This window comes from Manduca sexta, chromosome 23 (assembly GCF_014839805.1).
Source record: "Manduca sexta isolate Smith_Timp_Sample1 chromosome 23, JHU_Msex_v1.0, whole genome shotgun sequence".
In the NCBI taxonomy this organism is placed as follows: Eukaryota; Metazoa; Arthropoda; class Insecta; order Lepidoptera; family Sphingidae; genus Manduca; species Manduca sexta.
In genome coordinates this window covers 5970591-6114769 of record NC_051137.1, presented here as the reverse complement: position 1 = coordinate 6114769, position 144179 = coordinate 5970591, and the positions used below count along the sequence as shown (strand labels likewise).

General features: G+C 36.0%; 2 protein-coding genes across 3 annotated transcripts; one reads left to right on the top strand and one right to left on the bottom strand.

The window, feature by feature from the left end:
• The first annotated feature begins 13175 nt into the window (after window positions 1–13175).
• On the top strand, window positions 13176–46400 carry LOC115450724 (T-box transcription factor TBX20). Of its 2 annotated transcripts, XM_030178807.2 has the most exons (7): window positions 13176–13788; window positions 16924–17209; window positions 34803–35076; window positions 35340–35504; window positions 44347–44423; window positions 44969–45043; window positions 45124–46400. In XM_030178807.2, the coding sequence occupies exons 1-7, from the start codon at window positions 13542–13544 to the stop codon at window positions 45569–45571; spliced, it is 1572 nt and encodes a 523-aa protein (XP_030034667.1). In that variant the 5' UTR covers window positions 13176–13541; the 3' UTR covers window positions 45572–46400. The 2 variants fall into 2 exon arrangements, with proteins under 2 accessions (XP_030034667.1, XP_030034668.1); XM_030178808.2 differs by lacking the exon at window positions 44969–45043.
• Window positions 46401–72960: 26560 nt separating this feature from the next.
• On the bottom strand, window positions 72961–138109 carry LOC115450723 (T-box transcription factor TBX20). Its single transcript, XM_030178806.2, has 6 exons — window positions 137632–138109; window positions 131903–132064; window positions 127777–127939; window positions 97415–97688; window positions 82553–82788; window positions 72961–75108 (listed from the first exon to the last, which is right to left on the bottom strand). The coding sequence occupies exons 1-6, from the start codon at window positions 137786–137788 to the stop codon at window positions 74784–74786; spliced, it is 1317 nt and encodes a 438-aa protein (XP_030034666.1). The 5' UTR covers window positions 137789–138109; the 3' UTR covers window positions 72961–74783.
• Window positions 138110–144179: the final 6070 nt, after the last annotated feature.

Here is a 144179-nt window from a genome sequence, read left to right as displayed (position 1 = left end):
TTTAATACCTTGAGAAGCATATTATAGGCTTTTTACTCCAGGACCTTTATCCCGGAAAAACATTTTTACCCGGGCGGAGCCGCGAACAAAAGCGAGTTGATTCATAATTAAACAGAATCGTGCTTGGAGTTTGTAAACTGCAGTAATTTTGACTTATGGATTTATTGCAATTAACCTAATATTATAAAATTCCTCAAATATCTTCTTGCGATACACATAGCTTTATTTAAAATTAAAACTACCATATTTTAATAAAAAAAATAATATCCCTATCTAAAACATATTGCACATAATTTCAATTTAATCGAAAACGGTGAAGGTAGTTCACAAAATAACTTGAATTTAACAAAAAAAGCAATTTTTCCCAAGTCATTGAACGAGCCCACACGGAAAGTGACCGCAAATATGGCGTTCATTGTGGGTAACCAACATTAGTTTATACTAGGATACGCCCACAATAACTCAGTTCAACAATAGAGCTCCAGTGAAAACGTCTTAATAGTGTCGCGAGTGAGTTGAGAGCGAGTTGTGATGAATGGCGCGCAGTGGGAGCTAACGAGCTACGTATGACGCGGCCAGATGGTGGCCACCTCGAGAATTTGTGGTCGGGGTGTATTTGGGGTCTGGTGGTTTGGATGTCATTGTTCAACATAAGTCATAAGTAAAAAGTCGTATTCATTATCGACAGAAGCGGCTGAATGTAATATCACCTATAATATTTATTTTTTAAGAAAATTTTATTAAAATTCATAATTAACTGTGTAATAAATATTGAGCCAGTATATCGGAAGAGACTAAAGCGGGTGATAGACTTTTGAGTAAGAATCGCACTTATGGCTCGATTCGTCTGCGTATCTCCTTAAGTTCACGTATTTTAGGATTGCCGGGGAATTTCGTCGGCAATTCAACCGATTTGAAATTTTGCTTATATTTCGTTTTGGTTCGTGCGTGCGGCAATACTGCGAGCCGTGAGTCGCCAAGTGTGTAAACATTTAAATCAGAAAAAATATTATAAAAAAAAAAAAAAAATAAATTTAGGTAATTTTCTGAAATAGAGTTACGAAATCATTACTTCTCATGCCAGAACTCTTTTATTAAATTCATATGTGATAAACCTTCTCTTATGGCTAGCCATTTCTTACCCAGACTATTTCAGACGTACAACAGGGTGGATACAATACGTTAAAACGTGGGTAAGATGTTAATAAATTCCTAGGGAGAAAGATCTAAAAATAGATCAAACAGATTAGCATTCATAATTTTATTATAATCTTGCCTTCTTGGCACGAATCCTTGATTTGTTTAACATAAGATAATTGTTCAAAACGAAAATACATGTTAGACTTTGAAACATAATATTAAAAACATATTTAGACGCACACACAAAGCATTTGTCAACAATAAAAGCGATGCGTTTTGTGTGGTAAATCAATCTTGTTTATGTCGTTTGGTACTTCAATAGTTGTCACAATAGAACAACAAGGGTCCGCATTGTGCGTGCAGCTATAGAACCACAAGTGGTGCATGAATGACTCTAGGATATAATCCTGTTTTGTCCCTATGTCCTTAGCTACTTTTGTAACTCATATTGCAAGTCCATACAACATTTCCGTAAATATAGGAATAATTGATGCAGAAAAATTACTCATATAAAAAGAGCGCCATTAGGAAGATGGAGGACTTGGTTATTGTAATAAATGTAGAGGCACGTAGTACTAATGAGCGGCTACAATGAAATATGATGCTATTTCAATGAAAAAACACAACTCACGAAGTAGTCCACTACATAGTAATTAGAAAATATAGTCGGTACTCCGCTATTCACCGGTATAAATATTTACCAAAATGTATAACTCATAATAATGTGAGACGGAATGTGCCATGCGCCAAGTGAAGTCCCGACCGGACGAGTTAAATATGTCTTCGTCACAATTTACATAAATGATGTATGTGATCCGCCTAATGTTGTGCGCTGCTCATTTATAACATAGCTATAGACGCGAGCTCGTCGAAGCGCACAGAGCACATCGCATAGCGCGCGTGCCGCGCCGATGCGCCGACAGCGCAGCTCGGTGCCGGGGCCGCCGCGGACCACACTCGAATCAGACTAGCAACTCAGACATACCATGGAATGTCATGCCCCGGCCTGATGTAACCTTGTTGACGTATGCTAATGGACTTACTGATTGTTATGTGATGATAACAGACTGTAGATACCGAATGAAACATTGTACGTCCAACTCGTCCAATGAGATATTTATCATATCAGTTTTTGCAAACGTGCCGCAAAAAATTCAATATGAAACCTATTTGTGTCCATGTGTGGAGCGCACACGCCCTTCGGCGGCCGGTGGTCGAGCGCGGGTGGTCTGCGCGCGCGCCGCCTGCGGGAGGCGTCAGTTTCACACATACACTCGCCGCGTTTCTAGTCCACAGTTAATGAAAATCTATATAGCTTTTATCTCTCACGCTCCAAGATACAATTTTCTTCGAGATGATACACGCAAATGTTACCTTCTCAAATTATAGCGCTCAACGCAACTCATTAAACATGATGATAGTAGATCTACTGAAAGTGAAGATTTGGACATAATAACGGATGGGTGTTAATTGCTATCATGAGGCGTCAATAATTGTTTTTTTAGCCACTAACGGCAATGGAAGTTCCGGGTTATGAAAGTTTTTGTAGGGAGTAATCAAGTCGTAATCAGAGGTTTGGCTAGAGCGTGTGAGCTACTCTCGGCTCGCTCACTTCACTGCGAGGAAATTATTACTTTGGTGATTCTATTCAGTGTTTCCGTGCTGAGTGTGTATGGCTGTGTATGAAGACATTAGAGCTGCCTTTACGTGCCGTTGCGTGTGGCTCTCTATGTAATTCATGGTGCAATCACACACTTATGTCTCCGTAATTTATGACTAAACAGCGGTTTACAGCGGCAATCGAATAATATTTTTTTGCTTTTGTAATATCAAGAGCGATCAAATTTATACCGTCGATATCACACACGTTGTGGAGCTAGAAATTAATAAGTAAAGGGCGGAAATTTTTAAATCAATTTGTAATGCCTTATTAGAGCAGGTTGTAAATCACAGCTGCGCCTCTTGTTTCACAGAAACGGCGCATTGCCGAAATATTTAGAATCCCGTCTGTCATCTCGTGGCTCGGTTTTTGTTGTGGTTTTTGTAAGAATGTCATTTCCACTGTTAATGAGATGACATAAGATAAGAAGAGCTGCATGCGTGCATATGTTATGACATTGTACTGAAATATTTTATATAATATAGGTTCAGAAGTATTTTAAAAATATCGTATATGTAAAATTGCTAATAATAGCGAATATAATTATCTAAGTAATATATTTTCTTTTGAAAGCAAAACAAAGACACGGCAAATAAGAAACCGATGTAAAATGGAATGTTGTACAAACATGGGATCCGACAGATCCTATCGCGAAAGCCACTATTTTCCGCGAGAGTCGGTCATATTTTTGTCAATTTTTCGTCTGACATATCCCATTTCCTATTCAGAAAAAACACGGAGCAGACGTGAAGTTGGAAAACAAGGGAACGGAAAAAAGAGCGTCTCGTTCGAAACGACAGATAATCGTGTTAGCCAGCCGCACCGGCGAATAACTGATGCGAGCCGCTCGGTGCACCGAACCCGATGTGATTGCGGTGTTTTTTCCGCCAAGGCTCCGCGGAGACAAACAACGGATGCAAATTCGTGTTGACACCACGATCAATCTTGTTCGCCTCTCCGGAGACCAGTTCCTGAACAAATAGAATCGTGATTGAGATGTCCCTCCGGTTTATTTGTACGTAATAGGTTTCCTTTGTTTTTCTTGTTTCCAAATTTATTTGTAACTAAAACGATGCATAGGTAAGATTCGTGGTTGATGCCAGCAGTTTGCGCAGTTTTGCTTAATCTTGGAAAAACTGGCAGAGTATTGTAAAATAAGAGCAGTACGAGGCGGCGGACACTGCAAACTGTGACCTTACACAGATGAGGGACGGCCTGCGCCTCGCCGACCGCCGCAACGCGCCACACAGCTACTCCCTGCCACCGATATGCTTCATATTTTTAACTTCTTGAATCTTGTATTTCCACTTAATTTTGATATATATTTTTTTAAATACCGTTTAATTAAAAAGCACTATCTGTCACCACTCCACTCGTTATTTTTGTCTGTATTAACACCATTAAATTCAGTAAATTTATTTAGGTACATTTACCTTGATACCATGGTACCTTGATTTTTATATTAAGTTAGGTAATTTAAAAAATGGATATCTAAATACGTTTGAGGATATGCCTTTTTTTCGAGAGTAATAAATAATCATAGTACGTTTTAAAAAATTTAAATCCAGTGTCAGCACACACAACATTTTTGTTAGCTCCAACTGTATAGCATTGTGGTGGTAGCAACATAAGTGTGTAGTGAATAGATGATCCCGTGGATCGGGCCGGTCGCGGCGTCGCGCGCTACTGTCCAATAAATATATTGTTTCGCGTAGAGCCAGCTCAGATAAAGCAAGCTCGCGCCTCGCTTTGCCTCGCTGCCTTCGGGTGTGGTGCTAATCTTAGCGGGAACGTTGGATATTATATAAAGTAAATAAAATATGAAAAAGGTGTATCGTTAGCCTGATATTCTATTATTTCAAATTTATCACTCCAATAAATAAAAAAAGATTCACACACAAAATTATGATATTACTTCTAGAAGATAGGTTGTAGTAACGTAGTGATATGTCATTGTACAATTATTATTATTAATATAATTAGGGAATAAAACTTACTGTTGTTTAAACTGTAATATTGTTTAAACACGGCAGAAAATGTTTACTATCCATCAAGTAAGTAACTCGTTCGGTTCTAGCCATCTATTATTAGAAAAGAGAGGGACTTTTTAGTATATTAAAAATATACCAATATGTATAAAGTCATAGTTCTTATGAAATTAAATATTTGTGAAGAATATGTTATGGTAATAATATTCGGATTATAAATATTGTGTACAATTAAATTATATCGCTGTCAGTAAAACCACCACGTTGCTCTGAGCTTGGAACACTGTCAGCCAAACGCGGAGAGCTTGGCGTTTGCACATTATGACTGTATGAGATTGTGTTATATTATCGTCCTTATTTTATTATCTGAATATTTCATTAGTCCGGTGGCTGATGCCGTTTTTAAATTGAGGTTTAACCTCTTCAATAAAGTATGCATATGTTTGTAATTATATTTACAATATGGTGTATTCTTTTGCTATGTTCATTGACATTTACATGAGAGTAATATATTACGTAACTGTAACAAATGTATACAATAAATAAACCCATTATCAATGAAGTCCTTAATGAAATAGAAGTATGTTTATCGCCGTTTATAAGGAATATTGCTTAATTGTATAGACTTGCTTATTATTACTGGATGTTACATTGTGAATAAACAATAAAGTCTTTATATGATCAGCAAGGTGTTTATAATGAATCGGTTAATTTGTTGCCAATTAGTAACATTGCCTTCTTAGTTCCATTCATACGTAACTTTACCCTATATTTAATCTTTTAAAATAGAAATTAGTGCCATCAGCTGCTGCGTAGACGCTGTCAACTTGTTGCAGACACATGACACAAAATGGCTGTGACAAACTTTTAGTATTTCCTTGTCACATATTTCCGTAGCAGTTGCTTTCATTAAATTGTTAACTGATAAATATTTCCATAATAATTGCTTCAACAAATTGTGAAACCGAGCAACAGTTGATAAGCTGTTACGATAATAGTTTGTAAGTGAGAGGTGGAGTACTAATAAGTTGATAATAGTGATCACAATGGTATAGCAATCTGGAAAAATGGTACCACAAGGAGCTTGAAATTAATTGTACTATTTTTAAACAAGTGTATAGGTGGTTTATTTATTTAACACATTTCTTAATGTTTGCTCAGCGATAATTCTTTACCCCATTGTTTGATTTAAATAAATTTATGTGTGGAGTTTGTGGTTTATCTGGTATTGGACCACTGATGCCCTATATATGCATTCGATTTCGTACTGCCTCGAAATTGTTTCATTTTAATTTCATTGGTGTAGGACTATGAACTTCGCAGATACAAAGGGAAACTTCCGAAAATTAAATAAAATTTTGATGATTCTTTTTGTGTTGGGCTCAGTATAGCTTCAACACACCAACACAATAAAAAAATGGCGTTGGACCTTGAACTTCAAAGATGCAGCAGGAAAATTCTCACAATAAAATAGGATGGGAATTATTCTTTTTGCATTGCATTTAATTCGAAAAGTTTAAAAACAAAAAAAAATACTCTAAAAATCTTTACAATCCTATTTTAATTGAATATTTATTCGTATATTTAATCGGATTAGTTAGTAATTGAAATAGGCAACAGACATGTGCATAAAACCATAAAAATACGAATTGGAAAGAAGATGATTTTTCTCGTGGTTTAATAATTTCGTATTAACACGTGTAAGTATTATGTTTAATTATTTTTGGATTGTAATGGTTTTAGAGTCGATTTATTTTTAAAGTTTGTTAGATGAATGCTATTCATTCAGATACCAGATTATATTTTTAACTAACAATGCGTTGAGGAGAGATGGAGCCTGGCAGCCCGCAGCTGGTATGATTCCTCCGCCCTGTGGAATGGGGGCGTTTGGAGAATTCCACCACGGTATCCCCTGCCTATCGTAAGAGGCGACTAATAGGGGCCACGAAGGGGGTCGTCGGCGGGCAGCAGGGGGCTGTCCGTCCTAGTGCATTTTTGTGCATTTTGCACATTTTTCGGTTGACCCCCGGGATGGACGGCAGTGTGTTGTTGGCCTCATACTGCCGTAGACGCTGAAGGCGTCCTTCAGTGCGCGGCGGCTTCTGAGCCCCCCCCCCCACAGGAGAGGGGCCGCAAGGCGGCACCGCGCAGGGACGGCTGCGGTCGTAGACTTAGACACTACAACGTCAGAGGAAGCCCGCAACCGTCCCAAATGCGCCGACGAGGCCACCGCGGAGTTTTAGCTGGTAGGCCGTGCGTAGGTTAAGTTGTACATATGGTTAGGGACTCGGCCCGGCGGTCGCTCGAAGGTCACCATCAAATCCGGGCGGCTCAACACCGGGCCGTAAGGCACGGTTACCCCAGCATAACCGCTCAGTCGCTCCCCGCGAAGGCTGGGCGGTAGTAATAAGGTACTTTCTCCGCGAAACCAAAAAAAAAAGCTGGTATGATTCCAAACCTTGGAATCTTACTCATTATAATTCAGAAAAGTTATCTATAGGTATATGCCGAGTAGAGATTTTTTTTGTTTCTTGCTTAAAATATCCAAATGTCACATTGTGCCGGGTTAATTTAAAACTGCGTAACTCCGTTCAATACTGCCCTACATAGCAATTACTTTTTTAATTCCCACTACTCTTGCCTACTTAAACGGCCGTGTAATTAGCTTACTTTCCACTACCATTCAGTTTAATTGTTTTGTAAGGCATATTTACCTGATGCCATAATATTAACCATGCTACTAATTGCATATTTGAGAGAGAATTTTCCCTTTAAACTGATCATTAACAAAAATATTACAAATTGAATACCTAGTAGTCTAGTGACACCTAAAGCTGTGTACACTGTGAGTTAACGGGTTGATTTTCACTTTGAAATGTCAATGAAGCAGACACCTGTCTGCTTCAGTAAAGTATTATTATTAAGTATTATTATGTATTTCATGCTATAGGAGTCAACACGCAGGTGCGTGTTGACTCCTATAATATAATATATAAAACTATCGCTATATCACAAGATAAACTGAATAAAACGGACTGATATCCCAAACAAATCAACGAACAATATATTACGATAAATTTATCGTCCAATTCAAAGACAATTGGCATTTTAAATCTGTATTTTCACAAACGGATTATACAAGTCAGCTACCGTGGAGCTTCGGTTGGATTTAAAAGAATGGGAATAAATAAACAGAGCGGTAGAGAAACCAATACGATTTAGCGCGTCCCGCGGGAGATCCTCGGACTCGTGCAAGTTGAGACTGTATTGTCACTCGATTGTATTCAGACAGGCGACAGACTGTGTCTTTCGTGTCTTGTGAATACGTTGTAGGTTGTGGATGGATGGTTTCTCATAATTTTAGTACAGATAGATAGGTTAGTTCTCATTTTAATCAAACAAGTATAATTTTGTAGTCATGTTCTGAAACATATTTAGGAAGTATCTAACACAGGATCCGGATATGTAAGAATATTGTGTATTCGTTTATATCTATATTAGTTAAATAGAGCGTAGATTACGTCTTTGAATTAAAATGTTTACCTGTTATATAAAAAATAAAAACACTTTCATCTTCCGTCTTTGTTTATAATACCTAAACATGTGTCTTTATTTTTCAGGCTCTATCCGAGGTGATAACAACTGCTGAAGCTTTTTTAACGCCAATTTGATTTTAAAGTAGAGAACTTTTCAGAACATAAAGCTGTTATAATCGTGGATAACAATATTTAACCGAGCTAAGTTGTGAGCTATTCTGATTAATTATTAGATATTGATAAAAACTAAGATTTTAAGGCGGTCTAATTGTATTAATGACATGGATTTAACATTACGGACATACGGAAAATGCATGTAGATTTGCGTCCAGGTTCACACCGTCATGTAAGCGTAGAAAAATTGTATTTTAATCTTTTTGCTAGCTCTCTCAACTAAAGGGTAGTTAGGTTTTCTATAAACTATGCCGTCCTAATGGATATTTTACATACCTTTCATTGAATACTAAAGATTTACTTATGGCGTATTCTTACACTATGTAAGCCTTACTTAAATTACTAATAAAAACACACGTGTAAATATTGTGAATGTTCCTTTTTTATGTTATGTTATTTTGCACAGGTATATCGAAATTGTTTCTATTACAAACACAAAACATTTAAAATGAGTAAAATAAATTAATTTTTTTCCTATATCTACATTCTTACAAAAGTGTTTTTTCTTCATATTTGCCTCGGCTACGGTATATATTATTTATTTCTCGCTACATTACTTTTAAGAAAAACAATCCTAAGATTGAACAATAAACAGCCCATTGTCGAGTACCATTGAGGTATTTATACGCACCCAAAACCTCTTAATCACGATAAAAGTGGTAAAGTGGTGTGTAGGACATTAATTAAGTTCGGACCTTCCTAATTTATTCATGTGACATAGAGACACTGCCGCAGCGACGTTTTGTCGCCGTCGCAACACCGGTAGCTGGTTGCCACGTCGTGTCGCGCCCGTGCTTTCTGTTCATGGAGACAACCGTGTATGTCACCTTGTTTTATGGAATTAGTTTTGTATGCGTAGTGGGAATTTTCAGGTCATTTATATACTAGTGTGTAACCAATTTCTTTTTAAATGCATGTAGTTTTAGTAGTGAAAACAAACAAAAGTGTGCTTGCGTTGCTGTGTGTCTGAAGAAATTGCATCCAGTAAAAAGGATCCCGTGCTCAGCAGTGGGCAGTGTATAAAGCTGGTATTATTTTTTCTTTATAAAACGAGGAAAACGCATAGTATTGACGCCTTTGAAATATCTACGTCCTTGACCCCGGGGCTCATAAAATATTTTAATTTCGATCAAGACACGTGATTATAAACTAAAAACTATTTAAACGGATTTTATCGCGGTTTTTTATATTATTATTTTCTCCCGACGTTTCGAAGACTTTGCAGCCTTCATGGTCACGGGGGGTCCCCCCCGCATTTCAATGTCTAACATTCGCGTAAACATAAGAAATCATTACGTGATTATAATATTTTTATTCACCTGAATTTAGATATTCTCATGTTGAAGTAACTACGTAATATTCAAACATACGCTCAGTTAAGATATCAATTTAAATAACATGAAACAATTTTTGTGCCACATCAAAAAATTACAATGTTTATATAACTTTTACTACATTTTTAACACCCATTAGTCCAAAAAAGAATATAATTCGATATTAAACTTTTGTTTGTTATAGCCAATTAATCTTATCTAAGCCGTAATATAATTAACGAGCATTGGCCAGGTTTCCGTGTGTAGCACCCGCATATCCCGGGTGCTACATCCCAAAAAGAACGTCACGAAGAAGATGGATCGGGTCTATTTCACGGCCGAGGCAGTGGTCACACGTCCCACATCGGATTTTTTTTCTTTTCCGTCACCGGCACTAACAAACATGGCGGCCAGGGCTATTTTACAGCAAATAGAAACCATGGTTTTCCACGTGTCCTATATTTCATAAGGGTTAGTGTAACTCGGTCGTATGAATTGATGGAGAAGTTCAATATGAATTTCAAACTAAGATCGTTCCTGGAGATTGTCGCTTACCTCGCTATAAGTTTATTTAAAAAAGTAACATTTTCTGGTAGTTTGACTCGAACGTCGAAACTTGGTTTCCTTTTTTAAGAAACAGCTTTCATTTTGGGTTTCCTTTTTTAAAAAAAATGTATTTAAAGAGAGGGTTTAGGTTCTTATTAAATTTTTATTGATATCTTATTAACATCAGCAATAGTTTGTTGGTATTAATTGGTAAAATTAATGCGGCAAGTACCAAAATTATACAGTACCATAAGGCTACCTGTAATACATTTTTTATAGTAAAAATTGTGTAAAGCCAAGGGTTTTTAGATTGGTAAATGGGATTGTCTTTGTTTTATTTTTTTAATACGATTTAATGACGAGACGAGCGAGTGGTCATGCAAACTGTTGATAATAAACGTCACACCCATAAACATAGCCAAAACTTAGAATTAGTTGTCCATGGTTTTGAACTGCATTCTTCGTCATCGTAAACTGATGATTTTGTATGAAAAATTACACAGTTTTATTAAATATATGATGAGTAAAAATTAGGCAAGAAGTCCCTGTATGAATTTAAAAAAAATAGAATACATTTTTTTTTTAAAGTATGTAATCTCTTTGGCACCCAAATAGCTGGAATGCACGCTATATTAAATATAAACATTGTATATATAATATAGTCGGAATCTGTAAAGTCTTCGGTCTGTTCGTACGCAGTGATTTAGTTGTTTCAATAACATACTAGTGCTAAAATTTTATTGTGCCAGTGAAAGCGGCGCACAGCTGCGGCAGCACCCACCTATCTAATGGATTAGATAACAATATTGAGATTTTGTTTATATTAGTTTCTGATTCTGAGAGCTGTATAACTTTTATTTAATTTGAAAATTGCATAAACTGAGTTATAATTTAATATATTGTTCTTTTTAAGCTACAGAATAATGATTAAAATTATTTTTATACCTGTGCTGGATTTATTTTTGTATTCTTGGTTAGATTGTTTTTCTGTCATAGAGCTTTTGAATGTTTTCATACTGTGTGTACTACTTTATTCTACCTAATCGTTAAAGATATTTTTATTATTTCTTTAAAAATACTTTTGTCTTGTAAGTCACATTAAAATTTTGAGTAAAGATTTTTCATTTGTTAAAAAATTTACCAAATAAGTTTTAATTTACAACGGACCAATAATAACGAAACCCATCGAAAAAGAATCATTGTTTGCGTACATTGATGAGGCTAAGCAAGAATTACCTCACTCCCACATGGACTTGCATTCAGTGCATCCATAAACACACAGCAAATTTAAACTGTACCACGTTACAAATAAAGTCTAAATCCGTTCGTTTCTCCGACGTCCCGCCTACAAGGGCGTTATTCCCTCCGTAGTTGGACACAGTAAGTGCGTTCACACGAGTCTCTACTTTTAAATTTTAAACACAACTCGGCCGTTGATTTGCAAAAACCAAATGGACGCGTCCCGTGACAACTTAAAAGGTTGCAATTTTAATATCGGCCCATGAAAGTGTCCATTCGCGTTGTAATAACTAAATATGACAATGATAGTACACAGAATTTATAATCGAGATATGTGTGGTGCAAGTATAAAATGTCAGAGAGTTATTTTATATTTTAAAATGTTTAAATCAGGTTTTTTGTTTAAAAAATGTATGAAAAATTACATATTTAGGTAACATTGCAGTACTTTCAGGTTTTCCAAATAGGATTCTGTAAAAAATCAAGTAATATTTGTAAAAACACAAAACAAATATTTACTCACTAAACATATTACCTATTATTTAATGATAAATCAATACTCATTTGCAACACAAATCCTCATTAAATTATATTAAGAAAAAAGTATTTTCCTTCCTAATATCCTACAATATGAAATTTTTTCTTTAGACCATTGCAAACGATGTGGACAGTAATTAACGAATCAGCATGAAATCTTAATTCAATATTGACGTAAACTCAACTTCGATAGAAATCGACGAAATAATTAATGCAATTCGTCACAATACGCATAAAACCAGCCATTTGTGCCGCCATTACCGCTTACCATCGATAAGCTTTATTGCATAACGACATGGTTAGTTTGAGCTCCTCGCACTTACTAAATTATTATAAATACAAGCTAAGCAAACTCTGGCTCTGTTTAATTTTCCGCAAATTTGATCTAACGCCATAAACGTGAGGCAATCTCACCGCGTTGATTAGCTCGCCGCTTAATTGTTCCTGTGTATTTAATTACTATGACATGACTTTAAATTTCAATTCGCTACAAATGTATTGTTAAAAATATTTATTTCGATATTGTTACACAATAAATATTACTCTGTGCAAATATAACCTATGTAAATTACCCCCTTAAGTATCAAAGTAAACTTATTTGTTTATAGTTAATAGGCTGACCACGAACCCTCCCATGCAGTAATTGGTTCGGCGGCACTCGCAGCGGCGTCGCCGGCGCCGAGCTTTCAGAGTGCATAAATAGTGTCGGCGAGCATCGGCGCAGCGAGTAATGCGAATAAATACCTCGATACGATCAGCTCACCGTTTAACGAGAGGGCCTTTTCCGCGCCGCGGTGAGCCGTTTAGCGAATTTCAATAGTTATCGCGCGGAGAAAAACTCGCTCGGCGAGAGGGACGGCCGCGAGCGGCGAGCGCGGCGCGAGCGGGATGGACTTAATAAGAAAGAAGTAATAAAAAAGCGGTCGTGTGTGCGTGGCCCGAGTGTGGTGGCGTAGGGCGGCGATGCAGGCCCTCCCCTGCGACGCGCCGCCTCGGGCCGCCTCGCGCCGCCTCGCGCGCCGCCGCCTCAGTCGAGCCGACATCGCGCGAGTCGCACCGCCGCCGCCGCACCGGTCCGCTCACCGCACTCACGGCGCGCGTAAAAAGTTTTCAGTCACACTTCGAAACTTGCGAACGGTCACCGATATACCAAACACATGCCGAATACTCTCTAATACTCGTATCGTCATGTTTGTGCTGCTGTTCCCTTAATTTGACTGTGATTTCTTTAGTTTTCCATAAATTTAAGAAAACTAAGTTGCGAATATCACTTTAACAATAAAAAGTTTATTAACACGACTCAACGAAAAGTTGAAGATCAGAGGAATCTGATAAAACAAAGTGCGAACGTCTTTGGTAAAAGGAGAATAAGTTGTTATTTAAGTTGCAAAGATTATGCCCTGGGCCGATGGGATGTTCAAGCGGTGACGGCGTGTGGACACCTGGCGCGCTGGGCTCGGAGGCGATCAACTTGATGCTGCTGCAGGGCGAGGCGCGCGAGCGGCCGCGCCAAGGGCCCGCGATGGACGAGGACTGCTCCGCGCGCCCCTGTGCCACTGACTTCTCCATAGCCGCCATCATGGCCAGAGACAGGCAGGAGAGAAGGGAACGACGAAGACACAGGGATCCTAGAGAGGATACTTTAACCCCTTTAGGTGAGTTTTTTTAGATTTTCCTAACTTTTACCAAAATAAAATGTAAAATTATTAATTAGTAGCAAGTCTACTGTAGGTAGTTATTATCATTAAAAGTAACTGTAGAGTAAAATGTAATAAGTATAATATTATCTGAATTCAAAAATAACATTTATATATGTATAAGAGCAAGTTTTGTTAAAGTTAATAAAACTTTGTTGACAAGTACTTACTCATTACAAAGATGTATCTATATATTAATACGTAAAAAAAAATAAATATTGTACCCATTTTGAAGCACATTGCGGGCACTGAGGAGTGTGAGATTTGGCATAGTTAAAGTTCATAGACACAAGGTGTGCAGAAAAATATAATTTATAAATTGCAGTCGATTTTCGACCAATAGGTAACCACTAGTTCTTATAAAAACTCGTTTTAAGGGAATGGTATGGCGGTGAAAATTGTGTAAAAATAGTAGAGTAGTAAGACGTTACCTATTAGTACATACAACTTGATTATATCACTTATTAATAATTAAACTCTTCTTCCTTCCATCATCCTAGTGGACACTCTTACAAGAGTATTACACAAATGAGTTGACCTAATTTTTACTACTACCGACCTAATGCTAAATACCTCACTGGGACCAAAACCTGAGAATATTGAGTTAGAAAACTCAATAAAATATTTTGACTAACTTAGGAATCGAACCTACCCTGTACTCAGCCTATATACGCTGCAAATAGAAAAGGGATAATTTTTATTAAAATATCTGCTTGGTACAATTATTCTACTATAGACATTTTGTTTAATGTCAATTTAAAACATTAAACATTATTCGCTATGATTCCTAGAAGACACTATATTTTTTTATAAAGCAATAAAGTTGAGAATTTTTAATCATATAAAATATGTATGTAAATGACAAGTATATTAGCTGCTCTATAATATTGTGGGCAATGCATGTACTAAAAATAATACTTACAATAATACCTACGTTCAATTATTGCCTTGTCTGAAAAAGGAAATTATCAATCGACAAAATAATATACATATTGTCTGTTCAGCAGCGATTTTTATGTCTATTTTAACATAAAATCATATAAGTAGGTAGTTAACAAGAAAAACTATGGAAAACAAAGAGTTTCTATTTCCAATTCTAAATAAAAAATATAGTAGTTTAACTTAATTTTATTATTAGCAATTTTAATCAAATATAAAGTATTATAGAATGTGACTAGTACGTACATACAATACGACGAAAAAACAATTTTACGAACTTTCGAAACAATAAAATTTTCATAATTGTTATATAATTTCATAACCAACTTCCTCATATAGAATATTGTACTTATTTAACAAACGTAAAACATTCATATAATAAAAATTAAGATTAACCAATTGACAAAATTGCTAAGGTTGAAGATAAGCTAATGAAATAAATACTTGGCCAAAACTTTTTTTCGAATAGGAATGTAACTCATTAGTAAGGTTACATTATCATATGTATTGTAAATAAAATATATAGAAAGGAGCAATTTTTGTTGGAGCAGTACTTACAGAACTAAAAGTGCTTTCACTCTTTTTGGGTTAACGTAAAAAGAGTTGTTGACATTAAAATATAATAACTGTAATTTTATTCACTTTTATTGGTAAAACTGTTGTAAATATGTCGTTATAAATGTTCAACACGACGTTCTTGATTTAAATAGGCAATTTTATTAGCTACGCATTTATTTTGAGTGTACATTAAAACTTTAACAAGAAAACTTTATTTATAGTCTACACACTATTTTACATCAAAATACACATATTACAAATTACATAAAAAAATCAAAACTATTTCGTAACGATTCTATTCGATGATTACTTTTACTAATGATGTAATTGTTACTTACTTTGATCGCTCCATTCTTTAGTTTGAAGTTTTTATACAGGATGGGAATATTATATTAGGTAGTTATTTATTTTTAAGATATAAAAAAAAATCGTTAAGTAATGTAAGATTAGTGAGGGTGACAATACCATAAACCAAAAGAAGTATGTATATAAAGATATTTTATAAAAGTAAAAAAAAATAATAAGATATTTGGCGTATGGCGTATCTACGAATGTACTATGGAATAAGGCCATGTAAATTATATTATGTATAGATTAAATAATAAACATGCCATTGGTGCATGCTTTTTCGTAGAGTGCGATGTGCTTGTCTAGTTCTTCTAGAATTTATTCCCAGGTAGACATTTTTTAAACTATTTTTCGGATCTTATTAGGCTTGTTATAAATTTAAATATAAAAACCGCAATAAAATCCGAAAAATAGTTTAATTTTAATGTCTAACATTCGCATAAACATAAGAAATCGTTAGACATTTTTTTGATTAAAATTTAAAGATACATTGTTTTTTTTATCCAATATCTTTTATTTAATGATGCGTAGGTGTAAGTAAAAAAATGTGTTATACAAATCATCTGAAAGCTTCTCTCCATAATAAATAAATATTTGATAGTAAAATACAGCATCAAAATTCAATTTGTAAGATAAAGTATTTAGTACGTTATATTAAAATTTAAATATTATAACATAAATAATATTTATATTTTATACGACAGACACTCATATTATAGAGACCGTCATATCACGCTTTTATCCAGGAAGGAGTAGATGGAGATGTAACCAAACAGCCTAGTTTTCACCAAATGTGTCCTACAACTAGAGGCGAGCATATCGCCTTCGGGCTGATACTGAAAAGAAAAATCCAATATCACTTTGCTCGACCCGGGTATACCCGGGTCGAGCAAAGTGATATTGGAATTACAGATGAATTAGAATAAAGTTACCACTAAATGCTAAAGGAATATAATGATACCAGAGGAAGAAAATTATACCTGGCCAGAAAGTAACTGAAATCTTTACAGCAAGTTATTAATACTTTTATACGAACATAAATTAAACTTTTTATTATGAAATTATTAAAACAAAAACATTTTTATAAAATTTCAGATATCTAAAAACTAACTAGTAATACCTACTGATCATTTATACTATGTTTTACGACAACATTATTATATTGAACAAATATTCTATGTGAACTTGCTGATGATGTAATTTGCTCGAGTAATAATAAAAGTTACATCAGAACATCATCTCTTACAGAGAAATTCGTGGATGCGACGGCATCAGCATCAGGATCCCCGTCACCGCCGCTCGCGGAGTTCGAGCGAGACTCCCCAGTAGACGTATCTTCCACGTCAGAGGCGGGCTCGGCGAGCGGCGCGGCGAGTGGCTCCCGGGCCCTGTCTCCCCCGCCACGGAACCCTCAGCTGGTCGAGCGGTGGTCCAGCGAGGAGATGAGGCATATACAGTGCCATCTAGAGACCAAGGAGCTCTGGGACAAGTTTAATGAGCTCGGCACTGAGATGATCATTACCAAGACTGGAAGGTGAGATTTGATTTACTTTAATTTAAAGTGAAAAATTCAATCAAAGTACTTTCTTCGGTCTCAATCTAGGATTCAACTATAGAGCTCGTTAATTGAAAGACACAAACATTAGGAGTTGATTAAATACTTACTCATTAATAAGGACATTAACCACATACAGAAACGAAAAATTCAAAACTCTCCCAAACATTATGGAAAAATTAGAAACGCCGTGGTAGGTAATGGTATCGCGTTTGTTGGTTAACGAGATCAAGGCAATATCGACGGCGCGTTTCAGAGACGATAAGGTAGGTGGCACAGTGGAGGGCAGCGGCGCGAGGCGTGTCGGTCGCGCCGCGATGTCGAACAATGGGCAATTGACCACCGCTGCTGCATGCCGCCTGCCAGCCGGACCACGGCCGGGCAACGTGCCCCCCGCGCGATTGCCGTGTTTACAATTTCGAATTTCGAATTTAAACCATTTACGAAATCGTCAATCATTTCGAGTTGAATCGGAAAGTATTTAGTAAAAAATCAAATATAAAGTCATAATAGGAGCTATGAGCTGATCCAATTCCATGTATTAGTTCGAATCTGTACGTCAGTTGATACTACAACATCGCCCTGCATATCTAGAAAATATATAATGCAGTGCTATTACTAAATTATAACTTTCAATTGACTTTCTCTTTTCCTCTTATTCTTATTAGAAGCATTATCCATTAGCTATCAATCGTATAAAATGTTATCGAAGGCTAGTCAGCTAGTTGTAAAGTGTAGCGTCACAGCGCTCGCTTATCGACGGCGACGTAAATCAAAGCGCGACACCCGACCGATCGTAACAAATTCGCAAACCTAATATTTTGATAACGTTTGCTTGCTCAGACAATGCTTCAATCGGTTTGTGCACTTGAGTTAAAATTTTATTTTAGTGCAATAAGAGTTTGCTATTTATATTTTTTCAAACGTTAGAACTTGTAACTTTGATCGTACGTAATTTCGTGAATATTTATTATTTAAAGTACATTTCAGAATGCATAATTAGTGCATTTAAACGCACGCAGGTTACAATTTAGCTGTTAAATTTATGTAATGCTAAGTACTCTGGGTCCGAATAAAGAAATGCGAACAAAGGCCGCGTATAATGTACAAAACAATGAAGCCGCTTTCACGGACTATAAAGCTGTATTAATACTTCACTTATTTATTCTTTATAATGTTCTCGAGTTAACGACGGTCGCGCCATCCAGTTTTTCAAGCTCACGTCGTAAATTATGAAAAATCGATATGGGTACGTTCCATTTCCTAATTTGGCAAGCCTTCGAAGTTAGGTACGAAAATAATGAACTCAATAATAAAGTATGTTTGTTGGAAGAATTGTTGGCAATGGCAACACTATTGAGCTTAACTAACAAGCACGAAAGGTCTACCTTGCCTAGTTATATTAATGCCCACAATTTATCAAAATTGCTTATGATTTAAATATAATATACGAACGATACTTATTTTATAAGATTTGATGCTACACACAATTGATTTACAAAATGTAACAATAATTAATTCAATATCATATCTACTCGTACAAATAGCAATTAGCTATCTGTGTCTCCCACGACATGTCATAGACGTATTCGGTACGGTCATGTCGAGGTAATAAAAGATTAAATACGATAGCGAATGTCACAAAGAGCTTTGGGAAGTCGCAATGGGAGACAATTTGCTACACACCGTCACGCGGTCTTATCCGACTCGGCCCTGTCGATTAGCATAAATCTCGCCAACTAACCGTCACAAATGTAGGCACGGGGCGCGGGGCGGCCGACGGGGGCTGATGGCTAAACAAACTGACGTGAGCGACGATGCGACCGCGCGACATTCGCGTGTCGCGGCGACGATGCGCGACGAATCGCGACCGTCGCCCGCCCGCATAAATCAGCATTATCTCGCGAGATAGCCGCGCGCCTGGACCCACCCCGCCGTATCACGCGGGGCCCGTGTCGTTCGAAAAAATTAATGACTCGGAAAAACGATTCGCTTATGAGGGATCTTTCACTGTAATTGAATTGCCCCACAGAGATTGACCGAATTGTCTGGTAATATCGTCCCGAGGATGTGAAGCGGATTAGGACGCTCAGGTGCGCCCGTATTTGCTCTCTGTGTGGACGGAGCTTCTTGAAATTGTACGTTGCCTTTAAAAGTTAATATTTTTAATACTATTACAAGTATTGCAGACAACGTAATTGCCCTGAACAATATTCTTGATACCTACCAATAAGCATTATCCCAACAACATAGATGTCTGTAAAATATAAATAAGAGACGTGAATTGAATGATTCAAAACTCCGGCACATTAGCTGCACTCACCCCCAGCAGATTATCATGACAGCCGTAATAGAATAATGTAAATATGTCTGTCTGTCCTCCGCTAGTTGCGATGCTAATCGCGCGCGAAGCTAACACGGTAAGCTCCATTTTAAAACTTGTCTCTTTGTTGTGTGCGCCTCTTTGGTTTATTCACCGGGGGCACATTTTTCATCCGGTCTGCAAATATTATGATATTTGGCGGCCATGTGACTCTATATTTACATATGGGCTTTAGAAATAATTAATTGTATAAACAATCGAATATTCTTTTATGATTTGACAATAAAAAATATGCAGATAATTCTTAATGCCAAGAAGTCATAACACGTACAAGATGTTTAGACTATAAAGTAGCTAAGCAATATATCGGTACCAAAAATGTATGACGATACTGAACATTCTACTCGAATTTATAAAAATTAAGCGTGTATTTTGCGTTAAATTGTGACAAATGCTCTGAGGATGCGACATTTATCACAGATCAAAACATTTGTGAAACATTCTTTGTAAAATCAAATATAATACAAAGGTTAATTGTCGACGGTATATCATAAAATAGCTGGAACGCTATGATCTACAAACAGGCATGTTGCAAATCGTGAACAGATTTAAATTAACATGTTTTCATAATAGAATGTATCGTCGATCGGAACGAGGCGTGGTGAAGATGTTTTCGGCGGATCTCGTTGCCAACACTTTAATCGTTGGAGCGCGGAGTTGGCACACCGCAGCCTCTTTGATTTACATCTCACCAACATCCCACCTATCGTAAATCAAGTCCACGTATACTATAGCCACTAGCGAGTATTCAGAGCCAGCTCGGAACAATAGGCAGATAAAAAATAAAGAAAATCTATGACATCGATGAAAATCAAGTTTTATTGCATTTTAGATTTTGTAATTGTTTTAACTGTTTTATATTGTGATTAAATAGGTAGTTTATTTTTCCAACGCTTTTCTTTTCCTTAATATTATATGATTTGCAAATATAACAGATATTTAATGTAAAAAAAAATCTGAGTATTTACAGATAATTGAGATTTAACTATAACTATTTATGGTTTTCCTGAAATTGTAGTAGATGTACTAAAATATTCGTCATGCTACGTTTAATTTACTACGTTTACTATAATTTATTGCGCAATATTATGATTTCTCTTGTGCGTACATATGCATTCCGTGTACGATTGATCTACGAAAAGAGAATTGTCAGAATGGATACGCTTATCCGACACGAAGAAAAAAATAAATACTACTATAACTTTTCATTGCAGCATTGGAAAACGTAGTAACTTAAAGTATGTTTTTAAGAGTTAGGGCTTAGGGGAACATAAGTTTAAGGATCATGTTGTTGTTTTATAAAATCAATACGCATTTTCACATAGCACATACGTAAATAATAAAGGGAATCGGTAATTCAATTAATCCTGGTTAGTAAGTAAGCCAAAATGATTGTCATGCGATATATGTAGGAGTAAGAAATAATACGTAATAAAGTAGTATATGCAGTGTGCACTCCGTGGTGCACGCTAGCCTGTCCAAGGGCGGAGCGTGTTCGGCGCGCGGTGCAGTGGGCGCACACCGCGCTTACACGTGCACGAGGCCAGTTCGCCATTTGTCGCACTCGCGCGATAATTGTTGATATACGATCGCGATCCGACACCGTAATTGTCAACGCTTAATCTTCTAATTGGCTCGCATTTACCAATGCCAGCGTGTCGCCTCCGCCTATTCGCTCTGATAGTTCGCTATATAAAAAAAAATGATCACAATTTTTTGGTGACACTGTCGAAGTATAGCTATAAAAGCGGGATACGAAATGAGCAAAGTCGGAAAGCAATTCGCAACGCCAATTTGAAGAACAGTAAAAAGTGCGATTCACAAGTGCAACTTGAAACGGCGTTTAAGAGCGAACCGAGGGCGGCGCCCACCGGGGGCGAGAAAACAATTTGGAATTTTATCGGCGGCTAGGTGGGTGCGAGGCGCTGGGAGCCAGTGGCGCGCAGGGACGCAGGGGCACAGGGACGTAGGGAAGGCGCGTTAGCTCTGATTTATATCGCACATTAGAATCGAGGTGGGCACAACTCGAGAAATGCACACGTGCCGCCACAACCATTGCCACTCTTTTTATTGCTGCTGGACTCTGCAACCAGACAATGATAGCTCAATTTATGCAGATTTTGTTAAAACTATAAATATAAGGGTTTGAATCTCTGGCAAAATCTTGAAGATTAACATCCGAGAGCAAAATTAATGTATGGGTAAAATGCAAATAAACGCGATTTATCGTCCACATATGAGTGCAAATATTTTTGTAAGTTCCTATACACCTTACATATTATAATATTTAGAATTAGATCCACCTCGTATAAGTGGATTTGGGGGTTGAATAGTTGCCATTGTTCATTAACAATTTGCTAAACGATTTAAAAGTAAATTATATACTTCAACAGATTAAATAAATAGGTATATACATAGATACACGTCTCAAAATGTTTTATTGAAGAAGCTGGATTAATGAAATTTTAATACAGCTTAAACTTGAAAGTAAGCGATGCCGTGGATATTTCAGTGTCATTGGAATTCAAAAGCTAATTTTACTAAAACCTTAAATGAATCGAGTTAGTCCGCTCTCGCACATTATTTAACTTGTACCAAGTTTAAATTGAAAATGCCACCGAACTCTTTGCGGAGTCGGAGTCAAATTTTGAACTTTGCCACTGAATCGGAAATTTCTTTATAAATATCTTATTAAGCTTAAATTCAGTTGGTGTCACGTTGCCGACACTAATTTTATTCGTGAAAGACGCCGTCTCTGCGCGTCGGTGTGCGGCGCGGGTCGGGGCTCACTCCAAATGTATGCAAACGGAATAAGCGATATTTGATGGAGTTGAAAACGACGAAAGAATTAAGCGATCCTGGTTCTAGCTAAAGAAGTGACTCGCTACTCACTGGGGACAATGTCGCGAGACACATGTCCTCTGTCGCGCGGTGAATCACTTCGTTAAAAAAATACCTGCATGCGTAATAACTTTCTCAACACATCATTTAATGATGAAGTGTAATTTATTAGAGAAATGAACTATTGAACACTTTATTTAATATTATATAGATAGTACATGTACAAATAACATGGTATGTAAAAATTTTGATTTTTTTTAAAAGTGTCCTGCATGATATATAAAGCAAACAAGATAGCGTTGTACTGTTAGAAGTGTATTTTAATAATTCAGGTGCTCAACCCTATCTGTTGTTATCTAGGTTATGTGAAGTGAACACATGCAGCCTATTTGAATACGCGTGTAATAGATGTATGATTCATGTAAATGTACCCTTAGCGAGTGTATCGCGGGCTAATCTCGCCCTCGCGCCTCGCGCCTCGCTGTGCCACACCGCGCCGCGCCGCCCTCTAGCGCGCCGCGCGGCGTCGGGGGCAATATGCCGCGGGCTTCGGGCCCTAGGGTGGCAGGCGCTTGAGAAAACGTGTAAACTAATTATGTACATTTTCGTAGCCACTTATTTACATAACCACGGGCTGAACCCCGCTTTCACCGTGAATATTTCATTTGTAATCTTTACTTTGACGGTTTAATATGACAGCTGTTGTTTGTTTGGTGGAAACTTTTAATTTTTGTCGTTTTCTTCCGGTGCCACCCTTAGTGTGCGCGTTAGGTCGACGCTTCCCGTAATGATAGGTGATTGTCGAACAACTTTTTTGTTCAGATAAACGGCTGGGAAACTTTGTAAGGTGTAATTTGGAATTTTCGCCGAGACGTGTTGGTTGTTGACTGAAGGTGCTTATTATCTTGATGGCTGTTTTGTGTGGCTAACAACATTGCCGCGTTATTGTCATTCGGATTGTATTGTACGAAAAGGGGTAGCCTATCAATTACAGGACGATTAAATATAATAAATAGATATTAAACACCCTGGTACGTTCCGCCTTCATTTATTTACGTACATAAATAATACTTAACCCTACATAGAAGCGCCCAAGCTTGTAGATAATTAAATCCAAATGAAATTTGTGTTTTTGAAGTTGTTTTACTTTAAGATAACTTTTAACTACATTATGGTTTATATTAAACAAATTTTAATGGTACATGTTATGAAAACTGTAATAAACAAATTTGATATGTTATGAACTGCATATTTTTGTATATAAGCCAACCAGCTAACGTGGAAGCGAAGCCGGTGGCTTGTTTCTCCAGTATTCATAAAACGTTTGCGAAAACTAATTTATGGGAGTAAGTACGCGGAAAATATTTATGTATGGCGGCCCTCCGCCCTTCTGCGTTGACATCCGGCGGCTAGGCGTACAGGCGAATGTATGTAGAATTATAATGAATGACTATTTATTACACATGCTTGAATACAGACCACCTATAGGATACAAATGAATTGCTAATGTTTTATATAATTTGCTAACGTTTTTGCAAATTATAAGATTGTACGAGAGAAGTTAATTTATGTGGCATATCACGTTTATTTATTCGATTCAAAAACTATAAAGTAGTATAACATTTGTTAAATCTACTGAACTTGTCATCTGCTTTTTACAATGTTTCAATGTGAGTTTAGTCTTATAATGTATTGCAACTAAAGGTCATTTTTAATTTATAACCTAGTAACATAGGGCATTATATAAAAATATGTAAGCTTGCTGTTAATGGGTATTTTTATTACTCGTTAGAGACTTTTTATTTATAATAAAAAGTTAAGGTATAAAGTATTAACGGGCGTCTAATATTTTTTCCATTAATTAGATACCGATTGATGTTTATTTATTTATAAGCATTGAACGGAAAAGGAGCTTAAAGTTCATAATAATAACACATTCAATACTAGAAGAACCATGAAAGTGTTACCAAAAATAGAAATAAACTGATGAATATTTCGCATAATTGTTTTCGGTTAATACAGAATTATTAATACATCAATATTATTATAGGTATAGTTGTAAGTACAGATTACATTTGTCATGTTATACAAATAACGCCTATTTGTCTGAAAATTTTGTGAGACAAAACATTAAAACATAGCGAGTCACTTTCCGTAAATAACCACGAGTCTAAGAGCATCAAATCGTAGAAATAAACGAGCAAGATACAAGAAGCACTATCTCTACAGCTTTCAGCTAACTAGTTTGACCCTAACAACCCATCATATAGGTCACGACATTATCAAAGTATCTCTGTAGCGATTACAAGAGACGAGACCTCGCCCGCGCCCCGTTGACATGTAACGTTTTAACAGTCAGTACGTGAGCCCCCCTCCCACCCTACTCGGGTCCCCCGCCCGCCCCCCAGAGCTGACGACATTAGCAGCCGCAGACATAGGGCACGTCCCGGCCAGACGTTGACATAGGTAGCTAAAGTTAAATTTGCTTCGAGAATGGCAGTGCAGCAGTTTTATTGGCGTCTGAAGAAGTATGTTAGGAATTGTATCTACTCGATCAGATTTTTGTTAAACTATTAATTAATAACAAATAGCAAGTACTAGTTTTTAGTTATATGTAATTTTACACGATTATTTTTTAAATTTGTACTGACCGTTAAAATTTATGGATTTAGAGAATATCCATTAAAATGTAATGTAGAGTAGAGAGAGGAAACCACATTCGTGTTGACTATAATAATGGTCTGCGTAGACCAGTTCACCCAAGTAGCATCCATATGATGCATGTGTGAGCTATCGTATTCTCCAACCATGTTGCCGGGAAGATAAATACAATTTTTATATTGATTTCTTACTAAAAGCGACGTTAGTGTTTTATAGGCAATTTTATAGACGCATCCACAACTAACTTACTTTATATTTATATTTTTAAAGAAAAAATATAGACATTATAACAATAATATTTTATAGTTTATATTCTATAAATACACATCTAGAATATTAAAAAGTCATAAAGCTATACAATATGTCGTTGAGCTTCAGTTAGTTGCTTTAAAATAACATGATAGATAAACTTTTAATTGCATTTTATTACAAAGTTTCTTAGGTTTTATTGTCTATTATGTTTGAGTTGTCGTGTTTAACTCATAATAACTAAAGTAGCATATTTTATAAGCCTGTATTCCATAAGTAATTATCACTGGTAAGACGGTATAAGTTTATACGAATTTTAAAAATTGAAGCTAGGTCCCAAAACAAACTATTACAATTATAATGTAATCAGTATGTAATACAATTTTAATTACTTAGAACGTATACACAATAGCATGAATATACTATACTAATAAGTAGGTAGGCACACAATCACATAGAAAGCATCGCGATAGCCGCCACTATGGAAATGCAAACCATGCCCCCACATTGCGTTCACTATGTATTGTGTCCACGGGGCAAGAATAACTCCAATCAGTTATCGTTCTGTCTCGTCTGGGATCGTAAGCGATAATACCTATAGTGATGGATATGCATTTTATTGTCTGCCTACGTATAAATGAGGGCGTATCTTTATGAAAAAGCTTGCTTTAGGATTTAAATCTCCTAAACCATAAACATATATTCGTGTCTACGCAGGACAATGAAATAATCGAAGATCAATGATTAGACAATGGAATTTGCCAGTCAGCGGGAATTAATAAGTTTATTAAACGGTTTAAACGGTCAAAAATGTAGGCTGTAATTTACGCTTAATATTTGTAAGCTAGTGAACAATTTCGCTTAATTTTTTTGGCAAAGTTAAATTAGATGTAACCACACTGACGATGTGCTAACATATAAATTAAATATCGCTGTCAGGGATTTAACATTGATAAAACAGTAATTACGGGTGTTAGCTAACATTATAATTATGATCCTTCACATTGCGTTTAAAAAATCACTAATTGTTTGATGATATATGAACTTACATGATAAAATGGATTATATATACAATTTCAGCAACAGAGGCCTAAAGTATAACTTATTAATAATGCTCACAAGCCATATATTCATAATCAAAAGTATTTATCTTAAATTAAGCAACACCAATACAAAGTTACAAGTTCACCACACGTAACAAGTACATATATACGTTAATAGTATTATGTACAATAAGTAGAATGCAGGGAGAGAGGCACAAGAGACAGTTTTCGCAATATTGTCGCGAAACTTCCCAATTTCGGTGTCGACTTGCGAAACTCTCCAAGTCTTCGGCGTATTTTGCGAAGGAAAGCACACAGGTGTGAGAGCCATATAGCTCTACCTATGTAGCTACGGTGTGCATGAACGTGATTCCAAATTGTGGGCTTTGCGGGAATTAGCGGCGGATTTGCAAGGAATAATTCCAGCCACTGCGTTCTACTCCGCGTATAGATTCATGTTTGATCTGATTTAGCATTCAGCGTTAGAGTTTTTTGAACGTGTTCGAAATTATAAATTTATTCGTTTGTATTTTTAAAGTATTCTGAAAACAATACCATTATGGTATATGTTGACCAATTACTGAATAATTTTACTTGTAAACTATTTCAGTAGTACCGTACTAGCTGCTGGGTTTATGATGACGAAATATTTTATGGCCACATCTATCACCTCCCAGTAAAACGTTTACAAAAAGTTTTACGTCTCGATCGCGAAATAAAGTAATAAGAGTTATAAACAATAAAAGTATGAGCGTGTTCTGACATCGTTTGGTTTGCAATGTGACACCATTAGCTGCGCAAACTTCGCAAACAATAGGAACAAAACGAGATGTCGGAATTTTGAGCTGGCGACCCAGCCGTGCCGCCGTGGTACTCTCAGATTGCGAACACCGCCTCCACTTTCTGGCCTTTAAACTATTGTATATATTTATAATAAACGTGACAATTGATCGGAAGAAGCTTTATGACGTAAAAAATACATGAACCGATTAACGCTTGGTGAATTACGAGCAGTTTTCAGTCTTAATAATTTAAATTTGTTATCCTCAAGAATTTATACATTTTGACGTTTAAAACTCGATAATCGTATGCAGCAACTCGTATAGGCTTCATTTTAATCGTTAATGTTATAGAAAATATGTAGCGTCATACATAACATAAATCAAAATAATAGGAGATCTTATATATAATTATTTTCGGGATAATAACCTAACACAAAAATGTACATTACCAATTTGAAGTCAAACTTTAAGATACCAGCTAGTATATAACGATCGTAGTTGTAAATAACACATCAAAAAGAATCACCAGGCTAAACATTTAAAGATGATTGTATGCATGTTTAAATAAAATATTACTTTCAAACTAATATTTTTTGTAGTGATAAGTTATTAGACACAAACGAGTTTTATATTTCATTGTAAATTTCCTGAATGTTTCAAGATTAAACTATTTTATCTTTAGCATTGTAAATAGTGTTTTTGAATTATTTCTTAGTAAATCTAGTACCGAGTCACGCCAGTATATTGAACTGAATGACAATAAACAATGTGTGAGTAAAAATGTTCGTTTGCGTTGCTTCCTTCATTACGGTGTAAGTGCGTAGGCGCACGTTGTCGCCAGCTAGTGACACATTCCACGCTGAATTCTACACACGGAGTTGCCGTACGAGCCGCCTCTGCACATCCCAAACATTTCGCCGCAGACAAACAACAGGAATGTTAATGAGTTCCTCGCTTATTTCGACAATATTGAGCGCGTTAATTGATTATATTGTCATATTTGTAAATATTTATTTATGTATGACACACAAAGTAAATGAAACCTCTGAAATTATTATTAATGTGTCTAGAATACGGTAGTATTTTCTTTCTTTAGCATTTATCACCATCCTGTGCGGAAAGGAAAATTTTCGAATAAACTCATAAATTTTGGGAGTCTATGGTGATATAACCTAAACCTTGTAACGTACTCTATATAATAATTAATTAATGAAGTACCTTGTATTTGTAAGTTTGGTTGAGGATCAGTTTTCGTCACGGTCACACCTTAAATATTGTTCGACCTAAGGCCACCTAGCCCACAAATGTTGTTTTGATTATATTATAGATGGAACCAAGCCAAATATTGTCAATCAATGATTATGTTATAATATAGTTGATTATAAAGGGCAACAAGCAAATGTTTCCGGTGAGAGCGCGCCGCGCGGCCCGCGCCATACAATAGTTGTTGGTCGCACTGTGTCATTACCTCACTACGCTGCAATTAAAATTGTACGCATAAGTAATATTTGTTTAAATTCACTAATTATGTTACCGCTAATAAATACTTACACGCAACATCTGCTGTGCACTAATGGCCACCGTACTGAATTGTAGAAATGTTTTATTACCTACGCGCGCCTTCCTCATCAAAACTTGTAATTATCTTTACGTGTGAGCATCGCTTTCACACGAGCGTACGCGGATTTTATTGTTAAACCAATCTATTAATATAAATATTATCACTCAGATATATTCTGCCTACGATTTCTATACAGATTAGAAAATAAATGTACTCATAATGTTTTTTATTGGCATTGGCGAGTGGAGCGGCAAGTGGGCCGTGACCACCGCGACACAGCTCCGCGTGTTACATAGTTATCTAAGATCTCGCCGCGGCGTCTAGTCCTGACAGAGATATTAATCAATGAGATTGACAAAATCGTGCTAGTGTCGAAAATTTGACGCGGTTTGGAACCCGGACCTCCCAGGACGAACGATATTTCACCCGCTGCGCCGTAGCCGCCCAACCACGCCCTCGAGCTCATTAAGTGCCTCTAATTCACATTAATCTTTTACACTTTCTCCCGTGTATAGACATTCCATCGGTGTTAGGGAATGACGGTTTATTTTTTTCTATAAGTGTCATTTAATTTTATTATAATATGTTTACTCTTCATTCGTTGTGTATTCGTCGATTATACAGCGTCAATATTTATAATAAACAATTTACATTGCGGATAGTCTCACGTTATGCTGTTGACGCAAGCAATCTTTTTGTTGAACAAAATGATTGATCAGTCACAAGAAAAAACTTCATCTCGCTTGATATCCATGGGCCGGCGTCCTTCAGTATTAGTCTTCAGTAATAACACGTAAATTGACATAAAGTCATTTGTCATCACGTCACTGTCGCGTCAGCGCCGTTGATACGCCCTTTTCCGTCGTAAAAGCATAAGAGAAACATGGGATATGACTTAGTACGCGTACATATTTGCATCCACACCGGTTTATATTTAATTTCTTGTTCCACATCTTTTCATTAGCGCCAACATTATCATCAGCAATTTGAAATTGCAGCTCATAAATAGCGCACGGAGCGAATTGTTTCGCCATTTTCTTACTAGATTATATATAAATAGATTCTAAATGTCACTAAAAATCCTACATTATAATAGTATGACAAACCGAAAAATCTGTGAAATTTAATTAGTACAAATGATGCATACGACATAAGAACCGTGTACGCAACAAATGACACCGTAGTCGCCAAGGTTTTTGGTTTCAAATGCAAGTCGGTAGCATGCGAGCGATGAGTCGTGACGGAGCGAAGATCGTCAAGACTGACATCTTTACATGACACCCGGTATCAGGCAATCCTTCACGAGTTGACGACCGTGACGAAACAGAAACCGGTGTATTTTCATAGCAATCTGTATGAATCAACTATACGTTATCTTGACGAATGCGTATTACTTTAATTTTTAAATTACTTATATTATTTTAATATAAAAAGTAGTGTCGTTAATTAGAAATAGTGTTACAAGTAGTTATCAGCATGATTTTAATATATTAGTTCAATCGTTTTTGTTGCAAATACGGTCTAATATGCCGAATCAAAGAAATATGAATGCGATACATATAGGTGCAAGGTTAATCTTGTTTGGGATATATTAGCTTTAATGACAAATCACAAACGTGTAAGAGCTGTTCTTTATACTTATAAGTGTATAATTATGATTTATTAATATTTCAAGGATTTTTTTAACAATTATTTTAACTATAATTATTGTAGTTACCAATATTATCACATATGTTAGATAAATATAATATTTTTGATCAATTAAGACTCCTGTTAATCATAATAAAAGTATTGTCACTAAGGTACATATACCTATTCTTTCAACATTCCGAATATGGAACACCCTGTTTCCATCCGACATGAAGTATCCGATCACAACATGGGTTGTTGTCACTAGAATTATGCAGGAATCACTTACCAGAACTGTGTTCACTATTAGCGATAATTTACGGTAATGGTTGCCGAGAGCGGGTCGTGTGAGACACGGAGCGGTGTGCGCGGTATGATCGTGATTTCAATAGATGATGCCTTTGTAACAATGAAATATAACGGCATGTGTACAAATTACGAGCTACAATGTCTTACTGTGCGTGTTTATAGACATTGCACGCATTTGGGAGTTAATATAATAAAACTTATAATACGCAGTTGTTTAATAAAACTTTACATTAATATAACTCGTTCGTAAAGTTTTCTGCGTTACGCTTAAATTAGCTTCCATAGCTAAGTTAAATCAAAATATTTATTGTACACCGAAACATAGATATCTCCACTACATTTCTTTCGAATCAAACGATAAATTATTAAAACAAACACTTAACTCACACAAGGCAAAACAATTCGAAATCAATTAATCACCAATTATATCAAGTTACACGTTGCCACTCGGATATCTAACGTCAAAACTGCGCTAATGAGCGGCCCGGCCGGCACTCGCAATCTCGCGCCATCTGTCTCTAATCAACGGAATACGGATCAAGTTAATTAAATCGCGTTGGCAATATGGCGGCGGGGTGTAATTGCTATTAATAAAGCGCTTTCCTGTATAATTAGACGACGGTGCGCGCCGATTGGCCGCGCGGAGAGTCCTAATCACGATGTGATAACACTACGCTAATGACGTGAATAGATTTCTATTGCATAATCACATACATCTGCAGTGTACTATTAATTATTGCCGGCAAAAATTTACGCCATTCATTACACTTACTGTTTTACTGCAATAATGGATATAAATTCCTATGATAAACGCAATTAGCATACGAGACTTGTATTTTCCCGGCGTCAAAAGATGGTGGAATAGTTTAGAGAAGCTTGTTTTGTAACTGGTTCATAATTTCTCCATTTCGAATTACGTGATGTCTAAATCAGTAAACTAAGTACTTAATCATAAAACAGATTTGACGCTGTCATGCAATAAATGTCCAACGACATAAATTACATTTATAATATTGATGTGCCATTATTTAGGAAAAGTACATTAACAGGATATCATTGGTTATTGTCTATATATATCCATAATTTTAAGGATGCGCGGCTGACGGAGAGTCAATAGTGCATAGGGCAATAAATATCAAACGCGACACATAGGGAAACAAAGATTGACGAGTTCGCACCTCGAATCTTGTTTCTCCAATTAAGACGACATGCCATGACATGCGTCCGCGCATCGTCGCAACTCTTCGCGCTCGCTTACTCCGTAACTATAACTTTAACGCCCATATCTTACCATAACGCATTTCGTAAATGCAATAATAATATGTGACCCAGCACGGAAATCATTTACAATAAGAATTTATTTTGTACAATCGAAAAAACAGTATGAAACGTTTCAAAAGTATATGAACATAACCGTAAATTAATCAGTTGACAGGTAAAAATAACTACACGTGTTCAAACATCAAAAGCCAATTTCCTAGCAAGTGCAAAGTCAATTCCTCCATCATCATTAGTTTATGAGGCACTTTTACATTTCAGCCGTAGATTGCGCTTTAACAATGTCATAACAATAAAATGTCGTTGTAAACGGTTGGCCCTTATTTCTGTCTTCGGTATCTGCTCATTAAAGCGCGCACAGGCGCGTCTCGGTGTCCTTTTGCTCGCGCTCGGTTTTCCGCTAACTTTTGGGTGGTAGAATGATGGACGACGTCGGTGGTCATATATCATTGCGGTAATATATTGCGCGGTGCGGCGAGTGTCGCCATTAACGCGCGCTCTAGTCCATGCGCGGCCGCTCGCACGCACTCCTCTGCCCGTGGCATCGCGGATGCTATAAGAAGCGTGCCACAAATCGACATTCGCGACCACGACTAAGCGTGCGTAAATCTTATTAATGCTATTCTTATTTTCGTCTTCTCACGGTCTTGTAAAATCTTTAGAAACCGCGTCGAGATATTTGCATTGGGCCTTTGTACCAAAGCTCGGGCCTCATTTATTGAATGTGGAGGCTTTAAATTTTCTAGGACTGATCAGCGTAATCAAAACGTTATTGTAAATCATAATGGCTTTACACAATCTCGGATTACGGTTTGGGTGGTCTTCTGTCATCTGTTATGAGCGTTCTTGTGATGGTTCGCGGGTCAAAAGGCGAATTCCGTTCGCGCGTTACGCAAGCTCGGGTGGCGAACTGTCAAGCAATGTTCGGTAGTACAACAGCCCGGGCGCGGGCCTCGCAGATAAAAAGTGAGAGGTCGATAGACGAAGCCACGTCTCAACTTACAGCTAAAGATTTGTTGTTTCCGTTCTCGCCGCCTCAATGACTACCATTTTATGTCGATTAGAAGATAGTGTTTCACGCGCCCGCTACCGACACCAGTTTTTGTGACACTCTTTGCCGCTTACAACGAGTTTATTATCGTTGATCAGTTTCTGTTAGTTGTATTTGTAGTTTCTACATCAGTGTTTCGTTGTCCTTTTTTTATTTTATTTAGTATGTTGCTTTAGAATGTGGCCCCTTTATTATGTAGACAACCCCTGTGCTTAAATGAAGAATGACAAGAGGAAACCGCAACAGAAAAATGTAATAGGAGCTGTTACGACAACCAACCACAAGCAATTTCATTTAGTGAACAAAAACATACACATCATCAAAAATGCGTACCCATTCATCTTTCTCCAACGGGAGACATTAAAGAATATCTCCGTTAAGGAAGGGAAGGGGACCGACACAGCTAAAACTCAAAGTCGCATGAAACAATTCACAGTAAAGTTCTTATATCCTTACGCACATGGTGTAACGTACTGGAATTTCAGCTTTATGACTACACAGCTTGGAGATGTAATTTTTTATTCTAAGAATTTTTCATTCCAGCCGTAGATATAAATATAGACGAAGGGTACATATACCTGTATGTATTTACAATTTGAATATCTGAATATTTTTCTTGAGAACTACATGGTAATAATAATATAACTATATGGTAATAATACTGGCAATTGATATTTGAAACTAGTTTTAAGTATAATTAAAATATCAAGAATTGTATTTATTGTGACCTAATGCTAATTTAATTTTAGATAGTTTCAACTGTCAACATTATTTAATTAAGTGAAGATCGGTTGTAAATATACGTATTGTGTAGTTTTCGAAACTCAATACGTTGAAGATTAGTTTACATTTGCTAGATGCTAATTTAACCTTTCACTTTGTGAAAGAGTGGTTTAATTAAGTTTAGATTATTCCACCTACATATTTATTGTATTTATTCCAAAAATAATTTTAATTAATATGCAAATAACCTTTATTATCTAGAACTCGAGACTAGCTGGTATCGACTGGCAGATTTTTTAAATGCAATTATTTCACACATATTTTATCTTTACACATACATAACCTGGGCATACAGAGTGTTACTAATTACTTGCGATAATTTGCGATGCGATAAGTCGGAACTTAATGAGCAAAACCTGATTTGTGCCGCTTTCAGTGAACGATAACTTTTCAGTTCAGCCGAGTAATTGACGAATAATTGCGTTAATGTGAAAGTGTACGCTTTAATATAACAATAGAACGTGTATGTTGATAATGTACTAATATAAAATATAATGAAGTTTTTTTACGTTTATTTCCAACCATATACACATGGCTCGAAGTAATAAACAGTAATAAATAAATTTAGAAATAAACTGATGATTGAGTAATTTTATGTTAATAACTTATCCTATAAGCAGCAATTATAACTTTATGCGCTATATATGTATCTTGAGCTGATTGTAAAAACTGTCCTGAACAAACTAATAGAAATAATTATTATACTATACTTAACTATTCTACAATAGAGAAAAACACATACGTAAATATAATGATAGTGTTAAATAAACAGGTTCATAAAAGCAAACCTTATGTACCTATGGTCAAATCTCACGTGTTTCTCGAATGAGTAAACACGCTCAGGTAGATGACAGCTTCAAGATGATATTATATAAGACAACGAGTCTCATCGTCACCTCACCTTACCTTTGGACAATTCGGTCACCTACAAAAGGCGGTCTAATGCATTTGGTGTAACAATAATTAAATACGACGCGAATAAATAGTGCGTATTGTTAACAGGCGCATGTTTCCGACGGTGCGCGTGTCGTTCGCGGGGTGCAGGCCGGAGGCGCGGTACGCGGTGTTGTTGGACGTGGTGCCGGTGGACGGCAAGCGCTACCGGTACGCGTACCACCGCTCCTCGTGGCTGGTGGCCGGCAAGGCCGACCCGCCCGCGCCCGCGCGTCTCTACCCGCACCCGGACTCGCCCTTCTCCGGCGACCAGCTCAGGAAGCAGGTCGTCTCCTTCGAGAAGGTCAAGCTCACCAACAACGAAATGGATAAGAATGGACAGGTTGGTATTTTGCCAGATTAGCATCGCGCTTTTAACTGTAAGTAATACAAGCCGTTTATCGTCCTTTTGATTCAGTAGTAGAGTGTGTCTAAGGGCATCATAACGTTCTGAGTTCGATATCCAAGATAATATTATCAAAACATGATTGAATCCAAATTGCATTATTTCCTAAGAAGATTAGTGATCCATCACAACATGTGCTGAGCGTTGAAGGTAAATTTTAAATGTTGTGTAGCAGACCTAATTTTATACATTTGTTTCAGCTGGTATTGAATTCGATGCATAAATACCAACCGCGAATCCACTTGGTACTGAGGCGGGAGGGCGCCATCAACGCGCCTATCACCGACCTGGACCAAGAGGATTTCAAGACGTTCATATTTCCCGAGTGCGTGTTTACCGCGGTGACGGCCTATCAGAACCAGCTCGTGAGTACATCCACTCATGTCAATGTGGCTATTAATATGCAAATCGGTAGTTCATGTGTTCTTGTTTCTATCATTTGATATCTAAAATAGATCACAGAGCGAACTGTTTGAAATCGCATAGCACAGTCTGTCGACTATCGACGAGTGCTATTTCTGTCACACTAATTGCATCTCGCTGAAAGGTATGTCCACTCTGAACAAAGGGAGGTGGCACATAATTTTTTGTCTATCAGGCGGCCACACGCGGTCGACGCTGACGACGGACGGACAGCGCGCCTGACGCGTTCACCACGGTGACGATTAAAGTTTTCACCCGACCTAAATATAAACTCGCAGACGATGGCTGACTTGTCCACCGACTATACATTTGCCAATGCTTTTTTCCATTTAGTGCTTGTTATTTCCGTGCCGATAGTTTCTCGGAACGCAGACCGCTAATTTGTGTCATATTCATCGTTCTATGAAGCACACATGCCAATTTGGATCGTCATCGGCGAAGCAGCCGCGAGACACTTAACATTTATGGAGGGTTGGTATTCGCGTTCATGGCCTGTGACAAACGACTGCTTTGCAGCCTATTACAGGCGCAGTTACTGATAGTACTTACGTGTTGCGCGGAGGATGGGTGTGTTGTCCGCTGCCCGCTCCCGCGGCCGCTCCGCTCGGCAAGACGCGCGCCCGCGCCGCCGCCGCATGTGTCGCCACACGCAATTAATTCCCTGTCACAAGAGCGTTTGGGCGTCTCCAAGTTTCTCGTTTTGTTTCTTCCCGCGTTGTAAAATAATTAGGACGTTTTGAGGTTCGTAAAGGAAGCGTTACTTTATATCGACAACGCGGTACATAAATCTTCATTTGTTCTTTAATGAATTATTTTTTTAGTTTAATGATTAGTTTATTTTATTATATTGAAATATTTATAGTCGTTTAACAATAGATGTTGGTACTAATTCTTACATACATCTACACATTTCTTAAGTAAATCGAGATAGGATATCATTTTTTAAGATCTAATAAGCCCCTTTAATAATATTTTTTCTAAAAAGCGTTGTACTCAGTCGGTATATTATGCCACGCCTCACTTTCAAAAACGCAATTTCCAACCGCTCAATATTAATGAACCCTATGGTAATGAACACCATGTATTGACAGCGCGCAGGTTCCGCCTTCGCAACCGGCTTCAAACGACTCCCCAGGGCCGTCGGTTATTGATTTCCATTGATTCTAACGCGTTCCTAGATTTACTACTATCACCTAGCGACGCTGGCATCCATTAGTAATTCTATGTGGTTATATTCCCGTATATCATACTTGTAAAGGCGTGGTTTATGCGCATGTTTCGCTATTATGTTTGCATATCGTATAATATGTTTTGTTAAATAAGTCTCTTCTCTACTTGATATTGTTTGTTTTGTTGTTTGTGTAATTCATACGAAATTAATATAGATTCTATTTTGAGATTTAGTTTGGACGAAAACTTATTGCCTCACCAAACATGTGGAAGTAAATTAAGTTATAAATTTAGAAGCAGCTTCAAAATATGAATGTTACATTTAATTTTAAATAATATTAAATAACACGGTAAAAATTGTGATATCAAAGCTTCGATCACAGCAGCGTTAAAGCGACGGGCAGACGGCTGCGCAAGGGCATCGGCTGGCCCGATTTGGCTGACGTCACATCTCTGACAGTTAAAACATTCGTCGAACGGCGGAGATAGTGTCACTGATAACCCAATCCCTTACAACAATAAGAATACACTTAGCATGTTTGCACCTGCGCCGGCGCGCCAACACTGATCGATATGACTTATGCCCGCATAACTTATGATCAACAAAAAATATAAACATTTAAATACACGGCCAAAAAAGTAATCCATAATTCGAAAGAGCCACTAATGCCCGATACGAAGGAAAACACATTCGATCGAAATCTACGTTTCATAAAAAAGTGTCACCGAATTTTTATGCTCATGCGACGTTTGTTAAATCGATTCAGAATGAAACATCATTATTGGTGCTTTATCACGAGGAACGTTGATATAAGACGAGATAAAGGTTGGTATAAAAAGTGAATAGTGTGGTTTTTTTGTGTGTATCGCGGTGTGAGACTGTTGGTCGCCGCGCGCGCCGCGGGGCGGTTTCCCGGGAAAGCGCCGCGGGCCGATCGACCCGTTTCAATGTTTAACGTTTTACACCCACCACGCCATTGTCCCAGTGCCCGGTTTCTATAAAACCTTTTGTCTGGAATTCGACTCGCACCGAGGTGACAATGTTTGTTAGCTTTACGGATAATCAATGCATACAATGCGTTTTTTATTAGCCGATGACTTGTGAATTTGTTATGATCGATCACCCCGCTGAGGATGTATCTCAAACAAAACCTGCGAATAGCAACCTGCTTCGTGATTTTCTATACATATATGAGAATATCTTTTAGTTAATATTAAAGACATGCACAGGTGTTTACTTAAATAAAAGTTCATTTAAGTGCTTGTCAGTTTCCCAATTAACTCATAGCTCATGAACACGGTGACACAGTTTTTGATACGTTAGAACACAGAGTACAATAAAACGATTAGAGAAATCATGTTGGTAGTTGTATTGGTCACATTATAGCTGTTATGCGGCTTGAGGAGATAATCACGAAAATAACTACGCTCCCTCACTCACGTGTAGCAAACGCACTCAATAGACGCTTAATTGAAATTTATATCTCATTTCTCAGTATCAACAATCAATATTCTAAAATCTCCGAAGCTATTCTCACATTGAGCATCCATAAACGAGTTCCATAAGTGTATAATCGAACAATATAATGAAGGAGTAAAGGCAAACACAATTTCAATAACAAAGGGCAGCTATGACAAATAAACATATTTCACGGGCCAAAATGGCTGCGGTCAGGTGTCACGCGCGTCCTCCCCTCCTCCCGCCGCGCCGCCCTCGCAGCGCCCGCTGCCCGGTCTTCTTTTTATTCTTCCATTATAGTCTTCGATTTTTTCCACCTGATTACTCTGTTTCTTCAGTTTTAGTCTTTATAATATATTCATAATGAGGCAAGAAATCAATTAGAATCTAATTAGTTTATCAACGTCAAATAAGTAAATAAAATTCAAATGTATTGTATTTCGACCACTAACTCTGTATCTGCTAAAAGCGCTGAATTAATTGGCTTAGTTCAAGTGTATATAAAAAAGTATTGACATATTGGTGAATCATTAAATAAACAAGACCATAAACTAACACAAGTCGAAAATACAAGAAGTCAACGTACTTGCTTAAGAATGGATTTAAAATAATTTAAGATGAAATTATTTATTGAGCATTGGTCTCGCTCTCTCTTGTTGGGTTAGGTAGAGTCGCCGGTAGCGAGGTCTCGATCGCACGCACCATCGATCACGCGAGGTGTGACGTCACGCAGAGCCGTCGTGTGCGGCCCCACTGAATTTATTGCGTCTGCGCACTCCACCACCAAAGAAAAACTAAACATTTGTTAGTGCCATCAACTTTTTAATTAAATCACTACTGACATCACATCTATAGAACATTTTATTGATTAATTAACTAAATAGGTTATATGTAAATTCAAACAAGGATTTATTCAAAATTTACAAAAATAATCATTTCGTCAAATTGACACAACCAAATCCATCAAGTTATCCAAAAACTTAATGTTGTAAACAAAGATTTTTCTGAAATGTGGCAGATTGCCTACTCGCTGATATTTCGAATATACAGTCAGAACTACGGGCACGAGTGTAAGGTAGACCTCATACTAACAGTGGGCCCATTGACGGATCTGTTGTCTCAATTAAACAGAGAATCATACGGGCGGTATCTTCATTGAATCTTCGAAAATGGTATTTATATTGAGGACAAAACTATAATTATGTGGATGTGCAGAATGCTGATCAAAATTATAACACAAGCGGCAGAAGATTTGTATAATTTGCATACAATTTCGTTTATTTTATCATTAGGAACAATCGGTGATAGCTTACAACTGATCGACATATTAGATGAAGACGACAGTCTCTAAATACATGTGTTTGAAATACTATAAATATAAAGCTCAGAAATAGTTTTGTTTCACTATAATTAAAATAGATCTATTTTAATCTAACGACTGGTTTTGAATAGTGTAAACTTAGGTTTGTTATATAATTGAAACAAGTATTTTACCGAAATACCACAAAATATTTTATCAACGTCAAAGTAGGTAGGTATATGTATAGAAGAATTTGAGATATTTTTATAAAAGTTATGTAATCAACTTGTAAACCAACCAACACAGTAATGTTACTAATTTTAAAATTATTGGATTTATTCTCCAATGATGAATAAAGAGTCTAACATTTACCAACTGTGCATAAAAAATTTTACGAGTCATGTATACTTATACTATGTCTTATATTTATATTATTATTGGGTACCGTTTTGAAGCAATGATAGGAATAAATAAATATCTTATGTAATAATCGGACAAATAAATGAACATATAATGCCTCTAGTTGTTCTATAATCAACCATTTAACTAAATTATCCAATTTTAACGTATTAGAGAAAAATCAATTCCCAGAAATATTCCCACAAGTGTTTACGGATCTCAGTGGTACGTGTCCGTGGGTACGCACTAAACAAGTTTTACAAATCGGCAATTTACTCTCAGCCGAGCTATTCGTATTCCGGGAATATTATCACACTCGGGCTGCAATTCACGATACCACATGCAGTGTTCATTACTCCGGACCGTTTACGAATTATTGTCAATAAAGCATCGGCTTTCTGGAAAGCCATATTGCTGCTCGCAGCTGTAGGTGGGACCGAATCAGCATCCGCTCGTCTTTCGGATTTTCCGATCGTGTCCGATTACGATATTTGAAAACATGCCGTAATTCTCGAGATTTATAATATTAAATTGCGGTAGTAGAGAGGACTCGTGCCCAGCTTTGGGATACCCGTTATCATTAAATTTCCATGCCGTGTCCAGGAAGGAATAGGATAAACATAATACTGGGATATTATAATGCTCGAAGAAAGGAAATTTGCAAAACATATTCAATAAGCTTCAGGTAAATAAATAATGTATAAAAATATATATTACATATATTTTAATGTTTATTAATGAAGAGCTACAACAGCAAATTAATGCACGAGTGTACAGTGAAAATTTGGTAGGACTTATTATAACATAATAATTTATTCTTCATAATTATATGTTATAAAAGCTATAAGCTTGTCGTCATTTAAACAAATTATACAGTTAGGTTGGCGAAAATTTATCATATTAATTTAATTTACATTTATATATAAAAAATATTAAGTTGGAACATATTCAAGGAAAACGAGCCGACGGCCCATATCCAATTATTATTTAAATAAAGCATATATTCGTATAAGTAATCTCACTTGAAGAAATATTTTAAAGGAATTTGTGATTAGTTCAATAGTACAAGTACTGATGCCTTCGTATGCTTTATCTTTTACGTTGAAAGATTACCATTCCGCCTAAACTAACGGGAAATTAATATGAAATTCTATAACTCCCTCAGCGCCTTTTTGTACACTGTTTATGCTTATTCCTAGTTAGTTTACGTGATAGAATACGTTAAGAAGTCTGAAGAGAAAATGCTGCGGCGCGGCGAATGATTGTCGGTTGCTCATCGCAGCAATGCATCAATCAGTGTGATGGAGGTAGAAGTTGCGCGGGCGCACGCTAAACTGACATTTATTTATTCTTCACAATGTCCCCTTCGTGTTTCGCTTGTTCAACTCATTTACTCTGCTTTAGGTGACGTTTCCGTTTAACTTAAATACGCACGTATTCAATGTCATCCAAGACAATACATAGCTTATGCCCTAAGTAATTCTTCTTCCAAAAGTATAGGTTTAGTCTTTAGACGCGGCTTTAATCATTTATGTTTATAACGAAGACGGTTGATATTCATAAATAGCTGTAGTGACATTCGTTACTCGACACGTTATTATTTTATAAAATGTGTGTTTTTTTTGCAAGCTTGTCAATAAACCGCTATAAATACATTATAACGATATGTCTGTACGGTACACAGACAAGCCAAAAATTGTCACCTCCAACGCTTTATGAGCACACTTGTATAACACGTGTTCATATTTTCCGTAAAACCCTATAGAGCGAAGTTCTTCCACAGGGTTTTTACTTCCATAAACAATACATCACCGAAATAATTAGAGCATCGTTTGCAGCGTGGGGACCGGCGCGGCAGGCGCGGCCGGCGGCTGCGAGCAGCGGCGCGACGCTTATATCTCTCTTCTTGACGCCTTTTTGTGAGATTTTTTTGTTTCCCGCTCGGGAATAATGTCATTATGGCGCCTTTAATGTTGTCAGTGAGCAGGAACGCGCCACCGCCGCCCAAGGCGAACGTTTGTTGATACTTAAATTAGGTTGTTTTGACACGGCTCGTTCTTATGTTTGTACTAAATCTAATAAACGTCACTGGCGAGAAAGCGTCTCATTCATTATTCCGACGTTTTATCTCGGTGATAATATATTTTAAACTGTTTTATTTTATAGAATTTTAAACTATTGTAGTCAAGAGCGGGTATTAATAAATACAGCTTTACAGTATCGTTTACGTGTAAGGAATGTACAAAACAAACATTGGAAACAATTGCGGCCGGCCCGAGGCGGCCGGCGAGCCGTGATCCATACATAATGCATAATACGTCAATATTGTCAGCTACTACTTGTATTGTAGGCGCACTCATTAGGTGTGGCTAAGGCGCGAGCGGAACTGCCTATTGTAGTCAATAGCGCTCGCCAGGTGGGTGTGCAAGCGTAAGCATGTGGCGCGCCGTGCCCTGACCCTCGACCCTCGATACCACCGCGCGAGAACTTCCAACTTTATGGAGCAACACTACATCACTGGAAAAATATTATTGAACACAATGTGCTTTACATTCTTTTATCTACACGTTGTATTATTACCATAGGGCTCATTCGGTCTCACTCTGCGCTAATGAAATTCACGCTAAGAAGCTGACAATAGACTCATTCATTTCCTATTGCCAGTAGTGATACAACATATTTTAACATGAGTACATATTTATAGATGTGAATTTCTAAATGGGCCACGAGTGGCAACAAATGTGCTTTGTCGGTTGTTGTAGCTATTTTCAAAATCATTAGTTTGCACGTGACGCGTTACTTGAGAAATTACTCAGCGCAAAACCGAAGACATGTCACAGAGCGGTCAATATTTTGCCGTGTTTATTATTTCCTTTGATCCGCATCAACATTGTGACGCGGGATATTTATCAAGGCGCTTCGGGAATTAACGCGCTACTGATGAACCACTTCAAACGGACACATAAATATCTTCTAACACAAATTAAAAAGTACATTTTCGCAACAATGGAATGTATAGAAACTAACAAAGAGGACGTTTGTAGTGATTAACGACTATCAGTTATTTGAAATTATCTTCATTATAGCAAAATATATTATGCACATTTAGCCGTCGGGGAATTGATGTTTTGGGAGAAAATTTTATTTTTACAGTTATTAGAAATGTCGCGCAATTTTTAATGTAGGTTAAAAACAAAATAATATTGTATCGGGTTCATCGACCGAGATGTGCGGTCAGTGCGGAGTTGTCAGAACAATGTGCAATTAGGCATCGCGTAGGTGTGCGACAGGTAGAGCGATCGGAGAGCGCCTCAATCACCAGATAATTACCGTCGCCGACTGGTCGCACTGAAAGATTGACGCTCACACGACACACCTCGATCGCTTGTTTATTGCGAACCATTCAAAAATGCAATATTCACCTGGTCGTCATAAAAGTGCCAACAGCGCGCTAAAATTAATACCGATATTGGTTTAGAGCGATCCATTGACGCGCTTCACACGCGGACACTATGTGACGGTGACCGGTTCGCGTGGAAGGTTTTATCGTAAATATTATTCATAAATTGTGCGCAGCCTCAGCGGGAGCGGCACGCAGCGAGGGGGCGATTTTTCACCGGTGCTGCCTTTACTCTGCCAAACACAATTTTTTAACACCTCGCTTCGATCTTAAATCAAACATTTGCTTTATGAGAACGTTGACTCGCATTTTCTTAGTAATCATTTTGAACATTTGCATTTTAATAAAATCTTTTAATTGCATCGCAATTTTTTTGTAATTGTACAAACGAACTGTGGGTATATACACTTTAAATGAATGATCACCTTACACCACTGAAATTTAATCTATCCCTCATAAAATATACAGAATATAAATATGTAAACAACGGAGACACACCATACTAATTGCCGCATTAAGCTAAAATATAAAAGGAATAAAGAATTTTATACGTTAGTAGTCAACTAAAATGATAAACCGATGTGGAATGTCGTCAATAAGTTAACCTTGTTAGTTGGTGTGTGCAGTACTCCGCGGGTGGTAGCTCGGTGGACACAACTCCGGCCCGTCCTCAGTGAAATGCTGTAATGATCCAATAAGATATAAATTGCTGCATAATGAAACTAACTCGCTGTTCCGATCAAATTTTTGTGATCGTCTACAAGTAGTCCCAGAGTGATAAAAATGTACTAATAGTGAATTTTACATATAAAGTATTATAAATGGGTGTTTATATTTGGACATATGCTTAACTTTTATAAAGCGGCTGCTTTGTCTTTTGATACTAACTTAGATATATGAAAAATTCCGTCCAACAGCCAAAAAAAGGCTATTGCATCGTTAGAAGTTGATTTTAAATTCAATTACTCTCAATGAATGTCAGTAGCAATACATCTGATGTTGTATTTCTTTACTTTATAAGCCTACATTGTTTAAATTTATTTTTCTTTGTTTCAGATTACGAAACTAAAAATAGACAGTAATCCATTTGCAAAGGGTTTCCGCGACTCTTCACGTCTCACTGAATTTGAAAGGTAACTATTTCCGCGCGTCATTTATAAACTATATTGTTGTGCCAGTAAAATGTATACAGTTTTCCTAAACAAGCTTATAGAAGTGTCCAAATAACGTAAATAAAGCAAGCATTCGTAACGGTGCATTAACCGCCTTCAGTAGTAGCATACCTGTGTGTATTTATTATATAATATATGGTTTAATTTTATGAACAGTCATTACATGACATTAGCATACGATAGAATTCGTTTTGATCTCTAATTGTGTATCGGCTGTCGGTTACGCTCGCAGAAACAAATATAAACGGTCGGCACGCCGCTGCTGATTGTTGCTTCTGTGCACGCAATTATAACTCCACTCTCCCGCTTTATTGCTTCTTGGTCAATCGAATAGGCTAAATTATCTACGTATACAGAGCGATACGTCCCTGCCCGTGCAATTTATAACTCACTTCCCTCACCGCGCTCGCTTCACAAAACTCACCAGTTATTAATCGCTTTCATTTTGTTTGACGTGCGATGCACTGTATCGGACAAATGTGTTATTTTAATTTTGTTTGTTTGAGATTCTATATCACGGGAGAACACGACAGAACATCAGTCTTCCCCGATGAGGCGCGCTTCAGTGCCGCCAATCATAGGTAGATGATCCATTCATATATTTAAGGAATTCTTGGCAACACTTGAACGAGATTTACAATTTATTTTTTTCCTGTTCCAGGGAGACTATGGAATCGATGCTGGCGGAGCAACACTATCTGCGCTCGCCTCTACGACCGTTCGACTTGGATCAACACAATAATAACTTGACACTGGAGGAAAAGGCTATTCTGGCGGCGCGCTCGCAACTATTTCTTCGCGCTGCGTACCCTTTGTACGGAGTGCCGGCGGCGGCGCTATGGGGGCAGTGGGCGTGCCTGGCGCCGCAGCTCCTTGCGCAGCAGCACCTCGCGGCGTCAGGCTCGGGACTACAGCTGCCGCGGCCGGTATACCCGGGCGCTCTTGGAGCAGCGCCGAGTCCGCTCGCACAGCATCGCTTCTCGCCATATCCTCCTCGACGGGCCTCGCCAGGCTCATCACCGGACTCACTGCGCGACTCGAGTCCGCATCCGATGCCACTGGCGCCGCACCCCTCGCACACCCCGCACCCGCCCCACAGCCCCACTTAGTGATGAAGCTGCGAATAAAATCCACCCTGATATCTCCCTGTAATAAAGTGCGTCACTGTACGAGAGTGTTTATATGGAATGTTTGTAAAAGGCAATCCAGAATTGCGTCGGCGTTCCGTTTATAGTAGACAATTATTTTACGCATTATAAAGTGAAACTAAAATGGAGAAACTGAACGGCAGTGCGAATGTAAAGAACTCACCCGGCCGCGGGACCATGTCGAATCGAGAAATATATTGCGCGGGCAATGTTTGTATTATATTGTAAAGTGATATTTAATAATTTTAATTTATATGTATAATTATTATTGTTATATGTTCCTAATAGTTTCATCTCGTAGCGATGGTCTCAGCTAAATTCGTGTTATTAGAGGTACATGCATAGGTCTAGTGAATTAGCATAATTGCATTGGAAACGTTTCATGAGTGTTTATTATTTTATATTCGATCGACCGAATTGTTAAGGGATTATTTGTGGTAGGTTTGGTCGAGCTGTTCTAGTACTAAAAGGTAAATTATAATATGATGGCCTTACACAATTGTTTCAAATGAATGTATTATGTTCAACATGGCTGAATACAAATTTCTATTAGATAAAATGTGCAATACAAATGGAAAACAAATAATGACTTAAATTTTATAATAAGATTAGATGCATTGATATTAAAATGTAGAAATATATTTGCTGTGTAATTTTATAATAATTTCAAAGTCCGAGACAGATGGACGAATATGTATGTAGATGTATCACATAGTTACTTCGTAGTTAAATTATAGTTATTATAAATAATATATTGATGAAGAATAAGAATTAAATGTTTGTTAACGCATATTGTTTTTTATTTATTCGTTGAAACGCCGAGAAATGTATCACCAAATAAATTATTGTAATTCATTACGTTGTTTTACTCTATAACTTTAAACTAATAAAACATCGCAAGAGCGATTTCTATATGCCTAATAAACCGAAATGCAATTTAAGTCTATAGATGTCCACTAAATATATTATATTTAGTTGGATTTTATCCAGCTACCCTGGTCTAAGAAGTGCACGATGCCCTAGTTGGGAACGAAATGATCTTAAAATCCAAGACACAAACCTTTAACTTTTTGAATTTACGTTAATCAATTATCGTTCACTTTAACGGTAAAGAGAAACATCGTGAAGAAACCCACAGACCAAAGACAACTTCAAAGGTATGTGATGTCTGCCAACCCGCATTAGACTAGTATAGTGGACTTTGGCCTAAAACCTTCTTAGTAGTTGAGGAAGCCCGTGCTCAATAGTAGACAGTATATAATGCAGGGCTGGTATTATCATATATTATTATTATTACTCTGGGCTCATTAACCGCTATTATCAATAAACGATCGGTTATTTCGAACTATCTCAAAAATTAACCATTCAGAACTTCTTCATATGACTTATTTTGATTGGTTTAATGTCGGAATTGGATTGAAGATTGAAATTAGGATCGTTTATTGAAAATGACTGCAAGTAGACATATTTTTCTTATTCTGCTCAGTAAAGTGACTAAATTATAAATGACGTTAAAGAAAACGTAGTCCAAAATAACATAAGCTCAAAAAAAAGGCTCTAATTCGACGGCATATTAAAGTTTATTACGGAACAAAGCTTTTGATATGCAAAAATAACCTTTGTGGTGAACGATATTAGGTTTGTATTAAGTACGAAACGGATAGCCGATCTCGGTTTCAATTCCAGGGCTTGCACCTCAAACTTTTGAATCGTGTGAGTAGATATTGTAAATTATCGCACAACAGTAAAGAAAATCATGAAAAGAAGTCTAAGTATCCCAGAAGATTCTTTATTTAGGCCTCAGAGATGTTCGAAAATTTCAAACCATCCTATATTATAATTGCATGTTGTATGGTAACGAGTAGGCCTATTATGTCTTTTCTATTGAAATAATGCATAAAATATGTTTTATAATTAAGCCAATATTGCAATAGGTTGTGAAGTAACATAACGTAAATTTATTGACTCCACGAAAAAAAATCTTGTACTTTTATTTTTAAAATCTGTCGTTTAAAAAATTCGCATATATCTAATTATCTTCTATTATTTTTTATCATTCAAGTCCTCAAATACATCGCAACTCCGTCGCAAACAATGTACTCTGTGTAAGTGTTAATGTTATGTCGGAAATTCCCGTTAGATGGCGGTAAGCGTAGCAAATGTAAACGAGCCCTGAGGCTTGCGATGCAAACGCGATCTTTACTCTACACAACTAAACATGGATAAGGTGTAACATTTTCTATTTATCCTTAATTACGTACTTTTTGCTACACAGGTATTGGATTTATGAAACAAAGATTTCAAACCTGTACTGTAATTAGCAACTTTGATGTAGGTGTGGAAAATAAACAGGTTATGTTGCTAACTACATGAATACATTAACTTGTATGTATGATTAAAATTACCAACAATATTACTAAAAAAACGCACAATTACCCTAAAAATATCACGCATTAAATTTGGAATGTTTACAAAGACAATCAATTAAAACAAGATACAAGCTCATCCCCACACTACGCCGTGCCAGATTGTGATATTGCAACAAATTAGAGCGACACGGCCGGTGATTATGCAAAGCGGCCATAAAGTTATCTCTAGGAAAACAGAACGGCGTCACCCTCAACTATTCAATTAAAATGAAACAGTGTCGAAGCGATATTCCGGTCACATAGAGCGAGGGAGGGACTCCATCGAATTAGTACGGCGCGTGGCCACATTACTGGGACAAATTTCACATCCCAAGGGCCCACCGATACAACTAGGGATGCAACGCTAATCTAATCTGGATTGTAGCTAATAAATGTAACCGGCGAGTCGCCTTGCAAGAATTTATTGCTTGTAAAACTGTTTCCAATCGTGGATATTGTGGGGATGACGGTACACTTTTGTTGAGAACTCTCTCTCAAATTGAATTTAACGTTTCGCTGAATATTTGATGTTGTTCAACTCGGTGGCGTCCGTAATCGAAATTCGATTAACATTCAGATTTGATTTCGAGCTCGATAACATATACCGTGCCAATGATTAGCATTTGTCAAATATTGTTCGTTTTGGAATGATGTTTCGTACTTATAAATTAAATTAATTTACATACAAATTTATTGATATTTAAATTTGAAATTGTTTTAATTGACAAGTTAACTAAATATACAGTCTTTAAACTGCCCCACTGAGCAGATACCTAAACTAAATTAACCACTTAAAATAATAACTATATATCCGGGTTACATAGGTAAGAGAAAACAAAACCTTATTCAGCGTGGATTATCGGCAGTTTCCTTGGGCTGAGCAGTCTTGCAATGTGCCGGGGTATGCCGGGGTACGCCGGGGAGCCGCGGCGTATCGCACGTAATGCCGTGTTATTGGCCACTCGGCTCATAATCCCCTTTTAACTGTGGATCCCGAGCGGCGCGGACGTGTTCCGAATGTTTATATCCAGTTTCTTCTGTTCGCGGACATTCGCACTCCTTAGCTTTGATGTCAAGCCGTCGACATGCCGCATATTCATTTGTGACTGAACTCGACCTATTATAAGTATATAAGTAATGTATATAATATTCATTTTTTTTTCATTTAAACATGTATAACTCATGAAATCAATCAGTTATAGAGTGGGAATCAACAATGGACTGCTTTTGTATTTAATCGCTTACCAATACCGTTATGCAAAAAAATTACATAATTGTACATACATACGGATATGAAACTATGTTATGCTATGTACTTTTACGGATATACAAATATACGCCAGTCACCACGGTGGTAGCCGTGGGGTCAACAAATCTCGAAATAATAAGTAGTAGACGCATGATATGAATGCTCTTTCGGGTAATAATTTAAAAGGACATTATACTCAAGTGATATAAAAGTGGAGTGGGTCCTCGGAAGCACTTACGCATGCAAAAGAGAATGGGTAGGCGCGAGGCGAGGGTGACTGGCGGATGGGAGGTGTGTAGGTGCGCGGGGGACGGGGGGAGCAGCCGGCGCTGATGTCGCCGTTCCATGCCCACACATCTCCACATTTCAGTAAAACTGCAAACGTAACAGGGTAATAAATTCACGTTTATTACCGCAAATATATGTACCTCTTACCTTGGCAGTCGCTACCGGAACAAATCGGGGGTCCGACGTTTACGCAGAATACGCAGAACGTGAGTTATGGAATATTAACGTAAACGTACACGTTACGGTGAAACAATGCGTGCCGAGAAGCACCAAGTGTGCAGCCGTAGAAATGTTAAGGATTATCAGAAATTCAAAACGGTTCGCTAATGGAATTCAACGTTATTATTTATCGCTTTAGGTATTCATTGGCGCGCGTCGTTTACTCGTTCTACGATATTGACAACACGTAATGGCCACACATAATTCACAATGTTTATATTTATGATACTTTTATTTTGGCCTTTCGCGTTGCGAATGTCTATTTGACGATAATAGGGTGCACAGAAATACTTAGAAATACTCGTTGTTCAAATTCAATAGCTCAATTTTTGTATCATAGAGTTTTAAATTATTAATTCAATTGGATGAACAACAATCTAAGGCGTTTTAGATATCAAAAATCAACAGACTAAACATATAACGCAAAATTCTGCAGCTTTAAAAGCAGTTATTCTGAAAGTACCTATTAATCACGTCATGAATAATATTTCATCCGACGCAGAGAACTTTATCATATCTAATACCCATTCAATTAAAGATATAGCCTAATTTACTCTCTGACCAATTATCAGTACTATATAAACGCCTTCAATTCCACACTTGCTAACAGAGCACAGTGCAACTCCATAAAGATATTTGCGTTCAATAAAGTCAATGATCTGACTTTTCCCATTTTTCCTCCACGAGCGGTTCCTCCACGTTAAACCCAACCCCTAGCCTCCCCTTGACCGCCCCTTGCGGTGCAAAGTTGAGGGCATTAGCGTGTTATCGGCGGCGGCGGTGTGAAGAAGGCACCCACCTGAACCTCGCATTAAAACACTCCAAACGACACCTAAAATTACGACTCTATCAAGCTCTACCTCTTACATTGAAGCTGCAGTATAACCGGCACCAATGTACTGTTGAACAAAAGCATCGATGTAAGCAAAAGTAAAGATGTTACAATATATGGTAGAGCACCCTAATAGGTGTAACAGATAGTATCTATAAGCGTTGAGATGTGGGGATAGGTGGGAAGCGTGAACGTGTTTTGCAAACCAGTCGTGGAAATAAGGTGTCCCCAATTTTACTTTGTCAACCGCCACTGATAGGAGATAATGTAGTGTTACGAGGGAAGTTTGTAATAGGCACCTTTTCGTTGTTTTATTGTACAAATTATAATTTTGCCTCAGGATGTTTTGGCCCGTGATACTGTGTTGGTGTTTTTTAAACTATTTGCGTTGACTAAGAGGGTAGGACTATAATAATAGACATAATAAAAATGATTTCAAACACAAAAATGGATGCGATTTCATGGTACGTAGTGATACCTATATTGACAAAATCTGACACATGAAAGGCTTACTGCCTTGCCTATATGACCCTATAAAATCTTCGTACGTGGTTAAACACAAAAAAAATGCTATAATCAAAAAATAATGTTTTGAAAATGTTTATATTGAAGGTTTTCAATACATTGTTTCTTTTTGTATTAAAACACAAACACTGTTTTCGCTTCTCACAATTATTTCATGATTTATACGAGTTTACAAATAATCACCGTACGTTTTCCTTACAATTACATTTCAATTTTTCACACGGTTATCGTAACATATTTCTAACGAAATTAGTGTGGTTGGAGATATTGCAACGGATCATATTCGCAAAAGATCCCTGCGGGGTATGAGCCCATTGACAGGTTATTGATACAAATAGACTTATCCCACCTTCCTCCCCCGATCACACCCGCGCACCCACCCAGACAACACCAATAAAACCTGATTGATATTGTGTAAGTGCGCTCGGAAAATGTGGGAACTCGATTGATGTTACAGCCAAATTCGATTGGAGGAAAATTGAAAAGAAATATTTAGTCAGATAACTTTCCGTCTTACGGTGAAGGTTTAAGGTTCATTATGCGTATAATAGTTTGGACGTTTAAGATGTTTTTGTTTGTAATTGGAATGTATTGATAGTAGTCAGAGGCGTGAATAGTGTTGTCTAATGGTGAAGCTACATTTGCTACTTCGAAGCGCGTCGGGATACAACCCACCTACACATTATCATTCTTGATTGTTTTGAATGGATCGATTTTAACTTCGCCTCGTTGGTAACATGAAAGGCGAAACATTTCACCTGTGATTAATGTTTTACTAGTTGATTTTTGATGTAAAGATCACACGTATCAATAAATCTTGATTGAGTGCTGAATTTGTAAAGTTCGAAACGTTAATTCAATTATGTATATTTTGCTTTGGGTTGAATTCTATTATGCAACCAATAGTTTTAAATTCAACAAGGCAGTTATAAATACGGTCACTTGTTAGTAATAAATGACAATTCTTGTCAATGAACAATATCAGTGTCAATAAGAAATAATTGAGAACAACTACTAATCTTCTAAACATACATGAATGAAGAAAATACAACATTCAGGATTAATCGCTTGTCAAACATCCGCCTCTGTACCCGTTAATGGTGACGGTGGCGCGCGTTTCTAAACAATTCTAATATTAACCGAGCAGTTCCATAACGTATCGACATATCCGCGTGGGTGTCTATCGATAAGTAGCAATGTCCTAGAATTGAGTGACAGCACTGACCCGAAAGATGTGGGCGGCAATTAACAAGTTATTGGAGGGACCTTGCAAGAAATCTCGAATATAACATTGGCTTTATCGACAAGGCGATCGTGTGTGCCATAGTCGTGTGACATGACAGACGGCTCGCTTACATAATTGTGACAGGTCCATTTATCTGCCGCTGTCATTACATGAATATTTGGACATACATTTTCTAATTTTTAAAATGTAATGTTACAATTATTAATGTTTAAATGGTTAAGGAATGCGTTGAATACATTGTGGATTTGTTTTTCGAAAGTTGTTTAGTCTAGTTATTTAATCATAGGATTTGACGATATAGGTACCTAGGTAATAAAATCTTATAGCCATCCATTTTTATGATCACCATATATAAATTTATGTATGAATTATTCGCAATGCTTGGATTTAATAAACTTAAACTGAGTCACTCGTGATAATTCAAAATTTACTATAAACTGTACGATCGTAGATAATCATTGCATGAACACAAAAAACGATAATCTATTATCAAGTAATGATTTTTAAAATCCGTGCACATTGGAATCCACATCTTACAGTTTTCGGAACCAAATAATAGTGACTGATTTGCGATCAACATTCTTATCGTTAGATAAAGTGTCAGCATTTTTGTGGCACAAATCTATGTACACATGATTCACCCCGACATTAAGAAATTGCACTATTGCAATGGTTCAGTGGGTTGCTGTCCAAAGCCTATGCATAATTATGAAAAGATATCGGGCACTCAAGAGCGAGTTTAGAAGCTCGATAAATTACAAACTTGAATCATTCCATTCTACATAGCACACCAAACAAAAACACAGAACATTATCGACAAACCATAACACTATTTTTAACTCACTAAGCAAAATTGCTTATTTGTAAAGGGTGTACCGAAATGTAATTTATGCCATTCTGATCAGTTCTGTTTTTACTGCGCTCTTGAGGGTTAACAGTGTGAATAGCCACCCCATTGTGGGAAAATATCCATTAAATATTTATGAACAGTGTATCGAACTCGAATATAACTTGTATCGACGGAGTAATGCGTGCTGTAATGTACCGCGTGAGTGTTTTTATAGCCCATATTCAGGGAACTGAATTTGTTAATATCTATAGTGATATGACGTCAATTGCTTCGTGACAAGCTTACATTGAAAGTGTTTCAACGTTCATTTATTAATAATTACAGATGTTTGATATGAACAATATGTGGATAGTAGATCAACATTTTAGATACATAGGTGTTGGATCTAATTCTCGTTAGGACAGAAAAAGTAACGATCCACCATCTTCTGTTTCATTGTTTGTCTTTAACCCGATGGAGTCAATCATCTTAAAATGATATAATCTTAATCTATACTAAAATGAATCAAGGTCTTCCTAAATAATAATAATATCGGCTCTGCATTGCACTATCCCACTACTCGGGACGAAATTCCTTTACTACTGAGAGGAATTAAGCCTTAGTCGATGCTGGCCTAGAACTTGATATACCCTTAAAATTCTTATAGAAAACTTCACAAATATGCAGGTTACCTCACGATGTTTTCATTCACCATTGGAGCAAGCGATAATTGGCAAAGAATATCACATAAGTTAATATCACAGCCCTTGGGTTATGAACCTACGGACATTTTTCTCGGCATTCCAATCCACGATACCGACCCGACTAGGCTATCACTACTTCCTAAATATTTCACTAAAACGAAACATAACAGAAACTAAACAACGAAACGTATAACATAACCATAATTAATACTATTGAGCCATAAAGAGCATTCATTCGCAATTTGCCAAATTCCCCTAAATAATGAACAATCACACGATTTCAATAGAAATATAGTGCGGGAGCGGGTGAGCGTGGAATAAATCAATTACAAGCACCCGCCGCGACAATTACACTTGTAAACTTGTTTCGTGGTGATTTGCCACCCACACCAGCTCACCCACACTCGTCTGACCCCTGACAACTTCGGTAATAAGTGTATCACTGTCGCTGTCTGTTTCAAACTACACTCGCAGGCTTATGATACCCCAATTGGGGTACCCTATGATTTGAGCGTACGATACCCCATGACCTGGTATAAACACGCAAGCCATTTGCAACTTTAGTGTAATAGGTTAGAGTTTGGATTTCGTTATACATAGTAAATAGGAGATGTTTTCACAAATAAACCAAGTGATTCTGGTGTGCAGCACTTTTATTATTGTGAAAGGAATGAGTGTAGAAGCGTAAAATTAACTTGTCGGAGTCTAGCTGCTGATTTAACAAAGATTGTATCCTACGCTTAGTAGACTGTTTTTATTACGACAATAAGTACTAAATATTCGTAACGAGTAGTAATAGATGTTCTATTGTTTCTCTTATGTATTATAAATTATTACTACAATACATAAAAGTATTGATATTAAGAACGATGGATATTATTTCTGTTTTAACGACCCGCAAAATGTAATGAAAATTCACTTACATATTTTACGTCGCAATTCGCTATTCGTTTTCTGACAACAGGCAAATATTCAATAGATCGTAAATTGTAATAACATTCATATTTATAGAGTTATTACACCAAGATTAGTGTGGTAGGTATTTTCGTGAGTATATTTCAAATGTCGGAATCAAGATAAGGAGTGTAAACTGCTACTGTTTTGATTTAACACTTAAATGAATATAACAACCTAAATAAATGATGAATTGTGTTTAAGAATATTTGTATACCGACATCAGTCAATAATTTACTACTTAATTTGAACTATAATTTTAAGAACTAATATTATTCGTTTTTATAGCTTCTCCAGAGATTGCTCTTCTTGACCAAACACATTGTCCAGCTAATAAAATATTGAAATCAAATTAAAATAGCAATTATAATAACTGTCTCTAATGTTTAATCATTAAACAGAATGACGTGAATAAGACAGACGATAGTTTGCTGTGCTTTGTAAGTGGAGCGCACGATTCCCAGAATGCGAGTGTTGTTAGCAATAAACGCGAAGACGAAGTGCCATGTGTTTGAACACTTTGTTGCCGTCACAACGTTGCTATCAATAAATATCATATTTCGCTGCATTTCGCGGCGCAGTGTATTGAGAATTTTTAGAAGTTTATAGAAGTGATAAAATTGTTTTATATTTATTTGTTTTGTCGTATATGAATAATTAGTGGAAATTTGAATCTTGTTGCAGGTGCAAATGCGTGTTTGGTAATTCCACATAGTTTTTGTTGTACAACATTTAAGATAAACAAGACACGATATTTTGGATTTTCCATGGGTTTTCCAATTGTTTTTACGAGAATACCAAATTCGTATAAAAATATTTACTACTAATGACGAAAAAATTAACAATTTGTTTCCAACGACGACATCACATTTATTTATTTACAAAAATCAGACATTGAGTATAATAAAGAAAAAATCAAGCCCAATTTAACATTGTTTCTTATGCATCAACTGGCAAAATGTTAACTATGTACTAGTTAACTAGTGTTAATATGCATTAGTCATGATCGTTGCGTACAGCACAACACATGAACAAAGAAATTAAAAAAGTAAATGTATGTCATAAATAGTATTATCTATAGATAATTTTGACGGCTGCCATTAATACTACGCTAACTTGAGAATATCATCTTTACAGGAGAGACGTTTTAAGTGAAAACTAAGATAAATTTTATAATACTAGAGCTTTCTTAACGAGTGTTTTTTATAATTCAAGAATTCCTCATTTTATGGCAAAAAAGAGATTTTGTAAGCGTATAAGAGATAAAGAAATAATAATTTCAATGATTATTAGCTGAAAATCAGCTAATAACCGTTTTAGCGTAGTGTTAATAGTTGGTATCGATTTGATTGTTTTATGATATAGTGGCGAAACAGCATACGGTTCACCTGATGGTAAGTGATCTTATCCCACCTACTGATATATTATGTAGGTTGGTTAAATACGCACGGACGTCTAGCCAATCATTAAATGTGAATGTAATTACTTACAAAGTTTAAATTACATATTAAACTACACATGCTTAGTACGAAGTCTGAATTGAAAGGAGGTATGTATAAGTATAAATATCAATGGATTATTATGACATTAAGGAATACTTAACGATTACTGATTATTTAATAATGACGGGCTTTCGAGAGTAGAAAATATAACCTGTAAACTTAATTATTGCAATGAAACGATCCCGGAATACAGGTATATAAAATTTATGATTAATGCCATTTAAAAAAACGGAATAGCTGCTAACTGCATTTATTTTTTATATAAACTTTTATAACTTAGAGTAATGAACTCTAAAATGTTATGAAAAGAGTTCTAATTTGATCATAGTCTATGTTACAAGTGCACTGTTTTTTGCTACTCTGTACACATCCTTTCGTGATCGACGATGCAACGCTCGTAAAATTCGAGCTCTCGCAAGAATGTGACCGGAATCTATACTGGAGGCCTGTTTGAATAACACCTTTTATTTTATAGCATTTTGTAGAGCGTTCACAGTAAAACGTTTCACTTGGCACTTCGAAATAGTCGCCATGCTAAGGACAGTGTTAATTTAAACGCTGGCGAAAATTGTAGGAGGAGTTCGATGTGAGCCATCAATGGGAAATATATTATGGGATATATCATTAATATAATTGTGTAACCGAAGTTTGAATAGAAGTTAATTTATATATAAAAATACCAACCCGTTATTATAAATTCTTTTTTATTAGTAAGAGGGCTTAGACATTAGTCCACCACGCTGGCCGAAGCGGGTTGGTAGACTTCACTTAACTTCGAGATTTTTATGGAGAATTCTCATCATTTTTTCCATCACGATGTTTTCCTTCGCTGTTAAATCGAACTATAATTATTGATAAACAATACATAGATATTTTACTGAGATTACTGTAATATTCTTAAAGCACGTCACGTATTTAGGTGTTGAATGCCACCTTGTATATCTGGCGTAGGTATGCAAAGGTATTATATGAGGTTCTTCTAGAGTGCACAATTTATTAAAGATAACACATAAAGATAAGACAGATTTCTAAAAATCAGTGCATCTCTACATTATTTATTATATCTAAATTATCAATTAATAATCAAAGTATTACTCGTTAATATATAATAGATAAATAAGACAATGTATAGCAGCAAGTTCAACCAGTAAATTTATAGTAACACTTTCGCTTATTTTTTTTCCGAGCAGGACTCGGGAGGCGTACTCCGAAATGAATTAATACAGCTTACCCAACGAACTTTGCAGAAAGAAACTAATTACTTTTATAATTAACTGAATGTCATAGTCTTAATTGGAGTTTTGCAATGAAAAAGTGGGTGCTGGCGTGATGATAAATTCAATGCAAATATTGTGCTTATTAAACGTTACCCTCGACTGTATGTTAAGTTATAAATTACTTAAATTTCTTTAACTGCAGTTGCTTACTCGTTTTAACTGCTTTTAATTATAACTGTGCCCTCATATTTTCGTATTTATATTTGTCATTTTTATACACTTTTGTTATCAATTTGAGACTGTATGCTGTTGTGAGTTGACTGTTACTAATTACATCCGATAATTCAATACCGTGTGGTTATATCTTCAAGTGCCGTGAAATTATTTTGACATTTAGTCATAACGATTTACAGTAAAATCTATTTTAAATTATTGTGTTTTGTCATCATTAATCATCAATTGTAAATTATAGACTTAGGAAGGAAAAAGGATTATTTACAAGAGTTCAAAAGCTTGTCGGCAAAAATCAATCGAATCAGCAGCGGCAAAATTAGAGAATTCTCTTCAAAACTTATAAACCGATGTCACCAGGGAATATTTTGATACTGTCGTTATCAATCTTCGAGGCGGCATCGTGTATGGGATTTATTTGCTCCACAATAGACAGCGAAAATACAAGCCGGTGGAACTCTTTTAAATTTCAGTGGGCATTAGTTGAAGATGATAGATATGTGTTGGCAAAGTTGCATCGTCATGTGTGATGTTATCACTGGCTCGTTAAATATGGTTAGTCATTTCGGAATGTTGACGATGGTAGGAATTAAATGTGGACCTAATGGTGATGAAAAGTATGTGTGCGTATATTAAACGATTTGGTAATTAATACAAAAATGACACTTAAACATCGGAACCCAAAAGACCGGCTGTCAGACTTCAACATACTGTGACCTTATTCTGCGTAGATCATACCACCATAAGCTAAAATTTAAAAAGTTGTATAATTGTATAATGTAGGTAGATAGTTAACTTTGACTTTGCGGGTGACCAACAAATCAGTCCCCCCCGTGACCACGAAGGCTGTAAAGTCCGCGGAACGTCAGGAGAAAACTAAAATATTAAAACCGCGATAAAATCCGAAAAATAGTTTAATTTTAATGTCTAACATTCTCGTAATCATAAGGAAGCCTGTATGACTCCTGATATAGGAGTATAGATTACCTGCCATACTATTTCGAACAGCTCATACATAAGAAAGTTAAAATAACTGCCGAAATTGTTATATTTGGGTTTACCTTGACATAGTTCGTCTCCAAATAGAATGCTCACTTACATAATACTATTGTTGCGAGTGTAAATACGATACTTACATGCCTAATGACCAAAATAACCTCATTAGCTACACGGCGCGGCGTCTCTTGTGCAGACTGAGTTGAATACAAAAATTATTTTAAAGCTGTGTTCAGGAAGAGAGTTATTTAAGAAAATCGTTTGAAAATACATGGTTCGCCGGTGTTTAGCTGCTAATGCGAGAAATGTAACAAGTTTTCCTCGGACTCGTGAAGGGGCGTGCGAGATCGGTAGATGCGCCTGCGCAGCATTCGCCCTCTCGCCGATTTATCTTTGATAAACGCTTTTAAAGATAAAACCTAATCTTAAACATCCTGCTATTTATGATAGCGTTTGTATATACACGTATCTTTAGCATCTTATTCTGGTAAAATATAATCGAGTAATATAACAATAAAATAGAGTCGCGACAAACACAACGCATATATAAATAAACTTAGGTACATAATCATACATTTGTGTGAATCTATTAATTTCTGTTCAACCCGCGTAGAATTCTTCTTAAGGCCGTAAGAGTTAGATGTATTTTGGTCAAGATAACCTTAGGTATATAAAATTTGGTTTTAACAAGTTTTAAAACTGCGAATGTATGTTATTTAGCAGTTAAATCGTAAAACATCGACAGAGACCGAAACAAAGTGTACATTTTTTTTATTGGGAGAAGGAAAAGTTAATACATAACATGCTTTCTCGCAAACAGTAACACATACTTCGTTATCTGTCAATGTTTTTTCGTCGTTTAACATCCAAGTCACTGCTTCGTGCATTTTTACCCTAACACAAACAATTGCATTTGTATAAATATTAAATTACTATGATGTAATACAGGATCCTTATTGGTATTAAATGTAAGTGGACGCAAAATAAAATTATATAATTGATGAAAACAAAACGTACATAGTCCATCAATGTATGACATGCATCCTTGAATTATGAAGAGTAAAAGGTGGGTAGTTCCAGGTGTGTTATTGAGCGCGTCACATCAAACGGAAACTAATGAAAGACTACATTTTACCGACTTTATTCCGGACGCAGCAATTAAACGATCACATTATTCATTAATTTATTATCAAAAGTTGCCCCTCGGTTCGTCAAAGTTCGCTTCACTGGTCATAACGCAACGGTCTATTCGCAAAATGTAATAAAATGTAACAGACCGCTTCCAACAGGTCGACGTGGAGATCCTTGGGGGAGGCCTATGTCCAGCAGTGGACTTCCTGTGGCTGAGATGATGATGATGATGATGAATAAAATGTAACTGTGTTGTCATCGACTCTCTAATATAACAATCCCAGTAATTTGTTTAGGCCGTCAAAGTATTTACTGCCAGGTAAAGTAGAATAAAATTAATGAAACTCGACCTTAACGACAAAGCTAATGTGCAACATATATAATTAGAAATAAGTATTAAGTCTTACAAATAAGTTATGAAATGGGCATCTTAAAAAAAATCTCGTAGGTAATCTATATTGAAAAAACATTTCTTGATTCATAGATAAATGCTATCTAATTTCTAAAAGTAAAATCTATTCTCCTACATACCCAGTTTTGTATTTTTGCAAAAAAAAATCCTTTGTCTATACTTTGTCTTACTGTACTTTGATAATAACTAATGATACAAAGGTTAATAACAGCGATGGTTTCGCCCTCAGTCATGAGTCAAAGGTCTTTTGTCAGAGCTTACTTTGTAAAATTCAAATCTAATTTGATAAACCGCTATTAATCTGTGTGATGTCTAAAATTACATAGAAAATTTTACTTATTCGTTTGTGTTAAGAGTGTTTATTTTTCATTAAGAATCGGAAAATTCACATAATTTATTTAAATTCCCTCCTCAGTGCTTACAAACATGACCAGTGGTGTTTGACTAGTCGCTTTTCGGGACTAGGCTGTGTAAGCTCAGTATATTAGGCCGTCACAATAGTAGTGAGCATTGAAAGATGGAGACTAACGATAAATCAAAATTATATTTTACTGTATGGCTAATACCATCGCCCATTTACAATAGTTCCCTACCTTTAATAGAGGGGTTATTAGGAACTAAAATACTGATAAGTTATAGTGAACCAGCAATCGATAGCACCGCACATGGTGGCATTACTCATGTTTGTTACGGAAATCCGACTGGACACTTCTTTATATATATTCGCTACATAAAAGTGTTATAATCACTTCCCCATGGGGTTTATTTCCTAGATGGCATATTAAAACAGCGGATGCAAACAACCATATCTCCTACTAGATAAGTATAAAACCAAAAATGAAATAACAACGGCCTTAAAAAATGATTTCAAGCTTAATTAACAAATAAAGCAACATCCCAGATGTAAAAGAACACACTTCAGGCATGTTCTGTAATTTTCATAAATTTTGGTGGTAGAGATTCGAATACATGGTGCTCTATAAATGTTTTGCTATTCACTGTATTTTCTGGGACAGCCTGTATATAGAAACAGACATTTAATTATGTTGAAACTGTTTACCCTAATAAAGCCACTGAACTATTTCCTTCATCAGAAAAAGTCGTCTGCCTTCGTAACACATGAATACCACAAAACTGGCACTTTTTACAATGGCCGATTTAATTTTTCCTTTTCACGGTTCGTAAATCGCGTCATGCGATCATCAACATTGTTGTTGAATTGTATGAGAGTTATAATGAACTAATAATTACGCGAACATGATAAGTGATCGGCAGCCGCTATTCATGATTATTTATCATCAACATGGTTGATAATCGCCATTGTTCAGGGCAGGTCGCGTGTTATAATTGGTGACTCACTCTATTTCGAATCAAACAGTAATTAGAACACCAGTCAAGGTGATATTCTTGTGTAAATATAACAAAAGTGACAAATTGATCTTTTATATCATTATAATCAGCCGTAGGATGCCCTTTGCTCAATACAGGCCTCCCTTAAAAATATCCAAATTGACATGTTGAAAATATAAAAGCACATGCTTCGATTTTTATTGTATTGATCAAATTTTCGGTACCCAATACAGTAAAATACATAATTAACATTTATTAAAATTATTTATTTAGACTTAATTACTAAAAACGAACTATGTGCGTATATTTAAGATTCCAGAATAGACAGAATGATTAAATAGTGATTCAATACTGCACTTATGCAAACGATAAACATTGCTAAATGCTAAAGCAATTATATCAGTCATTGCGGCGGTACATGTAATTAATATGAAAAATCACGGACAAAACATTTTAAACCGAAGAAAAACAAGAATGAAAGGAATTTAGGACAAAGTATTGTGTAGTTATTTATGCACCTGTTATCGCTTTCGGTGCGCACGGCGTAACCGCAATGAAGTCGTATTACGCTTATTTTAATTGCAATAAAAACGTATTCACGTTGTAGGAGAAAACGATGATATTATCGGCAGTAAAACCTTAATAAGTAATCAATTATTGGGCAAAGGGTTATCGCCGGTTGAATCCATTACTTCTTTAATAACCGAAGGCAGTTGTTAATAGAAATTAACGTTTATTTTCTTAGGTACAATCGTAAGGTAAGGTAACATGTTTATTCAATGCTAAAACCTAATATACTTTTTACTACTTACATAGTTTCCCAAAGTCTGTTAAAAAACAATGATCTCTTTAGCAGCTTTGGCCGCTCATTACAGGATAATTCAAAATATATTTGATGAAAAAGGATCAAGTATGTTATTTAGTTTTCATTTCGCAAAAATTTTTTTGGGCACGTTTGGAAATCTGTCTCATATTTTTCGTTCTACATCCATAAAATATGTATTTTAGTTATTTTTTAATAACAACATTTTATTTTTTTGCCTAAAACTTGACTGAAGGCGTCCGATTTAATTCGAAATATTATTTTATGGCAAACGAAGCTCTATCATTTTAATATATCAAGTTAATCTTTACCAAAATAACTTACAAAACGTAAATAATAAGAAGTTGTAAATAAAAATATTCTTATTGACATATAACAAAACAGTTGGTGTTTACAACCGTTTTTTTCACTTTACTAAGGAGTCTCGCATGTCGATCACAACCTCGATGCAGTCGATACAGATGCGCACGATCAAAGATCCTTCGTCAAACGTTGTCATTGTCTTGTTAGATAGATATTCGAAGAATGTATCACTCACGCCCGCACTACACGTTGGTGCCTAATGCGTTTACCATTGAACGCTGTCTGATATCGATCTTAGTTCTCAGAATTTCGACGGCGGTGCCACAAGAAAAATTAATATCATAAATAATGCTTAAAGCTTTTAAAGGTTGCGGTGTATATATCTTACGTAAATATAACACAGCACGAATTTAACATTTCATTGTGGTCAATGCAAATATGTCATAATATTGGTATTTAAAATAATGGCGGAAAAAATATATTAATTTCGTTTGGAAATCGAAGGAAGCAGTTAATAGCCGAGGCGTGACTGATTGATTTATAGGTATAACTATTCGCGGTTCACGGTATTATTCGTGAAATTAAGGCTGTATCGAATTTTAAAAATGCTATGAAAATACGCACGATATATTTAAATACGAGTAGTTAATTATTGATCTCTGCTGTCGCGTACACTGACAATGTCGTTTAAAGAGTTCATCACGTCCTGACAAAACCACAAACTCACCTTGGCTTGGTTAAAACAGTATTAAGAACGAGCCTTAAACCTACACGAGAAGTAGATATCTATTAAAAAAAAGGGTCGAAAATCATAGATGACCGATGTCAGACAACACTGAAGAAGTAAAATTTTTGGGTTGCTTTATTGGCTGTAGAGTATTGAACAAATTGCTTCTTGTTCTCGTAAGGGATCGACATAGTATAAAGTATATTAATATCGCGGATATATCTAGGGTCTACCTTCATATATCTACCTACATGACTTTCGTTAAGAAAGCATTAAAATCTTGTAATAAATTCGACACAACAGTATCGACGTGTCGTTCATTTAGATAGTCACAGGTAGGTCTGTCCCGTAGTAAAGACAAATTGAGTTCGATAACTTGTGTCATGTTATATGTTCGATATTATATATTTGGTAGGCCTAATTCTAACAGTTTCAGGAACATTCTTTGACTATTTCATTTAAATTTAAATATGCAGTTTTATAAACACAAAATTATAAAATCGATCATCTTGTTACAAAAGGAACAAGTTGTGTGATTATGATGAACCTACTAGTTTTACTGGTTTTTAAAAACACAAACTACGAAGTAGCTTAATGAAACAATGTAATAAAAACAAGTACCGACATTGTTTCATCATAAAAGAATTGGTACTATTCACGTTAATTAAGGCTCTTCAAAATACTTTGTAGACTTTTATCACTTCTAGACATGAACATAAGCAGGATTTCGATTGTAGAGCGCTTGATATAAAGTACACTGCTAATATATCAGTTTAAAAGGCCAAATTCCTGATATTACTAATTTACTTTCATAATCCTATACTTTAACTCAGCCAGGTGGACGAATAGCCTTTCTTTCTTTCCATAACCGTAAAAAGTGAGCACTGTATTTATGTCATTTAGCAACCAATTAGACTGACTTCTGAATCTCTTAAATTCATAAATCGAACGTAGCAATTCAGCTTTAAAAGTCCTTAATAATATTTTTCTCTTTGACTCTCAAATTATTTCACATACCTATGACAGAAATGAACTATAAATTAACAAAACAGTGAGTAGTCTAAACGCTGATTTGCCGGTACTAATTAACGGTTTAATTTCCGCAATATGTGTAAAAACAGGCGGAAGAAAAAGAAAATGATCCTTAGCGGGACTCGAACTCCACTCCAGCGCATTTACGTGCGGACTGAACCATTATCTCATATTTACTGTATATAATAGATAGTTGTTACGCGCATGCAAGAGCGATAATTATTCGCTAATGATAGGCCGAAACATCTGCACTCCGCGCGGGTCGATTAAAATCATCGCCAAGTGCATGCAATGATTTTTTAAATACATTGTATAATGCGTTGTGAGCAACCGCAAACCGATTATAAACAATTATCCGTGTACCGTGTTTAATTGTAGTCGTATATTACAACGTGCAGTACAGTTTACAATGTACCAGCGAACTTTACGAGTTTGCGTAGTTAAAATATGTTAATTGTTTATATCTATGTCAAATTATGTTATATGGATTGAGTAGAGAATAGTTATGATTGATTCGGTTTGAAGGCGAAATTAAGCTAATATTCATAAGCATTAAAGCACTAGAGTGTAGCTAGTATTCGTTTTCAAGGCGAATGGGCCAATCTCTACGGGCCTAATTTGTCACAAAAACAACGCAAACGTTTTTGAGCCCTAAAATAGTCTCTTTCAGTCATCTCACATTCCATCCTACCTGGTTAGGGTCAACATGTCTTTATTTTAGCACTAATTCAAACTAACCTATGAATTCAAAAACTCATGCAATACCAATAGTCCGATTGTATTATGAAAATATATTGTTGCAGTTTTTGAAGACGAATTTATGAATTGTCAGAAATTATAATTTGTAGCCGATACGACGTATAGGTAAATCTGACAGAATCCATTTTAAAGGACAGCAAGTACACCTGCAACACTGCTTACCACTTCCAGGAATACATGCGTGAGTTTTTAAATAAAAAAGAAACGATAAGCTTCTTTTATTAAATTGACGCCACTGCACTTGATGTTAAGTGGGGTGGGGTGAAATAGAATGTCGACTGACGAGAGATGATTACCCCTCGACAGTCGACACAATTATGCCGGCCTGTTGGAACTGATAAAAATTAAAATAAAACTATTTTACATATTTTATCGCGGTTTTCATATTATATTTTTCTCTTGACGTTTCAAAGTCTTTGCAGCCTTCGTGGTCATAAGGCGGACTGAAGTGTTGGTCTGTTGGAACCAGATATACAAAGTGGGCCTTACGTGGGCCACTATGGCGGGTTTTAACACCATCGCACGAGAGCGAGTTGGACTCGCACACCGGAGGTTCCGTACAAACTTATAGGTAAGCTATCTAAGTATATAAATATATATTTACGGTTTTCAGATTTTTTCCCGTATACTAAGACATTTCTTGCTAAATTTCATGATTCTATGTAAACGGGAAGTATCCTATAGGTTTTGATCCCCTTGCAAAACCGTAAAATATGCCACATAAACGGTCATATCTTTTGATCGCGTTGGCGTAGAAGTCTATATTTCTACAGCTGAAAGAAACTATAGACCTAAGTATTTGATATAAATTTGAACTTGAAACTTTTATGCGTTCCTGAGAATAAGGGTCTTGCCAGGCAGACAAATTACAAAAGGATTCCTTGTGAGGTACTGCATCCTAAAAATAACATAGGTCGTAGATCCTATTCTGATTTCAATTATATTGAGATTTTCCGATTTAACCCTCTTCTAACAAAAGAAGACTGCAGTAAAAATATTTACATGTTAAATGAAATTTAAACGCAACATTTTTGCATCATGGCATACGTGATATCAGTTTTCACTCCTTGTCACTCAAAAATAGGGACGGCTACTCTCAGCAGGGCGAGCTACTGGTACTCTTGCGTTGCGAAAAAAGGAATAAAACAGTGGACACGTTTGTTACTTTCCCAGTAAATGTTTTAAGTTGCTTTAAGTTTTTATGCAGTGGCAGGTTTGGCTCGCGCTTCTACCTTTCCTGAGATATAATTCTTATTATGTAAAACAGCTTATATGTCAATTTGGACCTTTTCTATATGCATGCTGTCATACAAATTCATCCGGCGGTTTTGGTATTTATTTCTATCAAGCATCCAAACATCTTCACAAATTATCCCAAAATATTAGTAAGATTAATTGTACGTAGACTGAATTGTGTTATGGTTTTCGTCGTTTTTAAAGTGTGCTTATCGTTTATTAGTATTTTTGTGTTGTTTTGTATTATTTATTATTTTGGTTCTGGTATATTATGCTCTACACAGGTTTTCTGCAATATAGTTGAACAGACAGCATTCATTCGGCGGTCTTCTACTACGATCTCAAGACTCACTGACTAAAGATCGTTACGACACGCTAGTCTTCAAGAAAATTTGCATCGTGCGTACCCACTCTATGACAATCACATTATATTTCTCTGCCAAGTTCGTGTATTAAACGAGATTTTATCATTGAATGCATTCTCGTTCTGTACAAGCTAAACTCGAATAATGTATGAAAACGTGTACGATTTACGATGCTGTTGCACTTCCTTCCTACGGGCCGATATCATTGAACTAAGATCCGTATCACCAATACGAGCTAACGTCAAATAGCTGGAATTTATGATTCGCGTAGCAGGGCCGGCGGTGCGCGGCCGTCGTGACCGGCCGTGGGGGAGATGGGGGAAGCAGGGGGGGTTGTTGTCGGCGAGAACAAAGAGCGGCAGTTCAAACGTGCCGCCGCCGCGCTCGCTAATAAGCAATAAACAAGGGGGCGGGGTCCGCGGGCGCACCTGAGGGATCGTCTCGCTCGCGACTGCGCCCGCGCTGAGCCGAGCCTGTATCTTGAATGCTCCATGCGCTGCGGCCTGCGTGAGAGACTGCACAATGTTTCCGTTTCTCTAGATATCGATGGGATTGCATTCGGCTATTGCACTTACATTGTAAAGCAATGGAACTTAGATAGCACTCTTGCTCGAGAGCGTAATCTATATCTGAGATAAGACCAAATTATGTAATTTTACTAAACTATTTACAATGAAAACAATCAGAAACAAACGTGATCGTGTCATTTGCCAGTTTTGATATAATATTACCTTTCATAACCACACTTATACAAAGCTTTTAAAGGCGTCGCGGGAAAACTTACATTGAAAACCCTGCCATACTTACTATCGGTTCTCGAACGCAAAATTATAGTTGCAAGGGCCTAATTGACATAAAGTACTTAAGTGTTTTGAGCGAAACGGTACAATTACTAAACATTATCTCATGTTAAATAACAATGTTACAACACTACTATTAACACTTCGTGTTGTTGAAAAACATCGATAGAAAACCAGTAAGTTAATTGACAACCACCGCGGTGATTGAAAATCATCTCAGTTGTTAATAGAGAAAGCGGTATAATTGCTGACCACCCCAGATCATGGCATTAATGATCAGTATATTAGTACCTACCTCACGGCAAAATTAATGTTTCTTCCATCTAAACGGTACTTTAAATGGCTTCTGTGGAGTAGCGGTGACGGAAAGGAAAATTTACATGAATTACAAAATAATAAAAGTACGAAAAATGTTGAGACAAAGTATGGGTTTATTGGACAAAAAATTATATGAGTCAATGTTATTGTATTCGCATTAAAAAAGCAGCAAGCAAACGTAGCACGAAAGTACTCGGAATTTGGCAAAAATAATTTCGTCACAAACGAGTCTGTCGCTAGATATAATACGGTCCGGTCATCAGTTATCATTAAGTCCTAATCGAACCTCAAATTAATCTCATTTTATCATCTCATTAATCCTGTGCAAAACAATTTTGTAAATCTAACCACGAAATTTTAACCACTACCTTTTATTTCCAGAGAAGCCGCCATTCGACGCCGTCGATGCAATTCTTTTATTATAAAAATAAAATGCTCCGCACTTTCGCATTCCTAATTACAACCATACTTAAAGTAACTACTAGGTATGGCATTAATTTAGAAAGGCGTGTTGCATTAATTTTTGTAACGAAGTCGTCATTAATATAATTTACGATTTTAGTTGACGTGAGTGGTCTAATGTCATTGGCCTACATGTAAAACCTTCACAATTGTGTGGTACAGTCGCCTGCAGCAACATTTGTGTTGTAAAATATTATTAATATGTAGTAGTGTCTATTAACATCACAACTGAAGGGATGAGCAGGCATATTGTGTCTGTCGTGTACAAGTTTCACTGACTTTATTGTCGTTCTATGATGTGAAAGGGGACGAATGCATGCTCTATAGATATTTACACATCGATACAAGCATGGCCTGTGATTTGAGTTTACTATGTTATGACTTAATATATTTAAAATAATCTCACACAATTTTTATGCAATATTTGTATAATTTAAAATTTTGACATTTGTTTTAAAGATTTTTCTATTATAAAAATTTATTTAAGTACTCACTGACGATAATATAATTTTATTAACTCAGAGTCTATAAGTATATATTAAGGCATGACTGTAAATGCGTGTAGTAGGTAAAACGCATAATTAGCGTAAAGCTCATGTATTAACTGGCAGACAGCTAGAGGGATCGGCCATCGGAGCGTGGGGCGACGCGCGCAGGTCCGTTGTTAGGTTGTCTAATGTCTATCACGTCAGTCGTCACAATGTAACGACGGGTGCTCTCCGCGCCTTTGCGCCGCCACTCACGACAACCACCGGCACCGAGCCGATAATCATGCTACTTTGCACCAACTACCCCGTCAATCAATCTTCTAAACCCAGCATTACTTCGCTTCATCAAATGGTGCAATAATAATGATCGTGAGAACATAATTACATTTTATTCATGCGAATAACCTACTGCAAGGTAATTGATTTGAAAGGGATAGAGTACAACGTAGCAACAAATCAGTAAACATTTTACGCGTTATTTTACAAAGGGCATCGCTGCAATCTTTTAAACATCTATCGGCAATAACGGAGCAATTGTTAGGAGCCCGTGACGGAGTAATTCGTCGTTTCCCTTGCTGGACGCGACGATTAGCTCGGCTCTATTTAGTTGTCTATCCGATGGGGCAGAGCTGGCAGCTGACGCCGCGCGCCGGACGCGTCCGACAGACGGACACCGTTACAACATTGACTTAGAAAAACGTTTGGCACGGACAACCGTCCCGGTCGGACGCGGAGTCGGCTAATCTGAACAACGCACACTTCCTCGATTGATCGAGCGGTACTTCGGTAATGGGCCGCGAATTGTCTCACCTGATGTCTACCCGTTCCATTACCCTTTGTCTATGTTTAACATCTTGCGATCGGATTGAGCGAGTCACGTTCGACGTCACTGAACTGCATTAGCTTTATTGCATTAGCTTGAACTTTGAGACATGTCCTAGTGTTCCCACATGGCACTATGTGGGTTGATCACATCTCGTGCAGGGCACGACCGCGCCGCACCGCGCGCGCCGCCCGCACTCGTACGTGGTCCGCGGACCTTTATCGCACTTAATCATTCATAAATTATTATCTGTTGCTTACTTCCCGCTCGCCACATTTTACACAAATATATTTAAAGTTGATCTGTTTTGATTATACAAAGATTTTCACATTTAGCATTAACATTAATATCACGTAGTAATAAACTTGGTACTTCTAATCTACTCTCTTTCCTTAGCTCCATTGGTTCTTAAATGGCTCTGACATCTTCCAGTTAACAATACTCATTCGTGCATTTCTCTGACAGGACATTAAAACAGCAACCTTTCTTCGAACTAGTGTTTTCCTTGAAAACTAATCAGCGCCAGCCATTATAGGATCAGGGTCCGTCTTTACGTACGTCAATATATTTCGAGCGCTCTCGAGCGAGGAGAGCGCTCGTCCCGAAGGAATTAACCTCGACAACGCCACAATAGTCCATAATTATGAAATGTGTTGTGATTCCAAAAGGATATGCAATTTTTCTGTAGAGCCGAACAATGAGAGACTGTAATGAAAGGAGTCAATCAGTCGGTGTCTGCAGAATACGCCCGCGCTAATTTATGCGCCGCTGAGCTGGCTCGCCTGGACTGCGGTTATTCCCTCTTCCTTTAATGTCTCGTACAGACAAAGGGCGATGAAACATCGTAAATGCACGCCCGAGATCGTGTACGCAGAAAAATACTATTTGGAGCGTACGTGCGAGGATGGATAACACGGCCACCACGTGTCCTCGACTCTTCGCACGCTACGTGAGACATACACTTATTTTCTAGCCTCATATGAATTTATAGCAAATGCCATATTATTTACTAGCATTATACGCACAATTTGCGAAGCTGTCGCAAGGGCCAGCTATAATTTCCCGATGGCAGCAGATCCATCAATACACGCCTCGGGCCCCAGCCGCTTTCAATTTGTAGGCCGCTTACATCGACGGCAATTACCGTACGGACGGAAGGCCGATCATCATCGATATATGCGCTTAATAATGCCTAATGACACTTAATAAAGACGGAAAATAAAAGTGTGACGATTATTTATTATGTCTTGTAAATTGTCCTATAGTTCGATGCTGTGCCTAACTAATATAGAACACTATACATAGTACATATTAAAATTATTCGTATAATATATTTGTTTTTAATATAATATCGTATTTTTTTTATGTGGGAATTAGTTTCCATAGGGTTTATCCTCAGTCAAAATATTTAATTCTTGAATGTTAAGTAACTTTGTCTAAGATATTTGGTAAAATTTGCCATGCATAATCATTAAAGTTAAATGGTGTCTATGAGTACAGCAATGATAATCTTATTTTGGATATTTTTAAATAGCAGTATCCAATTTAGGTGGCGTGATGATAGGTGTCTTGTTTGGGTTTGTCTATTTTTGTCACTGTATAAATTTTGTTATCTCTCATTTAATGAACCTTGTTCCTAGTTTAATTGATGGGTAGATTTAACTTATAATGTATGTATGTATAAAAAAAAAACTTCTGATGTCTCTGAGTATCGAGCGCCTTGCTGGTGCTATGCTGTAGTAAGATGTTATATATATCTGATATACGGTGGCATTTTATTATAGTTTTAATGAATAGTAGCGCTGATATAATATTACTTAATTTTTTTTATAAATAGAATTTGACGATTGACTCAATCCCATATTTCAATGTTAAACGATATAGCTCATATTTAATGATTAATTATTATGTAATTATTTACATTTTCTTCTATTCACAATTAAACCGCAATTTAAAAAAATATAAATCTTCCTACACAGAATGCAAGATTTTTAATATAACGTGTAGTCCACAGCCTTTGCACAGTTCCTTTAATTCATTTTAAGTGCAAATATTAATTTAATATCGATCTCGTAATTTATTATCTGGGTATCATATATTTAGGCGATCTGTTCCTACCGCGTTTTATTATGGCAGATTCAAATCATTAATCTTGTTCTTCAAGCCGATTTCCCTGAATGCAGGGTTTTATTATAAAAGGTATCTTTTTATTGCCCTATGACGTTTATGGCAAAAAAAAAGCAACTATTCAATTTTAGAACTGATTTTTCCAAATATCTATTGTTAAATATAAACAAAAGATTTTCAAATAAAATACTCGATGCTTTATGGCCAATAAATTGTGCATCAAAATCCCCATGGGACGAAATATCACTCAAATCGAGTAAAGTGATAAAATGTGTTGGAGGCAGTCGAGATTTTAAATCTTGATCATGATTATGATCGCAGCATTAAAACGGTTACACTGCATATTCTTGTTTATCATTAATTAATTATCCTTTAAAACTTATAAGCAATCATTAATGACATTTTAGCGTCAAACGATTAGTTAAAAAATTTATAGTATGCCAGAATATATCAGTATAGAATATATCAGTATGTATGTAGGTAAATATGGAGACAAATATTTATTTATATATCTCCATGGTTACTGTATTACGTGCTTGCAATATTTTCTACGTAGTAGCTATTTGTAATACTTTGTACAGGATATTTTGTAGTATTATTTTTCTAACAAATATTGACATTGACTACATACAGAATGGGTGCTGCTAAGTAACTCATACCTGTATTTTGTATAGTCTATCCATTGAATCTATCTAAGCATATTTTTTTTTTTGTCAAAATAAATGGTTATAGTTGTATTAGCCCATATTGGCTCGTTTTTTGCTCACTACGATAGCTTCTAACATCCTTGTTACATCTCCTGTATGTTAGATCTCCTGATCTAAGTGTTTGGGGTCTTCCCAATGCCTGTCCCATCCTCAACAATGGCCATACTTTAGCTGTAGATGTTGATAATAAGGGATGCCATCAAAGTTGGTACCACAAATATTCTACTAAACATAGGTAGCAAAGATAAGTCTATCTAAACACAAGAGGAAAAAATAAAACGACATAATTGCTTGATTCGGTTTATTAACTGCGAAGATACATGACCGGGGCGGTGCGACGTTGCATTCTAAGGTTAAATGAATTATTGATTTAAATGACCTTGACCTTAATATCACCAATGAGTATAAGGTTAGCTACCGCACCGTGCCGCTCCCCCTCGATCTTAGGGCTTTTAACCCTGATATGTGTCTAAGTTCGCGTAATGCTCACATTTGATAGAACTAAAATTTAGACTATATTGCGTACCTAATCTTATCACAGGCTTGGTATTTTGATGATTTAAAGTAACAGTATTCCATATGTTTTTTATGTATTGGTAAATTCTTTCTGCCTTCATTTGAAGGTTGATTGAAGTAAGTAATTGTTAAAATAAGTTATATTTTTACAGTACAGAATGGGTAAATTATTTACGAGTACAGGAATTCTTTTTTCGAATATAATGTATGAATTTTATTTCTTAAAAACAATATACATCACATTGTCTTTGTTTAATATCATAACTCCGCAACGTAATAACTACATACAAGCGGTATCAATAATATTAATTGTATGAATACATAAGAAAAGAAAATATTATAATACAACGAGAAAAATATTGGATTTAATATCAACTAGAACATGAAACAATAATCTACGTGGCAATAAAAAAAAACATATAGGTAAAATAGCAAACTTTAGACCGATTTTTATCAGAAAGATGAAAATCAAATATCATTACAATTTCATACATATAATTGAGGATGCTAACACTGTTTACAGGATATTCATATTGTTTAAATCAACCCCAGACCTATTTATATTCACATAGATTTACAATTACAGTGTGAGCAAAACCGCGTGATAATATGACAATTCTCGACACCAAATCTTATATAAACATCTACGTGTTGGTATGTACAGTGCTTACCCTACAAAAATAATTTACTTGACCGCTATACAAAACATACATATAACTTACAATATGGAATATAAATTACTTAAACCATAATATACACACGATACAATACTTATATGTAATATCATTTATTGTTATCACTGATTTGAAATCCACAGGAATATAGGAAACTTCGACATATCTAATGTTTCTAAGTTTGACATTTTACAGTAATATAAACTCGTTTCTACTAATGTTAATTACTTATTAGGTTCTATTTGGTGTGTTCTAAATGTTAAGTCATCGAAAGGGAAGAAATTATTTGTAATGGAATGTTGTAGAGTTAGTCTCGTTATTAAATACTTAAAATAAGTAACTATAAAATATGCAATTACCGATTCATGTGGCGTATTTTTTATAGATCAAAAATAATATTTTTTAAAAAGGTTAAAATAAAAAACACATTTTTTTCTTTCCAATACAAGCAATTGAATTGACAATATTTTCTCCCAAGTTCAAAGTATAAAAAATGATTTTTCTTAAAACAAGAGCAACTCAAATTAAGGTTCTTTGGTATGATACTCAATACTAATTAAAATGCAGTTTTACCACCATCTATCTACTTGTTTTCTGACATAATTATTACAGAAAGTATTGGCCACAATCATTTACAAGATCATCGAAACATAGAATATCTACATGGATTGTGCAGGTAACTATTGTTTTAAAATTACTTCGATCTACATTACAATTAAATTTATATTTTGGGCTAGGAACCATTTAAATTACCTTTTATACTTACACAACCTCTTATTCTATTCAGTTACATAATATTTTCTATTAAGGTACAATTAATATATTCACTTTAAGAAAAGTCCGTTTACATACAACGCCTACGTCACACTTCTAATTATGAATAACTGTCACAGCACATAAGAAACCTTCTTCTAAAATGTTCAGAGTTGATGCCTGGGCGAGGCGGAGTGGTCGGGCCGCGGCGGGGGTGCGCCGGGGTGCGCGGGCGGCGGATATGGACAGTACCGCAACGGGGTGGGGGGCTTCTGCAGCCACAGATCCGGCGGTATTGCCAGAGGTTGAGGCCAAGCTGCTGGCCACGAGCGTCCTCCCAGAGCCAGCAGTTGCAGAGCTGGTGGTGTTCTCGCCCATACAGCTCTCTTCTCGGCTTCCTCGTCGGCTCCCGGTGTGCCAGTGCCTCCGGCGTACAGTCGGAGCGGCGACCGCAGCAACTGTTGTTCCATCAGCATCAGCTCCATCGGGTCTCTGGGGAACGAGAACATGCAAGTTTATTTTTACATGCATAATGTTAAGGCATAAAATGTTACAATTTACATATTTAAGGTTCTGGTTAAGATAACAAGATTATGGGATTCTCTTAGTAAAAATTTTGAAGAAATGATGTAGCCTGTTCCTGTGTCGCTTTTTGGATTGTAAATAAGCATTATTGGTATTTATTTTGTAGAAAAAAATATAATACAAACAATAAGGTGTTTTCAGTATTTTAAGAATCATTATTCTTGCACAACTAGAATTCTTAAGAGAAAGCGATCGTATAACATTCTACGAAAAGGAACGTTTCGCAAGTCGGCCTGTTCGTTGGTTTTCATCGGTCCGTAGTCTATAAAACGCGTTCGGCGAACGACGCCGGCCACCGCCGTATAACATGCTAGTTTGGAATATAATAAAGGTTATTATGTTTGTTACACCGTCATTTTGTTATAACACAACCTCCGCTGTTCTGGGCAACAAAGAAATTATATTGTTTTCTTTTTATTTTGTAACGCTCAAGAAATGACTAAAACAGGGCGCTGTTCAAAAACGACAACTTAATGTAGGTAGATGGGTATCACAGACATAACGAGAGGAGCTCTTAGAAGTCTGTGGTAAGTATATAAATTGGAATTTAATCATGAAACAACATGTTTAAACAATATGTTGGTAAAGTTATAGCCTACTTGACAGCTCTGAGTTGTATAACTTTAGACCGATATTTTTATTTTATTATCACCACAGAAGACGTTCGTTAATAAAAATAACTGCATAGTTCTCATCTCTTACGACTTTTTTGATAACCGTGGGTTTTTTGAATGCCGGCTCATTGCCAATTTAGTATAATAAAGTTCAAAATAACGCACCTAATCAATGAAGATTTGCTGAACTTCCAAAATTACTGCTACTACACTAATAAATAACCAGCCGTGTGCAAACAATATTAGAAAACAAAACCAATTTTATTTCATCACCTTGTTATGGCAATAATAAATGAAATTATTGAAGGACAATAATTTGAATGCAAGCAATTTAATACCATAACCGTATCGCTAGCGATTATTTCGCCGAAGCGCTTTACGAGTGCTAACGCGGTTAACGAGGCGCGCAGTGCGCTCGTCCCGGCCCTTTATTGCGAGAGTGCGTCCAAGTACGGAGCGATCCTTTATCGGTTCCCGGAGGTTGTCGCCACCGCCACCACATTTCGCGCTAACTCGCTATTTTCGCATCTCTACGAAATAGCATCACTTACAAGAGAACATTAATACGTTTTTCACGCCTAGTCGATAGAAGCGGAACGCGACTCTACCTGCCTCTCCAAGATTTATCCATGTGTTTATTAATAACAGGTTGCATCGGACGTTTATCTGTAAGCGGTAAATACGCGTGACGACACGGTTCTCCGAGCTGAGGTACAAAATTGGCATGACATCACGAGATGCCGTGTCGAATTTAATCTATCACCGCGACTGGCCCGAGGCGCCGCGCCGCACCACGCCGCAGTTTGCTCTCTACACGAGAATTAAAACAGGTAGTGCCCACACACGCAAGGAAACATATATTTTTTATTACACACCCCTAATTTCTATAACACCCCTGTTATTATAGGAACTTAACCACGTATTATACGCATTGTTTGCGACACCTTTCATTTTGAGTCTATTCCAAACTTTTTAAACATTATGGGAGAGTCAAGTTATAAAAAATCTTGTCCATACATAAAAGAGTCAGCTCAATAGGTGTGGTAGAAAGAAAATTTACGTGAGAGAAAGCATGACTTAACTGAAGAATCAAAAAGAACTTCATAATAAGTATGGAGTTGATATAGTAAAATGTAGAGATTACTTCTTCTTTATAATAATAATTATTATCAACTTAGTATATATATTTTTTCTATACTAGTTCACAAATATATAATTTAAATAATGATGTGCCAAATAAAACATAACATTTCTAAAATACGTTAATGATATTTAATACAAAATTAGAGCGTCATAACGAATCATGTCGGTCGTATGAATCATGCATGACACTTGCGATACTTATATCGTTTCGGGTGCTGTGGGGGCGTTAATGGCGTATTTATTATGATCTGAGTATCAGCAGTAATAGCCAACACTCTCTGCCGGCAAATTACAGGGCGGCGGTTCTCAGAGGTCCGCCGCGTCTCGGGCCGAGCGAGGCCGCCGCGCGCCCAGCGGTTCCCGATATCTCACTGCGAACGCTACACTTAGCGATATTTTTACGACAATGCATAATGCATCCGCTATCTGATAAAAATGATATACTGTTTCCCTTAGTGTTTGGTGTACTCTACTAAAGTCGCTCATAGCTAAAGGTTAAATAGCGAGCAACGTATTGCAGTAATAAAGATATTCCGGAGTATTCTCGGTCGTACATTTTTATATTAATTTACAACACTATATTATTTTTTAAGCACAACAAACTGTTTTGAAGCAAGGTAATCGTAGAACACGAGCAGGTTGCCTATGGCGCGCGCCCGCGGCCACCACGCAGTTGTCGTTAAAGTTATTTCTAGCCGGTAAGTGAATCGCACGCAATTACCGAAGAGGTGCGTCCGAACATAAATATAACTCCTCGCATGCTAAATATCAGCTGTGATTGAGCGAGGGGCGTATCTTATTAATTAATGGATGAAATGCCGCCTCGGCCACCACGCCAATAACGCCGCCCGATTCTCACACAATGGCTATTCATCATACTTATTGTCCGACGATTTTGAACGTCAGCAAAGGAAGTCATTAAGGTTGGGTACCGTTATGCGGTTGTTTTAAACGTTTATAGGCACTCAATGCGGTGTGAATTGGACAATCAAAATAGAAAGTTTCATATAGAGAACAAACAGATGGTATGGGCGGAAATGCTTAAATCCACTTTTCAAATCAACCTATAATCGTCAAGTCGACTTACAGTAAATGACAGACAGTGGAGTGGCAGTTTACATTGAGATGTTATCAGACTCGTACGCGTTAAACTGACGGTGGAGGCGCGGGCGGCGGCGTTGTGGCGGCCGTGTTCCGGAGTGCGGTGCGCGCGCGGTAGCCGCACTGTCCGCCGCTGACACCGATCAATGGAACGTGTAACGTGACTCGCGAGCCTACTAATTATACCTCAAATATTTTTAATATAGAACTATTTAACAACTAATATAAAACTAAAACTTATGCTTACGAATTGTAATACAATACGGGGGGTGACGATTTAATAATAAATACATACCTACGAAGTGCGTACGTTTAAGGACTGCATAATACATAATATATGAATGTATACAATATTCTTTAATTTCATATGACATTAAACTCTTATTACAAAATCCGTTGTAAACAATCCTAATAAAATAGACTCTATATTTTAAAGTGTTTCTACGTAGTAAGTAAGTCTACATTATTGTTGAGAATCTATTTTAACAGATACCCTAAAGATTTACAGTGAAATTATGGAAATAAATATATAAGTACAAAATATGCATATCTAAAAAATACTTCACAATTTTGCGTTGTCCTGTGTGGTTTCGAAGGTTTTTTAGAAATACGTTTCCATATAAAGTATAATTTCAAACAATAATCGTACACAACCGCTCGTTAAAGTAGACGCGACCGCTTACGCTTTTATAAAACATGTTTTAACAGAGCACAAATAACTATAATTTATTAAAACCATACATAGTAAAATAAATACCAACTATAGATATATCTTAATTCAGTCATTACATTTATATTTTATGATTCTGTTCGCGTGCTATAAGATCCAGTTAGCAGGCGATTAATAATGAATGAAATAAAAATATTTCATATTCGCAAAAGCCATGTGCACACCCTGCAGCAAAACGTTTATAGCTCACATCTGCACCAGAATGCCTTCATTGTGGCCGCAAGTCTACAGACTACCTGAATGAAGCTATAATATAACTATTTCAATCATTTACATTGACGAATAGCATCTCAATAAGAATAATGAAAAAAATTAAGTACCTACTGTATAATGGATAAATATAAGTATTAATTTATTTGATTAATGTAATTGAAATTCAATAGATATATTTATTCTAAATCTATTCAAAAAGTCTACATTTTACGTTAAATATAAATTACGACTTGAAAACAAATTAATCTTTTGTACAGTTCTTATAAAATTGTTGTCAATTTTAACGTGACGACAGTTTTTCTACTAAACGTCCATCGTTACGTGGCAAGTAACTTGTTATGTAAATGGCCAAGAGCCTATGTATTGTCGGACTCGGATAGTATACTCGCATCGTAGCCATTTCGTCGACTCATTATGAAAGCCCAAAGCCCACATGAACAAAAAACCACGTGTATTCTTGCGGTAGCGAGCAGAGATGCGTAATTGCATCGATAACATCTCGAATTAGCCGTCAATCAGTAGAGAACTATCATCGGGCCACCGTTGTATCAATTAATCCAAATCGGTAGCCGGGTACGCGCACCGCGATTAGATTATTAATAGGTTCGATAATTCTGTCCATCATCGGGGCCAGCAAAAAACCGTGGGACTACGTGTAGAACACGTAAATGGGTAATGACTTTTGAGATTGGTCTCATTTGTAAAGTAAATGCGGGTAAATATTATAACACCGTCATATAATTCTTTAGTTATAGTATTTTCTTTCAGTTAAAGCACAGAGGTGAACCAAAATAAATTAATTTCATAGATTTTCTAATGTATCAAAATGTTTAATTCTGCGGAATTTAGTATCATTATGATTCCTTATTGCGAATGTAAGTCATAGTTCACCGTCAGTTTACTACGCTTTAAAGGAATGATTAAATAGACACTGATCATATTTACCTTGTAAATGAACATATTATAATGACAACACATTGATAGGTAATATAATTTATAGTTTAAACATATCTATTTATCCACTGTGAGATTGTTTAGGTTATTAGGATATAAATTTTAATTTATAATTAAGTATCATTCCAATCGGTAATTGTTTTATGAGTAATACACAACTAAATGTTAGATTATAAGACTCATCATGACAAACGTCTATTAAATATTAAAACCTCGCAAGTACTTATTACAAAGTCTTAATATTACACACTCGACCTTCGATATAAGTGATTCTTATTAGCAAAGGTTTATGCATATTCAATCGAACAGGTTGCTAAAGCGCGTAAACGCTAAAAGAAAATGGCTCGGTTGATATAATGCCGCTGGCGAGTAAACCGTGCCGTCGATCTTTATAGTAAATGCATCACACCGATGGGCAGATAATAGAAATGCGTTTTAATTTGTCGTTTAGGGTATAATGAGGAGCGAGGCCTGTGATTACGCGCGCCGCCGCCGCCGGCCGCTCGGATCACCGCCGCGCCGCGCTCGCTGACGTGAGATGTTTCCACACGCCACTCCCCGCCTTCTCCTCTACTCTTCGCACGCAACTAAGCATCCTCGAATGTGATACAAAACGTACATGTTGAAATGTGCCCTCATTTACACGAGCCTCTATGTTATTAGATTAGACCCTCTTTTTTACTCTGTTTGTTCTTTTTAGTTTTATTTATTACTAGCTTTTGCTAGCTCTTCGCCCGCGTGAAGAAATTTTCTGAGATTAAATTCCCGCAATAGAAAGTAGCCTATTTCTTTCTCAGGGTCTTAAACTATCACCATACCAAATTTCATAGAAATCCGTTCAGTAGATTTTAACATACAGACAGACATAAAGGGGTCTTTGTTTAATAATATGTATAGATAATAATTACGAGAAAGCTTCGTGATAGTTCACTATAAAATATTTGTTGACTAATAGAGTAACTTTATAGGCCTTCAATAGCTCTTTCTTGTGATTAAACAATATCGCCGGTCGTATTGAAAACCTTTAACCACGTAAATAAAAAAATCAGAATTACTTAGAAAACTAACAATACAGTTGTATACTTAAATTCGGCCAGTACTCAACCAAGTACGATGATATCATCAAAAATATAATAATTTGTGTGTGTGCCGCGATTTAAATTTCATATTTTTTATTCTCGCACGCGTTAATCACGATAATCGCAAGCCGAAAGTAGTGGTCGGCGCGGCTCGCCGACGATCGCCTCTAGGCAAATTCTCGCCTCGCATCAAACCACCCGTGCTTTTGGCTTAATGAGCGGAAATCGGAATTTTGCTTAAGGTTCACATTAAACCTGATCGTAAGTTTTTGTGCGTCATATCGATGATATTTAAATCATGTATTATCATGTTCTGCGAGCTTGTTTATTTTCCCTCTGAAATTTGAACGTAAATAGTATAATTATATGAATTCGAAAAACAAGGTAGAAAGTAAATAGAGTTTTTTGTGTATTCGCTAATAAAGCATTCGTATCATTTGTGAAACATAAGTATCTTAGTATGGGATGTTTATTAATAAAACTAAGTTTATGAGATAGCGAAGATAGGGTCTGCCATTAGGTACTCAACAGACATTACCAAGAAATCGTTTGTAATGATCATTGACAATTTGCACTGTAGTATCATAAAATCACAACGGTTAATGGAAACACATTTAATAACTATTAAATTAAATTATTTATGGAAATTAAACATTTTACATCTATTTTATAGTTGCGTTCTATTAGATACAAGAAGTTACATCCATGACACAATGTTATGGATTACGGAATTGTTTTTGTCATGTTATGTTAGTTAATTAGCAGAATATCACCTCAATATTCAACAAACTGCAAAATGGAAATACTGAGATAAGCATTTATTTCAACGTTACGGATTATTTTTTAAATATACCTATAAGTAGGTATATTTTTAAAAATAAAACCGTGCCCATTGTAAAACCATATTACATACTTTATTTTAATTCTCATAACATTTCATATGTCGATTAAACAGATATGGCGGATAAAAACAGGTCCATCCCTAAATCGATGGTCCGATCGAAGAGGCGCGTATCGGTCGCAATCAGCGGAGGAGGCGCGTTTTTAATCTTTTATTCATGTAAAGCCGCTCGGCACAAATTGCAGGGCGGCCGTCGTACGATCCTAATGCTTTTCAACTGTTCCTAATAACCTGCCAATTTATCAAACTCGCCTTAAACGGTGCAACGCGGCAAACGCTTTGCCGACCAAGCCGACCGATATGAGTGGGGACGTGTGTCCATCACGATATCCGAAATTTGCCGCGACCTTGGCAACTTTGGCAGGCCATTAACGTTTTGGGGCAGGTGTGAATATTCATATAACACTTAAATGATGTTGAACGATTATTTTAAATATGATTATAGAGTTAATTGCGAATACTGACCCCGAAGGTTATTTTTTATTGTAAAATACGTATCTATATTTACGTCGCGAAGCCATTTCGTTTCATCGATGATGTCTTTCGGCTGTCCTTCAGTTTACAGCTATTCTATATATACTTTTGATTTTTCATATTATACAAATTTGAAACTTACCTATCAAAATCTGTTAATCGCGATGAATCTCTAAAACCTTTTGCGAAAGGATTGGAGTCTATCTTCAGCTTGGTGATGAGTTGGTTTTGGTAGGCGGTGACGGCTGTGAACACCGTCTCCGGGAACACAAAGGTGCGGTGCTGCTCCCGGGACAAATCGGTGATGGGACCGCCACCTTCACGCACCTTCACAAGGTGGATCCTGGGCTGGTACCGGTGCATGGAGTTCAACACGATCTGGGGATAGAGAATTGAAATTAGAGAACATTAATATACATGCATTGAACTGTTACCAATTTTTTTTAAAGCATAATATTTCGATCACAGAACGTCGCAAGAAAAGTTATGAATTTTAGACCAGCACAAGGAAATATTTGAGACGGATGATGATAGTCTTCCGGAAACCTTAGAAAGTTGTTTATGAGACAGGAATTTACCTTCATCAAACATATGTCATTTATCTAATTTTCTTTATACATATTCCTTTAAAGTACGCCCAAATTTCTAAACGTGCAATCCATAATCCGTTTCATACAAGAAACTCTGAATCGGTTGAAATTATGTAAAACAACCAATCCACAAGGCGACAGATGGTTGTAATAATTCTAAAGCACCTTAAAATCTGCGGTCGTCTTTTTATATGTGAGTTTTAATGGCTTTTAGACAGTGTTCTTGCAACTCTTGTTAGATAGAAATGTAAGCGTTCACAATTATTATAGCATCGAGAGCAGAAAGTGAACGAATCTAGAAGAAATATTAATACTACTACAGTCTATATTAATATATAAATCTGAAGCGTTTGTTTGTTTGTTTGAACGAGCTAATCTCAGGAAGTACTAAAGCGATTTAGAAAAATAACTCCAATATCAAGCTACTTTGCTCCTAAGTGATGCCACTTTTTAACCCGGGAAAATATAAAGCAGATTTTTTTATTAAGAAATAACATCTTCAAACTGGCGGAGCCGCAAGCAAAAGCTAGTTTATTTGCAAATTGAATTAGATTACCTTGAATCTAAAGTGATAGAAAAAATACATAGATATATTAACTCAGTTAGCTAGGGAAAAAACATTTTTTCTGTAAATGTATAAAGTTCTTGTTATAAATAGGTATTCGGATTAAATATGTTTGCATAAAATCAAGTTCCGGTTGCTTCGAGTGTTGATAGATCCCAATTAAGCTAATAATATTCAGCAAATAACAAGCACTAAAAAATAAATTTATGAAACAGCTTATCGCGTCAAAACGGATCGTTTTTACAACCAAAGATATTTTTAAAATAAAAACGGACCATGCAATACGTCATTGGTAAACCCTCATTCATAAAAATTCTTAACTTTACGACTTAGATATTTTTATCAGACAATTTGTTATAATATTCCGGAAATTTGTTACATAGATAAGTGTTTTAACACAGATTACTTTATTGTATATAATTAAGCTTGCATCTGATTGTGAGTTTTAATTACTGTTTTATTACCAGAATAAAATACATGCGAACGCTTTGAATGGATATCCGTAATATGATGGCTTCCTCGAAAATTACTCTGAGCTACATATACCTAACTAGGTACTAATTTGATGAAAATGTATTATTGAGAGAACAATTTATTATAGTAATTATACTTTATATTAGCCCGAAGAAGTTCCGTAGCCAGTTTTAAAAGGCATTCAATGTTGGTAACATTAACCGTTAGTTTTTGTTTTATCTGGTAATGAATATATGTGGTACAAACAATTTTATTTAATATAAGGTCAAAGGGATCTATTTAGTCTACGTTGGCATATGCGTCTTTTTGCAAATACGGGCGTTCTAATCGAAGGTAAAATTAATCTATTAATAGCAGTATGTATACATAAGAGTAAAAGTTCCCCTATTTAGTATATGGCTTACACTTACGCTTTACTTGGTTTGTACTATTAGAACGCCTGTAATTGCAATAAGTGGATTCGCTGCCATAGACGGAATAGGGCTCCCTGACCTTACACTCATCATAATATGAAACCTTATAATAAAGTTTATTCTATTGGTAATGTCTTATAATCATAGTTATATGCTTATTAAGTGACATATGTATGTATATACATTATATGTTATGTTTATATTAGTGATCATCAATATTTTTTTAGTAATTATTATATTTTTTTTTTTTATTTATAACCATAAATTAACATTATGATCCCTAGATTGCACTGTCCTCTTTTTTTTATATCCATCCCATGGCTGTCTGCAAGATATTGCCTGGAGCGGTAAGACCTCCATTTGTACTTTTGTTTTTCTTTTTTCAATTTAAATTGTGTTACTTGAGTGCAAAAACAGTGAATAAATAAATAAATAAATAAATTGTAATGAATACATTGACAGTTTCGAATAAACCAAATCCCACGGAACTTAATACAATTAGCACAATTATCTAACCCAAATAGTACACTAAGATAATTGCTAATATTATAAACATCAAACTAAAGCCAGTCGAACTAAAAAGTTACTAATCTTAGTTCAAGGAAGTATGTTAACACATTTTATCAGTTGGCGAAAAATCTGTAAAAAACACGATCATTGGCACCTTCCTAATATTTACACTAGAAAAAACTGAGTTTAGCCAATTAATACGCGTTTTATACATTTAATAACAATGTAGGTGATTTCTCATCACGTACAGTGTAACAGCGTACTGTTGTAATTAATTGGGCGGTCGACGAGCCATGGGCCGGGTGCGATGTGACGAGCTGATAAGCCAACGCCACAGAAATGGTTCATGACTTTACGGCCACGATGAGATAATTAACGTCTGTAAATTAATTAATTTGAACGTCTAGTTATTTTTATTACGAAATCATGATAATTGCGTGACCAAAGGCGCCGACGTATGCGCTGGATATTACAGTGTAACTGTCATAGTTAAGTCTGTGTGAGTTGCTTGACTTAAGAAATATCATTATTCGGTTATATAGAATTGTAATGCCCGTCTGTTAATTTCTTGTAAAATTTTCTTGAAAAGCTTCATCGAATATAGTAGATAGGAATTCCGTCTTTCAATAATCTAGCCGATACATAAACGGATTAACAAATATAATAACACATACCTACTTAGATTAGCATCACAAAAACATGCGCATAAAATCATGTTATAATTACGGACATATTAAAACTAAACTATATACCCACGCATTATAAATTTTATTAAGTTGTACCACAAAGATGTGAAACAAATTGATATGTTTTCGTTTTATATGTAAATATTAACATATAAAATACGAGTAGCGGCAAAAAAATTAATTATTCACCCTATCTAATCAACTTCTGTGCGATTTTGACCTGAATTATGTAGTAAAAATATTAAAATTACGCTCTTATCGTAATGATTCGGTGAAAACTTTCACTATGACTAATAAATTAGAATTTTATTAGTAACTTTGAAGCATCAATGTGACATTTATGGGCGTTTGAAGTCGTCATATTGTTTAATATAGGTGTAGATAACCGATAAGATCGCCGTAGGTGCAATTACGTTCCTAAAGCCAATTTCGCACGTTAATGAGTTGTCGCCCCCGCCCAAATCACGAATGATTGATTGTATAGTAATATTATTAATTATAGATCCTGATTAATTTTACACATTTAATCTTGATTGAGTATAGAATTTTTGACACATAATGTGCAATGTAATTATGGTTGGTGATATTTTAATTTATGAGTAGGTATTTTAAAGATTAAATTTAGTTTATGAATCGGATCCTATGTAAATACAAACTTATTACAAATAATTTACACATTCTTTGTCGTTGTTTGTTGTAGTTAAACGCGGCTTATATTACATAAAATGGGTATCTCATTCACCTGTCATTTTAATATGCAAGTATTGTGCTAATGATATTAGCAACAGAAACAAAATAGTAGTTCCATTTACACCCAAACCAGAAAATAAAATACAGATTAGATAATGATTTTGCCTGGTGCAGGTATCGAATCTGCGACATCTCAGTTCCCTGCAGACCCATTGCCTCTAACTACCTAATGGTGGCTATCAAAATCAATATTTCAGTAAATTAAAACATAAATATTCTATTTATTAATACCTGCACAATACTCATTACTTTAAAGTTTAATCCAAGTATATTATAGCATTTTATAAATTTCAGCAATGTAGAGTTGCTTTTGTATTATTAACAGTAACAATACGTACATAATACTTTAATATACTTATATTCTTATTTACTTATTAATTGTTTACGATGATCCCGAAACATATTGTGTTTTTGCCTAATTCTACTAAACAAAATACGTTTCATTCACCTTACGCGAAACTTAAAAAGCCACTATATTATTCATTCAATATCAAGCATGAACTGCTGATACGAAGCATTACAATAATTACAAGCACGATGGTATCGTAGCACGTAGGCGACGACACCGATCTGAAGGGATGTGGCTCAACCCACCCTCCTGCTAACCGCCAAGTGATATTAATCTTTATTATCTGAAGAGTAAGATAATAAGTGCGTTGTCACCGAAAAGGCCAGATAGGTGTAATTGCGGTGAGGGCGTTGGGAGGGACCCGGGGAGGAGTGGAACATGGCGGACGGTGGGGGCCAGATGTCGGCGGGCAGTCGACCGCGCCGCATGTGTTCTCGCTCCACAATTATACAACAAAAATTATAATTCCATACGAGTTCTAAAATTTCCATAATAATTTAAGCAGATACTAATGAATATTTTACTAGCAGATCTTTTTATTTGCACGTATTATGTATTTTGCAATCCAATAAATGTTCTTTTAATTAAAATTATGGTCGCCTTAAATGCATTATACAGACTCTAAAGTTTAATATTCATACACGTAATAATTTTATAAAATATAATATTTAGTGTAAACGAGACTTTAAAAATGTTCACACTGGAATAAAATATTGGGATGACAATTACACATCGGTCAAACCGGTTGGAAGTCAGTCGTCAGTCGGTAAGGCCGGTCCGTCAGTACCGTCAGTGCGTCAATAAGCGGCCGCGTCGATATTTCGATTAGCGTGCGAGCCCGCGGATTACGGCGGATTTTCGCCTCGGCACCGGCGCGCCGACAAATTGGCCCATTTGTACATTCCACCGGTACGAGCCACACTGCCACCGTATTGCTTCGAAACTTCCACCTCTTAATCAATTTGCCATTTATAATGTTTTTATTCGAAGATATATTCCTTTAAAGATGTTTCAAATCGTCCTTTTATGGCGAATTTCAGTGACACTGCAAATTTTGTCTTATTTAGTATAATAATATGTATTGAACATTATCATAATAATTATTCCTATAGTAGGGACTCATAAATACAGAGTGTACTTTTATTGAAACTATATTACTTAGGCAATAGAAACTGATCCAAAGTATTTTAACCACTCATGAATATGGTATACCATAAATGCACAGATGAGCCTTAATCCCACATTCAATATATGAATTTATTTTAAATAAACAAACAGCACGCGTCCCTTAATATAATATGTCAACAGATGAATCCAAAAGTGTGGGCGAGCACGGTCGCGCACTAAAGTGTTTATATATTTTTATAACACATCTTATTTAAGGATCATTAAATATGAACTATGAAACTAAACACATTCCTACGATACAAGTGGACCCCTCGCCGAGCGTATATTTCAAGTTATTTAATGGACGTCGTAAAATTTTACGAAAATATTTATTATTTACACGGAGACACACAGTAGTGCCACTAGAAATTATATGTAATTAATTGTTTGTGATTTATTAATATCGTATTTAACCAAATGACTACTATTACGTGGCTTTGAGGTGTAGATTACAAAAAAGCGTAAATGGATATTGGAATATCATACAACTACTCATGTTATGTTTACTAATATTAGGTACAAAAAATAAAGTTTTACATACAAAATAAAACTTTGGCAGCAATCAACTGAAAGTATAAGTATAGATACAGATGAAAAGTTTAGAAATATTCTTAAAACCGTTATAATTCACATTTGAAATCAGTATCAAATATTTATTGCCGCAGTAGCGCTTTAACAAACCACTTTCATGATTAATAATTTTTTTTAATTAAATAAACTTGATTAATTAGCTTTTGGTCAATCAGAAAATATTAAGTATCAATTTGTGATCAACGAAATATTATGCAAATCTTTCATAAACAACTCATGCATATCTGAATTTTATTGTAGCGTTCTAAACATTTCGCGCGAGATGTTACAATGTAATTGTTGAGGTTATGTCAATAGCGGTGGTAAGCGTTGATAAACGATCCACTAAAGTAGCGGATATTTTTTCCATTTGCATTAGTTTGCGTTCATGCCAGCGACGAGCTCATTTCGTATTAAAATCCCACTCATAAATACTTGAATATAATTTGCGTGTCGATTTTTAGTACCTTTTTCAAAAATCAATATTTAAATTATGTCAAATTGATTTCCTCGAAAGATATTTATATAGCTATGTATTTTTATAATAACTTTATTATTAAATTATTTGTATAAGAATTGTAAAGTTCCAAATATGGTTACACTTTTGGATATCTTATTGGATAAAACTCGAAACACGAATCTACTATTCTTTTTGAAAACGTAAACCGTTTAAATCATTTCATATCGCATAATTTTGAGAAATAATCCAAAAATATGACCGAGTCGATAAAACATTACAATCAACACGAAGATAACTTCGTAAAACAGCACTTACACCCGCAATAAAGTAAACTTAATACCTTAATTAATTTCGTCTTTTATTGACCGAAGCAATAAAAGTTCAAAAATTCATCTGAGACATTAAAATAACTCGTATGCACGTAAACGTTCATCATAGCATCGGTGGCAGTAAAATATATCCAAATAAAACATTCGCTCGTAAAGACACTGACATCGGGAGTCAAACGAAAAACTGGTAAATCGTCATTTAAGCGGAGAGAGGCACACGTCGCGCCGTCACCCGGGGTGCTACGATAAACGTCACCTCGGAATGAAAATAATATAAAAGCATTATTAAAAAACGACCTCCGATTGAAATGAAGTGAGACCATGGAAACAGAAAAACAAATCCAACCACAAATTGAAGTGAGAAATGTGATGCGGCCGCGGACGCCTCCCGCCGGCCGCGCCTCGGTTATGACTTCTCAAATTTTAAAATTTATCGTCACACAATTTGATTAATAAACGTTACCCTATCGATGGCCGAGTCACTGTGACACGCAAGGACCATCAGTCTGTTAAATGATCACGACTTTTCACGATCGCGCTGCGGATATTTGCATACAATGCACTGCAACCTGTACCTGCCGGCAACATTCCATCAAACCTCTCGTCGGGTTACAGCTTCACATTGTTACTGTCATGACATGAAACAGATTACGGATAACTCAAACAACGTAGGACGACAATGGGATTGCCACAAAATGTTTTGGGAAGACAATTTTTAATAACTGATTAGTGATAGAAGGAAAAGCTTACAAGTGCACCAAGAGTTCCGTATAAACAAGTTAGTTTTTGTTATCAAAGTACATATATTTTCTGTAAGACATTGGTTCTTGCCAAATTTCATGGTTCCAGGTAATCGGTAAGTACCCTTTAAGTTTTATTTTCTTCGTATAATAGCAAAATGTGCGAAAAATATCATATAAATGGTCATATCTTTTGATCAACTTGTGTTGCAAGTTTAATTTTTCCACAGCCGTAATGAACCGCGGACAGGAGTATTTTATATAGATATCAACTTGACACCTCCACTCGTTCCTGAGAAAAATAGTCTCGACCGACAGATAGACACACATGCGCACACACGCACAACAAATTGATTCTATAATGCTCTCGTGAAATATGGAATCTCAAAAATGCATTTCAATAAGTTATTTTCGTATCGAATAATTTGAACTATTAAGTGATTTTGTGATGAATTATAAGTTAAAAATAGATATGAGAAAACAAATTTATCCGAGAATCCATAGAACTGTATGTTTAGTAGTCGCGACAGGCACGCAGGTGACAACAGATTGCATCGTAAACATCGAGACGCTCGCCTCAAAACAAACAGACGTTACCTAAATCAAAATGTTAACAACGTTCGCGAGTTTACGCCACTTTTATGTTTCTATTGTGCCTCTGTAATATCACGCGTGGCTCATAACTATTGTCCTACATACTTATTATTTAAAAACAATGTAAGCCCTGTCTTGAATGTACTTAGTAACAGAAAAGAAACCTACATAGAAAAATCAGTTACCGAGATTCAAGAATGTAAGTAATGACTGAAATGACAAGCGAGTACTAAAGCAAATTGGCCCGTATCCTGAATTAGGCTGGTTATTAGTCTCTCCCTAGTTATTATGCACCATCCAGCTCTGTAAGCAGCCGGACCGTCCTTTTATGGTTACTAATGATATATACTCTGGACTCAACTTACAATTATTCAGCCTAAAGAATGCCTAAGCTAGTTGAACTACAACATGCGTTTTAATGAGAACGTATACATAGAATTTTTTAAAACTTTGTACATTACAAAATGTTATTCCAAGTCAACCTTTGTAAGTAATCATCAAGTAAGTGGTACGCGGTCTTATAATATTTGTGAAATTCACTTATTCTTTTATTATGCGAAGTGAATAAACCGAAGCGCAAACAGAAAATATATTTCTCCATACATATAATATAATTGAGTAATGGGAAAATCTTACCTCAAATATTTTTATACTACGCTAGGAAATGCTAAGAAAAGTAAATATCACCAATAAAATGTAATCTGTTTTAACACAATAAATAAATGATGTCCATGAAGAAAGTGCCAAAGGTACCACGTACCTACAACGTAACAACATGTTCAAAATAAACGATCAAATTATAAGTAATAAAATCGTTGAAGTAAAGAGAAGTGCCGACGGTGTTTGCTTCCGCCGCCTGGCGACCGCCACACACCCACTTTTTAGTCCGATTGGCCTTATTATGACATAAATATAAATCGTGATATTCCCTGTTAACATTACCACAAAGTTTATAACCGTTAACTCTGTTTGAGCTGGGTATAAAGGTTGCTTTTTGTTCCACGCCAGAAACAATGAGACCGCGCGCTCCCTCTGTAATTGTAGGTAATAAAGTTTCACCGTTCTTTTTCATAACCCATGTAGATAGTAATAATGATACGAATATTAATAACAATGAAAAGAAATATCTTTACTGCAGATACTTAGGTACGTTGCGTATTCTCTAAACCGTTGAACTAATGGCTGCACCAAGAAAATGTCACGAGACAGACAGTTTAAATCGAGAAAGTGTATAATTAATACATAACTATGTTATAATATAAACGTCTCCGTTTCTATAATTATATTATTGGCTCTGCCGTCAACGAAAATATTAGAGAACCTATTAAAGATAAATTTATTTGATCGTAATAGAAAAAGATGATAGGTATCGCGTGGGGAACACGATCATCGCGCTCGGAGGCAGTAGTGACGGATATTGTTTCAGATATATTCCTTACATTTGTAGGTTAATAAACTAGTCAACAATAATAATGGATAGGTAACAAGAAAATGCTGTAACTATAACGTAGATGCATTACTCATTAGCGCAAAATTTAAATAAAAAAGCTTGTTTAAGTACTGCAATAATTTAAGAAATGTCAACATTGCGATCAGAAGGTTTATTAATCTGTCTTGCATATTTACAAAAATGTTAAGTTTAAAAAATATATGAAATGCGGCTGGAATATATTTTCGTATTTTTAATTACGGGATACACAACAGTCCCTAATTATGCGTCGTTATTAGTAACATAATTTGGCGTGAGTGAGCAGGGGACTGTTGGCCGAGTCGAGATGTATAATAATTACGAATGTAAAGGAATACAGGGACGCGCGCGGCGCGACTCGCCGCGGGAGTTCCGCCGACGCCGTATAACTTATTAAATTATATTACACCTAAACTCATATTCACTACCTACTCAAGTCACCTGTCTAGCTTGTTTATTTTATAATCACCTTATTTGAAAATACGTTAACGACGTGAAAATATCAACAGTAATTAAAGAGGCAAAAGATCGTTGAAAATTGATTGTTTTTCGCTGTTCATTAGGACTGGCGCAGAGAGCGGGGAGCGGGGCGCACAATTTTATTAAACTTTATTCCACATTCATGCAACGGTCCCACGTCTTTTGTAAATGAAATACTGATATTAATGAAAGTATCTGGCGGATATCAGTGCGATATACGACAATCGTCACGAGCGGTCCTGCGGCGAGGCGTGGCGAGGCGGCGCGACGGTACTCAACTCCGGTCCCATTTGATCGTAAAGCACGGCGACAACCTCGTTAATAGCATCGGCTTTTTGGCTAATGACTGTCATTACGTACGCACCGTTTCTAGTTGAAACGTAAAATATAGCGTTAACTGCCTTGTATGCGCGTAACGCGTAATCGTCTCATTTTATAGAGAAAAAGCGGATCATTAAATGAGATAAACTGCGCTATGCACACATCGTAAGTGCATTATAATTGCTCGACTTACTTGACTGGGACATTACAAAAAATAAATACAACGATAGAACGTCTAACGACATAATTCCCTGGGAAATAAATGGCGCTGATTATTGCGGAGTTGGTTGTGTGGGCCCCGCGGCCGCAACACCGGGGACTGCGCTGCGAGTAGAGCGCCAATCGACAACTACAGAGTACAGAGCGGTGCCGGTGCCGGCCCGCGCCAGCTCCTCGGGCGGTGACAATGACAACTGACTGACACGACATTAGTCCGTCAAATGAACCCACAGGCTGCCTCTCGTGCCTCGCCTATTATGGTATAAACGACGTAAACATTCGCCACCACTCTGCTTCGCTCTATCAACTATTTTATAGAGTATTTGAAAGTGAAGCCGCATTAAACTGTCACTCTAACGATGTCGTATACAATATTTATCGTTTTTTTTTATTACATTGTATAAGTAAGCTACGTATTTAAATCCTTGTAGAATAGTCGGTTACAAAAATACTTACGGCAAGGACCTTTAATTAATTAAATAAACTGCCAAAAAGCTTTCCATTAATCATTAGGAGTGGTTGTAACTGACCACGAGTATTCGTTCGGGAGTGTCAATTTGCATAACTTTAATTATACATTCATATAAAACAAGTTACTTTACTTGCATCAAATGTATGAGGTGCTAGAAAACGGAGGTGATAATAATAAATTTTCGAGATTATCATTTGCTGTTTAATTAAATCACAATGCTCGTCGTGCAAGCAGTATGTTATCGTTGTACAGTTTTTTTATTATTCAAAGCTTATCTCCAACATTGCTATACCCAAGATATACCAAAATTCTTGCATTGGTATAGTTCTAAAACGATGCAAGTATTTAATTATTTCATTTAAATAAAAACGGGGGTACTATAGAATCGTACTTATATGTAATGTAAATGTAAAGTTTGAGTTCATATATTGGATTTATAAAAAAAAATTCAACCGCTAAACTGTTGAATGGGTTATTATGAAAATTGGCACATAGATGATCATATTTTGAATTAAAAAGCTGGATACTTTTTGTACAGGAAAATTGCACAAACCTTCAGACTGGGATAGTATTTTTACGTGAACGTAGTCACAAGCAAAACTTATTTCCTTATTAATTATTTTGAAAATGATGTAAGAAAGTGCAATATATCGAATACCTACTCTTTGTTTATGTTCTGCTTATGATGTATAAACATAATATTGGTCTTATTGATAGATACTATTCGCTAACAATTCATTTACAGGTTGAAATGAATCACAATTAACCTCAAGTACTATAATTGCTTGTCTTAATTACTAACATCAATATGAAAGAGAAACATCAATATAATATTTACTTTAACGTAAATGTGCAATAGTCAACGAATGAGAATATGTGAGAAAGCGATACTGTAATAAATTACATACATAACATCACGCATTTATCCCCGAAGGGGTATGCAGAGGCGCAACTAGGGCACCCACTTTTCGCCAAGTATGTTCCGTCCCATGATGTGATAGGGGGCGAGCCTATCGCCATATCGGGCACAAATTCCAGACTCCGGGCTGATACTGAGCAGATAAACCCAAATATCACTTTGCCCGACCCGGGATTCGAACCCAGGACCTCAGAGCGCTATTGTACCGGACATGCAATACAACTACGCCACCGAGGCAGTCAGGCTGTAATAAATTTCAATTATTATAACTTTGAATAAATTATATTATTCGTTGAAACGGCGATGAAAGGGGTATTGGCGAAAATTTAACAAATACTAATAGTTCCTTCAGCAACAATAAACAATTCACATTATGGAAACTAAGCGCTAGCAATTCCAAAATAATTACAGTTGAATATTTAACCATCCAAGCAGTAACATATTGTGATTTATTACTAATGGAGTATAAGTGACCCTTATTAAACAAACCATATAAAAGTACAAATCGCTACAAAATCAGTTGGTATTTTCTGGGTTAAGAAATTACAAGCCTCGCGAATGTAGCATTTATTTTAGTATTATTCGAATACAGGTAGTTAAGGCGGCGGTTGATGATTAATTCGCCGGTTTCATGGAGTTTTGTTCCACAATTAGGAGCGAGCGGAGGACACGCGTGCCATTGCCCAGTGTCGAGTTGCGTGGCCAATATATTGTTACTTATATTAACGAGTCGCCGGCTCGGGTTCCGTTTTCATATTTATTGTTAATTAGACGGGTTATTTATAAATTTATACGCGTTCACGCAAGTTTATTTGGAGTTTTCTCCCTAACCGTGTTTTCGAAGGGACAAATAGAGGACAAAGAACGAAAGCACATTAATCAAAAATAATTTAAAGTCAAGTCCTAATTATAAACGTTTTGTGATAATCATATTGATTATAAATGACTAGCTTTGAAACTAACGCGATGAGATAAACATACTGTACACTGCTAAATGAATATGTTAAATAATTTCATATGTACACGCTACTTATTTCTGGGTCAAATCAAGTGCTCAATTCAATTTTCTTACAATGTTGTCTACACGTTCAGTATAATTACACCCATAGTTCCGAGATGCGCGGTGATTACAGGAAATACCTTCGTACACGCATCGCAGTATGCTAAAGAACCACCACTTTCAATTAACTGTAATAGACGGAAACAACGCTAGAATTGCAGGTGCGGGAACAGAGAATAACACCACCTACCTATACAAAAATATAGTGCCATCTAAACTATTTTAAAGCGCATTTACTCATTGTGAACAATAAGAAAAACACATCGCCGCCCTCGTTGCCTGGCTACGTGAAAACCAATTAGGTGTATTTTTAGTCAAAGCTGGAACGATCCATCATGAGACTCCACCCCTCGCGTTCCACTCTGTTACCATTCTTCAACAAACATGACGCGTACGCACCATTTACTCGTGCTAGATAAGTTGATACAACTTTGTACTCCCATAAAAACATGCTCTACTTTCCCATATGTTATGATGAATGCAAAATATCAATAAAATAATCAACTTTTGTAAAGTTCATTCTCATAAACGCAAATTAATTTACAATTGTGATAACATCAACCTGAGTTCTTCAAAACTGTCATGTTTTGTATAAGCCACTATAACCTCTGCTAAATAAACAAGTTTCCCATTGTAATTTGAGCTGTGCCTGTTTGATATTTGCGTATAGCGGCAGCTCTCGGATAGTGGTCTCAGAGTGGCACACTAGTGACATTTGCCTGGCTGAGGCACCTGCGTCGCGGAGGTAAGTAGCCGTGAGGTGCCGGCTGACACGACATGTGCGACTAATTTGTTGCCAGCAACGCACTTATTACAGTCTCACCGACGCCGCCCGAGGTGTCGCCGACACCGCAATTTTAACAGTAATTCTATAAAATTGCCACACGCATAAGGAAGTAGTGCACGTGACTCGGAGACATCTCGGTGAGCGTATATAGATTTTAATTATGCCCATTATCGTTGCAATTTTGCTGGGGAGCAAACTGTTGTGTTAAACACGACTTTTTGTCATTGTTAATAGTGATATTTTACAGAACCGTACACCGTAATCGATGAATGTGTGGTGATATAAAAAATCTAATAGTAGATAAACTAGCAATTATAAAATTTCAAAGCTTTAATAATTTACAGAAGGTAGTTTTAAATCGTTTTTCCACGGAATGAGACAGAACATCGCCTACATTAGTGAGCACATTAATCATCTTCATGGTTCAACTATTGAATATTTGTTAATTTATTCAAACAATTCAAATGAATGGCGTGTTGCGTTACATATCGTTAAAGGCAGCGTTTAATTGTGTTTCGTACTCACTCAGTGTATAATTAAACGCTGACGGATAATTTATAAAAGTCAATTGCAAAGCAAATACTCGACGTTCTGAGGTAAACAAATGTACGAGTAGATAGTTTTGTAACGGTTTTAACATCGCCCCGGGGCACTTTAACTGCACGATTATTAAGTGTTGTATCAAAATCTTTGTTCATAATCAACTACGCCCGCATTACCCAACAATAATTTACATAACGTAAAATGTATTTGCAAGCGTTCGTTAGTCGGCCGCGATGCCCGGTGCGAGCCGTAAATCATCCGTTTTACATCAACACTTTATAGCTCATTCTGAATCCTTGGACGGTTTATCACCTTGTTCTTACCACTATAACATCCTCCACACAATACCACGTTGTCTCATAGATACATTACGGCAAATTGTTTACGACGTCCAATATCTATTAACTTAGATTACGATTATAATCAACTAACAAAGCGAGTGTTGCCTCATTAATCACGTTTTTAACAGCTGTCCGATTGTGTATTTTTATCAAATTGGACGCGTATTGATTATTCGACGATTGAGATATTTACTGACCTGTCCGTTCTTATCCATTTCGTTGTTGGTGAGCTTGACCTTCTCGAAGGAGACGACCTGCTTCCTGAGCTGGTCGCCGGAGAAGGGCGAGTCCGGGTGCGGGTAGAGACGCGCGGGCGCGGGCGGGTCGGCCTTGCCGGCCACCAGCCACGAGGAGCGGTGGTACGCGTACCGGTAGCGCTTGCCGTCCACCGGCACCACGTCCAGCAGCACTGCGTACCGCGCCTCCGGCCTGCACCCCGCGAACGACACGCGCACCGTTGGAAACATGCGCCTGTTAACAAAACGCAATCTTTAGTTATTATATGTTTTATACCCAACATAAAATATAAAATGTTTCGACAAATTATAACAGCATAAAACGTAACATTCGACTATAAATTCTCGAAGAATGACGAAACGGACCTCACCGCGCTAATGACCTCATAAGAACCGACCGAAAACTAAATTAGATATTATGAATACAAAAAGCTTATAATCCTCGAAAGTGTTTTACGAGACCAAAACACATGCTCGCAATAAAAAAAGATGATTAATGCATCTTAACAAAAACTGCCAGAGATCCGGCCACGGACGGTGACTTGTATAATTACAGGGTGAAACGCGAACTAGGAAATCAAACAAATATGATGTATTCGATTTTAATGCACCCCTAAATGGGCCGAAGCGCTTCCTGCCGGCTCGCCGCGATAACATCGCTACATCGTTTATTTACGAGTTAGCCTCTCTCAATATTATATCATTATGTGTTTAAAATTTAAACGTTGTCATAACTTTAATTGCATACCTACTTAAATAGCCCAAGAAAGAAATTTAACACAGAAAGTGCCATTCAGATTCAATAAAACATCTGTTTCCAAAATTTCCAAGCATTCTTTTGATTTAAGGATACTCGTAACACTTTTTCTACCTGATGCGTGCAGTAATAAAACCCAGAAGTGAAAGAAAGAATTATTAGCAGCCATAAAACATGAGCGCGGTGTCAACCTTCTTATAACGCAAGTATTACAGTATCTAATAACAAATAGAGGACCTATAAAATTGTATAGTCCAGAAACGATAAAGCACGCTGTATAGATGCGCTGTAACCGTCGGTCATAAATAAATCGTATTAAGGAGTGTTTTGTATAGGTGTTCCGTATCGGTGGTGCGGGATCTGTTGTCGAGTTTGACAATAAGTCGCTGTCAACTGCGTTTATGAGTGCGTCGTTAAGGCGAGCGCAGCGCGGTATCGCCGGTCGCCGGATTCCTGGTCTTGGGCCGCAGCCCACAGCGCGCGCCACCCAGCGCGACCGGCGCGACCGAGCACCCAACGCCGCATCCATCACTCGCGAGCGCGGATAACAATCGATTGCGGCCACAAATTGCGCTCTTATACCCGCGACGCTAATTAAAATAGATCATTTATTTACATCATGCTATAAAACTGTTTTAATACCACTTTTCTGGGAACTAGTGTATCCGTAACCATAAAAATATAAAAATAAAACATCCGCAATTATTTATGCGCAATGAAAACTAATAGGAGTATAAGAAGTCTTAGTGATAGCAATGATAGTCGTAGATTATAAAGAATTTTGTAAGTAATAAAGTCAGCAGGAGCAGCGGCGGATAGTCCGGTCGCCCACATTTACATAATTCATTAATAAACGTCAGGCCGCGATGCCCTCGGATAAACTTAACAAATACCCAATGACGTATCTGTGGAGAACAGCACGCAAACGTGCGCAATAATCCTTTGTAACCAGATTCTAATCAGCTGAATGTGTGAACAACTACTAAAAACAAATAGCTTCGGCAGAGATATATAGTAAGACGTTTTTACATTTTGATAAAACTCCAATCGTCACTTAAATAGTAGTGGTAAAAGTTATTTTACAAAAAGCTTTAACATATTTTTTTTATATTTTAATAGCCTTAAAGACTATTGTGTTCATTTATAAAAGAAATAAACGAGGTAAATGGGTCAAAAGGTTGTAAAGGAGTGTTATGCTTATAATATGCACATAATTATATATTTTATTTAATACTTAAGTGGTAAATATTTTTTTTTTTTACCAATATCTTATATCTATACTATTATATAAAGCTGAAGAGTTTGTTTGTTTGTTTGTTTGAACGCGCTAATCTCAGGAACTACCGGTCCAAACTGAAAAATTCTTTTTGCGTTGGATAGCCCTTTGTTCGTGGAGTGCTATAGGCTATATATCATCACGCTATACCCAAAAGGAGCGGGGCAGTAATGGCTAATCTCAGGAACTACCGGTCCAAACTGAAAAATTCTTTTTGCGTTGGATAGCCCTTTATTCGTGGAGTGCTATAGGCTATATATCATCACGCTATACCCAATAGGAGCGGGGCAGTAATGGCTAATCTCAGGAACTACCGGTCCAAACTGAAAAATTATTTTTGCGTTGGATAGCACTTTGTTCGTGGAGAGCTATAGGCTATATATCATCACGCTATATTCAATAGGAGCGGAGCAGTAATGGCTAATCTCAGGAACTACCGATTCGAACTGAAAAAATATTTTTGTGTTGAATAGTCCTTTGTTTGTGGAGTGCTCAAAGTTATATATCATCACGCTATGACCAATAGGAGCGGAGCAGTAATGGCTAATCTCAGGAACTACCGGTTTCAACTGAAAAATTCGTTTTGTGTTGGATAGCCCTTTATTTGTGGACCGCTATAAGCTATATATCATCACGCTATGACCAATAGGAGCGGAGCAGTAATGGCTAATCTCAGGAACTACCGGTTTGAACTGAAAAAATCTTTTGCGTTGGATAGCCCTTTGTTCCTGGAGTGCTATAGGCTATATATCATCATGCTATAACCAATAGGAGCGGAGCAGTAATGAAACATGTTGCAAAAACGGGGAAAATTATGAGTTTTGAGAGCTTTCGTTGCCTGCGCTGCGTAAACGGTTAAAGTTATGCAACAATGATGTATGACGGGATTGTTTCACTTAAAAAGTTCTAAATAATATAACAAAGTCCCCCGCTGCATCTGTCTGCCTTAACGTGTTAAACACTAAAACTACCTAACGTATTAAGATGAAATTTGGTATGGAGACAGTTTGAGACCCTGGGAAGAACATAGGCTCCCGGGAAACTACTATTTTTATAACGGAAAACTTTAGCCTGAAAAACTTTATAACGCGGGCGGAGCCGCGAGCAAAAGCTAGTTTATTATATAACATCTTGCTCTTCATTATCTGCTCTTAATAAAATTATAAATAAATACAATATCTAATACAATTTTTTGTAGTCACTTCAAAAATATATTTTTACATTCCTAATTTAAATTTAAAAGTTTGTTCTTTTTTTCGCATTCCTTTTACATTCTGTGGTAAAAACCACAGACTGCGACAAGGCACGCTTGAAAAGAGTCTAATTTGAATAAGTTCAACAATTAGGGATAACCACATCCGGAGTGAGGCGTGAAATTGTTCTTCGTCTTTGCATTATTTGTATTGAAGCAAAGTATTGTCATGTATAAATTACACATTATAAAAGACATGCGGTTACTGACAACAGATTTGCCCCAGTAAATTAAAAAAGTATAATTAACAACCCGGTAAGTAACGGAGACAGACTATCGTGTTTCTTCATAATACGATAGTTTATTATGAGAGATGACCTTTCGTATAATTGGGTAGCAAATAAATATTTCATAGAGTTCATCAATTCAACCAATAATTTCTATGTTTATTTTATTTTTCAATATAAAGCACGTTATTTTCTTGCATTGCGTGTTCAATTGTAAACGATTTTTTTAACGAACACAGAACAAACTAAGTATCCCCGTATTTGACCTATATAAGAAATTACATTTCACATTTAATTTAAAAAAAACACACACAGGCCAGCTTGATAATGTAACACTTAATTTAAACAGTAATTACAGCTGCTTTCTGTGATACAATAACTCATATATTTTAGACGTGTTTATGTATGTGATCTTATGATAAATATATTTTTATGGAGTCGTAAATCAAATTTGGCGTCATATAACGCATTCAAATTATAATACAGTAAAAACAATTTATATATTATTAATTTATTATGCACGTTGTTGCGATATTGCCACACTGCAACTATTCCATTAACATCGTGTTTAGAAAGTATTCGACAATCTGAAAACCCGTAATATATCTGTACGACGTAATCTATTCATAAACGTCATTTTCAGTCAGCTAGACTATTAATAACGATGAATACCAAAGAGCTCGCATGTCCAATATCGAATTTATGAATGACAAAGACATTGCGATGGATAATTTATATTTATCATCAATCTAATCAGTTATACGATGGTTTAGATAACTCGTTCAAGTGTGCAACATATAGACGCTTACATATTTATTTAAACTAATAGAAACATGACTAGTTTTCATGAAATGTCATCCATTTGCAAACACCGTCTCGCACGCAACCGCAAACAAGTCATCGACATCATAACTTATACTTAAACTTTCAGTGCGAAACACATACCTATAAATATCCATGCGGAGAGCATTAATTAATGTGTATTGTTTATAGGAATATAATCTAGTAGCAATAGTTCATACTTTAATAATGTTTTTAATTTCTATCGAATATTTTAATATGTAGTATGTAGATATTATGAATGTGCAATTGTACTAAAATAAAATACGGATAGTGTAGCATCAAGGTTCAAGCGTCAACTATCAAGTGGCACGCGACGCGACATGTCAGTTAGGTGTCGCTCACACGTCTCGTTATGTCGCCACGCGCCACGGCGTCGCGCGGCTAATCTCGCCATTCAAAACAAAATATCCAGTTACTTGATGCCAGCCGCGTGTGAAAAAGAACGTACAAAAGCCATAAAATATTACAGAATCCAACAGGTTAGACAGTATGTCTACATTATAAAATGACGAAAAGTTTCCCTACCACGCGCGAAACCAGTGAGCCGCGCTGTCATCTGTCACGCCGCCATTTTAATTCTTCTGTAAATTATACAAATTGACATTTGACATGTTTTGTCGTCTCCCGGGTAATCGTGCGAAATGGAACTCTCATTTTATTACTTTTGTAAAACGGCAGACGGTTTTCAAGACGTTATCTTTTCCTGTCATCTTGTTTTATTTTATTGCAACTAATTATATTAATTACCATGAACCCAAAAATGTTTTAATAATTTGTTATTAACTGTTTGAACTCATAATGTTTTATTTTACTTGTTATTAAATAAAAATAACGTGCTCTTTAATCAGGTAATGTCAGATTAAGAAATCCCTTTCATCAGCGAAATGTAAAGTTTACGATGTCGTTATACATGAAAAATAATGGAGACATAAATATTGTGAAAAGTGACGTTTTGTTAACGAGCCGAGCGCAATGTGTGTAAAGTAGCGACGCCGCAGGGCGTCTCGCGCACTACAGGGAAACAATTTGCTAATTAAAAATTCTTCTGTTTTTGCGTTGAGATTGTAGCCAACAAATGTTTTATTGTTTAACACACGATAATTTACGATAAATAACATAACATTAGGTCGAAGCGTGAAATTCTTAAGTAAGAGGGAATTGCCTGTAAATCAGATCCCGCTGTGTGCCTTCATTAACATTTAATAAAAAATATATTTACTTACCTGCTGAAATGCGTAAACACCTAAGAGGTTTAACGCTCGCCTAATTTAAATACATAAAAAGCAGAATAATTCTTAAGAATATTAGCAGCGTTTTATGGGGCTTTTAATCACTTAAAGAACTATCCAATGGAAATATTTACAACCAAAACTATTGGCCGCATATCCCAAATCACGATAAGATGTTTTGTAAAGTGGTGGCTAGCGGAGTGAGGTGTGCAGTAGGCATGATTTAAGTGTGCACATTAAACTTTTATTACCCACGAAGCCTGCTCGGACTTTAGTCCGATGATATTTAAATTTTTATTAACCAATACAGAAATAAAACATGTTACACACACGAAAACTTGATACATATGCATTGTTTATGCGAAACTCGGTGTAATTTTGAATAAGGAATTGCAATACATATTTTTCACAAGAACATTTATTCATATCAAAAATTTAAATAGACAATTTTAAATACTTGCATGGAATTCAATTACATTATCAAAATTAACTGAATAATTAAATATACCGACGTAATTAAGCAGGTAAAAAACAACTACATAGACTTAGGAAACACGACTAGTTCGACACAGCAGTTACTGCCGTACCCACGGTATTTTAAGTCATGTGCTAATATAAAATAATAATTAATATGAAGGGGCAATTATAGAACAGTTAATGTTAACAAGGTGCCCTTTAATTGTTATCGGCTGGAATCTGCCTATGAGGTCGGTTTTACGACGCTTCCGCCGGACCCTCTGACTCGGCTTAAGGTGCCGAATGCACATATCGGCCTTATTATCTGATAAGGGTAACGATGTTTTTGAGTTAACAATAGTCGTAAAAATCAAGGATGTTCGGAAATTTTTGAACTTTTTTGATAACATTTTTTTGTAATTCCAGAAGTTTGTTAATCTTGTTTTAATATAATAATTATTATAATAAATACAAATTACGTCTAGCAGAACGGCATTCCAGATGAAACTTATTAATAAATCCAAGCGAATTGTAAACAAACTATGATTCTTTAGATAGTGGCGAAATGAACCGAAATTGTCTTATGAATTATTATCAGTCACGAAGTTGCAGATACAGCTAACTAACATCGACGTATAACGTTTGTCCTCCAAAAATGATTACGTACTGGCCTTTAAATTGAAGTAATTTTAGGCGCATATCGCCGAACAACCAATATAAGTTTATAACGCTGTAAAAAGTTGGAATAGCCTATTTCTGTATTTAGCTCGTTGAACAGTAATAAGCCCGGGATTTATTATTTAATATTTTGTTAAACTACTTTAGCACCGAATATATTTTAATAGTTATCGGTAGTTTTCGGTTCAGTAACAAATATAGCTTTCAAGAACCTATAAACTCAAATTAATATTTCGACTACGGTTTAAGGAGTAATAATCTCTACCATTATTGGGTTTGCTAGCGGCTCCAAAGCCCGAGTTTTTCTCGAAATAAAAAAATTTAATAACGTACCCACTTTGCTAGGATGCTAAGTAACCTATATTTTAAACCAAAAATATAGGCTACTTAGCAATTTGGCACAAGTTTGCAACAAATTTTATCTAAACTAAGCAGCAATTAATTTACAAGTTGTTACATCTTATAATTAAATACCATATAAACCTAACAATTAGAGTAAACAGATAGGACCGTTATAGAATATAAGTAAATGTTAATCTATTACTCATCATTGTTCTTGCTAATATACTGAAAATTTAGAGTACAACGTTACGAAGCCTCAAGGTGCATCCCAAAAAGCCTAAAGGAATGTAATAAAAACAATTTGAACATAAGTAGAACATAAGCAATTGAAAATTTATTCTATACCAAATAACTGATCATTAATTGGCATTACTTGCTAATTGCGTATATAACAATAGCTGGTTCATGTTCGTACTCGGTCAAGTGACGAAGTCACGTGTCACGGATAATCCAATGAATTCTACGCGTTAACTGCTGTATATCAATTTGCATTGATTTCTACAGTAATCGATTAAACAAAGTATGAAGTTCCTTGTAAATGTGGATTTCTTTCATTAACATTGCGGGTTGGGAGTGTCAGCGAAGTCTTGTTATGGCATACAAGGAATTATAATTGGTAAATGATATCTAAAATTACAAATCAACAGCAATTAAATTCATTAAAATAACGGCATAATTTTATTAATGAAATTCACTCGTATACCAAAATGTGATAAATTGTAACGTGTATTGAGTATAATATTTATTTTATCAATAATAATGAAATGCATTCGTAAACTTATTTTAACATACCCTTACCATTTAAATACTTAGTTGTTTACAAATATAAGATAAATAATGCACACTTTTCACATTGCTCTGTCATATGGAAACGTAATGTTCAATGACATTATACTTTAAAGTCGACTATAAACATCTTCGCTAAGATAATATCTACAGTTGCTAACCTTTAACACTTTTATGTTTAATACATTAACAAAAAATATCCTAAGAAAATATCAAATAGTTTGTTTATCTTTCGCTACACATTCCATTGATTCTTTTCATCATTTTATAAAAATACTGACGCCTGATAGAAACTGATCTTAATCTAATTCGATAATGTATCGAACATAATTATTTACTTAATTCAAAGTGCAATTCTCGATGCAACAAAATATGTGGTGAAATGACGCAATAAAAACTTATTAACTACCTATATTATATTTTGGAAAATCAGGAAGAGAAGTGTCATCGGGAATCTTTCCTGGAATTTAATTGCGATTCAACATAGAACGAGCTAAAAAGGTTGACATTTAACCGAAAGTGATGATCGTCTTTTGTTTCATGTTCTACATTTGAATGCATGATTTTAATTAGCATTCCTAGCACAGTATTAATTGTATGATTACTTCAATATTTAAGTTTTAACTTAGCACATAAAGATATTTAAATAATCCGCAGTAAATGTAATATCTTTTGTTTAGCTAGTGCCGAATAAATTTGAGTATCCATTCGTAACCTAATGATATCGATAGAAAGTTTGAGTGACCATCACACCTGCGCGCATAAAACTATTATGATATATAACGTCCAATTTATGATATAAGCCGACATTTGTTTCTATAATCGTTACAAATAGGTACTATTTCAAAAATTATTTTACTCGACTTCTAAATAAAGGTCATTGACCAAGTAAGTCAAGTCTGTCAACCATTTAAAACTGTTCAAATATGTAATTGAAAGTTTTACATTATTTTATTATAATAAGTAATGTTAAAGAAAAAACCGAAGGTTTGTTGGTTTCATTTCGCAACTTTATGTGCATAAAATAGGGACGTGTTTTACCTAGTTTTGTTAATAGCCATTTACGCATATAGAGATGTCAGATCAAAGCTTTTGTATCAGTAGTCCTTTTTTGCCACAATTACAAATACAAGGCGCGCTACACTTTTCAAATAAGTACCTATAACAGATACTTTAACTAATTTATACGATAAGGCGTTGTTATTGTATCTCTATTCATACCAGTCCGAAATTAAGTTAAGATTGAATGCATGCTTATACTCAAGAACCTCATAAAACTACACCATAATTAATTAAGACGAAGCCTATTCTAATAAATCAAATTAGCCCAACAGTAATTTCGCTATTAGACGGCATAGAAAGGGGAATATTCTGTCATTATCCGTGTTCATTATAATCGTCTGAAGTGTCTCGGGAGCGCCACCTCGGGTCGAGATTACGCTGTAATTAACTGTTTTACACGCTCCTAATGGCTTCATTTCGCTAATGACCGCCTCATCTCGTCCTTTTGCTATCTGCCTTGCAGCTTGGACGTTTATTATAAGCAAATGTGTACTTTAATTTTGTAGACTTAAAGATGGTTTTACATTATCTTAAGTATCGAGTTTATTTATCAGATGAAATTATGAGTTTTCTCCATTGTAAGATACCCATTTATTGTGTAATATCAATCATTTTTATTAATGAATAATTGGATAGACAGTTTGACTTATCGTTTCGTTGAACTAGTTGTAACTACTTACAAAAAAATCACACTAACAAATCTTACTTGTTTAGTCAACTTCGATTAAAAACTTCGGGAGAAATTAAAAAATACTAAAACCGCGGTAGAATCCGAAAATAAGTTTAATTTCAATGTAAAAAACTTGAATTAATGCGCCGAAATTTAGATAGTAACTTGAATTCCTTTACTTATTCTACCAAACTTCAATAGTGAAAGTTTTAAGAAAAACCTTCCATATGATGAATAATAACAATATAATATCTGCTTCACAAATAATTTTATAACGTCAAAATATGAATAATAAACGTCTTGTTTGCATCCAAACGAGCCCAATTGATTACGTCGCATAAGCATGAAGTTAAGAAGGCGTAAATATTCAGGCTAATGTCTAATAGCATTCGATATACACGCCGACTTACTTGTCGACAAGGCTGCAATTATATCATCAACATAACTTAATGGAGCCGTTGATACCTTGCATAATTATAACTGAATTGCAAAGGTCCAGGCATTCGTAACCCGGCACCATACTTGCAAATAAGCTATGCCTATTTATTCATAGTTAATATCCATACATGGACACTATAAGCAACAGCAGCAAACAAATCGTCTACGGCTCTATTTGATATCAATTATATAAAAACTCATCATTACATCCTGTTTGCCGGGTCGCCATTAAAACACGTTATCAATTTCGCGTAGCGGATCGACGACATAAAAAATTAATATCTTAATAATTATATTAGTTATAAACAGTTAATCTGTTGGTTTTTCAACTCAGTAAACTATAAAAAGATCCAGCATCGCATTTGAATATAAACGATATAATAATTTTGATTGAATCACGGCTCAACACGTATAATATTATAGGCCGCATTCTTTTACGATGTTTCTATAACGACTGTTCGCTTGGCAGAGTTTTATTTCTCTTGTTATGGAGAGCAATTGTTGCACACTTCACCATTTTCTCTAACACATTATTTTCTTTAATTAGTTATTAATTATTATAAATATTAATAACTGTCAGAAACGTCTCCTTTGGCTGAGCAAGATAAAATTACAACCTAAACAAACACGGGTAATTATTCTTCATATATCTAACAATAAAAATAGTTTACATGAGACAATAAACATGAAAAATTATAAAGCCGGTTTGCATAGTAATAGCGTGTGTTAGGTCGGGTAATGGTAGTAGCGTGGTGAAACGCTAGACGGGTCGCATATTGACGAACGCGGTTCCTCGCCAACACGGTTAAATGAACCGAGAAGCGTCTATAAAAGTCAATATACCGTGACGCAGGTGCTCACTGCTACCTCTCCGACGACGCTACAGAACACCTTAGAATATCTAAACGTCGGTATAATATTACCGGTTCGCTATACTTGAACATAATATTCCGCTTCAGCTCATACTATATTTTTTATAATTAATGCCCAGGAATACGCTGCAAGACGTACCCTAAATGTAAATGAAATAGTATTTTGGTTAACACAAAGCAACTGACGGACATGCATCAAATAATAAACTGCATAGTAAGCTTTCAAACCTTTCCGGTGATTATAATGCATAAAACGAGCCTTTTGTGGGCCTGTAGTCGGCGTAAGCACGTTCCCACATGCACACAAGTAAAGATTGATATCGTCACTTAACTGAAGTCAGCTGCTGATGTAATTAGCGATTCCGCTTGCGAGCGAACACAAGAATTTATCTTGCAATTCTTGTATCTCAACGAGTGCACTTACTCGCCTCGCTAATTGAAACTGGTGAAAAATTGCGACCACATACTGTGCAATTTAATGTCATCGGTTCATTGTGAATAACTCCAGTAATTCAGATGTTAACGTACTGTTTACTTTTAATCATTAAACGCTGGCCGCCGGTCTGGTTTTAAAGATGCTATAAAGTTTTGTGTTTAGCACAACCTTTTCGCAAACTGTGAAAAATGTTCCACCGTTTTTAATACTAGTGGTCGCTATTAGTAACCGTTTTAATATGAAATAAATTTCATAACAATTTAAGTTACATCGTTGGATGTTTTTTTGTGTTTATAATTTAAGTTTAAGTAAATCGACGAATGGCTACTTGTACCAATGACTTAAGCGATTGATATGAAGCGTGAGAGCGGTGTGGCAGATGACACGCTGGCACGATGGCACGGTGGCGTGGTGGCGCTGTGATGCGACGGCATGAGCCCATGACCGGCCGGCGCGCGATCGTTAGTGCGGCCGCACCATTACCGATGATGGATCACCCCCGCCGGCGCCGTACCGCCACCCGACAAATTTAATTTAGACCACTAATGTTTTGTGTTGTTATTTCATGTCACAGATAAAGTGATTATCACCAGTGATCATATGTAAATATGACGACAAGTGATAACTCTGTAAGAGTGTCACATAAGAAAAATGCAATGCAATGTTTCGAAACTTGTGTGCGGTAATATGGCTACCGATCGCTCACATAAAATTTATAACGTAATTTCGTTTTTATGTGCACGAATAACGTTTACTGATACCTCATCCGATGTAAAATTACTTTAATTGTACCTTTAGCTGTTGAGTGCACTCGAGAATGCTACTGGCATCGAATCAACACCTCGAAATTTAATTGTAATGCAATTCAAGGGTAACACGGTTTTAATTAATACGAGATCATGAAAATTATTATATTTACATAAAATTTTGCCAACATATTTTGTAGAACAATATTGCTTATTGAGTAGACAGGTATGTTGTGTGTACATGTGTATAAGAGGGTGGTACGGGTGGTAAATGCAGTCGGTTGGAGCGCTAACGTGCGCGGGGCGACGTGCGGCGGGGTGTGCGGCGGCGGGGCACGCGGTGCGCGGGGCGGGCGCGGGGGCGCGTGCCGCCGGGGTGCTGGGGAGCAGACGTCGTCGAGGAGCGTCGGAGGCTGCGATCGATGAAGCGCGGACACGCCTCGCGCAGAGCGCCGCCACCGCCACCGCAACTCCAAGCTTACACTCATTGTTGATTCCGTCGACATACCTTCACATACCGTCTTAGCGATATTAAAGTATACGTCTAGCAATCAAGTATTTCAATTAGAAAAAAGGAACATAATCTGACATCGATTGATGATATTTTAATAATCCCCTTCCAAATAAGTAACACTTTCAAATTGTTTGTTGTCGAAAGTTTAGTTAGTACTTATTTATGGTTGGTGGCCGCAATGCACCTTTCCCAAAAACGTTGATATAACTACGACGTGTATTAATTATAAACCAATGTTAATATTATTACATTCAACCACCAAAGCGAAGTAGGAGTCACCATTAAGCAAGCCAATAAACCCATATTATGTCATATTCACAGAAGATAATACCTATCATAATATTCGAATCCCTTGTCATATTATTGCAAAATAAATATAAGAACGTATACGAATTTGGCTTGTAAACAAAGATTCCGGTGCACAAAAAAGGATATTCTTATCGTAACATCTAAAATCTTGTCAAAACGGTTAGCTAAGCACGGGATCAGGCGACGAGTACAAAACGAGTGACGTGTCGGGCTCAACCGCCTCGGGCGGAACGCTCCTACACTAAGCGACAAATAGGCCTTATCCTATAAGCAATAAAGGTCATATCGTAATTCAAAATTATAGCATGGTAAGCGACGAATTTGAATTTCGGATGATACGACACTGATCCGTCACCGATAACGCGCCAGCAGCGTTTGGTGACAAGTCAGTTGTCCACTTGTAATCCGGCGGATTAAAAATATCTCCATTAACTTAGCCGATCCGACAAAGGCCCACGATGCGTAAGCCGTCAAAAGTGTTTAAATTACATTTTACATTATACTAATTGCTTTATATACAGTAATATGCCGTTAAATTAGCCATTATGTGGCGGAGGGAAACTAAGACATATGCATTATCTATAAATTCTCTTATGTTCAGACCGCGCTTTCATGCTTCGTAATATTTTAAGTTTGTATTACTGAAAGTGAAAACGTAATTTGCAATAGTACAATATGCAGTGGCTCTATTTAGAAAGAATGAATACGAAACCCAATACGATCTAGTGGCTAGCATTTGTTAAATCGACTCGCTATATTGTTTTTCAAAATATATGAACTTATTGCTCTTTAATTGATTGAAATCTAATTAAATCATTAATTTTCGTTTGTATCACTCTACACAGATCTTAACATTTCCATAAACTAGGATCTAAATACAGTCGTAAATTAACCGAGATTCAACTCGAAATCTATTTATATATGCCTTGCCAAATAACCGAAGCATGCCGTCGGATGTCGACCCCGCGCGTGTTTATTTACAAAATAGGAAGCGCGTGTCTACGTCTATAACATCACACAGCTATAAAGGACATGGCCCGATTCAATCACAAATTATCGTAGGTCACGCGACATTAAGACATAAAAACTTATCAAGCCTCTTATATAGTTAATTAGGGCTATGGTAATTGTTATTTATTAACGACACGGACGTATTACAAGTCGACGGTGTCACGGAGTTCACGACGCGACACCGCACAGAAACACCGAAAAATAATATAGTCATTAGGCGGGCATATTAACATTGTTATGTGTGGTAATCAGCAACGAACACACATTATATGATGTCTGACTCCACCACCTTATCTGAATTATTGTAATGTACAAATTGGTGGAGCGGGCCTTGCGTTTAGAATAACAAATGTTTGGAGGGCTTATTAGTAACTAAACGCGTGATCATTGTGGCGATAATGTCCGTTCTCAATTCGACCGTTTGATGAGACAGGTTGCACCTGTGGTGCGCTGCATCGACGACGAGCAGCGGCTTCGTAACCCGACGCTACACCTGTCCCAATATGAAATAATTTTTATTTACGAAGCCTGCCGGAGATTATGAATATTTCGATGTGCTATCGTATCCGAGATCGGGCCGCGTATTATGTTACAGCACCGGGTAATCTATGACAATCCATAATTTACGCAACGGTTGCTGATCTCCGCTCTTGTATGGGCTGTTTCTGGCACAATATTTCACTTTCATTTATATTATATTAAAAAATAAACAGAAAACAATGTTCATGTAAAAGAGTCAATACGTACACATTGGAAGGGTCGGTGAGGTCACAATTATCATAATGGATGAACGTCGCGAGAGACAGCGAGTATTAACATGGTATTCGAGGCTTTACAAAAAATATTGTAATTTGTTTAGTGTCAGTACGTAAGTAAATAGATCTACCATTATTTATAGTAATATAGTAACCGCGTAAAATAATGAACAAGTTGCACAGGTCGTGCGAAGGCTGTAGTGTGTAGCCAAGGCGAGGGTCATCAATCATGATGCCCCGGCGCCCCCGCCGCCCGCCGCACACCGCCGCACCGCACCGCGCTGGTCCCGCTCGCCGCGCGGCGCCCCGTGACGAATGCCAAGCCAAACACTATTGTGACCGATACCACCCACATGGCGACCTACTCGCGAAACCGCCGCTAAACACACAACGTGCCGGAAAACAAAATATCTTTTATTATATTAATATCTTCCCGCTTTTTTATGCCATGGTTATAAACAATAAGCAAATTCCCACACATTCTTATGATTTATCGAAATATATCTCAGTACTACCTAGTCTGGTTTACTCACAGACATTCTCAAACATAGCGAACACATGATAAATATTATTTGAATTCATAAAATATTAAACCACCTTCGACGTTACATAGTGCATCTTTCATTAAAAAAACATATTTTAATAACTTCCTGTTATTCTTACACCTAAGTGTCGTCATGCGAAACTCTTTTGTAAATGCTCATTGACACGAGACTATACGGATAGAATGCACCTTGCTCTGTTAGGAAGTGTCCTTCTGAGAAAGCCTCCCGTAGCGTAACTATGCACTGAAAGCTGATAATTTATTGAGTTGAGTCTGTCGTTTGGTGTCAACAAGCGTGCCACACACATTGAGTTTTTTTTTTTTTGTAGTAAGCAACTATAAAAATATTTAACATAAATCTAGCACTCAGCTTTAACCGCATTGACATTTTGGCTATTTCAGCGCCAAAAATATTTGATTTAAACGGTAAATAAATTAAAATAACATTTCCGTATTATTTGACAGAAGTCTTTTATGTTTCAACTACAATTTATCCCGGAAAAGTACAGAACAAATATTAAATTCTAGGAAAGAATTTTCACACCAGCGCAGCCCCTAATAAAACAGATAAAGAATAAAGAAGCTAAAGAATATTTTACAATCCAAAATGTTTCCAGTAAATATACAAAAATAACATTTTATAAAACTTACAAAAACATATTCTTCCTTATTTAAAGTCCTATCTGACCGATTCAATTCGCCTCCAATAGAATCTATAAAAAATTATCGAACGAAGTTTATGCACGCCTAGTAGTTCCAATATGTAACAAATCAGGCGTATTCAATCAGCACGGTCGTCAGGGAGCGGGCAGGGCATTGTGCAATTAATTACCTTATCGTCAGTTTATTGATTCGGTAAGGCGATCCGTTTTAATTACCATCGCGTCGTTCATTTGCTTCTGATTGGAGTACGTATGTTACCTATACAATCTTATTATTAATTAGCTATTTGTCTTGGGCTATTGACGTTTCTAAAAAGTAGTTTATTGCTCAAATCCATACAAGATATATGAATTCACAGTTCAAGGTCAATGTCTAGAGTAGGTAATAAAAAATTATTTTCTAATAATAAAAAGCAATAAATATAATAAGTACCTACAGAAGCGACTAATGGGTTCTTAAATCTTAGATGGATAGGAAAAAATAAATAAATGAAATTGATTTATAGAGTTCTTTAATCTAACAAAACTTCATTTTAATCTCCTTAGTCTAGAGGAGTTCCTGTGTTTCGTCCTCGTGTCAGATCGGCTACCCGATCGGAAAACCTTTCTGAAATTTTTTTGAAAAATTTTTTTGCACCAACCTTACGAAGGATTGAGATACGTGTTGGTGAAATAAGAGAGTGTAACTTAACATTTTAATAAGTTGAAATTTAGCGAACAAATTGGCGGTCAAACAGACAATCTTGTCGATAGCCAGCCAGAGACTCGCGTATCAAATATCTTGATACTCTATTTTCCATATGGGACAGTAATTAAATCATATTAAGTAATTTATTGTATAATAATATGCTCACGAATACCACAATTTTACAATAAAATATTCAGGAAATGCATACAAATAGATACAAATACAGACTAAATTTGACACCTACATATTTGTGTAATACTCATGCAGTTTATAGAAAAGGAACACATATTCCCCATGGATTAAAACAATTAAAATAATCTAGAAACTCTGTAGCAAAACTTATATTAACCTTTATATTTTAGAAATATAAAAGTTTAAAATAAATTATCCATTTAAAACATCGACATAATAATGTATCACTATTCACGAACGAACCTTGAAAACCTTGCGATGTCAATTATAACCTGATAATTATTAAACATAGCAACAGCAGCTCCATAGACTCTGCATATAGTATAATTTGGTATCGTAAAAAGGGTAACAAATATAAAAGTTTGTCGTCGAGCATATGTCGCGCTCAGGAGTGCTATTACGGCTAATTGACAGTCCGCACACGAGTTGTGTTTACTGTTGTATTTGTCACTTCCCTCAACAAATGATAAATTACACGTCTGTGCCAGAATGAAACTTTTCAAAATAAACAAAACATTTTTGTGTTTACAACCGCGCATGTCCGCATGACATATTGAATACAACGGTCCAAAACTAAGGAATAATTTCACTTTTGAATACACCACGGTAGCTTATATTAAACTACTGTACGTTGCGATATTGTCAACATTGTATGTGAATGGTCATAAAACAGTGGATTAATTATAGAGTTTACGATACAAAGTCACGAATCTGTGTCTAGTAGGTAAATACTATAAACAAAATTATTAGATTTTAAGGTCCTACATAGGAGACTCGTTCGAAAAAGTTAGAGGAAGTAGGGCAAAAATCGATAGTTGCAGCAACAAACACGATGGTCTTTGCAGAAATGCGGACAAAGGATAGCAAAACAATGTCATACTTTAATGAAGAGATCTTATGACTTCCGGTTAATATTATAGTTTCATAATCTTATCTTTGAAATTACAACAGATCCTTATTCTCAATTAACCTCATTTGTATAAGATATAACATAACAATAAAAACGAAAAAAAAAGGAAGAAATAAATTAAAGTACAATAAAATATTAAATAACAGTAGCTTCCCGTAACAAGTCGTACATCACAGAGTTTATCAATAATCAAGATTTGGTTATTAGCCCGGGGCGCAGTCGTGTACGACACGCTCATAATAAAGATATAATATCGCCGGCGGCATGCTCTCTCGAGGGTGACGAATCACTCGTCCGATTAACTCTTAAACGACAAATAGAGGAACTCCCTTCCCGCAACTCCCCCGCTCGGGGGTAAACTAAGCCACGACTTCCGCTAATTATTCTGGGGAGCGGCTCGGCAAACATCGCCGTCCCCCTCGCACTTCACAACCCGATGCACATCTCTGCAAAAACTCTCTGAAAACCAAAATTTTCCCTTCTCCCGACGGGTGGTCGTATTTCTTCCCTTTCACTCCCATTAAACACGCCGTAAACGCTTTCCTTTTTTCACGCCCTCGCTCTAATAGAAAGGCAAATTACGAGCTTACGGGTGCGGACGGGTGGCGATGTATCGAAATCTGCCGCCGCGGCCGTGCGCCTTGCATCCCGCTTTCACCCACTCTGCCTGCCATATTTCCGAGCCCCTCGGAAAATACACAGATCGACTACGTGAAATTTCACATCGTCTAGTTACCTATTCTGGAACTAACACAAAACGTGCTATGAAATACGTATGCCGTCCTCACATAAAAAGAACTCACCTCATAGTAAACCCAAATTTTTCGTAAAACACGGATGCTATGACTGCTACGATTTATTAAAATACAAACAAATTTTAAGTTTTGCTGTCCGTTAAAATCAGTATAGATGACATTCAGCAATCCATCTGTACTTGCAAAATGACAAGTTAAATGCGTTATTAATTTAATATAAACATTATTCACTTTCTGCTACAGTAGAAAAAAAACAATTAAGTACAGCCATCAATACTAACATCACGTTTTATGTTTAACACATTAAAGCAGAAATATAACGAGTTTTAGATTGATTATAAATCTATTGTACGGCGCAAAATAAAGCGTCACGTCGGCACCAAGTGAGTTGTAACGCGGAGGAACTAAACCATCAACACGGCAAAGCTGACGAGCGGCTCGCGTGTCCTCGTCTATTCAACATTGTCCACCCGCCACACTTGGTTACTCGGTGTTATGTTACGCAAGGATATTTATTTGTTCCGGGTATAACAGACAGAATTGAATACGACGGAACCAGGAACAATAACCATCACAAATAAATAATTTCCTTTATTGAATTTTCTATTATTTAAATTAATACATCGATATAAACTTTAACTTGCTTGTTTGAGTCACGAGTTAGGTTTATTTGTTTCTACGCGACAACACTCAACACAATTCGAGGAACCCTAAGTTCTACTATTCGATAATGAGCACGTGCGAGATTGCTCGCTTGTTCATACAAATGGTCATTTTCGAATTATCGACTTAGCACCGTGGAAATGGAACGTAATAACTTCATCGAGGTGGCACTACGGATATAATTTACACGCATTAGACCTCATTTGTAGGAAAACTCCACCGTAATGTGAGGGCGGGTCATTTATACCACCACTGTGGAGTGTACGTATATTTATGGAATTTGATAAAAATTGGTTATTAAGTTTTAAACTACCCGCCTGTCCGTTGTTTAAATTGTACTCTCTGTGAGTAGAGATGTTATAAATTAATTTAATATGTTTTCGTCTTATGGTAGTTATAAATAAGTAAGTATAAACATTCCACATTTCTACTATTTCTTCAGAAATCCAAACAGAGAAGTTATCGCGAGTAAGATACGAACTGAAGGCAATGAGCTCTGATTTTACTTTAGTTTTGAGCCTAACATTTCTTACTGGAAACATATGATGAAGAATTTTAGAAATACCTGATTTGTATTATATGTATATAAGTAATTATATATACGAAATAACTTAGTCACAATGTACGTTTGCTACACAACGGTGTAGTTTACGTGTTGTAGGTATACGACTTTTAAATTGGTAAACACTAACAAAGAATCCTCTTAGAGCTACAAGCATTGTCTATCTCGTCAAGTGTTACAAATACTTATTAAAACTAATACTAGTCCAGCACTCGTAAATAATCTTTTAATATGATAAATAATATATAAAACCTCATTCAAATCGATTTAACCGTTTTAAATATTCAATCAGAAAAAAAGACAGACAGAAAAATCTACAAACGCGTCTGCAGATCTCGGTCAAAACAATATGATGTTATGGGAAAGCTTTTGTACGAAATTACAAACACACAATTCTATATTATTTATTTGTAAAGATAAAAAAGAAACTCCGATAAGCTTCCGCGACATTCCCTATGATTACTTTTGTAACAAACTGGTTCAGCCGGGTGGCCACCCAGTAACTACATAAAAATAATTTATGCTCACCGTACAGGGGTAGAAATGAAAATTTAACGCTCTACTTGAAAAAAGTGACACCACATGACGATATTTAATTCAACTTCCATCCTTTCTTTGTAAGGACGTATAAAAGTGACGGAACTATTGTATTTTTTGTCCGTTTCCATCCTGAAGCAGTAACTTTGATTAAAAAAGTCACGGTGCAACTGTCGCTTCATGTGAATTGCTTCCGCATGGAGCCGACAATCGAAATGGCACATGGAACATAACTAACGCTAATTAGTCACTTTGTAGAAATTAACAACTTAACACCAGTAATGGATTCAAATCTGGCAGTTGGTTAGCATCTGATTTTATTTAATTCATAAACATGTTTGTGTTTCGGCCGGGTTTATAGCAATTATGCGATTTAACGTTGCATAATTATCACCTATATTTATTATCTCTGGACAGGCACATTTTCACAAAATACACAAAACCAAGTAATTTTTTACCAGGCAGGTAAATTAATAATAAGGTAACATTTCAAAAAACTATACGCCAAGGAAGTTTAGAGCCCCTCAAGTGACGCTGAATCCTTAGGTCATTCCTACCAGAACAAAAAACTAAAAAGACGCCATCTTTAAGATCAATAAGCCCTGTCAAAATTCCAATAATTTAGAAGAGTGCTTGTCAAAAGTGAAGTACGATAACAAGATTCGCTTGTAACAGTTCCGGGGTGCTGAGGTGATCAGGTCAACGCTGGTAACGAGGAGCGGCGGCAGGTCGGGGGTCGCGCGCCACAATGGCTCGTTTGGCCACAATGCCGCCCCCTCGCCGCCAACTTCATTACGCGCGTATTGTACAGTTCAGCCTGTGACTTCTGTGACCCTGTGCCCAGATAAACATTCCATCTTTTGTTTTCTCGAACGTCACATAATCGCCGATAATAAAGGTGATTTTATAGATTCAGTTCACATTTCCTATTTGATGTTTGCCTACGGATTTAATGAAAGTCAATTGTTTTAATTTGTTAGTTAATTAATTTACTAGTATCGTACATATCGGTATATGTCATAACTATTTTGATACCAAATAAACTTACCTACTAAAATCATAACTATTTAAAATACATACATAAGAACATAGATACGAGTACATATATAATTTTTATAAAGTTACATATGAAAACATAACAAAGCAAAAGTATTTCAATTCTGATGACGTAATTTCGTCTCGCCAATAACACATAAATCCAATTTAAAATCACAGCACCCAAATTGATACATGCGTGAGTTCAACAATAGCATAATAACGCCTCACGTTTCGAAAATCAGCTCCCGGCCTTACGATCATTAAACGAATTAAAGCAATCAATCATTATGAATCCGTAACCGATAGATGAGAATATTAAATCATTAAGTTCTTAATGCACACCTAATAATGTTCAAGATAATATCTCATTGAATACAGTGAGTGGAATGGCAATGCGATAGAAGCATTCACAATGGGCGTAGGAGTAAAACCAACATTGGCCGGCGTGCGTCGCGTCGGGCGACTGCGCCCGCGCACTCGCACAATACCGGCTTCACAATGGAGGGCTAATTGTGCGTCGACAGCCGGATACCACCTCGACGGCTCTGTACTTACCAACGCCAGAACACTTCTTATTATTAACGATTAAACAGCCGAGCCTCAGGCAGCGCTATCAAACACTTTCGTTGACCTTTGCAACGTTAATCGATGCGTAAAATTAACTTCAAAACTCGATTACGTGCCTTTACAATCAAAAGCTCGCATGACGAGCATCACTCCAATATAACGTCAACGAGCCGAGAGATGAATTATTATTACTCTCTATGAGTATCCCGAAATCAGGCGATGTTCATGATTACGTAATCAATCTCCGTCAGCATCGCCGTCGGCCTTTCATCGGGCTGCGCGGGCGCATCACTCTCCTCCGCATTCAACGGCTTTTTACACCTTTTTCGTTATTATTTAACGTGGCTTATTATATTTTAGGCGTTAATGGCTGTTAAATGACCACCCTCTTGATGATACCCGTTCGTCTTTAAGAGTCATTTACGTAATGTACCTCGTCTTAAATTGATCTCTTAAACATGTTTTATTATTAATATTATGTTGTATGTTATTTGTATACGCTGGGAAAGGGTTTTGTATCTTAAACTTTTTGTATAGTATAAGTGTGAAGTAATAAATGAATGGTTCTGGTTGCGCCGGCGGCGTGGCGCGGTCGCGGACGGCTCGCGCGGATCACAGTTGCACAAGCGGCGCTCGAGCCTCGAACGGTAGCTGACAGTTCACAGGCAGCGCGAATCGCGACGTGTGCGTGGGCGCGCTCATTGTGTGCACATCTCATTTTCTCTCATTGAAATCACACTAACCGGTAGCTTAATGCCTTCAACATTAATCATTGACATTATGCAAGTTGTTTGTTGTAGTATAGCGTCATCTTGAAATTCTGCGTATTGTCTCGATTGTACATCGGCACATTTATAATTATCTATATTCATTGTTATTGATGGTGTTATCAAAGATAGATTTCTTTTAACTTATGACGGAGTAGGTAAGATTTTTTTGGAAACTAATCTTTAAGCGACGCGACGGTTAGGGATGGTGAAAATAAACTATTAGCAAAAAGATGACATGGAGATGGACAAGAAACTGCAAAATAAAAAACGACTATATTTTTTGAGCTAATAAGACTACACAATACAGTTTTTATCTCGGGAAAAGCGGAAGATTCGACCATTACCGTATTCATTTACTGAAGATCAGTACTAAGAGTTTTATAATATTTCATACAGTACAAGCTCATATTTGTATGTACTTCAAAGCAGATACGTAACTAATGCAGCCACGTAGAGCATGTTAAATACTTTCTATAGTGTCACAATAGACGAACCCATCACCATAAAAAAGCCCAAATCCAATACCGTATGTACGATAAATAATTTGAATTATAAAAATAAAATATCGCTAGCCTAGTTAATTATTTTTTTAATTTTTCACCAAAGCTTGTATGCATTAATATTTTAACAATATATATGCCAAAGGAAAATCATCATAATGTAACAAAGCAATTATAGGTTAATACAGCATGCATCAAAACAATATTGTACTAGCTAATAGCTAATATATAATCGGGTATTTTAAACTGTTAAAATAATAACTACTTTCATATACTTTAAATATTTTGATTCTACCTCTCAATTGCATAAAAGAATAACCAAAAAGCAATAACGCATCGATCGTTGAACTTAATTCGGAGGTGCGCAGGAGTGCGTCATGTTAAAAGGTGTAAGTGCAAAATAACATGTAGCCACCAAAATTTCAATTAAATTTAATGCATGTGTCGGGCAAGGAACCCTCATGCCCTCAGAACAAAACCCCAGTACTCGATTTATGGAAACCGATTACTAAACCGCTGACCGGCGGACTTCGCAGTTGCTGTACGTGCGTTTTATACCCCAATGATATCAAAAAATAACCCCATTTATTTTAAAAAATCAATTTGAATGCCATTTTATTAAACTTTGAGGTCATATTGATATATCATATTTAAGTGGGTGTTACGCGTTTTTAAAATGAATTTAAAAGAACTGAATCCCAAAATGTATATAACCTTGGACACAGGGCTAATTTAGACGTAAAATCAATTCTCAACACCGAAACCACCTTGTAATCAAATTTTTAAATTAAATAACGTTTTAATAGCCCAGCACCTGTACCGCCCTCAAGGAGCAAAAACTGAATTAAGCCCAATAATGAATGATAATCATTGACTACAATAACTGTCAAAACGGCACTAAATATTGTTTGTTAAATGCCGTGAGTTTTGTATGTTTTTTATAACGGTGCGCACCTTGGCTACAAAGGAGTGTAGAAGCCGATCAAAAGGTGGGCCAGGTGCTAAAGGTTAGCACTCGTTTACACGACGACCGATACTATAAAATTCAAATAATCATAGTACACATTGTATGACACATACTGTGATAACGGCCGTTTATCGCTGAATACAAGTTATTATAAAAATAATGAATAATTTGCACATTATGTATGAGTTCTTTATGTTTTTGAAACCATTTTAATTTAAAATACGTGGAAATGGAATTTCGTGTCAAGAAAGTTAACTTAAAATATAGAAACGTAAAGTTTTAGTAAATATTGCACGTCTTTAATTTTAAGTTATTCACTTTTACATCATAAAAAAGATACTGTCCTATTATTTCAGTAGTAAATACACATTTCGATTCTTTCCACTTATCGGCAAAGGGCGTAGATACCATTTCGGAAAAAAAAAATTGATTTGATCTTATTTAATTATCACGCTCTTTAGATCTATGTAATCAAAAATGAGCTACGGCTTTTATCCCAAAAGGGGTAGGCAGAAGCGCAACTAACCCATTTTTCCAACGTATGTATGTATTCCGTACTATAACGTGATAGGGGGCGAGAATATCGGCTTATCAAGCACAAATTTCACATACAGCGCTTACTGGCTGATACTAAGTAGAAAAATACAATATCAGCCCGACCCGGGAATTGTATCTGAGACCTCAGCACTGCAGTCGAACCGTATTAAAATTACGCCACCGAGGCAATCTGGTCACCTAATTAAATAAGCATATTAAATAAAATTGGTCATGGTGTTATTTAAGTGATATTAATAATAGGGCTTATATACATTTTAGCGAAATAAGTGATCTTTATACTTATAAAATATACCCTTGATGCGCACGTATGTGTTAACCGACTTTTACTGAAGAAATTCGTTATTAGGCGATATATGTTATGAGCCGCAAATATGTCATAATACATAATATATATTTTTAGAGTCGTGAGGGTATAACTCCATGCTAACTTCATAAATAACATTCATATTATGTAACTATTATTAAATGAGACAAAAGACGACCAATAAAATAAGAACTTTCCTTCTAAAACACAACTATTAAGTAATTATAAAAACAAAATTATTATATTATTTTTTTCGTTTTTCGTTCTTATCCAAAAATACGCATTTTGGAGTTATGCCTTATAGCGGAAAGCGTCGATTATCCCTACAATTCATATACACGAGACGAGGAAAACAAGAACCGGTATTCCATTAATATGATTATCACACTGTAAACCGACTTAATTCAAAGCGATTATGACAAATTGCTTCAGTAGTTTCACCAAAGGTCACACTCAAATGACTTAGGATTGCAATGTGCCAAGTTCAATTATTGAGACACGCACATCTCAACATGGGCGTCACGTCCGCAACGTCGGTGGGTAATTGTCGATGTATTAAAAACCGATAAAAACGATTAATACCGCCAGCGATCGGTCAAATTGCGGATATGGATAATTTACGTGGACGCCCCGTCGGAACACGAGCGCGAGCACAGCCAGGCGCGAGCACATAATTAAATTCAAAACACGGTAGAAAGTTCGAGAACAACATAAATAAATCATCGTTTCGGTGGTCGACGGAACGTAGCCAAAATTATCACGTTTAATTGCTTAAATATTTAATGTGTTACATAATTGAAGTGTTTGAAACGTTTTGCGGGGACACGACTCATGAAGAATATTTTATGATTTGTTTAATATTTCAATCATCTTATTTTTCATTTCATTTAAATAATGCCTGATATTCTCCGGAAGAATGACAACTTTACGCAAAACAAGAATAAATACATTAAAGCACTTCACCGAATATTATAAGTTGAAGTCAACCGCAGACCAATAAGACAGTAAGCAATAACATTATTAACATACAAAAACGTTCTGTCATAAAAAGGTCGCGTTATGACTTGACATTCAAATATTTTGGACAAACATTTTGTCGAGAGAGGTCCAGAATACATAAATCGTTCACCAGTTAGCTCCCCTAACAAAGTCCACTCGGCAGTAAAGTGGCCGCTTGTAAATCAAAACGACGAATCGAAAAGATGAAAAAAAAATCGAGACGGACTGACATTTCTCATGGTTCAACCACTTTAGGGATGCACCACAAAATTACTTGAACCAATATCATACAAACTCGACCTTACGACATTTAAATAGAAGTCAAAATCCGGAATACGGTTAATTTTCAAAATGTCAATAGAACGACACTTTTATTGTATGAAAGTATTTAATTCAAAAGAGTTATTTGTTCGAGCTATCCATTTCAAAGTTCAACTTCTACTGGGGCTATAGTATTATAATATTATTTACATTATTGTATTATTCCGAAGCAATATCCATAATATTTAAAGCTTATAACTCTGGTTATAGGAGAATTAGAAAAACCTCGATAATAAAGTACGATATTTTGGTGGTCCCCGGCAGACTTAGCCGATGTAAAGGGAAAGGATTGTGCATCACAATAAAAAAAGATAAAGCGTATTACGGGATGTCCGGAGATAAGGCCCACTTTATGTTTTCATATTAAGTTTGACATAAAAATGGACGCAGTAACACATTTTACTGACATTGGTTGGCCTTTGTTACCCACCTCCGCGGAATTCAATCACTTGGCTTATAAATAAAAATATCATAAATGTATTTCAAAATAAATTAATAGACAATGCATTGTGGAGCAATTTAAAAACACGCTCCGACACCCTCTCGCGATAAAATTTGTCCTCAATATCCCCTTTTGATTGGACGCGTTGATTTATCTCTTGTTTAGAGCGTGTAATACGCGTAAACATACTTGATACTTTAAAAAACTAATGATAGGATTATTGTCCCAAGATTTTAGGATATTTGCGGAATTGCGTAGGGAACCAAGAAACCGTTAATTTTTGCATTATTCGTCAAACCGATAATGTTATAGACACATCAATTATAATTATAATCTACATTCGTATTGTTTTATTATTATTACCTAAATCTAAGACTATATACCCTACATGAAAAGGGAGAATAAAATATATGAAATTTCATTTTTATATTGTAAAGAGCTGTCAATAGGGATTTCTCGAAATTTTGCTTCGAAAAATGAAGTAGCAAATATTATTCTCGCTACATAATTTACTTAAGAGTTGGTAAAATCCATTGAGAATGAATTTTAAGAAGACATGCATACTTTAGATACTACCAGGTAGCTCACGTGGGCGGAGATGTGAACAAAAGCTAGTATTATATAACACTAAACAATAAGTGGACATGGACAGGCACGTGGGCAAAGAGCAGTTTTAAGGATTCCAATTGGAATATTCATAGTCAGTTCACTCCATTTCTATATTTACGTCATACTTCTTTTATTACGTGTATTTAAATTATATCGAAATTTATATTAAACTATATTAAACTTATCAAACAAGCCTTTTATTCAGTCATTAATAAAAGGCTAGTTGATATCTGCATAATTTTTTTTAATGACAAAATTACTTTACTTTGGTCTCTCCAAGCCTCGTTGTTTATAATATTATGCAAAAACATTAAGATGAGTTTACAAGTACCTTGAACATACCAGTTTCATTCCAATAATATTTAGCAAATTAAAATCAAGCACCAAGACCACTTTGTCGCAATACACAATGGCTTTCCCTCGAGATTGAAACGCTCTCGGGGTTAGTATCAACTACAGTGATTTAGACTAACTGCACTTGTTGCGATATGGGGACACTCACCCTCGAGCCAGGCAACATATGACGTGTACCTAATACCGGGATTAAACTAATTCTATACACTTGTTCCGGTTTGCAAGTCGCTGTAACGACAACAAATTATAAGTGGCGAGAGTTTCTATTATAGATATTATGTTAAATAGTTGCATTGCAAACATTTTAACAGCCGGCACATATTAAACCTGTTCGCAACTTCTACTGCGAATCTTTAACCACGATCTATACCTTCGTTTCGCAGGTAATAAATAGCGCCATTATTGAATAAAAATATGATCGTAAACAATACAGTTATTGTCGACCATAAAGCGTACAGAATGAATAACGCGAAAATTAAAAAGGCAGACATAAAAAATAAATTTGCGTTAACAGAAATTTAATTTTTCGTTTAGTGACACATGAGCAGCGAGGCTGGCATATGCGTGCGCGTGTCTCGGGAGAGCAGTCTCGGCGGTGTTCGTACTTGTGCTCGTATGTCAGTGCGAGCGCTCCCATATTTAGGGGTGACAGTCCCGCCGCTCTCCCGCCTCGTCTCGTACACAATGCCAATTTTCCGCTCACCGCCACCGACTACGCAATTATTTAGATAAACCTCTCGGCGTGACTATAAAAACATCTTCCCCTCCCCCCACGGCGCTGTTTGTTGTCTTTTGGGGCTTTGTAAATTTATAGCCTGGCATTACACCAACGGTTAGAAAAAATGTACTTTTAATTTATCTCGTTAAAGGGTTGAAGGACGGCCGGGTTCGCAAAGTAATTATTCCGAAATTGGCCACTTTAGCTGATGAATCCATTCCGTTAGACCCTTTGTTGGGGGTCGATTGTACAGTGAATTAATTTGTTTTTGACTCAGATCTGGACGGAGTGAAAGATTACATTACTTTGATGAGCCAAGTAATTTATTGAATGATTGTATTTTACTCGCCTTAACTTTTGTCAAATATATACATCAAAACGAAATTATAAGTTATAAGAATAAACTTTTATTGATATTTATAACATCAGAAACTAGTAAATTTTATGTGCACTAAATATTAAATAATATTATTTGGGTAATTTACAAATGCTGTAGACATCAACAGACATTTATTTAATAAATGTTGATGTTCAGTAGCCAATTTACCACCAATATTTAAATATATTTTGAAAGGACATGTCATCTGAGTGTTATTTTCAAAATTAATAACCTAAAAATAAAATTTTAAAATGTCACAAGCATACATGGCTTGGGCCTGTTTTATCACAAAAAGAAGTAGAAAGAAGTTGTAACTTGAACATGCGACATTGTAAACTCATTCTAAAAATATCTCAAGTGCGGTGTAGGTCAAAGTTATGTCTGCCATTCGTTCTAGTTTTCCTAATATTACAGTTAGGTGGGGACTGGAGGACGGATTAGTTCTATTAAAGATATCGATACTTCATTCACATCAACCTATTTTCTAAAAGGCTCTGAAAAAACGCAAGCTAAACAACACTTTAATTATAATAGTATATCTCCCAGAAAAACTATGACTCAAGTGTATGCACCAGTAACGAAGGGCTCATCTAACCCAATTCCTGTCGGCTTCCCTTTATGTAAAATCGAATTATCATTAAAACCATTTGAAGACCGCATTCATGCATATTAGTACCTATATGTTGTGTCGAGTTCCCTTACGGAAAATTTCGCCTTCGCCATTGGTATGCACGTTTAAATGTATTTCAAGGTACGTTAACTTATAAACCGCCGATATAACATTAGAACAAGACTATTTATTTATATTTGACTGCCTCGATGGCGCAGTTGTAATTGTACATGGTACAAGTACGAATACCGCGCTGAGGTCCTAGGTTCGAATCCCGGGTCGGGCCAAAGTAATTGTGACTGGGGTTTTCCATCTTAAAAATTACTCAATCGCAGCTCGGAGTCAGGAAGTTGGCGGTGTGATACCCCTGTGCCTCGGAAAGCACGTAAAGCCGTTGGTCCTGCGCCTGATCTCTCTCCGGTCATGTCGGATTGCCATCTCACCGAAATATGACAGTGACGGAACAGAAAGTGCACCCGTGTATTGCGCACACACTTGTGCACTATAATATATCCTGCGTACCTGGCTGATCTCCATTAAGATTGGCCGCCGTGGTCGAAACTCAGCTAGGAGGAGTTTTATTTATTTATTAATTACATTGAGCGATTTCCCTACCATCCTGCCCTGCCCTGTCCCTTCACTAAACTCCTATTAGTAAAGCTCTTCCACGATTTATTCGAACAGTAAACAGCGATTCTATCGTGACTTCTAACGACAATGATAATATGTAGATAGTCCAAAAGAGTTCAACGCACCTCAGATTAGAGCAATATTGCAAAGTATGAGACTCTACTGTACTATGTTGCGTCACATCGCCTAGATCTTGTACGTAACTACATAAAAATTTATGGAAGAGAGAAACACTCATAACGAATTGGAAAAAATCGTAATACAAATTTCGTGATACGTAATTGATATGCAACTCATACTCTACGCCCTTTTAAATAACTCATTGTCTGCAGTTGATAATCTTAAACAGAACATACTATTTTTTTCCTAAATATAAGTAATTTACCTGCCAGTTTTGGTGATGATCATCTCAGTGCCGAGGTCGTGGAACTTGTCCCAGAGCTCCTTGGTCTCCAGTTGGCAATCCACTGTGAGCAACTCCTCACAGTTGCATGAAGTAGCCGGTGGCAGCGGCCGCGCTGGCGACGGCGTATCTCTCTCGCCCAGTTCTGGACATCAATAGACATAATGACCATATAGAGAAACTTTTTTAGATACACTATCTACTGAAGTCACCTATTTAAATTTTTTATTGGATAATAATTTAATTACTCGTTCAAATGCATAAAGAATTGGCGGAATAAAGGGACAATGCAAGAATGCGGCCTATACGCTTCTCTTTTTTCTAAAATTATCTATTTTACCCTAGCAATAAGTAGACTCATTGTTAAAATATGAGCCAGGTCGTAACCACAACATGTATGATTATGTAAAAGCATGTTCGAGTGGTAGAGTTACAAGACGATTGTTGTTTGAGTTCAAAGGCTTCAGTCTTCACCAAGATGTAGTGTCGAATTACGTATGCGAATGCGAGAGTAACTTGATTCTTATATTTGCTATACAAGCGTTATTGATTCTAAAATCATGAGACATTAGAGACCAAGAATTGGTACACTTCTTTTTATATAATGAGCAAATTTTTCATTATAAAAACTCTCTTTGCATATGGGTTGCGTTTTACCTCAAAAATTTGATAAAAACACTTCAAAATTAATTAGAATTTGAATAATAAAGCAGCGGGTTACTTAATGAATTAAACTGAGGCTCAAACAGTGCATTAGAGCTAGAATTATAGAATGTAATTTAATGCTTAAGTATTCTTTATAATTATTGTGTTCTGTGTTATGCCTTTTGTTAAATAATAATAATAAAAAAAGGAATAAAGAGTAATAGTTAATTTAAATAGACTCTGTTTTTGTACAGTTAATATGCATTATAATATTTAATTAACATATATCCTTAAACTGACATTGACTAAAAGAGCTATTAGTAATCAAAAATATACAAATTATGCTAAGTAGGAATATTGTGCTTGATGCAGTATATGTTTTCTTTGCGTTAATTTAGCAAATTAATTTAAGATAAGATTTAGGAATGAAGATATAATTCATACTAAAACGCTTCTTATGTAAAATACGATCAATTAGTATTCGCTTAACTAAAATTAATCTAGTTAAATAGCACAGCCAGTGGTTTAGTATTTCTAAGAATTTAAAATGGGTTTTTTAGATGCTTATAAAATTTTACCACAATTCTGCAGACAATATCTTTCTTTTATTTCATTCCTAGCATACTAAAACCAAATGAATAATTAAAGATTCTATAAGTTTTAGAAGAAAGACTTACCGCTCCAAATTTCTGATGGAAAAGTAAGATGAAACAGATCACCTGAAGATTAGATGATTAACGCCACGACTCAACAAGGACAATACCAAAGAATAATTACACTACTGAATTTCTATAAAAGCAAAGGATATATGTTCTAAGAGAATTCTGCGCCACGTTGAATATTAACTTCTGCAGTTTAAAAACATAAAATCAATAGTTTTCTTAGTTGTTAGTACAATCCAATTTTTATTAGCGCGTTATCTTACACAACAAGTAGGATAAGTACAATAACTCGGTGAGAAACTGCCACTGTTTGTATGAGAAAGCTTGTTTATAATGTTAATAATAGTTATTTTATCGCAACTCCAATTAAGTTTTTGCGTCCTAACGAATGAGTGTCGGTTTGGTCTTGTAAAATAATAAATTGCAGAATTAAAACGTGTTTTACGATCGGTTGAATGAAAATAGAGGATAAAATTGTATCGCAATAACTCGTGATAAAATTTATAATTTCACAAGTATGGCTACACTATATCAATATTCCAAATAGAAATTTAGAATATAAATAGAACCAATTTTGTATTTTAAAACCATACAAAAAGAGGGAAAAAATAATATACATTAATATAGTAGCAGGATGTACTAATATGTGTAATTTATAATCTAAACGTTTACAATACGCATTTTCGAAACGCAAAGATAAGAGATTCTAGCAACCGAATCACCTAATTGTGATGGTATGTTAAAATCCGTAAAATAGTTTATTTTAATGTCTAACATTCGCGTAAACATAAGAAATCATTATATGTTCGTATGTGATCATAGATTCTTATTATACCTATAGAAATACCTCGGTAACGTATTTGTAGTTTGTTTGCGTTACAACTAAAGCGCTGGTTCGAATTCCTGGGCCAAGCTAAAAAATTAAGACTGGGTTTTGCGCTGTGCCAGCTTGAAGTCAGGAAGTTGGCTATATTATAAATTATGTCACCTCAGAAACTACGAAAAGCCGTTGTTCCGACTATGTCAGATTTGCGTCTGATCGGACTGTGAGAGAAAAGGAATGGAGAGTTGAAGTTGACTCCGAGGCCAAAATGCTTCTTAGTGATATTTGTTTTGCTTTTTATTTATTAAATCAATATCTGTCATAATATGTAGAAACTTCACCGACCAATACCTACGAAGATTATTGTGCTTATCAGAAAACTCTCCGTCCATTTAAGAAGCAACAGAGCTGTTAATGAAATTCATTCATTCATCGACATATTTATTTACTGAAACTTGAGGCTCCGGTCAAAACAGATAATTCGTGCTTTAGACATGAGGCTAAAATATCCAGCTTAAATATACTTATGATATGTCAGCAACCATTAATCGAACCAGAAAAGATATGCATCATTGCATGACTTGAGAATTTGGCTCTACCATGGCCAATAGTTATTTGAATTAACTTTAATACCAATTCAGGCGAAATTTTGATGAATTGAAATAACTCAAAGGATTATTGAATGGAAAATCTATGCTTAATAATAATTTAACTTTCAATATCTTCTATAAAGTAAAGGAATTATCTAAACAATTATAACTCGTAATGGATATCGCGATGACGTGGGCTTCATATTATGTGCCTAATCAGGTTATGATGCGAACTACCATATTAAGGAGTTTCTTTAATTAAAATGCTAACCAAACCATTTTATCTTATCACAGCAATAATATCAACCGTATAGGTCTCAAAGAATTTCAAAGTATCAAGTTCTAAACCTCACTTCCACGATTTTTGGTGTAAATTGCTATTACAAAATCTAAACCTAACGTAAAATTCAACATACACGCAGCAACAACAAAATTCTATAGAACATTTATACGAGTTATTTATACCAAATGTCCAGTCCATCATGCATTTACCGAAATTAACTCCAATGAATGATACCCGCTGTATATATGTATAAGTAAATTATACGATATACCCATAGAAGGTTATAATGCGTAAGACTTCTCTACAACTAATTCTTCTTTTTACAACAAAGTGAGTCCTCAGACAGTGGAGTGACGTCCAGACACAGTAGCAATTGACAAGAAATAATTCCCTTCTCCTGTCGATACAATTATTCTTAAATTCGGATATACACAAGCTTATTCCAGAATATACACCCTTACGTGCGCCAATATGGCGGATTTAACAGTTTATAATATATGGTTGTTGCTATCCGGGGGCCACAAGTATTGTTATGGTCTTACCAGTAGAATATTACCATAACAATATTATGATAATTTTCTGCTGGTAATACAAGGCCCTTTATTACGCTACAGTCGAAAACGGGCCTCGTCTACTACTGAGAAGGTTCAGGCGTAAGTCCACCACTCTAGCCTAGTGCTGGTTGGCGTATAACCAAATTCTCTTACTAATCTATAAATTGGCGTGCATCCTAACTGTTTCTGTTACTTCCGATGTTTTTTTATTGCTGTGAATAATGACACGAGCTTGCCGTTCGCCTTATGGTAAGCGATACGACGGCCCATAAACAGTAGAAACACCATCCAACACCTTAAAATACAAAGCATTGTATGGTATTCCACTGCACTCGCCATCTTGAGACGTGAGATGTTATGTCTCATTATGTCCAGTAGTTGCACTGGCTAATGTCTTTCAAACCGGAACACCACAGTGACTACACTCTGTTGCTTGTCGGCAGAAATCGACATTGTGGTGGTAACTACCCAGACTCTCGCATATGAGAGGCCTACCACCAGTAAGAATGTAATAACTATACTTTTAATAGAGAAATACGTATCATACAAACCAGAGGAAGGCGCGGGCGAGGGTGCAGCGTGATCGGAGGCGTCTCGCTCCCCGTCGGAGCACTGCTCCACATCCACCTCGACATCCTCATCAGGAATGGGGGACCGGCAGCTCGACGCGCGCGAGCTCAGCGACGTTGGTGAACTCTGCCGAGAGCCCGAGCCTGGACATTATATGAACAGAATATAAATAGAATCGTACAAAATTGATCACACAATTAAAATAACATTAAAATCACTATGACAAAATGATGCTAAGATGTTTACAGTACAACTTTATATAACACTCGATTTAGTTTACGGTTATCGCGGGTTATAGAGATTAAGAAAGCGTTTAGGTTTTAGGGATATAGAGGATCACAACATAATAAGATATACCTGTGATATTATTATATTTAATAGTGTATTTTTTTTTCAAATACTAGTTTTGCTTGCAAATTTACCGGCGTACTAATCATAGTGTTGATAATGTAGCTTTCTATTAGTGAAATAATCATCAGAATCCGACCAGCATCGGCTTTTTATAATCTTTATTAGTTATTCGTCGACACCTTATTGATTTCGTTTACTAAAACAGCAATGAAGGCATAGCATAAATATAGCAATGTAGTTAACTAACTAGAAATTGTCTTATTGGAAATGTTTTACTTCATCGTCGGGTGACACAAATGTTTGTGATAAGAATATAGAAAGAATAAAACTTTACTTTGACTCAAAACTTTTGAATCTCTTGAAGAAATACATTACAATTGATAACTAAACATTAATTTCAATGGTCAGATAGCAACTTAATAAAATGTTTTTTATTCTTCTTGTAAGAACGATCAAGATGCTGAACTCGACGTTTGACATATCCCAGTATAAATATAAAATATTGAATTTTATTTTTACGGTGTTTTTAAAATGAGTATTCTGCTTTATTAAAATAGCATTCAAATATTATATTTATTTCATTTATAAAAGCGTACCTTATAATATTTTATATCCACTAGATATATAGTATTATTGAATTAAAATAATATAATATTTTCAATGATCCTAGACACATAAATTATATTTTTATATCTAGATATCATAAATTCATGCTTAATTTTTAATAGTATTCATGAATTAATGGTAATTAATTAATTATTAACTCGAAAATGAATCAAAATAATTTCATCGCCTAAGTTGGTAAATAACTAATTATTATTTGATCATGTTTTTTTTTTAAAGATGTAAGAATAAACGAAAAGAAGAATTAAAGAACTTAAAGAATTATTACCTCTATTTTGAACAGTTACCGAGTCTAAAATTTCTTTCTTAATTAGTAACTTCGACATCTCAATAAAATGTAAAACGTTTATTGAATATTAATTAAAATGTTCTGTTTTCTGACTTCATTATTTACACAGGTTTGTTTGATTAGTTATCTTTAATTTGTTCATATATTCGTAGTTCTGAGCATGCCAACTCTAAATTAATTATTGTCATTAATTTAAATTCAATTATACCGCAACTACATTACTCATATGAAATACGACTCCCTCAATTATTTAAGATCAAGAAAAATATGTTCTTTGCGAAGTATGATGTTAAATATACAATTTATTACAAATCTTTATAAAATTTAAAGGACTATAGCTGTATAAAAATCTATTTTAGTATTTTTAACAAGTACCGAGGTACAGTACCGATTCGACGAAATTTTAAAAATAAATTGATTATATATTTTTCTGACTATTTTGCTACTATTTTATGCTATTCTTATAATAGCATATATTAGGTACATTATTATACAATCAAGAGGAGAGTAAGAAATTCAAATAATATTAAAGACAATCTACACGAACTAATATAAAAAAATCGTAAACTCGCGCAAAAACGGAAAATGGTCTAGAAACGCGTTATAATTACAGCAAAGAAAGTAATATAAGTATAATGTTTATTGGTGGTAGGTTGCGTGTCCCGACAGGCCGGCCGGTGTCGAATGTGTTCGGTTCCACACAATTAATCTGAAATAACGAACTGACCCGTAACTCGACGCCTGCGCATATATGCGCCGCGTCCACCACACCAATTAGCATTAAACCCTTTTTTTTCTTCCGTCTGAACGTTTTTCTCTAAGACGAAGAATATACGTGTACGATATTTTTTACAACAGTTCATTTGTAACATGTGCATGACAAATGAATGCGTCCGACGAGAAATATATTGTGATAAGGACATGTTGAATGTTATTGCAACAACTAATGAAAATTATTGTTTGATATCACGTATGGGCGTGTTGGCTACTGATTAGGGAATAGAAATGAATGGAATTACAAAACTGTAGACAGTAATATACCTGTAAATAAAATAGTAACTATTGTTTTATAGTTACTAATTTACAAACGTAGTGATGTTTGTAAAAATGTAGAGACATCTCAGTGAAGTCTAATTTTTTAAGTTTCAAAACTTGTAAGTTAGATATGGTTAAATATTATGTAATAAGTTTTTAGCTCCTACAAAAAGATTTTGTAAGTAATAAGTTTATTTTACTTGTTATTAGACGTTCTTAGTATAGTCACATACTAACCTGTATAGCTAAGAACCTACAGATTTTTCAAATAACTTCCAGACATCGAACCGTGGAAATTTTTAACCGACTTAAAAAAAGAAGAAGAGTTGTACACAATTCGCCGTATTTATTTAATGCATGTCTACTGGTAAATTTTTTACCTTGTCGTCGGTTTATACCGATTAGATATTTCACTGTGATTTTGATATTTAGTTGGTATATCAAGTTTTGTTTTCGATGCGCTTTATGATTTTTTTCTAGTACGGCAAAGTGTATCTTTGTGAATTATCGCTTGCTTTAACGGTGAAGGAAAACGTCGTGAAACCTGCATACCTGAGAAATTCTCTAAGAATTTTAAGGGTAGGTATATGAAGTCTGCCTATCAGCACTAAGACAGCGTGTTGGAATAATCCCTCTCTATAGTAGAGGAGGCCCGTGCCCAACAGTGGGACAACAGGGGTGATGTTATTATATTATTATCGGCAAATTGACTGCACTGCACCTGATGGTGAGCGCAATGATGCTCAGATAAAGTATGAATGGCAACAGATGGCTATCTCAAATATATAAGTTATGATGATATTTCATCCCATTGACACTAAGTTTGGATATTACAAAAATATCCAATAGTACTTAACTAATACTACTTAGCTTGTTTCGTGAGCTTGGGTACAGTTATGTCAGTCGTTGATCAAGGGACGCCTTTCTACATTCGCAAAAGGTAATAGAAAAGAAATATAATATATATAAGAATGTCATATTTTAACGATAAGTCCGTCGCTAGGATATATTATTCACAAACAATTGGCGTAGCGTTAACGATTATAGACAGTCAGCTTGTCTACTGCCCCTAGATTTTAAATAACATTAGTTTAGTTTGTAATAGAAATAAATAAAATTAATTTCAATTGAATTGTGTTCACATTTCAATATGATATGATTTATGTAAGTTCAATTTAGATTTCAGTTAAAGTACCCGCATATAAAAGACCATAATAAAATTATACGCATTTTGTATTATGCTAAGATTTTTCTTTTGGTTTAATCTAAGATCTACCAAACCTTTAGGATATTACTAGTATACAAATAACCTCTAAATTTTTTTTACATATAAAAGTTATATAAACATAGACAACATATTCTTGGGCAACTCGATTTAGAATCATCAATATTATTTCAGCAGATACATAATATTGATTTTTTCATACAATGAGACGAGCAAGTCGCTCGCCATATTTGCCAGATTAGCATATCTCAACCCAAGAGACAGATTTTATTAAATTGTTTCAACAATTATAATTATAATTCATGGCGGCCGCTGTATTAGGATATAAGTAATATCCAAGTGACCAATTAGTGTCATGAGAATATATATTTTTAATTTGCGAAGTTCTACCCTGCTTATACAATAATGCATTCAACAACAAAATATAAATAATGGAGAGTCAACTACTGTCTTAAATATCTTACATAACTTTCTTTGTAAGACACGAAGATAGATATTTCTGGAATGTTTATGGCGTATATCTTTATAGAAATATACACATTGAGGTTGAACGTCGTATTTGAGATCAAGTAACGTGTCGGATCAAGCAAATATAAACGTTATGTGCTATGGACATAATATATCCGTAAATTGTTACCCAATATAGTTTAACCCTTATCTTTCTTCAATTAATTTGAAATAAAATTTTGATAAAATTGGCGATATTCGTATGCATTTCGATTTTTGAAGCCCTTATGAGATTGATAGAGCCGTTCTGATCAAAATTATATATTAAATTGTCTACAGCTTCAGCAAGAAGCAAGTTCTTTCTTAGTATTTGAATCCCATTATTTGCACGCATTAACGCCTATGTGTTAATCCAGCCTTTGGTCTATAATTACGTGATATTGCGCCTATTTTCTGTCGCTGGTTAATGCGTTTTTGAGTTTTGACAAAAATAAAAAATATCTTCACGTACCTGCTTCCACATTAATATTTGTAGGATACATGCATACCTTACGACTATATCTATTCTCAAAGGTGTATGCAGAAATATGTCAAGTACTACCGTTGTATCGCAGAGAGATTAATTTATAGATACTTGCAACGCCTTTCCAAAATCCATTGTTTCGAATCAGATGTACTCTGCCTACCTATTTTCATTGTGTATTTCTCTATTTTACTTTGAAGAGAACTGATGTCAATGCGGTAAGTATTTAAGCATCAATTTATTATTTATTTTTTCAATATTAGTCATAATAGGTATATAATTTAGACACGGCGTTTATAATAGGTTAAACATAAAAATCCTCAGATAAACATTAAAAGAAAGGGAAAGAAATAGGCAAATACCTACTGGTTTCAAATAATCTATTGTATTTTTATGTCAAAGCTATACTTGTACGTATTTTACATCGGCGGGGCATTGTCGTACTAAAAATGCACACGTACATTAAAATAAAATTAGCTATATAAGTCATTTAAGAGTGCATCAAAGGGCAGAAACACAACTATTGAGTACCCAGTCTTAGTCTCAGTTAAGTATGCCTGTTCAATTTTTAAATTCGCCGTGGCCGAAATCGGCTAAGCAGACATCATCATATATTTTGCATGCATTATACTTCAATGTTAAGGTAAAGTTATTATCAGACTTATCGCCTTATGCTAATGTCAGTGTATTTAAGCTGTCTAGTTTTATTCACGATAAAAAAGCCGTTTAGTTAACTATAAAACTGTTTAATTAGATCTGAAATGTCAACTTGATAAGGTAATAAAAATATTTATGCGCTATTAAGTAATTTATTTTAAACTTAATGAGCGCTCCTTATTAATTTAAGTTTGTTAATAACCTACGAAAGCTTAAGTAACGAAACTGAAGCTGAAAGCCGTTGAAGAACGGCAAATTTTCTTATTGGAAAAAGTGCATTGTAAATGGATGGGGTATACTAAAATATAAAGGGATTCAATAATGTTATATATTTCTTTATTTTTTAAATCGGATCGTTAATAAATATGTCGTTAAATGAAATTTAAGTACATATCGCAATGTAATAAGTTTTTTATTGGAGTTTCCTTAAAGTCTCGGCTGGGAGATAAATAGCAACAATTATAGCTAATAAAGAAGTTATTGAGGCATATATAAATGCAATCGCACTAATAAGTGGTTATAGTAAAGTATAATGTTATATAGAGGTAGGCCTAATTACCGGTGTGTGGCGGAGAGCGTGCGACGGGGCTCCGCGGCTCCACGGCGCTGCGGGCCATGATCGCCGCGATGGAGAAGTCCGTCGCCCTCGTCTTACCCTCCTCAGCCACCATCCTGTCGCCTCCCGACCTCCAGCACTCAGCGTTTTCCACATCCATTAAACACCTCTCAGTACCTCTGTCCCGTACACCTCGGACGCTCACCAAACGCAACACTGACTACGTCCTCGACATCGCTGTTCCTACTCATCGTATTCGATTAATATTTATAATGTTAATAACGAGAAATCGATGTTGTTATAACATTCTTCAACATTCATTTAAAAATTGATACATAATTAAATATAATTACGGTAATAATTCAACACTTTCGACGGATATGTACACAATTTTCAACGTTATTTAGATGTAATTAAAAATAGTTGTACGCGTGCTGTGTGCAGTCCAGTGTGGAGGCGCACGAGCGAAAGCGGTACGGCGGTCGAGCGCGGACTGAGCGCGCGGCGCGGGCGCGAGCGCGGGGCGGGCCGGGCGGAGCGGGCGCGCGCCGGCCCGGGCGCCGCGCCGGGCGGGGCCGCCTCCCCAGCGCAACCACTGGCCGCGCTACCCGCTGTCACCAATACCTCCCTCCTCGCCGCTCCCCGCCGCGGCATGCTTCTCTACCCCCACCCTCTAAACAATAATAATAAAAATTTAATCATATTTTCTCTTCAATAAGTTCACGTGCGAATTCACACTGGCGCTTTAAAATAAAATTGCGTACGTAGAGCTTTAGAAAGCTACTGATGATAATATTGTCGATCAATATGTCTAGTTGTATTGAAGATATGTAGGTATATTGATAGAACGAAACAATATAATTTTATTCAAACTCATATTATCAGCAAGTAACATTATTGTTGTAGAATGTAGAGCCAAGAAAACGCTCGCGCAGTAATGAAGCGGACGCGCCGCCCATAAAAAGAGATTCGTTGATCAGAGCAAGAAAGCGATAGCTTGTCGCACCGAGAGCCTACGTTAGACAGAGTCGAATAATCCATTTATCATTACCTAAATACTTTCGACAATAACGTGCCGCTAATCATAACAAAAACAAACACTTTACAATTCAAGTATGTACTTATATTCATTAATATAGTTTCATTATACGGAATTATTTCTTATAATTTCTGACAGTTTTACTAAGTTTATTAGTATCTTTTTGTCAGTAATAATGGTTCTTTTAGATTGTTTTAAACCCAGGTGAGGTCAATGTCATTTGCTGAAACAATTTAATTTTACAGTAGAATAAACATCCTCTTAATTTAATGTGAATATATCTCGATATCGTAATTGGACATACAATATATTATATTATGTTTGTATGTCTTCGTATTGAAGAGAGTTACTACATTTATACTAATATTATAAAACTGAATAGTTCCTTTCTTTGAACGCGCTAATCTTAGGAAGTACTCAACTAATTTTGAAAATGTTTTCACTAATAAGAAGCTACATTATCCTTGAATGCTATACGCTACTTTTATCCCGGGACATATATTTATCCTGGAAAACACTTTCACGCGGGCAGAGCTGTAAGCAAAAGCTAGTCGTATACGTTATATAAATTTAAAAATGGTTTACCTATGCTTCTTCTCTGACCTTAATATGGGGTTGGTGAAACTAGCTTTCCTAATGACGTTGCAGAATGGATTTAACTTAATTTTCACGAGCGCCTGACGTCAAACGCTTCTAAATAACTCAGTACCGGGTAAATCATTTTAGAAAACAACACGAGGAGTTGCCTTAATGCACCTATTTTAACCTTTTTTAATTTACATACATAACTTTATGTAATTAAAAAATACAATATTAGATTTGCGTCTTGTACTATATTTTTTCTTTATATAAATAATCTTGTCCCACAGAAAAATTCTATGTGTTACACCTTCCTATCTAATCTTATCGTATTCTGAATAAAATCCTGTTCTTATTCTACATATGTGCCCAACGAATCATCTTCTACTTCTGGCCTTTGGAAGTATACTGCAGAACATAGGCCTCCACTAAATATTACCAGAACAACCTGTTAGAAGTTGCCTGCATTCAGCGGGTCCCTGGGAGCTTTATGAGGTCATCTGTCAACGAATTCATACTATACGAATCATAATATATGCGCAATAACTAGATGTATGCAAACATCCATAGGTCCATCATTTTAAAAGGAGGTAGTAAGTATTTTATTATATTAGTATTTAGTAGTTTCCTTCTCTTAATAGTTATGCTACTAGTAGGTGGACACAAACGCACGCCCACTACTGCAGCGCCTTCAAGCCAGGATTGGCAATGGCACTCTTTTTATGACATTATCAATACAGAATGAAGCTCGATGAATCTTTGGAAGCACTAATTTCTCATAACCCGCAAAGAAATTAATCAAATAGAAGGATAAGAAAGAGTTGGAAATATATTTTCCACTTCCTTCTATAAAAAAGGTTTAGGCATAGAATAATTTAGACTAACTTAGTAATACCTGAAAATGATCTTCTCCAACAACATTAAGTAGATAATACATTTGACTTTACCTCATCCAATTAATAATCAAATAATACAAGAGCTGCGTAAATATTAATAATTCAACTGGCTTTAACCGAAATGAGAGAACACGAAACGTCTATTCAGGCGTCACAAGAGTTCATGTATTAGGAATAAACTGTGAAATATTACCGCGCGGTACGAGACGTATTACGAGCTGGCTGGATAACGCTTCCCGTAGGCAGGGGAACGCAAATGGGAAGGGACGCTACGCGTAAAAATAAACTTTACTATAAGGTAAAAGAACCTTTGACGGCCTGCATAACTTTAAAATGTTTATAAAATTGTTCTATGAAAAAAAAACCTTGGATTAAATTGCAATATATCAGAAATATTATAAAATTAAAAATAAAACAACAAACAACAATTCGCAGTATGTTTTTGTACTACAACATAAAAACTACCAATAAACATAGATGGTTGGCTTTGTTAGGCCTCGGTTTTCTTTAGTCACACTACCGTACTATACCGAAATGAGTTAAAAATCAAACTACTGTTATTACTTATAAACACTCTATTTTTTTATTTTTAAACTCAGTAAGACTGAATACTTTTACTGAGTTTAAAAATCACAGAACGGAGTGTTTTGAATATAAAACACTCGCTCTTTTAAGTAGAATATTGAATTTAGTCTGCCTAAGGCCTACATCACAAAATCTGAGTAAATTCTACTCGTCACATAAATGAATAAGCCGACCAAATACAAAAGTCACTTCAATTTACACTCCTGAATGAATGGTAATAAAATGAGTAGCTACATTAGCTGTTTTATACGATAACTATCAAATAAAATTTACTTACAAATTGAAAATTTGAAAAGACAATGTTTCCATGCTCATAAGTCATCATGTTTCAAATCAATAACCCCGAAAATATTATTTGATAAAAAATTTAATCTACGAATATATTTTGCGAACCAATACTCTAGCAAATATTTTTTTTCCCTCGTGGACGAACTGAAAATTAAATTTAAAGCAAACATGGTCGCTCGTAATCAGGGATTACCCACATTACATAGCGCATTTATAATTCGGTATATATTGTCCTATAATATACTAAATATTCCTTAAAAATACTCAACTTTGACAAAACCCTCTTTAATGTTATGAAAAGTATTCGCTACACACAAACAACCCCCGTTTTTGTGTACGTGTATTATTTGCGATAATATGAAAAATACTGGATACTTAAAGGTCTATAACTCTTTTCAGTGAGACATTAAGAGGTATTATGAGCCACTCGGATGTTTTTCAATTTGGTAGAATGGCGTCTGCGGAGTTCATCTTTATGGCGATACTCGAGTTAAATACATCACCAATGCGAGCCGCTGTTGCTTACAATTTTCTTGTTTTATTTAGGGGAAAAGAATTTTTACGTCTTCGAACACTAATTCGAATGAATTGAATGCATGAATGATCGATAGGTTCAATAAATCCTTTAATTATGTTAATAAATACTCAATAAAATAATGACCATTAAAATTAAAATTTTAGTGAAATATTTAACAAAACAAGCCAGAAAAGTTTTTTATTCGCTAAATTTTCTTTAAATAATCCTCTTAACTGACACAACAAAGCTTTAGAACGCAATGCTTGTGTATTGCCGGAACTAAAAGGTAATCCATTCTTAAATCAATAATATTGACATGCCAACAAAAAGTAGGAAATGATCTAAGAATGAACGTTATGGTACCGTGTACAAAACACCGTCTATTGTGTGGATTGCCATACACGAATACCGCTTTTAAACGTTTTTCAGTTATAAAATCGGCCGTCAAAACGTCATTGAACCTTTGAAATATTTGCCAAATGTGATTGCGTGGCGGCGGCGGTGGCGCTCCCCGGGCCACACAGGACGCCTGCTGCCGGCCCGACGTGTCCGCCACATTGTGCAACATTAGAAAGTTACGAGGTTTCGTGAACAAGTGAGCACAATCAAATCAACGACACATCGGTCACACGCCAACCGTGAAATGAAGTGTTCAGCCGACGAGCCGCGCGACAAAATCAATTTTACGTTTGTGCTGAAATAATAATTTCTGTTTCCGATCATTTTATTAGTTATTGAACGCGCTCGTTTATAACTTTTATTCGTATGATTAAAAGCAACTTCGTCCTATGTGTGCGATTAATAAATATTATATATGCTTTGACTTCACGGTTGCCTGCTTGCAATCCACATGGCACCATTGAAATATAGCAATCTTAATCGTAAATAGGTGTCATTTATTGTGCGTACCAATCAAGCGAATGACGCGTTCACCCCGTGACCCATGTTTATGGAGCACGTCAAAAAATATATCACTGTTCATTTACGACAAACTGAAGCAATAAAATGTCATAAAAAATATTGCGCACATCGCACGTTTTGAATATTTGAATAAAGAATAAGTGAACATAAAAAGGCTGCGTAGTGGCTGGTCGGGCGAGCTGGCACTGAGCACCACAACAAATCGCGCGCATTATAAATGACAAATGTAAGCTGCGCGCACGCGGTGTCGGGTTGCGCCCACCCGCGCGCCGGATTAGTTTCAGCTTACTTTCCGTCGAACTCGCTCGCGCCCTGCATCAAGCACCCAGAAACGACACCCTGCCCTGCGCCCTGCTCCGGCACGGAAATAGCGTCCTCTGCCCTCGACACCCGATGCACAACACACAGCTAACAACCCTCCTGCTCATGTACCAATTAATTGTCGAAAACGTCTCACTGCTCACGTGCCTTGCTTGGATTTCATATAAGTAAATCTCTACGTTAGGGACTTTTAAATTTTGTTTGAGACAATTTGTGTTGAGTTTAAAATAGTTTAGGGATATTAACGCTTTAATTAATGTTCAAGTGGTGATAACCGATGTACTTTTAGAATCTCTATTTTGGAAAGAAATCAACATGCCGAACTTTTCGCAGCGTCAATGCGTGTGTATGCCGACAATATAATGCCTCCTGTACCTCACGAAGACTAAGCCTATTAAATAATTCTCACACGAGAGTATTTAAGCTTTTATCGAGGTGCGTTCATAAATCAGTGCGCAGACGCACGTAATCCCCGCCCCCGCCCCGCCGCTAGCTATAAACAGAAGTCAACGTGTTGGACTTATAAATCGTGCTCTTAACTATTGTATCTCATGCCACAATAATGAAGTTAGCTCGTTCAGGAAGAAATACGGGAACCACGTGGGTGGCCGACATGCTCAGTATAAATCCTCACAGATTATTGCATAGAAGGCATTAAAGTGATTTTTTGTATTCGTGCCATTTGCCCGGCCTTCGACACCCGAAACTCTACAAACAGTGAAAGGGCCACTGAAAAAACAAACTCTGTTCGCGCTGATTGATGCCACGACTTAAATGTGGGCTAATTTTGGATTTGCGACAACACTTTTTGCGGTTCCACATCAAAACATCTGCATACCTATCAACTATAGCAAAAAACATTCAAAACTAGATCAACTAAAATAACACCAAAATAATTTATTTACAGTACAGCTACTTTAAATAGTAATAAGTACGTAGTATTTAGCCGTGTTGTGGTCGATATGAGCATGTCTCGGGCGCAGAGCGTACGCTAATGTCGCACGGAGCGGCGCGAGCACGACGGCCGAGGAGCCGAGGGAAAGGTCGTGACGAATGCCCACCACAAAGCGTGAACCCCGTGAAGAGGCGTGCGTAATCGGCCCTATAAACAAACACTCGCGCTCAACACTAAAACTGATATATTTCACCAAACTTTTATATCCGTTCGCTCCAACTTAAAATATATTACTTTTTCTTTAGCACCTTTTGTATCTTTTAGTGCGTTGTCCCAGCTTTTATGGGCTCGGGCGGTTCGTAAATCATTGTAGTAGAAGTGGTACACTCGTAAACAATACGCGTCCCGCGGGGAGGCACCGTCGGAGCCGCAGGCGAGCGCTAGTTAAATCTGCCAACGAACACGGTTTGTTAACACTTTCTATACTGAAAAGTGAGACGAAATTCCTTT

Bases quoted from the DNA above. Each gene is read 5' to 3' on its own strand.
- LOC115450724 (XM_030178807.2), top strand. From the start codon at position 13,542: ATGGGATGTTCAAGCGGTGACGGCGTGTGGACACCTGGCGCGCTGGGC. The intron at 35,505-44,346 runs GTGAGTACATCC...TCTTTGTTTCAG, and splicing joins CGGCCTATCAGAACCAGCTC to ATTACGAAACTAAAAATAGA. The intron at 45,044-45,123 runs GTAGATGATCCA...TTCCTGTTCCAG, and splicing joins TTCAGTGCCGCCAATCATAG to GGAGACTATGGAATCGATGC.
- LOC115450723 (XM_030178806.2), bottom strand. From the start codon at position 137,788: ATGGATGTGGAAAACGCTGAGTGCTGGAGGTCGGGAGGCGACAGGATG. The intron at 97,689-127,776 runs GTAAATTACTTA...TTTTGTTAACAG, and splicing joins ATCATCACCAAAACTGGCAG to GCGCATGTTTCCAACGGTGC. The intron at 75,109-82,552 runs GTAAGTTTCAAA...CTCGTTCCCCAG, and splicing joins CGATTAACAGATTTTGATAG to AGACCCGATGGAGCTGATGC.